Here is a 140,815-nt window from a genome sequence, read left to right on the forward strand (position 1 = left end):
TGTAAATGAGTTCCACTTCACGAGATAAGTTTTACTGAGAGTTTTTTTTTTCTTTTTTTGCTGAAAAAAATAGATCATGCTTCGAGAAAACAAAACATATTTTATCCTTTTTAACCGGTTAACCATTGTTTTTGTAATAACTCTAAATTTATTTACATGATATTTCATTTACATGTTGTATTATATATATATATATATCAAAATCTCGATGGAGTTTATTTTATATTTTTCAATATCAAATTATCGATCCAATCAACTTTTACAACCTGCAAATAAAATTTGAATATATTCCCATTATTTAGAACTTCTATATTTATATCTTATAACCACCCAAGAACAAACTTCTTATATTTCTTTCATATTTCCTTAAACAAATCAATTATTATATTATTCAATAATATTTCAAGTAATGAGATTATAATTATGACTTAAATCTAAACACATGTTCATCTCAATGAAAATCAAACCTAAAACATAGTCTGCATAATCATACTTGTATGTTTTTAAAATAAACTAATTAAAATACATTATCCATAATTAATTTAGATTCATACACTTTTTTTTGTTAAAGGATTATATTACACAACAAAACATGCATTGATTATATAAAATTACAAATACAAAATGTGAACTACCTGAAATTTATACAACACTCAACATAATTAGTTTACACACAAAGAAGTTGTTTATCCTCCACATATTTCATAACATTTCTTCATCAATATTACTTTAATATTATATAAAAATTTCATAATTTCTCGTGGCTCAAAATATTTATAATTCAAAGCTTCACCAAGTTTTTCCATTACAATTAAATATAAGATTTCTATTCTTTTTGCAGCGACTTTTCTCAGATATTTCTCTTGGTTTTTGCTTGTTCTTGTTTCTGGTCGGGCTACAAGACTTTGTCTTTCTTTTATTTATTTCTTCTATTTTCTTCGCGGCAGCTATTATGCTTCCTTGGTGCTTTTAAAATCGTCCGACTCCTGAGCCATTGAATATTTTTTTTAAAAAAAAGAAGCAGCTGCTATGTATGAATCTTTCACCCGGGCTGTTGCTACAGTGCCTGTTGAATTGTTATTTTTCAGGGATTAGCACCCGTTGGTTGGAATTGACTTCTTTTAATCAGAGAAAGATGAATGTAATTAATTTCCTTGAGAGACAAGCAGTGAAACATTCTTGATGACGTGTACTAGGTGCTGGGAAGTGCATCATCTTTCTCTAGTCAAGAATTCTCAACTTCGATTTTCTTGATGTTTATGTCAACATCCACGTAACAGGTTTTGAATAATATTACTTTTCCCCCCATGACCACCTTAGAAGGAGAATGATCAGAGATCTGGATTCCCAGCAAATACAAATATTAGTAATTGGGATATTAGATCATGAATATTATATGTGAAAATAAATAAAATTTATTTTTTCATAAATCTATTATTAAATAGTAAATTATCACCATCATTATTATTATTATTATTATTATTATTATTATTATCAATGTTATTATAGCTATCATCATTACTACTATTATCAAGTAATATCATAATAATTATTAGTATTATTAACATGACAACTAATTCATTATTATTATTATCATTGTTATTATCATCACTGATAATATTATTATTTATATTATTATTACCACCACTATAACTAATATTACCATTATTTTTATTCTTGTAACTATTATTGGTGGTGGTGCTGCTGTTGCCACTTCTATCGCAATCAATGTTATTAATATTACTATTATTATTGTTGTATTATTGTTATTGTTATTGTTATCACAATCACAATCACAATCACAATCACAATCAGTGTTATTGTTATTGGTATTGTTATTACTATATTATTATTATTATTATCGCAATTATTACTGCTAGTACAATTATTGATATCTTAACCACTGCAACTATTATGATAAATTATTATTATTATGCTTCTTTATCATCATCATTCATATTGTTATTGTTGTTGTTGTTGTTGTTGTTGTTACTATTATTACTTCCACCACCACCACCACCATTATTATTAATATTATAATCACTATTATTACTATTATAAATATTATTTTCGCGATCATCACCATTATTACTATCATAATAAATTATTATTATTATTATTGTCAATACTATTATTAATAATATTTTCGATATTATTATTGTTGTTGTTGTTATTACTACTAGTAAGGAGTGATTAGAGACATGGATTCCTAGCAAATACAAACATCAGTAACTGGGACATTAGATCAAAAATATTATATATGAAAAAATAATGAAACTCAATTTCCAGCAAATATAACCTCGAATGATGAATTGTTGTTGTTGTTGTTATTATTATTATTATTATTATTATTATAACAATTGTTATCCTCATCATTGTTATTATCGTTACCAGTATTGTCATTATCATTGCAGTTATCACCGTTACTACCATTATCAATAAGTAATATTATAGTTATTATTAGTATTATTACCGTGATCACTACCATCATCATTATTATTATCATTGTTGTTACTATACTATTATTATAATTATTATCACCACCACTGTAACTAATATTATTATTATTTCTATTCTTATCACTATTGTTGTTGTTGTAACCACAATTATTATTGTTATTGTTGCTACCACGATCACAATCACCACTAGCACTACTACTATTACTACTACTACTGTTACTATTATTATTGTCGTTACTATTACAATCACAATCAATATTACTATTATCACTATTACTATGTTATTATTATTATTATCATCACAGTTATTACTGTTATTATTGTCATTACCACAATTACTGGTATCATAACCATTACAAATATTATAATAAAATTATTATTGTTATTATTAGCACCACCACCACCATCATCATTAATATCATTCATATTATTATTACTATTATCAATACTACCGCCATCACCATCACTATTTTCATTACCGCCATCACCATTATTATTATTGTTGCTGTTGTTGTTGTTACTATATTATCGTTATTATTTCTATTGTAAATATTATTATCACCATTATCATCATTGTTACTATCATGATAAACTATTACTATTGTTACTATCACTACCATTAACATTATTATCACTAACAAATATTATAATAAATTATTATTGTTATTATTAGCACCACCACCACTACCACCACCACCATTAATATCATTCATATTATTATTATTATTATTATCAATACTACCGCCATCACCATCACTACCGCCATCACCATTATTATTATTGTTGTTGTTGTTGTTACTATATCATCGTTATTATTTCTATTATAAATATTATTATCACCATTATCATCATTGTTACTATCATGATAAATTATTACTATTGTTATTATCACTACCATTAACATTATAATCACTATCAGTAGTATTATTAATAATATTGTCAATATCATCATCATTATTATTGTTATTGCTGCTGCTGCTACTACAATTACCATTATTATTATTGAACTAACAAAAATCATAAACCTTGATGAAAGGATAGAATAAAAAATCATAAAAACTTTGACAGGAGTGCAAGTAAAACAAATAAGAAATCAAACAAAAACATACCAAACTAAGATAAATATTATCATTATTGAAAAAAAAACCATAAATTTGATTTGAAAAGTAAATTTTAAAACCATAAAAACTTTGACAAAAGAGCCAAAAAATCAAAAATCAAAAATACCAAAATATTACACGTGCTATCAACTTTTCGATTAAAAAATTAAAAACAAAACTTGAAAAATATTAAAACGCCCCTCATGCCCATCTTAATTACACAAAATACCCATACGAAAATACCAAAATATTTCCAAAGACAACTTTTTTTTGTTTTTGTCTTTTCTATGATTAAAAATGTTTTTTTATTGTACATAAAAAGTAAAATAAACTTGAAACACCCATGTCCAGCAGTTAAATATATTTTTGATCCTGGAGGCAAGGAAAATTTTTTACTGTTATGAAGCTTGTGAAAAGTCAAGAAAGCACTTAATCAAGGGTTTTAAATTTTATTAATTCTAAATGTAAAATAATATTTTTATCATGTTAAATTTTTTTTAAAAACACGCATCCCCAAATAATCTTTTAACAACTACTAAATCAGAGAAAAAGACCGAACAAACCTAGGTTTAAATTTTCTTTACTAAAAAATAAAAAAATAATTTCACTATATCAATCTGTCATAATTTATATATAAAATTACAGTGAAACTCCTACACGTTTTAGTTTTTTTTTTTTTAATTATGTACTCGGTTCCTTTTGACGAGCGAGAAGCATAAAAAAGGTGGATCCCGGAAGCGAAAAAGATTAGCGTTTTTTCCACGTGATGTTTTCTTTTCTTCGACAACCAGAAAAATCTCGCGCGTCTCGAATATTTCCTTGCAAGTGGGAATCTTTACTGTATCTTTTGGTACAATAATAAATAATGTTTTAATAATATTTTCTTATTATCGAGAATTTAGGGTGTTGAGTAAAATAAAACTATTTTTTTTATTTTTTCTTTTCTATTTTCATTTTTCTTTTTCTATAAAAATATTAAAAATATATTTATATGTTAAAATCAAAGATTGGTTTTACCAAAAAATATATATCAAGATAATGACTATTTTTCATAAAAAATAAAAATCATAATTTTATCTTGCTATTTTTGTATTTATAAATATGTGATTTTATAATATTAATTTTATTTCATTCAAATAAAAAATTATTATTAAAAAGTTACGGGGTTAAAAGAAAAATATCTATATTAGATTTATATATAAAAAAATTATAATACTAAATAAATATTAAAATATAAAAAAATAATTTTAATACTTTACATTGCTAAAAATATAAAAAAATAAATATTAAAATATAAAAAAATAATTTTAATATTTCATTTACATGTTGTGTGTGTGTGTATATGTGTGTGTGTGTATATATATATTTCTACCAAAATCTCGACGAAGTTTATTTTATATTTTTTAATATTAAGTTATTGATCCAATCAACTTTTACAACTTGCAAATTAAATTTCAACATATTCCCATTATTTAGGACTTCCATATTTATATCTCATAACCACTGCAAATAAAATTTCAACATATTCCCATTATTTAGGACTTCTATATTTATATCTCATAACCACCCCAAGAACAAACTTCTTATATTTCTTTCCTATTTTCTTAAACAAATCAATTATTATATTATTCAATAATATTTCAAGTAATGAGATTATAATTATGACTTAAATCTAAACACATGTTCATCTCAATGAAAATCAAACCTAAAACATAGCCCGTATAATTATACTTGTATGTTTTTAAAATAAACTAATTAAAATACATTATCCATAATTAATTTAGATTCATACACTTTTTTTTGTTAAAGGATTATATTACACAACAAAACATGCATTGATTATATAAAATTACAAATACAAAATGTGAAGTACCTGAAATTTATACAACACTCAACATAATTAGTTTACACACAAAGCAGTTGTTTATCCTCCACATATTTCATAACATTTCTTCATCAATATTACTTTAATATTATATAAAAATTTCATAATTTCTCGTGGCTCGAAATATTTATAATTCAAAGCTTCACCAAGTTTTTCCGTTACAATTAAATATAAGATTTCTATTTTTTTCCCGACCTATTTTCAACATATGCTACAGTAATCACAGCTAAACAATATTCATACATTGCTTTTTTTTTTTAAAAAAAAGCATCTTTTCTCTTCTGATGGTCGACACTAAATTCTTCACAACACTGGGATTTTTTTCTTCAATTACTTATTATTCTAAGTTGTCTTCATCATTTTCCATCATAATTTCATCAAGCACCGAGGAAACAGCGTCGTTGTTCTGATAGTTGTGCTTGCTTTGTTTTTTAAAAAACAGGGTGTTTTTAGTTCTTGAGAGGTCCTGTCTTGGTTGGTTGGCTGGGGGGAAACTGCGAACATTGAATCTTAATTTTCTCAGACATTAAAGTTTTCTTTGCATTAAAAATTGTTTTTAATCCAACCTAGAACGTACCACGGTGCTATGAACTGGACAGTCCTGAGCCATGAATCTTGATTTTTTGCAGCGACTTTTCTCAGGTATTTCTCTTGGTTTTTGCTTGTTCTTGTTTCTGGTCGGGCTACAAGACTTTGTCTTTCTTTTATTTATTTCTTCTATTTTCTTCGTGGCAGCTATTATGCTTCCTTGGTGCTTTTAAAATCGTCCGACTCCTGAGCCATTGAATATTTTTTTTAAAAAAAAGAAGCAGCTGCTATGTATGAATCTTTCACCCGGGCTGTTGCTACAGTGCCTGTTGAATTGTTATTTTTCAGGGATTAGCACCCGTTGGTTGGAATTGACTTCTTTTAATCAGAGAAAGATGAATGTAATTAATTTCCTTGAGAGACAAGCGGTGAAACATTCTTGATGACGTGTACTAGGTGCTGGGAAGTGCATCATCTTTCTCTAGTCAAGAATTCTCAACTCCGACTTTCTTGATGTTGATGTCAACATCCACCTAACAGGTTTTGAATCATATTACTTTTCCCCCATGACCTTAGAAGGAGAATGATCAGAGATCTGGATTCCCAGCAAATACAAATATTATTAATTGGGATATTAGATCATGAATATTATATATGACAAATAAATAAAATTTATTTTTTTATAAATCTATCATTAAATGGTAAATTATCATTATTATTATTATTATTATTATTATCTTTGTTGTTATTATTATCATTCTTAATATTATCACTCTTAATATTATCACTGTCATTACAGCTATCACCATTACTACTATTATCAAGTAATATCATAATTATTATTAGTATTATTATCGTAATCACTATCACTATCATTATCATTATTATTGTTATTATCATCATCATTGATAATATTATTATTTATACTATTATTATAATTATTATTACCACCACTATAACTAATATTACCATTATTTTTATTCTTATCACTATTGTTGTTGGTGGTGGTGGTTTGCTACTTCTATCGCAATCACTATTATTAATATTACTATTATTATTACTATATTATTGTTATTGTTATCATAATCACAATCGTTGTTATTGTTATTACTATATTATTATCGCAATTATTACTGCTACTACAATTATTGATATCTTAACCATTGCAACTATTATGATAAATTATTATTATTATTAGCATCTTCATTATCATCATTAATACCATTTATATTATTATTATTATTATTATTATTATTACTACTACTACTACTACTACTACTACTACCACCATCACTCTTATTACTTTCACCACCACCACCATTATTATTGTTGTTGTTGTTGTTGTTATTGTTACTATCATCATCACTATTATTACTATTATAAATATTATTATCACCATCATCATCACTGTTACTATCATAATAAACTATTACTATCAATACTATTATTAATAATATTGTCAATATTATCATCATTATTATTGTTATTACTACTAGTGAGGAGTGATTATATATATGGATTCCTAGCAAATACAAACATTAGTAATTAGGACATTAGATCAAAAATATTATATGTGAAAAAATAGTGAAACTCAATTTCCAGCAAATCTAACATCAAATGATGAATTGCTGTTGTTATTATTATTATTATTATAACAATTATTATCCTCATCATTGTTATTGTCGTTACCAATATTGTCACTATCATTGTAGTTATCACCGTTATTACTATTATCAATAGGTAATATCATAATTATTATTAGTATTATTACCGTGATCACTATCATTATCATTATTATTATCATCGTTGTTATTATCATCACTAATAATATTTTTGTTTATACTATTATTATAACTATTATTACCACCATTGTAACTAATATTACTATTATTTATATTCTTATCACTATTGTTGTTTTTGTTGTAACCACAATTATTATTGTTGTTGCTGCTACCACGATCACAATCACCACTACTACTACTACTATTGTTGTTACTATTACAATTACAATCAATATTACTATTATTACTATTACTATATTATTATTATTATTATTATTATCATCACAATTATTACTGTTACTACTGTCATTACCATAATTACTAGTATCATAACCATTATAACTATTATAATAGATTATTATTGTTATTATTAGCACCACCACCACCACCACTGCCATTAATATTATTCATATTATTATTACTATTATCAATACCACCACCGTCACCACCACCACTTCCACCACCGTCATCGCTATTATTGTTGTTGTTGTTGTTGTTACTATTATTATTATTATTATTATTATTATTATAAATATCATCATCATCATCATTACTGTTAATATCATGATAAACTATTATTATTATTATTATCATTATCATTAACATTATAATCACTATCAGTAGTATTATTAATAATATTGTCAATATTATTATCATTATTAGTGTCATTACTGCTGCTACTACTACAATTACCATTATTATTATTGAACTAACAAAAATCATAAACTTGTCTTGAAGGATAAAATCAAAAATCATAAAAACTTTGACAGGAGTGCAAATAAAACAAATAAGAAATCAAACAAAAAGGTACCAAACTAAAATAAATATTATCACTGTTGAAAAAAAACCCATAAATTTGATTTGAAAAGCAAAATTTAAAACTATAAAAACTTTGATAAAAGAGCCAAAAAAATGAAAAATCTAAAGTAGAAGGATCGAATCAAAAAACATCATACACATAAATTAGAATTGAATGACTAAATTGTAAACAAATAAAACTTTAACAAAAGAGAAAAGAATCAAAATAAAAAATAAAAACTAAGAGGATAAATCATGAAACACCAACAAAAACAAGGACACATTTAGGAGAACTAAAACTATAAAAAGAGTAAAAATAAAATAAGAAATTAAAGGAACGAGGACTGAAATGAAAAAAAAACATGTGAGAAACTACGATTGAATGACAAAATTGAAAAAAACAAAACAAAAGTCTACAAAAGAAACATATGATCACTACTATTATCAATAAATAATATCATAATAATTATTAGTATTATTATCGTGATCACTATCATTATCGTCGTTGTTATTATCATCACTAATAATATTATTGTTTATAGTATTGTTATAATTATTGTCGTCACCATTGTAACTAATATTACCATTATTTTCATTATTGTCACTATTATTGTTATTATAGCCACAATTATTATTGTTGTTGCTGCTACCACAGTCACAATTACTATTATTACTGTTTCTACTACCACCACTACTACTATTGTTATTGTTGTTATTATTACTAATACTGTTACTAATACTATTACTATTACTATTGTTATTGCTATTACAGTCACAACTATTATTATTATTATCACAGTTATTACTGTTACTATTGTCATTACCATGATTATTAGTATCATAACCATTACAGCTATTATAATAAATTATTATTGTTGTTATTAGCACCACCACCATCATCATTAATATCATTCATATTATTAATACTACCATCATCACCACCACTACTTCTACCACTGTCATCACTATTATTATTGTTGTTGTTGTTGTCATCACTATTATTGATATTATAAATATTATTATTACCATTATCATCATTGTTACTATCATGATAAACTATTATTATTATTATCATTACCACTAACATTATAATCACTATCAGTAGTATTATTAATAATATTGTCAATATTATCATCATTTTGTTATTGTTGTTGCTACTACTATAATTACCATTATTATTATTGAACTAACAAAAATCATAAATCTGTTTTGAAAGATAAAATTAAAAATCATAAAAACTTTGACAGGAGTGCAAATAAAACAAATAAGAAATCAAACAAAAACGTACCAAACTAAAATAAATATTATCACTATTGAAAAAAAAACCTATAAATTTAATTTGAAAAGTAAAATTTAAAACTATAAAAACTTTGATAAAAGAGCCAAAAAAATGAAAAATCAAAGTAGAAGGATTGAATAGAAAAACATCATATATACAGATTAGAATTGAATGACTAAATTGTAAACAAATAAAACTTTAACAGAAGAGAAAATGATCAAAATCAAAAAATCAAAACTAAGACGATGGATTATGAAACACTAACCAAAAACAATGACAAATTTAGGAGAACTAAAACTATAAAAAGAGTAAAAATAAAATATGAAATTAAAAGAATGAGGACTGAAATGAAAAAAACACATGAGAAAATGCATTTGAATGACAAAATTTTAAAAATCAAAACAAAAGTCTATAAAAGAGACAACGATGAAATAAGAAATTTAAAAAATGAGGACTAAAATTAAAAATCAACAAACAAATAAGACAATTATGTACTCTAGCTATCAAGAGAGAGAAAGGAAAGAAAAAAAAAACAATCAATTAACGGTAGCAATCCAACCACCATAAGTTCACACACGTCATACCAGGTGAAAGAGAACACGGTTGCGCATCTAAAAAGACTACGAATGGCTAGATTTGGTAATGGGGTAGTGTCACACATGCCACCTGATTAGCACGAACGTCACCCACTCGCTGACACGTGTGGAACACATGCCAACAACTTTTCAATTAAAAAATAAAAAACAAAACTTGAAAAATATCAAAACGCTCCTCATGACCATCTTAATTACACAAAATACTCATACCAAAATATTTCCAAAGACAAAGTTTTTTTTTTTGTTTTTGTCTTTTCTAATATTAAAAATGTTCTTTTACTGTACATAAAAAGTGAAAAAACCCGAAACACCCTTGTCCAACAGTTTAATATTTTTTTGATTTTGAAGGTAAAGAACTATTTTTACTGTCATGAAGTTTGTGAAAAGTCAAAAAAGTTCTTAGTCAAAAGTTTTAAATTTTATTGATTCTAGAGGTAAAATAATATTTTTACCAAGTTAAATTTTTTAAAAAAACATGTATGCTCCAAACAATCTTTTAATAAATATTAAATAAAAGAAAAGGATCAAACAAACCTCAACTTGAAGGTTTAAATTTTCATTACTCAAAAATAAAAAAATAACTCCTACACGTTTTAGTTTTTTTTTTTTTTTAATTCTGTACTCGGTTCCTTTTGACGACTGAGAAGCATAAAAAAGGTGGATCCCGGAAGCGAAAAAGATTAGCGTTTTTTCCATGTGATGTTTTCTTTTCTTCGACAGCCAGAAAAATCTCGCGCGTCTCGAATATTTCCTTGCAAGTGGGAATCTTTACCTTCTGTATCTTTCGGTACAATTATATTGTTTTAATAATATTTTCATATTATCGAGAATTTAGGGTGTGTTGAGTAAAATAAAACTGTTTTTTTCTTTTTTCTTTTCTATTTTCAGTTTTTCTTTTTCTATAAAAATATAAAAAAATATATTTATCTGTTAAAAAAAGATTTTTTTACCAAAAAATATATATCAAGATAGTGACTATTTTTCATAAAAAATAAAAATCATAATTTTATCTTGGTATTTTTGTATTTATAATTATGTGATTTTATAATATTAATTTTATTTCATTCAAATAAAAAATTATTATTAAAAAGTTACGGGGTTAAAAGAAAAATATCTATATTAGATTTATATAAAAAAATTATAACACTAAATAAATATTAAAATATATAAAAAATAATTTTAATACTTTACATTGCTAAAAATATTTGTATATAAAATGAAAAATTATATTGTTCTTGTATTTTTTGTATTTGAAAAACGTATAAAGCAAAACTGTGCAAAACCTCTAAAATATTTTTCACAAACTCAATATGACTTAATATAAATTTAAAAAGCTAAAAGAAATACTTGTATTTAAATAAAAAGTTTTTTTTATTTTTTTATTCTATTTTTTTAAAGTAAGTATTACTCTAATTCTTAAAAGCTCCTTGTATATATAATGTTTTTTGTAATTATATGGTGTCTCGTCCATCCAACATTACAAAAAAAAATATATAATTGTGTTGCACGTTTAATTAAGAGTTTTGGGAACGCGGAGAAATCCGCGTTCCCTTGAAATTTAATTTTTTATTGTTAAAAATTTACATTGTATTTTTTTATAATTAATGTTTTTTGTTAAAAATTAATTTTTTAAATATATTTTGAATCATTTTAATATATTCATTTTAAAAATATTTTTTTAAAAATAAAAAATATTATTTTAATATTAAAAATATTTTAAAAAATAACCACAGCAACCTATAATAACAAAATTATTAACAACGGCAGTGTCAGTAATGTTTCTTTCACAATAGTTGCAGCAAGAAGCAGTAGATAGAAAAGCATGTCCCCACGTACAATCACATCTCAAGCTTGTCGAGCACCAAGATTACTGACGATTTTTTAATATCAAATCATAGAGATCATTCCGAATATCACAAATTCTTCTATTAAAACAAAATTAAATTTATGAAATTAACTAATTAAATATCAAAAAATAATTTTAATCTTTTATATTGTTAAAATCAAACAATGAAAAAATTATCTCTTTAATTTTCTGGGTGGAGAAATATAGCACTTAATTAGAAAGTTTTATTTTTTATTTTACTTTAATTTTATGGGTGGAGAAATATAGCACTTAAATAGAAATTTTTAATTTTTTTAAAATGAATATTAAGCTAATTTTTTTTTATTAACATGAAATAAGAAATTCAAAGAATACGGACTAAAATTAAAAAAATAACAAACAAATAAGACAATTATGTACTCTAACTGTCAGGGAAGAGAAAAGAAAGAAAAAACAAAAACAATCAATCAACAGTAGCAATCCAACCACCATAAGCTTACACACGTCATATCATGTAAAAGAGAACACGATTGCGCATCTAAAAAGACTACGGATGGCTAGATTTGGTAATGAGGTGGTGTCACATGTGCCACCTAATTGGCATGGACGCTACCCACTCACTGACACGTGTGGAACACATGCCAACAACTTTTCGATTAAAAAATAAAAAACAAAACTTGAAAAATATCAAAATGCCCCTCATGACTATCTTAATTACACAAAATACTCATACCAAAATATTTCCAAAGACAAAGCTTTTTTTTGTTTTCGTCTTTTCTAATATTAAAAATGTTCTTTTACTGTACATAAAAAGTGAAAAAACCCGAAACATCCTTGTCCAACAGTTTAATATTTTTTTGATTTTGAAGGTAAAGAAGTATTTTTACTGACACAAAATTTGTGAAAGGTCAAGAAAGCTCCTAGTCAAAAGTTTTAAATTTTATTGATTCTAGAGATAAAATAATATTTTTACCAAGTTAAATTTTTTTTGAAGATACATATACTCCAAATAATCTTTTAATGACTATTAAATAAGAAAAAAAGACCAAACTAACCTCAGCTTAAAGGTTTAAATTTTCATTACTCAAAAATAAAAAAATAATTTCACTATATCAATCAATCATAATTTATATATAAAATTACAGTGAAACTCCTACACGTTTTAGTTTTTTTTTTTTAATTCCGTACTCGGTTCCTTTTGACGACTGAGAAGCATAAAAAAGGTGGATCCCGGAAGCGAAAAAGATTAGCGTTTTTTCCACGTGATGTTTTCTTTTCTTCGACAGCCAGAAAAATCTCGCGCGTCTCGAATATTTCCTTGCAAGTGGGAATCTTTACCTTCTGTATCTTTTGGTACAATTATATTGTTTTAATAATATTTTCATATTATCGAGAATTTAGGGTGTTGAGTAAAATAAAACTATTTTTTTCTTTTTTCTTTTTTCTTTTCTATTTTCAGTTTTTCTTTTTCAATAAAAATATAAAAAATATATTTACCTGTTAAAAACAAAGATTGTTTTTACCAAAAAATATATATCAAGATAGTGACTATTTTTCATGAAAAATAAAAATCATAATTTTATCTTAATATTTTTGTATTTATAATTATGTGATTTTATAATATTAATTTTATTTCATTCAAATAAAAAATTATTATTAAAAAGTTACGGGGTTAAAAGAAAAATATCTATATTAGATTTATATATATAAAAATTATAATACTAAATAAATATTAAAATATAAAAAAATAATTTTAATACTTTACATTGCTAAAAATATTTGTATATAAAATGAAAAATTATATTGTTCTTGTATTTTTGTATTTGAAAAACGTATAAAGCAAAACTGTGCAAAACCTCTAAAATATGTTTCACAAACTCAATATGACTTAATATAAATTTAAAAAGCTAAAAAAAATAGTTTTCTGGATAGAGAAATACTTGTATTTAAATAAAAAGTTTTTTTATTTTTTTATTCTATTTTTTTAAAGTAAGTATTACTCTAATTCTTAAAAGCTCCTTGTATATATAATGGTGTCTTGTCCATCCAACATTACAAAAACAAAAATATAATAGTGTTGCACGTTTAATTAAGAGTGTTTGGGAACGCGGAGAAATCCGCGTTCCCTTGAAATTTAATTTTTTATTGTTAAAAATTTACATTGTATTTTTTTATAATTAATTATTTTTTAAAAAAAATTAATTTTTTTAATATATTTTGAATCATTTTAATATATTAATTTTGAAAATATTTTTTTAAAAATAAAAAAATATTATTTTAATATATTTTAATATTAAAAATATTTTTAGAAATAACCACAGCAACCTATAATAACAAAATTATTAACAACGGCAGTGTCAGTAATGTTTCTTTCACAATAGTTGCAGCAAGAAGCAGTAGATAGAAAAGCATGTCCCCACGTACAATCACATCTCAAGCTTGTCGAGCACCAAGATTACTGACGATTTTTTAATATCAAATCATAGAGATCATTCCGAATATCACAAATTCTTCTATTAAAAAAAATTAAATTTATGAAATTAACTAGTTAAATATCAAAAAATAATTTTAATTTTTTATATTGTTAAAATCAAACAATGAAAAAATTATATAAAAAAATGCAAAAAATCTTTTAAATGTGTTTCACAGACTTATTAAACAACTAAAAAACTAGCTCTTTAATTTCTGGGTGGAGAAATATTGCATTTAAATAGAAAATTTTATTTTTAATTTTTTTAATTTTTTTTAAATGAATATTAAGCTCCTTCTTGATATATATAGTAATTGATATACATATAAATGTGCTTTAAGTATATGATGGTTAGTTTGTATCTCCAATTAAATGTTTTTTTTTTAATAATTGTTTTTAGAGAACACATTTGAAATATAAAAATAAATGTGCAGTATATGATGGTTAAAATTTAATAAAGTTTTTTATCTCCAATTATATGTTAGGCAGGGATTTTTTTTGAATTTTTTTTTTATGGATGGTAAACTACAAGGGAAAAGGTTTGATCTTATTTTTTCTTAATTTATTTTTAATATGAGCAAAATTTAATCTTATATTCTTTGAGAAACTACCACGAATTATCATGTAATTTACAGATTTAAGGGTTTCGAGAATGTGATGAAAGTTTATTTTTAAAGTGTTTTTTATTTAGAAATGTATTAAAAATAATATATTTTTTTATTTTTTAAAAATTATTTATAATATTAGCACATCAAAATAATATGAAAATATCAAAAAAATATTAATTAAAATAAAATAAAAAATCTTAATTTTTTTAAAATACTTTTAAAATACAAATACAAATATTTTAATAAATAACACGCGTTTGAACAGGGGTGTATATATTTTGACAATCACGGGCAGAGGTAGCTAGGATGAAGGCAAGTATTTAGGTATATATATTAATAATAAAACATTAGGTAAAAATTAAGTATCAATAAAATAATACATTTCACACTGACGCAGCTGGTCTCCTGTCCGTACACCATTGTTTAATATTTCATCCATCAGGTGTCTGATCAAAATTTCCATGACAAAATTTTATGTTTTCTTCCTTTTCTTTTAATTTATTATTTTCGTTTTTAACCAGTATACATGCGACAGCCATCAGGGGGCCCAAAGTTGTTGAATTGTCCCTTCGGGTCGATTTATGAGGAGGACAAAAAATAATTTCTCGAGCTTGCTAATCAATGTCTATAGAAAATATTAAAATATATATACTAATTTATTATGCTGTAAATTAATTATAAACTTATATTTTAAATAAATATCTTCATGATCTCGTTAACGTAATTTTGCTTTTAAGATGATTTTTCTGCTGGTTGACAGAGAGAAAAGTAACCTTTTCTTTAGTTTTAATTTTATACTCACTCGTTGCGGACTTTGACGATGCTGACTTTCTTTTTTACACGAAACTAACTTAAACGCGTAGCATGCATGTGAGACGTGGTCAGTAATTTTTTTACTCCCTTTCCAATCATACCCTTGATGTAACCATATAGCTCTGATATTATTTGTTTTCAAAAATAAGGTTGTCTGTAATTTTATACTAATTGGAGGGCATTTAGAGAACCAGCCTCTATATATAGCAGCGGCTGTTCCTCAAATCAGTGTTACTCGGTTCAAGTAGCAGCGGCTGTTGTCTTTTGAGTGCCCATATCTCGCATTGACTCTTTCATCTCTCTCTCTCTCTCTCTCTCTCTCTCAATGGCTTTACAGATTAGCTCAACGCTTCCAGCCCAAAAACTCCATCTCTTTCAGGCCAGACGTGCCAGCTTCAAACGCCAACACTCTACGCTAAAACCCACCTCAACAATAACTCCTTCTTTAAATTATTCCAGTACATCATCATCAACAACCGGGCAAGCAAAAAAACACCTAGCAAATCTTGAAAAACTCCTCCAAAAACAAGTCCCAGAACCAATTAACCAAACTGTATCGCAACCAGTTCACATAATTTCTAATAATGGGTCCTTGGAGAATAACTGGGGAAAGAACTTATTAGAACGTCTTAATTCGTTTAGAGTTTGGCCTGCAATGAAAGCAGCTGAGGAAATGTCACCTAGACATCTAAACAGGCTTCAACGTCTGTTATCTAAGACAGAGGAGTATTCTCCGAGGAACCATCTTGGTCCTCGGTGGCGAGAGTATCACGGTAGCAATGATTGGAAGGGACTTCTTGACCCACTCGACGAGAATCTCCGGCGAGAAGTTGTGAGATACGGAGAGTTTGTTCAAGCATCTTATCATGCTTTTCATTCTAATCCCGCCATGTCAGCAGCGAAACCTCCATTACCCCAACAGGTGACACTTCCCGATAGGTCCTACAGAGTGACGAAGAGTCTTTATGCGACTTCCTCGGTTGGGTTGCCTAAGTGGGTGGACGATGTGGCACCGGATCTTGGATGGATGACCCAACGGTCCAGTTGGATCGGGTATGTTGCCGTATGCGAGGACCGGAGGGAGATCCAACGGTTAGGAAGGAGGGATATCGTTATCGCATTGCGGGGGACTTCTACATGTCTTGAATGGGCAGAGAATATGAGGGCCCAGTTAGTTGAAACGCCTGGAGAGCACGACCCGACTGAAATCCAACCGAAGGTGGAATGCGGGTTCCTGAGCTTGTATAAAACTGCAGGGGCTAATGTGCCTAGTTTATCCCAGTCTGTGGTTCAAGAGGTGAGGAGGCTTATGGAGTTATACAGGGGCGAGACCTTAAGCATTACAGTCACAGGACACAGCCTCGGCGCTGCCTTGGCTCTACTAGTAGGCGATGAATTAAGTACATGTGCGCCACAAGTGCCACCAGTCGCAGTTTTCTCCTTTGGTGGTCCTCGTGTCGGCAACAAAGGATTTGCAAACCAGATTAATGCCAAAAACGTTAAGGTGTTAAGAATTGTGAATAGCCAGGATGTTATCACTAGAGTCCCAGGAATACCCATGGTAGAAGAGCTAAATGACAACATGCCATTGGCCTATGCACATGTTGGGACAGAATTACGTGTAGACACAAAGATGTCGCCGTATCTAAAGCCCAATGCTGACGTGGCATGTTGCCATGACTTGGAGGCGTACCTCCACCTGGTTGATGGGTTCATCGCTTCAAACTGTCCGTTCAGAGCAAATGCCAAGAGGAGTCTAGTTAGGTTGCTCAATGAACAGGGATCTAATGTGAAGAGATTGTATACAAGCAAGGCACATGCCTTGAGTTTGAGTTTTGAAAGGAAAGGACTGGCCGCTTCCGGGTGTTTGCCGAGTCCATCCTGACCAGCTCTCTCGGAAGGCGTTGATTAGTGATTGTAGAGACACTTTCAAAAGCAAAAATTGTATTTAATGTTTGACCAAATACTTGAAAAAAATCCTCTGGATTTTTCTTTTGGAACTGGCCCGCCAAGGTTATTGAAAATTTCACATGCTAAAGCACCAAGCAACAGTTTCATACCGCTTTTCTATTTTCTGGGTATTAAACTATTATTTTGTCCTTTTTTTTGGTCTTAATTGTTCATAATTATCCTTGCGTTAATCATCTATTCAACAATACCTTGCTTTTGCAAAATAAGGTCTGCCCTCGTCGTAAGTTGTATTAATTTAGACAATTACAAAATAATTTTCTTTGTTGTTTTTCCAAAGTCGTCGTCTTTTGTGGTCTTGACCATAAAAAGAAATCGTTGAGGACCCAGGGTTTCGGCCTTTCCGCCGTCGGCAATCCATCAAGAATAGTAGCGTACTTATCCGTGCGGTTGGAACGTATTTTTATAAAAATCTTAGTTTAAAAATAATAATTCTTTTAATTCTTTTAATGTATTGATATTAAATATATATAATATTATTTTAATATATTTTTAAATAAAATACATTTTAAAAAACAATACTACCCGTCTATTTTTATTTTATTTATATTTATTTACGTAGAAACAAAAAGAAAAAAGAAAGGCACCATTCCTAGTCACGCGCTTTCGAAGAAAAATCTTAATGTCGAAGCTTCAGTCCCGTGTCAGACATAACTATCCTTTTTTCACCAGTTTGTGGGATCGAGTCCTTCTATCTCTGTCATGCCACTATTACGCAGAGGAAATAGAATTTAAGAAGAAAAAAAGAATTCAATGCAATAATAAATACTAACATAATCATTTGTTTTTTTCCATTCACCATTACACCCTCCGCTCACCACTGACTTTATAAAATATCCCGGTACTAATACGCTAATCCAGCCTTATATCTAATTAAGAGGAAAAAACTAACAATAATGAAATTGTTCAAAAATAAATTATTAATTTCTAAAATTTAAACTGATTTTATTTTCTCTTTCATACACTACATGAAACCTAAACAATAAAAATAATTTTTTTAAAACAATCTTGATGATAAAAGTTAAAAAGAAAAAGATATAGTGCGGATTTCTGTTAAGCCCGCGAGCTCGGTTTAACATAGTCAATTGAACCCATCTGAGCCTATATTAGATATAGTTTAACTCTTTTTGTGCTCGACTTGATTATTCTAAACTTGGTTTAATTAGGTAAAATTAAATTCGATTGAGCTGATTTTTTTAAGCTTGATTTTACCATGATCAAAACATTCTCAACATAAAATTTAATTTGACTTGGTCAAGGTGAGACAACTCTATCTTCAGATTAAATCCTTTTATACTTGGTTCAATTAGGCAATATAGTCCTTTTTTTTTCTTCCTCCATGGTTTGTTAGTATTTATGTTGACAATTTACATGTCGAGGAAGATGTCAACATGTTCAGACTACACTTTCATTAGTTATTTTTCTATACCTTTCGAACCTAATATTATCCGTAAAGAAAGCCCAGGATCAAGGAAAGTTTCCTATGGCTTCATCAACTCCTAAACATACATGCTAATACATTGCCAAATTATTTTAACTATTAAAAATATTATAAGCATGTAAATAAACTCAATAAATTTAGAATACAATTAATAAAATAATTATACCATATATTCATTTAGATACGTATAACTATCTAAAAAAATTAAGAAACTACCAAAAATCCTGTCCAATAGGTCCATTGCTGACATCACCAGGGCTAAAGATAAACAAAGACAGCAAGCCCACATGATAAACGTACACCCTTCCATACACTAACATCACATACTAGGGTTTTTAAGGACCAGGTTTCTCCCTACCCACACTCCCATATTCTCTCTGCCGCATTGGCTAGGGTTTCCCAACACTGCTCACTCTCCTTGCTAACTCATCTCCTCGCCTCCCAAACACTCCTACCCTAAACTACTATCAGTCAGCAATGGATTTAAGCAATCAATAAGGGTCTCTTGGTTGCTATTTTAAAGAAAACACGCTAAAGGACTCTATAATTACTTGTGCTTATCAGAAACTCAAAGAGAGAAATGGCAACCGCGAACCCTTTTTATATCCTTGGTGATGATGACAACAATGAGGACCTTTCTCAGCTCGTTGCCGCGGCTCAGCTTAAGGCAGCTGAGAAGCCCAAGAAGGTTGATAAGCTAGCTGCTCCTACTTCTCAGCCTGCCAAACTCCCCACCAGGCCTGCTCCCCCTGCTCAAGCTGGTGAGCTTTGATTTAGTAACCCTTCTTTATCTTTGGATTAAATCTGGTACTTTTGGTTTACATAAACCAAGAAACGTGCTTTGAAGATGTTTCAAGCATTGAGATTTTTTTTAATGTAGATTGTTTTCATTTTGTTTCTTTGTTCTGTTTGAATGATAGGAAATGAAAGAAAGGATGATAATTTATAGAAATTGTTGACTGAATAGTTGTTTCAACTTGATTTTTCTTCGAGTAAGCCTACTAGTGTTAGATAGTTTTGGTTGTTGAGGAAATAGAAGAAAATGAGGACATGTTTATTGAATCTGTTGGTGTTTATCATTACTTGAAATGGGCTTTGTATGTTTTTTTTTGTTTTGAAATTTGGATTTAGTAGGAGAAATTTGTTTAATCTCTGTATTTAAAACAACAACAAAAAACACAATGATTCTGTGTTATTCTTTCAAACATAACCTTGTCTGGAATTGAACAAGAAACAACAGTCAACAAAAGCTTCATCATCTTGTCTTTTAAAATGTTTCTATTTGATGAGTTTTTGGATTAATTTAGTTTTCTAACCTTAGTTTGCTAGAGTGTTGGTTTTTTAGCTGGTACACCTGTTTGCTTACTTATCATTGCAATGCTGTTTAGCGTTGAAGTTCTAGATGATTGGTTAATCTTGTTTTGGTTGTTGGAAGATAAAATCGGTGATTGACTCTACCCATGTAGTCCTGCTAGGTTTCTTCTGGTCAGTTTTCGCTTTCTCTACACTTTACATGGTTTCCTTTTTTCCATGTATTTTGAAAGTAAATTCTCTGTTTATATGTTTTGTTAGCTTTTTGCTATTTCACTGAATCATAGCACAGGATGACAGCTGAAACAGATTATTGTAGGAGTTTCATATCATCTTTTTATTACTGATGGTTTTTTTTCTTCTCAACCAGTGAGGGAAGCAAAGAATGAAGGTGGCCTTGGAGGTGGCCGTGGAGAAGGACGTGGGCGTGGGCGTGGTCGCGGTGGCAGTGGTGGATTTAACAGAGATTCAAATAACAATGAAACTTCCTTCACTGGCAATGGATTCTCTGGACGATCCAGACCATCTGAAGATGGGGAGGCTGCCGAGAGACGCGGATATGGTGCACCTCGTGGTGGTTTCCGTGGCAGTCGCCGTGGCGGTTATAGCAACGGGGAAGATAGAGAAGGTGAACGCCCCCGAAGGTTGTATGAACGTCACAGCGGCACTGGTCGCGGGTTAGTATTTTGTTACTGAAATATTCATTTTTATGTATTCTGTGTTGACCATAAAATTTCCTTCATCACTTGGCATAAGGATTTTTATTCCACGTTGTATCAGGAATGAGATTAAGCGTGAAGGGTCCGGCCGTGGTAACTGGGGAACTCCTACTGATGAAATTGCTCCGTGAGTTTCTGTCTTTATACTCCCAGCATTTTTGAAAATGTAATTATATATGCAATAACTTAGCTATGCTCACATGTATGTTTACTTGTTTAACTGAATTCAGGGAGACTGAAGATCCTGTTGTTGACAATGAGAAGAATGTCATAACTGAGAAGCAGCAAGGAGAGGAGGATGCTGCAGATGCCAATAAGGACACTGCTGAGAAAGAGCCAGAAGAGAAGGAGCCAGAAGAGAAGGTAAATTGTTCCTTTTGAACCTGGTCATATCTTGAGTTGTCTTCATAAACAAACAGAAAAGTTCCATCATCTAGAACTTCAATTGTTATAATTTTTTTTTTATTTTCAGAGGTATTTCTGTCAAGCTGGATTAGTAAGACAGGATTTATTATCTACTATGAATATAGAAGGATCAGAACTATTTAAAATTTTTTTTGCATGATGTCTAATTTCACCTTCCAAATTTTGGCAAGATCCTTCTCCAAGTGTCCTGTATATAATCCCTGATTTGTGCAAGTGATGAATTTTTAACTTGGTGTTAAATATTACCAATCAAGGGCCTCCTGTTTTAAGCAATTGCATTTAAGATTCAGTTTATGCTTCCCTGGAGAAGTCACTGATAAAATCTTAAATGTTTGTTGGTTACATTTTTTTCTTATACATGTAGATTTGAACTCATATGGCTGGGAAACACCACAGATGGAAGGGCCTTGATTACTTATTTTTGAAGTGCGACTTTTGATCTAGATATTTCTATTCAAGCACCTTTTTTCTGTCCTTTACATACATTATCAGCTTCTGTTGCAGCTGTTTACTTAACCTTGGCATATTCTACAACTAAGAGTTTGATTAAGAGATTAGTTAAATTAAAAGTTGCTTACATTGATTAATCACCATTCAGAACAAGTTTTGTGTAATTAGAATCATTGGATGCATAGACTGTTTTTTTGTCAACCTTTTCAGCCACAGCATGAAATTCAGAAGGTTTCATCTGAAAGTCAAAACTCCGAAACATCATTTACCCAGATTGATTTTTCAAGCTATGTGGTGAAATCACAGTACTGTAACTATATCATGCCTCAATTGAAGTTTGTTATGACTAGCTCCAGTGCACATTGAAATTCAACTTTCTGTTTTTGTTGCCTTAACTATTCTGTGTTTTCATGTTCTATGCTAGTTTTCATAAAACCTTCTCCTTTATTAATAGGAGATGACATTAGAAGAGTATGAGAAGGTTCTTGAAGAAAAAAGGAAGGCTCTGCTTGATCTGAAGACCGAGGAGAGGAAAGTTGGCTTGGACAAAGACTTACAGTGCATGCAACAGCTCTCAAGTAAGAAGAGCAACGATGAAATCTTTATCAAACTGGTAAGAATAGTTTCCCTCTTTGAATGTGGAATTCTGTTTCATTTGGTAGAGGCTAAACATGCATGTGAAATTGTAATTGGCTGTTAGGGTTCTGAGAAGGACAAACGAAAAGATGCTGCTGACAAAGAAGACAGAGCCAAGAAGGTGTGTATTCTTGGTCTCTTAACCTTTTGTTTTGTTTGTTTGATGTTGGCCATTGTGCTCGTGTTAATCTTAACCTCAGTTTCTCTTTGATATATTGACATCTTACATGTGTACCGCAAAGTACCAGTACTGACTTTATATGCCTATACCTCTTTCTTATTATCCAAATTTTTATTTGATCATGTATTTTTATGTGACCTGGAATATTTTTTTTTCATAATTCTCTACATGTATTGATGATGGTTAACACAAATATTGTTACTTGAATGCAGGCTGTCAGTATAAATGAGTTCCTGAAGCCTGCTGAAGGGGAGAGGTCCTACAACCCTGGTCGTGGTGGTCGAGGCCGTGGCCGTGGAAGGGGTGCATATGGAAGCGGCTATGGAAGCAATGCTCGTGATGTGGCAGCCCCCTCTATTGAAGACCCTGGGCAGTTCCCCTCCTTGGGTGGCAAGTGAGATTTCACTGGCTTTTGTCATCACATTGATTTTCCCTGTGTGGAATTCCTTGTGATCTAATTGGAGAGTTCTGAGTCGAAGGTTATCAATGGGAATTATGATTTCCCGTGTCAAAAACCATCTCAAACATCTAGTCTTTGGGTGTATACTTCAGATTATTCCTGTGATTCCTTCTCAACTTTCATAACGCGTGCATACCCCTTTTTTTGTTTGAATTAGGGCATATGGAGTCTTGGACTCGGTGGCATCAGTTTTGGTTTGTTGTAGGGTAACATTTTTTTTATTAGTTTTTTAATTTATTTTCCCCTCGTTTCTAATCTATAGTTTCATCATTGCTTTAAAAGAAAACAATGAGCAGTTCCTTCAAGGTTCGCTATTATTCAGGTATGCTTCAGCCTAACTTCACAGTTTTGCTCTATGATTGATTACTGGTCAGGCTGAGCGTTAGGCAACTGATGAATAACCTGCCTGTCTATACCGCGTAGAAGCAATGTTATAAAAATCGCATGTAAACTTGATTTGACATTTTAGGCTTTCTTTGCTTGCAAGAAAGTGATTTCTCGAAAAGCACTTTCTTAGCTGGATTGTGGAAAGCCGGAAAACGGAATTGCTCTTTGATCAAATTAAAATATAAGTTTTAGATTTCTTTAAAAGTTGGAAATATTTTTCATGAAGGATCTAAAATTAAAGTGGTGAGATAGTATATATATAAATAATAAAATATTTTAGAATGTAATATTATTAATAAATATTAAATTACTTTGAGGAAGTTATATTTTAAGACATATTACTATAGAATATAAAAAAATATTAATTTGATATCTTAATGCATATTATACTTTAATCAAGAAAATATATTTGCTTAAAAAACATGCTATGTTATCCAATGATTATATATTTTAGATTATATACTTTTATGTTATAAAATTAGAATACCATAGAAAATAAATTATTTTAAATATTTTCTGAACACCAGAAAATAAATATATGTTAATAATGTTATATTTAAAATATTTATATTATATGTATAGTTATGTTTTATAAAATAAATTATATATAAATATATGATATAATAATAATGTTTTTACCACTATATTTTTTCTCTTATATTTAATGTCTTATATATGTTAGATTGAAAAAAAAAATGAAAAATATTTTTTCAGTTTATTTTTCATTAGCATTGTCAAATACTAACAAATATTTTTTTAATTTTTTTTATGATATTTTTAAATATAAAAAAAATAATCCACTGGAAACTATTTTCTAAAAAAAAAGCTATTTTTCTACCAACAAACCAAGATGGTAGTCCATTGTGCTGCTGTTATTTACAAAGCTCCAAAATGCTAAATGGTTATTTAGTTGAGACTTGACTGGTCTGATTTTCACCAGTTAACTATCTCTTCTTTTTTTATATATTAATTGAATCCACCACTTTTTCTTCAAAATAGCTTCCAAGTATCTTATTCTGCTGGGCTGTTCACAAAATTGATAATAATATAATTAAATTAAATTGCGTTTAAAACTCCCAAGTCGTAATAACATTAATAAATTATAATGCTTAGCTCGTGCTAAACTCCCAATTACATCCACTCCCAACTTGTTTTCACAAAAAAACAAAAAAATTCAAATATTTTATCCAGATTGAAGATGCTTCTGTCCCTTGATTTCACAATTATAATGCGTGAGTTTAGTCTTTATTGATGAGGAGGGCGAAAATCAACTATAAACTATTTGTTAATTACAACACCATGTAGTCATGTTTTTTGGACATGATATATCTAGCTATGTAACTCATTTTTCTATATTTGTTTTCTAAAAAAAAGCGGATATAAAAACCTTTCCAATGTGTTTTAGAAACATTTACGTAAGTATTTAATTAAAAAAATCAATAATTATTTATATAAATAAAAAAAATTATTAACAATAATTAATAACAAAAGTAAAAAAATAAATATAAATAAAGATATTTATCCAATTATATTTATTAAAATTAATGTTTTATCTAATATATTTCAGTCGACCATTCGCTTCACAGGACTAGGATGCCTATATTGAACGCAAAGGAGTCCTATACCAATTCTAAACACTCATAAAATACCATATAAAATAACAATTATTTAATGTATTTAGTTGATAATACTTTATTTTTGTATAGGTATTTAGTATTTAGTCGACCCTCTACCAATCCCAGAACATCAGTCATCGTTGTGAGTTGTCACCCAATTTGCAGGGGAGGAACGGACAGGGAAGAACGATTTAACTGTGTATGAAGACTTGCAGTGTTACAGTGATGTGAACTCAGCTTCAACCTGAACGGTGAACCGACTATTTTCGATCATATAGCCCAGCAAAATGCATGTTTGATATGCGGAGACACCCAACCACCCGCACGACACCATCGCGGTTTCCTCTTTCGGATTTTAGAACGCATTGAAAGAAAACTCCGAAAAGAAGAAAGGTTTTACAAAACAGAAATCTACCAGAGAAGGAGCCTTAATCTCATCTCCAGCTATTTCATCTACCTCATGCAGAGTTTACTTACCCAATGAAAACCATAACCCAAAAATTCTCTTCTTTTTACTTCCCAAACCTCGGTATTGAAAATGTATTATTTCCCAACAAAACAGAAAACCCACTTTCCCTCCATTTCCTCAAGACTTTCTCACCCGCCAAACAGCATGCTTCTTCTCTCTCCACCTGCACAATCCAAAACCCAAATGCCGATCCCAACAGAGAAGCAAATTCCCCAACCAAAACCCAATTGTATCCTACCATTTTTGGCAAATCTACCAAACCACTTCACCACCATGCCAAATCTAGTGACGTCATTTTATCAAACAAGATGATCACTAGCCATATCAGATGCGGGGACTTAGATTCTGCTCTTAACGTGTTCGACAACATGACTGTTAAGACAACAGTTACATGGAATTCGGTTTTGGCGGGTTTGTCAAAGAAGCGCGGTAAATTGAAGGAAGCCCAAGAACTGTTTGTTAAAATACCTGAACCAGATGCTGTCTCATATAACACCATGTTGTCTTGTTATGTACGTAATTCTAACATGGAAAGAGCTCAGGCTTTCTTTGAAGATATGCCCATTAAAGACACACCTTCTTGGAATACAATGATAACCGGTTTTGCGCAGAATCAGCAAATGGACAAAGCACGCGACTTGTTCTTGATAATGCCAACGAAAAATTTAGTCACTTGGAATGCTATGATTTCAGGTTATGTAGAGTGTGGGGACCTGGACTCCGCGTTAAAGTTGTTTGAAAAAGCGCCATTTAAGAGTGTGGTGGCCTGGACCGCTATGATCACTGGGTACATGAAGCTTGGGAGGATTGGATTGGCAGAAAGATTGTTTGAAAAGATGCCCGAGAAAAATTTGGTGACTTGGAATGCTATGATTGCAGGTTATATTGAGAATCACAGAGCTGAGGATGGTGTAAAACTTTTCCGAACAATGGTGGGATTTGGTATTCAGCCAAATTCGTCAACTTTGAGCAGTGCTTTGTTAGGGTGTAGTGAGTTGTCTGCTTTACAGTTGGGCAGGCAAGTGCATCAGCTAGTTTGTAAGTCTCCACTGTGTGATGATACAACCGCAGGAACTTCGTTGATTAGCATGTACTGTAAGTGCGGAGTTTTGGACGATGGCTGGAAATTGTTTGTTCAGGTTCCAAGGAGGGATGTTGTCACTTGGAATGCAATGATTTCTGGTTATGCTCAACATGGAGAAGGTAAAAAAGCTCTGGGTTTGTTTGATGAGATGATAGAGAAAGGAATGAAGCCAGACTGGATCACTTTTGTTGCGGTATTAATGGCCTGTAACCATGCTGGATTTACAGACCTTGGGGTTAAATATTTCCATTCAATGGCGAAGGATTATGGACTTGTAGCTAAGCCTGATCATTATACATGCATGGTTGATCTTCTTGGTCGGGCAGGTAAGTTAGTAGAGGCTGTGGATTTGATCGAGAAAATGCCTTTCAAACCTCATGCTGCTGTATTTGGAACCCTTTTGGGTGCTTGTAGAATACACAAGAACACTGAGATGGCGGAATTCGCTTCCCAGAAGTTGCTTAATCTTGATCCAGCTAGTGCAACTGGTTATGTTCAACTTGCTAATGTTTATGCAGCTACAAAAAGATGGGACCATGTTGCTAGAGTTAGAAAATCAATGAAAAGCTGCAAGGTGGTGAAGACACCAGGATACAGTTGGATTGAGGTTAAGAGCATGGCCCATCAGTTCAGATCAGGTGATAAGTTTCACCCAGAATTAGCTTCTATAAATGGGAAACTGAAGGAGTTGGAAAAGAAAATGAAGTTAGCAGGGTATGTGCCAGATCTTGAATTTGCATTGCATGATGTAGGGGAAGAGCAAAAAGAGCAGCTTTTACTGTGGCACAGTGAAAAGTTGGCAATTGCTTATGGCCTTATAAAATTGCCACCTGGCACTCCAATCAGGGTGTTTAAAAACCTTAGAGTATGCGGAGATTGTCATAGAGCTATCAAGTACATATCACAAATAGAAAGAAGGGAAATCATTGTTAGAGATACTACAAGGTTTCATCATTTTAAGGATGGGCATTGCTCTTGTGCTGATTACTGGTAGGTTGGCAAATTCTCTTGTAGAAGTTTTTGATCCATTAGCTGCCGTTGGACATATATGGGTCTCTATGAAGGATCGGTTCTACAGGAGAGGTAATAGGCAGACTTTTGACTTCTACCTGATCATAACAGCCTGGTCAAGTCGGCACTTGTCAAGGTAGCTAAGGTTCTTGAAGCCATACTCTCCCCTATTTGGAACTTATGTTGCATTAAATATTAAAGCTGGTGTCAAATCTTCAAGGACTAACTTAAGCTTGATATGGTGGCAAATGCAGGTGGTTACTTGCTGAAGTTGATTTGTCAAGCAACAGATAGAGTTGCAACCGTTAAGCTAGATGAATAGAAGCAAGTCCGACAATGAAATAAGAACACTACTGAGTTGCATTGAATAATGCAGTTCATTGTTCAAATTAGGTGTCGGTTTAGTTTGATTGAGTTTTTGTGTTTAGAATCTAGCGTGATTGAAAAGGGTGGAATCAGCTGACCTTGTCTGTAAATTTGAACAGTATGATAGAAAAAAGCAATAGACTAGGGGCCCTGGAGCTGCAATGGCTAGGAAGGGAAGGAGTAATGTTAACCTGATGAGCAAGGCCATGGGTGTGGTTCAATCTGTGAATTAGGTGGAGTCAACACTAGATCTGGCATGCCCTCACATCCAGGATTGCTGCAGTTGCTCACCGCTATGATATGCTAGGTACTGAAATCTTAAATCTGCATTGCATTATGAAAGGAGTTGGATGTGTACAAGATTGTGAAGCCATGGCCTTTTGGCCAGTCAGAAGCCTCGTGATGTCATCAGATTGTCTGACATGGCGGTTCAGGAACTTCAGGAGGTTTTTAAAAATTGTGATATCCACAAAGGATACAAGTATATAACATTATTGCAGATATACGGGAGAATGATTGTGCAGTGTGGTGGAGAGATGGTATGCTGTTAGCCTTGGAGTTTAACCATGACTTTCAAGTTTACCATCCAGCTCTTGAGACACTGAGTTTCCAGTGTACCTTCAGGCCACTGGCAGAGGTCATCAGATTATTCAAACTGGGAGAAAAACGTTTCTAATGCCTGTATCTCACCAGAGTCGTGTTTCAGGATCAAAGGTTGTCCAGTTATGATTGCAGAAAAGAAAATGACAAATCCCTCGCCGTAGCAAACCAGTAATTTGGTTGTTCCCATCACTGGACATTCCATATGACCTTTCAGCCTACCAATTGTGCTACAGTCAACGCCTGAATCCAAGCATCCGTTCGGTTTACTTTATGAGCATTCTAAAGGGACGGCGAAAGTTTTGTTCCCATCCCACTGTCAAATGGGAAAAGCTGGCGGAGTTGCCGAAAAGAGAATTTTCTTGGCGGCTTTAAGAAAGATATACGAGTTTTCTTGCGGTTACTGTTTCTCCTCAATAAGCATTCACGGTAGGACAGCTCTGGTCAAACCATGATACCATCAAAGACAAATCCATCATTATAAAACAGTTTCTTGACTGATGATTTGAATTGCCCGACTCGAAACGGAGAGCATTTATTATCTTTACTCTATTCACTATATTAATTTCTTGAGCCATGCCTGATATCCAGTCTTGTTGGGTAAAGAGAAACCAGAAGATCAAACCCCATCCCTCTGTACCTGGCAGGGAGTATTCAGTTGTTTTTTAAATTATTTTTTATATCTGCATATCAAAACAATACAATCCGTTTTGCTATCCTGGGCTTTTCATTCGATCTTCTTGAGAATTGTAACGGTTTACAGAATTGATTCCTGTTTTTATATTTCTAAGCATTCCTTTTACAGTTATAATGCATGGTTCGCAATTCTATTAGAAAAATCACGAGATTGCAAAGCCACATATCAGGTGCATCGGCGTGATCAAGTGCGCATGTTAACAACCAACAATAAAATTAAAACAGCACGATCAAGTTCCTATTTAGTACAGATGTTTTCAGGAAATGACAAGGCAAATACTGCTATTAACCAGTATTCCTATTTTGTACAGATGTTTTTAAAATCAAATACATTTAAAAGAATGGAAGTTTTAACATAAGTGTTAAACATCTGACAGAAATGCAAATCATAACAAATAATCTTCATATCAAAGCTTTGAGAATAGACGAACTAGGTTTACATGCCAACATGGTTATAACATCACAAGCCAACTTCGACTCTCTTCTAAGAGGAGCAGCAACCAGACTTCTGGTTGACAGGCTGTCCTCGAATCTGCACTGTTGGGGGCCTTGCGTTGTTCATGGCCGGCTGGCTTGCCATCCTGATGGATAAGAATCAAAACGTAAGAGGCCAGTAAGTCTAAAACATGCTCATGTTATAAAATTCTCCACAATAACGAGAAGTCTGTGGAATTTCTATGGCAAAACGCCCCCCTATTCAGGAAGGAAATAATGGATTCCATTAAAAAAAGAGTTTGCAACGTAAGGACAAAATTAAGAGTACCTGTTCTTGATCTCTGCAGCCATAGCCATGAAGGCCTGCTCAACATTAGTGGCATTTTTTGCACTTGTCTCCATGAAAGGGATCCCAATTTCATCAGCAAAAGCCTGAATAAAGATGCAATTTCCTTATTAAAACTTCCAGACTCATCTGACTGTAAAGTGAACCAATATATTTCAACATGCAAAACCAAACAAAAGAAAGTAGATGACTAAATTACCTTTGCTGTCTCATACGAGACGACTTTGTTAGCAGTGAGGTCGCACTTGTTCCCAACTAGAAGCTTGTTCACATTTTCACTTGCATAACGGTCAATTTCATTCAGCCATTGTTTAACATTGTTGAAGCTCTCTTGGTCTGTGACATCGTAAACAACCTAGCCAAAATGCAATCAAGAAGACAAATCTCACGATGAGATGAAAAGTAAGGTATTAAGTAAACTAGGAGAGAGGGAGATAGAGAGAGGGGCAATCTCACAATGATTCCATGAGCTCCACGATAATAACTGCTTGTGATTGTCCTAAAACGCTCTTGACCAGCTGTGTCCCACTGCAAATTTAGTAAACCAAGAAACACACTTAATAATTATGTACCGAACATTGCCATATCCAAGAAATTTTTATATTGCCATCAGTGCACCACATTTTTATAAGATAAATAGAACAAGCAACTTGTATAAAACATTGTGTCTCAAAGACCGTTACAGCTAACCCAACCTCAAACGACCCTTCCCCACCTACCAGGAAAAGAAAAGAAAAGAAAGAAATGCTCAACACAACCAATTAAGTTGAACACAATTTTAATCAAGATCAAAGCAGATGTTGAGACTGAAATCCAGAAAAAATAACTCAGGAGGCCATCAAGACGATTTTATAACTTACAATTTGTAGTTTAATGGTTTTCCCATCCTGTTCCACAGTGCGGATTTTCTAGACAGTAGAACAAAAAAAATAAATCAATCCCATGACTATATAATTGAAGATAAAAGGGAAAAAAGTGTAAAGATAATAGCTTACAAAGTCCACTCCGATGGTACTGATGTAACTCTCCAGATATGAATCATCCTGTTAAAAAAACATACAAAAAAAATTAGAGAATCATAATCATTAGTACACTACTACAGCATGACACATGGATTCCATATAGACAAATAGCTGAGAGAAGAATAGAAGAAACTTACAGCAAACCTCAAAAGTAGACATGATTTTCCAACACCAGAATCTCCAATAAGCAAAAGCTTAAACAAATAATCGCTGCAAAATAAGAATCAAAGTCACATGGTTGTTTTTTTATTCTTTACCTTTCGTAATACAATCACAAAGACCATCAAAATAAAAGGTTGAAACACCCTCCTACTCCCAATTACCTATTGAAGGAAAAAAAAAACAAATCTTTCCCAATTAATAGCGAATTGCAATCGATTGAATTACAAGTTATAAAAAAAATGTCAACGGATCTGAAGGCAAAACACCTAGATCTAATCATCAAAATCCATCGTATAGTTAAATCATAATCCTACCAAAAACAATTAAAGGACGAAACAAACAAACTTGCATACTTGCGAATTAAGGAATCAATTAATCAATAACAATCAGATCCAATACAATTTCACCTATATTTAACATAATTAAGAGGGAAAAAAGAAGAAGAATTCAAGGGTAAAAAAAAGTGTTTGATGATGATAGCTTACTATTCAGGATTCATGATTTGATGATTTGTGCTGTCAATGGACCGGTTGAATCGCGTGATTTAAAATTAGATACCGGAGAAGTGAGAAGTCAAAATTGTTGGTTCCGGAGAGAAAATTAACTAAGATACGAGTTGGTCGCCGGAGAGGGAGAGAGCGGGGGGGTAAAATCGAGGAGAAATAAGGGTTACAGGCGTGAGAGGCAATACGTGCTGTGCTCTGTCGTGTTGAATGCTTGTTTTTTATTTAAAGGGAGAACTCAATTTTTTCGGGATTTATTTCAAGTGGTGGTGACGTATCTTTTTGTTTTATTGCTTGCCACGTGTTCTACACTCTCCACTCATATTACCATATTGCCCATCCATTTGATTAATTGCATGCTTAATGCTCACAGACACACCAAACATGGTAATTACGAAGTTTTATTAAGTGCGTAAATATATTATTACTACAGCTACCAGTTTATTATATATTTAAGACATTTGATTTAGTTAATAAAATTAAAACCCATTAAATACAATATATCGAATTAGAGTTTGGTTATAAATTCGTTATAGATTTTATTTTTATGAGTTTTGTTTATAAAACCACGAGCTTTGAGTCTAATGGATAATCTATAAATGTATAAGGATATTAAAGACATAATAATTTAAAAATATAATCATCCTATTTATAAACTTATATTTAGAAAAAAAAACTAAATATTTCAGTTTTCGAATATTAATTTTCTTCCCTGTAGATGTTTTAAAAAAAATTGAAAACTGAAATAAACTTTTATAGACTAAAATTATATGTTTTTTTTTACCGAGATTGGACCCCATGTGTTTGAGAACGCGGTGTAAGTCATGTTTTTAAAAAATTTAATTTTTTTTTATTAAAATTTAATATGATTTGTATGTTTTGAATTGTTTTGATATGCTAATGTTAAAAATGAGTTTTTAAAAATAATAAAAAAATCATTAACATATATTTCGGTACAAAAAATTATTTGAAAAGCAACTGCTTCGTAGGATAAGATTAAAAGCAAATAATTCCTAGTTTATTTAAACGAGTAATATAGAGTTATATCAAGTTTTTTTTTTCTTGATAAAAATTGTTTTTTTTAAAGTATATTAAAATAATATTTTTTTATTATTTTAAATTTTAAATTTTGTATATTAAGAGCTCAAAACAATCTAAAAATATAAAAAAATAATATAAAACTAAAAAAATATTTTTTAAAAAATATTGTTAAATCATAATACTAATCTACAAGTTATGATTCCTGTTGCATATTTTAAAACAATATATATATATATATATATATATATATATATATATATATATATATGGTTTTAATTTAAGTTCATGGATATGCTGCTGGCATCACCGATCATCTATGATTGAATTATGAATGGCGGCAACTAGTCAACATCCATTTCGAGTGCGGTGAGTCCATTCCATGCAACATTCATCAATTAAAGAGCGTTGTATAGTTCGATGGAAAAGGCAAGGCATGCCATTTCATTTTAGAGAATTAGATCACATTCTTGTTAGAGGCGCAATACTTTAAATAAATATAATTTATATTATTTTTTAATATATAATTTTAAATAAAAAATTTTTAAATTTTAAATTTATACAAACTTATATTATTTTATATTTAATTTTTATCAAATAAAATAAAGATAATGAGATTCAAACTTATGATCACTTGATCAATAAAATTATAATACTATATAAAAAAATCAACATAATTTAATAATTTAAATTATTAATTGAATTTTTGGAATATAATTTATATTATTATTTAATAATAATATCATAATATGTTAATACTTTAAAAATAAAAATAGCCATATTGAGGTGGAAAAGACTGCCATCGTTATAAATCTATTAAGCTTTTCTGGGTCAATTTCTAGATCCATCTCTTTATAAACTCCCATGAAGTTTTCTTTCCATCACAACCTTCTTTTAATTATACAATAATTTTTTAATTTTTTTTTGGATTCGAGAAAACTCTATCTCTCAGAAAGCGCACTTTGTGGGTTCAGGTGAGTGAGTAAAACCCCGGCTGTCCTAAGCTCTTGCAAGAGGTGCATGCCCTGACTCGAACTCGAGACCTGTTGTGCAGATCTCAAACCCTTTGCCACCACACTATACCCCTTGAGGACTTTAATTATACAATACGTTCAAGAAAAAATGTTACTTCACTGTTTATTAATGTGCCTCGTCTTATTTTTCACTTGATCAAGGACGGTATTGTTTAATAAAGACTACTTATTTTTTGTTTTTTATTTTGGTTATTGAATTTTTTATTATTTTTTTTAATAATTTGATCTTCTAGTGTAATATTTGTGATGTTTTGTTTGTTGATATATTATCTTCCTTGCATATTCTTGAGAATTCAAGGTTTTTGATAAAATTCTTAAATTAAAAGGCAAATTTGTTTAAATGATATTTAAAATTGTAGAAATAAAAACAATTGAAAGAAGAAGACCCAATAAAAAAAAAATAACGGCGGGGCTTTTTTGAAATTCACATAAAAAAGATTATTTTGTCCAAAATTCTTCATTTACTCATTTTCAATCTTTTTAGTTTTAAAATTTTACGCTAAGATCCTAAATTTTATTTTTCTTTCGTTTTAATTCTTGAGTTTTGAAAGAAAAAAAAGAAAATCATCAAAAAATAAAAAAGATAAAAAATAATCAGTTAACTACCTTCCAACAAAAAAAAAAAAGTTAGTCTTAGTATCATTAGATTTATCTCAACAAGAAAAGTGTCATGAGAGTATTTTAAACTTTCATCTCATTAAAGAAAAAATAAATTAGAGTTTGAGAATTTTTTTATCCGGTTTAAATTTTAATTTTTTGAGCAATTTGAAGATATTTTAAGATTAAAATGAGTTTATTTAGATGCGTAAATGTTTTCATATAAAAATTTGGTGAAATTGGATTTTGAAATCCAACAACTTGGATCTTGATTTTTCAATTTACTATAATGGTAAAAAAACTTTACCGATAAATAACTTATCATTTATTTATTTTTAAAATACTTGTCATTTACCCTATTAAACAAAAGATATTGAACAAGAAGATTAGGCGCCCGGGCATGCCCCTGGAACATATTAGATCATGTGTGCATGCCTCTTTTTATCCATCCCATTAATATTTTTAAAATGTTTTTCTTAAATTTTAGTTAGAATTTATTATAAATAAAATATTATTTTATTAAAAACTATTTAATTTTACACTTGTTTTAAAATAAGATCATAACATGTTTTTTTTTTTATAATATTAGAAATCATTTCATTGATTATCATATATGAACCTTGTATATACAAATTGTTTTTAAAGTTTGTGATCATGAATATTCGGTAAAAGTACAATTTTTATATATTTTCTATTTCTTATTGTAAATATTTTATAAAATTTCTTAGATTAATTATTTTTCTATTTTCTTTTGATTGCATATTAAATATCAAAACATATTTTTCAATGTATTTTTATTGAAACTTGTTTTTCAGGTATTTATCTTAATATAATTTCATTGTAATTTTTTTTAAATAACTAGTTTGAATCGAAGAAGCTACATTTATGGTCTTGGTCAATCAAATATCTCAAAAAAAAAGTATTTAAGAGTATAGTAGCAGATAATATTTTTCAAAATATTTTTTGCTCGAAAATAAATTAAAGTAATATTTTTTTTTTTATTTTTTTTTTAATATTAGTATATCAAAATGATACGAAGAGATCTAAAAATATTAATTTAAAATAAAAAAATAAAAATTATTTTTAAAACATTAAAACAAAAAACCTATCAACATAAAGGTTAGCGAAACGGAGTTTTCTTTCTTTTGTGTTTTCCTAGTTGTTTCCTAGCTTCTTTCGTAGAATCTACGTGAACGCGCCAGCCATGCCTTTCACACCACAGCAACCGATCTATCATCCAAGTCATTGCTCACGTGCATATGAAGCGCGTGTAGTGCACAGAAGGTCGTCAAACATAATTTATTTTTAACACAAGGTCAAAGAGAAAAAAGAAATGGAAGATATTTTTTTTGTTATTAATCCTGGTAAGGCAAAATTGGTCAAGTTTCTTCTTTCGGTCTAAAATGGCAGGCTTTACGTAGTTCTAGAATAATTGTTAATTGTACGGTTTGAGGTGCCCGAGAACTGCATGCATTTACCACATGTCCAATCGAGTATTTAACACCACATGGTTACAATAGATCCTTGCCTTCGGCCCCCGAACGCGGTATTACCTTAAAGTTTGAAAAAGAATTTATTTAAAATGATTTTTTAAAAAATAAATAAATAATCTAATTAATCTAATATTAAAAAATAAAATAATGTCAAAATAAATTTCCAGTAAATCAACTAAAAAGGTAAATCAAACTCACAACTCGAATTATAAAACTATAATAACTTCATAAAAAATAAATTATAAAATTCATTACCCATTAAATCCAATGTTAGAAAATAAGATTAAAAATAATTCCCTAAAAAAATTCCCTAAAATATTAAAAGGGCATCGATTAAAATAAAAATAAAAATTAGAATAAAAAAAAAAATTAACATCAAATGATGAAATTAGAAAATAAAATGATCCAACAAAAAGGATGTTGATCCATTTTAATATTTCATACTCATGATCTGGGTCATTAAACTAAAAATATATAAATGGAAAAACCATAAAACTTAATATCCAGTAAATCAAACGCTAAAAGATAAAAATGAAGAAAAAATTCGATTACACAAAAGGATCTACAAAAATATAGCTAAAAGAATGTGGATGAAATTAAAAATAAGAAATAAATTAGAGGGCAATCAAAAATTTTTTATTGGAGTGTTAAATTGAAAATAGAAATAATTTTAACATAAAGAAACACAATAAAAAGAATGGGGATCAAATTGAAAAAAAAATAACAAAATGATGAAATTGAAAATTAAATAAACTTTAACAAAATGGCCAAGGAAAAAATTTAAAAAAAATAAAAGAATAAGAACTGAATTGAAAAATTAATATATAACAAATTATAATTGAATGCTTAAATTGAAAACAGATCGAACTTTTATAAAAGGGACAAAAAAATAGAAATAAAAGGAACAAGGATTGAAACACCAAGAACAAAGAGCACCAACATTTACTTCTCAGGAGAGGAGAGAGAAAATAAAAAAAAAATAACCAACAAAAACAAATAGACTCATCTGCCTCCGACACTTACACTAGAAGGGAGATGACACAACAACATTTTCAAATACATGATAAAATAGTAAGTTTGGCCACTGAAAAGCACCACACGTGACATCTAAAAGGTGCAGATGCCTCTCACGCTCTGATGCTTGGAAAGCAAGCGTCAACAACTTTTTGCATTAAAAAGTTTATTAATCAAGTTAAAAAGACTAAGATACCCTCAATGAATTTGGAATAAATAAAGAAAACCTACGTGGAATGATGAAAATATCCCTAGACACATGGCGTAATTTTTTTCAATTTCAATGACAAAAATATATTTTCACTGTTTTTTTAAAATGAAATGATAAAAATACCCATGGTCAATAGTTCTATTTTTTTTTACTTGAATCAGTAATTTTGCTATTGTAAAAAAGTTAAAATGATGCATGCATCCTTGTACAATCTTTTAATGACTGACGAGCAATTAGAAAATACTGAATTACCCTCAAACCAAGGCATTCAAATTATCTCAACCAAGGAAAAAAAACACAATTTCATTGTTGAAGTGAATAGTGTTACGTGAATATATGCACAATGATTTCCCTATGCATTTTAATATTTTGTTAATAAAGAGAAACACTGAAGAAAACTAACATTACAATTAAAAAAAAAACTAATTCTTGTTTTACCATGATGCCATGTATTTTCGTTTCTCTCACCATTCATATTAAATTTTAATAGTGGTTTTATTTTTCATTTTAGTTATTAATTTTTGTTTTACTTCATCCTCCCGTATATTGTTTTTGGTGTTTTATGAGTTTATGAATTTTTTTCTTTGCATATTATGGAGTAATAATGGTATTGTTGAGGTTTTAAAACTAGATTGGAAATCAATTTAATTAGATATGGTTTTAATTTGTACCATAAATATACAATTAAAATACTAAGAATCAAATTAAGAAATAAAAAAAATAAGTGTGTTCTATCTCAAACTCAAGTGGAAAAAATATGATTTAGTCTAGCCTAGAAAAAGAAGCTCTTTTTAGCCAAAAAGGAACACATTTTCCATTAACTTTTTCTTTGATCCTTTTAGTTTTAGCATTTTTAGTTTTGATATAAAATTTCATTTTGTTTATGTTTTAGTTTATGAGTTTGAGAGAGGAAAGAGAAACTTGTTAGGAAATGGAAGAGGATTTATAAAATGGTCAATTGACCATATTTTAATGATAAAAATGCTACTATTGATGTCAATTAATTCTATTTCTTGAGAAAAGTTCAATTAAAATGTTTTTGACCATTTATTTTATTGTAAAAAGCAAATCAAACATTATAATTTTTTTAGGTTATTTTTTTATTTTTTTGCATGATAATAGTTCGAGGTTAGAAATAGTTTATTTAGGTTTTAGAAGTCAAACTCCGACCTTTTAGCCATCTTTGATGGTCGAAAATCAAAGGAAGGTGATCATGTGCATAAGTTTGATTTTATCTATTATAGACTAACAATTGGTCCACTCATGCCCAAATATATCGGGTTTTTTATAACATCTTTTTTTCTTAGATTTTAATTGCAATTTGATTGAAATAAAATAATAAAAATTATATTTACAATGTTATTCCAATAAATATTACACAATTTTGAATTCATTTTTGAATAAGATTATAATGATTTTTTTGTAATATTATAAAGCTCTTTCTTTATACAATTTTCCTATTTTTTTTTAATATTTTTTTCTTAAAGTTTAATCAAAATTCATTGTAATAAATTATTTGAATTTATTTCTTAGATATTATTTCATTAATTACCATTTAATTTGGTATTTTTTAAATAAGATTTGAGCAATTTGTTTTTTATAATGTTAGTGATTGTTTTGTTAATTATTGTATGTGAACCTCCAATGCAAACTTATTTTTTTAAGTTTATGGTCATGGACATTCAACGAAAATAAAGTTCAAATCATTATATTTTTCATTAATATATTTTAGTATTTTTTTGCTTAATGAGGAATGTTGCTTAGAAATAAACATTATTTCATCCAAATAATGAAAAATTACATGAATTAGAAAAGAAAATTTTGACAAAAACAAGTACATATTTTTCCTTCATGATTTTATTCATTGTCTTTCATATAAAATTCCTTTTATCATTGTATGGTTAGTTAAAAAATATTTCAAAAAGTTTCAAGCGACAAGGTGTGAGCAATATATCATTCTTAGATTTTCAATATATTTGCATCAAATTTATCGAGACATATTTTTTGTCACTTGAAACTTTATTTTATGGTTTTGATAAGCTATTATTTTTAAAATTAATTATTTTTGTGAAAAAAATCTAAAAAAAGAGAGCATATTAACAAGACGAAAAAGTTTTAATTAAAGAGATACCTTTCCTTTTCTTATTTAATTTTTTTTCAATATTTTTTTGCTGTTTATTCTAATTGCTTTTAATTTTTATTAAATAAACAACATATCTCAAAAACTATATTTCTTTGTTAAAAAAACATAACAATATGAAAACCATGAATTATATTGGAAAATTACTTTGTCTCAATAGAATTGAGGTTATTATTTTCTTGCAAATTTTTTTATTTCTATATAATTAAATAAAATAATTTTGAAAAGTGTCCTTCGATGTGATAACAAATATCTTAATTTGCATATATCTCTCAAGTTTATAATTTGATATTTAGTTAGCGTTAACAATTTTTTTAACATTGATTAGTTTATGATTTTCTATTTTATTTTATTAAATGCATGAACAACCTTTCAATTCATAATTTAACATTTTTATGACGGTAAAAAAATGTCTAGCAAAGCCTACATATTATTTTTTGCATTAAAAAAATTAATCTAACCTGCATGACCACATGAAATTGACTAGTTTATGTTTAAAAGGATTAATCAAAATATATTGAAGATGAATTGTATAAAGTGATTATTTTGAGTTTTTGGTTTGTAATTATTTTTAGTTAATCTTCATAAATTTATCATCTAAACATAATGTATCAAAATTGAAGTATTTGGTGGTAAAAATATGCTCACCCTAAAGCTTTCTCTCTTTGAGATTTTTTAGCTGCTTTTCATCTCTTTTCTTAAGATACAAGAACTGAAATCTAAAATAAATGAAGTTCGAGATTAAAATAAAAAATAAAAAAAATAGAAGGGCCAAGTGTTAGAAAAACTTAAAATTAAGGGATTAAAGTGTAGATTTACATTCCAATAAACAATAATTATGAAAAAATAGCTGCTAATTACTATCGGTGTCAAATTTGATATCTATTTTTTTAATTGTATTTTTTTGCAACAATTCTACACTTTTCCATGCAGAATTGACATGTTATGAAATCCCAAAATAATTTTTGACACCTCGAGCAAGTGTAAAACAAAAATCTAAAGAGAATGAAAAAAATCTAGTTCAACAAAAAAAAGAGAACTTTCAAGGGCCAAATTGAAAGAATTTACAGCTTAAAGATCAAAAAAATGAATTGGAGGGACCAAGAAAGAATCCTAGCAGTGTTGCAGTGTTTTATGAAGAACAAACTGTGAGAGGATGAACAATGATGATCCTTGTCCTTTTAATTTTGTTATTTTACAGCAATTATAAACTTTTCCATGTGAAATTAACATTTCATGAAATCCTGAAATAAATTCTGATACTTGGGGCACTTGCAAGAACAAAAAAGAGAATGAAAAAAAATCTAGGTCAACAAAAAGAATTTTTAAGGGCAAAATTGAAAACATTAGTAGCTTAAAGATTAGAAAAACTGAATAAATAAAAAATTAATTCATTATTTAATGTGAGGTTTTTGTTGAATTTTTTTCTTGGGTTCATAATTAATTAATCTTGATATTTTTTTTATCACATCATAAAATAAAAAAATTAATTTAATTTTATAATATAGGTCGTGAGATTGATACACTGATTAAATATCAATAAAAAAAATAGGGTAGAATTTAAACGTTGTATCGAGTTTAATAATAATATTGAATTTTTTTTAAATTTATATATATATATATATTTTTTTTCTTCTTATGTTTTAAAAAATTTGTGTTCGACCCTTAACGGAAGCATGTGGGGTCTCGAGTTCGAGTCAGGGTGTGCACCTCTTGTAAGAGTCTGGAGCAGCCGGGATTTTACTCATTTACTTGGACCCATAAAATATGCTTTTCAGAAAATAAGGTTTCTTCAAATAAAAAAAAAAAAAGGAAAGCATGTGGGATCAACTTTTAATAACTAATTGTATCATGTGTGTGCTTTCGAGTGTGTGTGTATATATATATATATCACTTATTCTTGTAAAAGCATGTTTTATTTAGTTTTAAAAAATAAATTCATTGGTGTTTTTTTTTTCTAACAAGATTATAGGTTTAATATAAATTGTTTTTTAAAATATTTTTAATTTAAAAATATTTAAAAATAATATATATTTTTATTTTTTAAAATTTATTTTTAATATCAATACATTAAAAATATAAAAAAATTAAATTAAATTTTAATTTTTTTTGAAATTTTTAAAAAATAAAATTGGAACAGAATGCTAAACTGGCCTGTATTATGCATCGTCGGAAGTCGGAATCCACTTCAACGCCCCCCACCCACCCCCCTTAAAAAAAGAAGAAGAAGATCTCTCTCTCTCTCTCTCTCTCAAGATGCAGAGATCACCGAGCAGTTCCATAGTGACTGAAGAGTTGTTCAACAACACAAACACTGACAAAGACCACCAAGAACTGCCGACCTATGATCCAGCTTCTCACGTTGCAAAGAAGGAAAGGTCCCGTCTCAGATCTGCTGAGAATGCAATCCATGTCATCCCTCTCGTTCTTGCTCTCTGTGCCATCGTTCTCTGGTTCTTCTCCACCCCCTTAGGTTCTCAAATCCTCTCTTCTCCTGTTTATTTTTTGTTCCTTCGTTTCTCTGAACCAACACGGTTAATGATCGATTGTTTTATTTGCAGTTTAATTCTTCAATCAATCTAAATATTTTCATCCAATCCCATGTACTGTGATGGTATCTTGTTAACTGACCAATTGGTTTAAAGTTTACTGTTAGACTGAGAATGGTATCTCTAACTATAAAATGAAGAGTTCATTTGTAATAATTTTTTCTTCTTAGATATGGAAACTTCCTGTACAATCTTAAGAATTTGTGGGCAGAATTTATTGTTTGAGTTCATATGATCAACTCTTATTCATGCCTCATCTTTTCTTGCTTGATGAGATTGTATGGTATTGAACAATATTTTGTTACAAAAGAATTTCTTAATGCTTGCATCACAGATTTTTGTTGGCGGCCTTTTTTTTCCCTTTTGTTTTGTTAGCGAACCCTGTATCTCCTAATCTCGTATCGCACTGAATAATTACGTAATTGCAACTCTTTCAGAATCCTATGTACTGAGCAGTATAGAGTTTTCTCTTATCCGAGGATGTGCAGGGACTGTAAATTTTTCCACTGATTTGCGTTCCACAAAATGATCTTAGTTAGAGATAGATAGTAAATTTTTAAAGGGCTGCATACAAATCACATAGCGATAAAAGTATGCATGTATCATGCAATTCCTTTTTAATCAAATCATTTTCTGATCATGCTGCTAATTGTGTTTTGGCAGAGTCAAGGATTTGAGAATCAATCACATGCTCAATGGAATTAAGTTCATGGGGCAGGTTGGTGCAGAATTTGAGCTCAAGGATTTCAATACAATCCTATTTACCTCTCATCTAGCCAAAAGGCCACCGCATTACTTGAGCAGAAGCATTATCACTGAGCTCTTTTAAAATTAACACGAGTTTGTGAGTGAAATGCAAAAACAACTCAATTTTTTTCATCGCATCTTTATATTGCCTGTATTAATCTTATTGTACACAGTTTTCTTTACATGCAACTCAATGCATACAATATTTTTGGTTTAATGGTGCATTTGGTCTCTCTACTGCGTTGCATATCTCTAATTGCCCCTAATCAAAAACCTAAACCAGTCTTCCAAATCGAGATTCCTGTAGGCTGTAACCATCCAGAATCATTACAGACCAGGACAATCATCTCAAATACTATCCACGTTTGCTCTAACCAAAATCTTGTCAATGTGGCCTTTTCTTTGGGATGGTAGGGTCGCACCAAATACCAAATACCAAATACCAAAATATGGACTATTTAGAGAAAGTAGACTTTTCTAACAAGCGAAGCACCATTGGGAAAATGTGCTGTGTGCTAGCTTACACTCTTCATTTTCCTCTTTTGGGTTCGATTTTCTTAAGCCTCACAGTTATTGTAAATGCTGAAGTGGATTCCAAATTTCTCTTGATTTATGTGTAAGTTTGGTCGTTGGTAATAAGTTGAGCAATTGGATTTAATGTACTTGGGGCAGTGAAGAACTTGCTTCGGTGGGTTTCTCCGCCTTATGAAAGCTGACTTCATAGTAGTGCTAATTGCTTTTTGCACATAAGGAGAAAAAGAAAAACCATAATATTTTACTTTTTGCAATTTATAATGATTTAGCATGTTCCTTCTCGTTCTTTTTGTCGCCATCTTTTCTTGTTCTTTGTTCTTTTCTTGACAGGTTTAGAAATTGGTATCTCAAGATTCATAATTTTCTTTGTTCATTCTCTCTCATTATATCCTGATGATGTTCTTTCGATTAAGAAAAAGTATTTTTGCTGCCTTTATCTTCTGTAGTAAGAGATCAAGATAACTGATTCATTTAACCTAAAGATCTACTGGATATGATTTAAGTAAATAGTGACAGTGAAAGGAAGAAAGTACTTGTTAATGAAAAAAAACTGATGGTGGATTAAGATACCTAGCTCATTCATTCTAACCGATAAAACTATACGTTACGATCATGTAAATATATGTGAAAGTAAGAAAATTGTTAATTGATATTGTGTTTGTTATACCTCATTTTGATAAACATATCTCTCTTTCTGATTTCGATCCATAATCGCATGATGCTTTGATAATCGTTTTGTTAGCTTTGTAATATTAGTTGTTAAATAAAATGTGTTATGTACAAAAATTTATTGACCTGCAAATATTGTGTAGCGCCTCAAATAGATGGAAACCTAGCATAAGGAGTGTACATCAGAACATCTATTGTATCAAGGTTGAGATTAAAAAAAAAAAAAACTAAAAGGTTAGGGTATCAATCTCATAATTCAGGAGGGTTAATGGTGCATTTGGTTTGTCTAATTTCAATCTTTTCTTAGTGTGGTCCTCTTATAAAAGGGAAAATATTAGCATGGGAGTGTAAAATATCTTAGGGTTGAAGGACCAAATGCTAGAAAATATATTCTATAGGGCATAATATCAAATTTTGAAAATCCTGGAGGGGCCATCCCTTGAGGATCAGATACTATGAAGGCTAACCTTAATGTTAGGAAGAGGTGAATGATCAATCGTGCATCAATTGTGCTTGCTGCTCACACTTGCAGCTATATGTTTCTTCAAGCCTGGCTTTGGATGGAAACTCGGAGATCATTTTGCAAAGATGACTGAAAACAACCTAACGAGACCCTCCAAAATGTCTGAATGATCCTAATGTGATTAGTTTTTCTTTAGAGGGGTGATTTAACTTTTTATTTGTGTTATTTGTTTCATTGCCCCTTTTTCTACCAAACACTTTCTTCACTTGCTTATTCCTATTCGAAGTATGTCCTTGAAGCTGCGAGGAGCTGCTTCTTGCAACGAGGGAGCTAGACATAAGATGGGAAACGTAACTATTGGAATTAAATGCTGTAAACATTATGTACTCAAAGCAACCATCATCTGTAAAATGAAGTGTACAAGGGTATCTAATTTTGAGAACTGTAGCTTAACTGGTTAGATTTTAAATTTGTTTTTTAGAAGTTACTAGTTTGAGTTTCATAAATCTTAGAGCTACTGTGAGCTTACATGGTCGTTAATTTTAGAGCCCGTGAGATTAATCGAAGTACGCGTAAGCTAACTTGGATATCCATGTTAATAATTAAAAAAAAAAAGTATACAAGGGTACCAGTCCAGTTTCTTAACGTGCACACCAAAACAAGGGTGGAATTAAATGTTGTAAACATTACAAACTCAAAGCAACCATCATATGTAAAATGAAGTGTATAAGGGTATCTAACTTTGAGAGATGTAGCTCAATTGATCAGGCTCTATATTTGCTTTCTAGAAGTCACTAGTTTGAGTTCCATAAACCTTAGGGTCATTATAGGTTTACATGATTGTTAATTTTAGGGCCCGTGAAATTAATTGAGGTGCATGCAAGTTGATATAGATATCATGTTAATAATTAAAAAAAATGTATACAAGGGTACCTGTGCAATGAATTACAATGGAGAGAGTGTGTTTTGAAAGATAGAAAAAAGTTTGGCTGGCATCTGTGATGGTAAATCCTTTTTCTTCCTAGTGTCATTCTTGCTTTGGGACTTTCAGAAGTTTGTCTGCAGTAAAGGCTCGCAATCGAAATTTGTGTGTTCCAAATTTGGACCGAGCCTAACTAGTTTTGGTATGATTATATTGTTCCCCATAGAACAGGCAACAGGTTTTCCCACTGCAGAAGCGATCCCACAAGATCGACTCGTACGATTCATGGAAAGACACGAGGCCATCTTTCGATTCCACATGACCTCATAGCATCCTCCAAGCTTTCGTGCTAGAACTACTGCATCCTCCAATGCACAAGAAGCACCTTACCCAAGGTTGGGAGTCATTGGGTGCCACGCATCTCCAACTAACACTGCCGTTCCAGTTGACCGGGGAGGGCTTATGGCTGGCCACGGCCAGCGACCCACGGAGGAGTTTTACTGATTGTTTCGCCTGGTGTTAGATCTCTATTAAATTTAGTAGCTCAGATGGCCAGTTCTTGACTAGTGCTCTAGCCTGCTTCTTCAACACAGACGGATTGCTGGTCTTTGGACTTGTAGAGAAAATCATTGAAAATGCCAAATCATACACGAAATGAAGCAACCTTTCATGAATATGAATTTTGCAATTCTTGAAGTGATACATAGAACAAAAAACCCCATGGACACATCATCTAAATGACATCAGGGAAGAGTTGAGAGAAAAAAGAACCTGGTGGCAGAAGGAACTTTGATGGCGCTAACCAGAGTGTCTATTTTCTTAAAACTAAATCATGTTTCTATCTTAGATGAATGCGGCACCGTTTATTTGTGTAGCCCAGCTGTATTTTTCATTTTTTTTCTATTATTTTTTATATGCTAATATAAAAAAAAACTAGAAAAAAAAAAAACGAACTACTTCAAGATAATACTAAAATTGATTAACCGTTGCAAGTAGCCTTGTCCCGTCCACAAGTTCAAGAAGCATTTTGCCATTCTCTCTTCTCTGAAGAGAAACGAACTGCTTCTGATGGAAGCTCACTGGCAAGAGTCTCTAGAAGGATTCTCCTCTCTACTGCACGAGCTTCTTGGCCGTGAGATCATATCACAAGTAAGTTACGAAAAAACAAAAAAGAACACTTCCTTTTTTAGTCTAAAAGAAAAGGGAAAATCCATGCTTTTTTTTCACCAAAGTCAATACCTCTCATCTTCAACTTTGAATCTGAAAGAACGCTGCTCCCTTCCATCTTCTGACTTCACCACCATCCTGCACAGCTGATCACATGAAAAAGTTCAGGAGCGAATAACAGAGGCATAGGTGAAGTCTTAATTGTTCAGTAAATTCCTTGTAAGATACACCATTAATGGCTTCTAAGATCACTCCCGACTCCAACTGCACCCTATATATACCCTCCTCCTCCATCCATTCTTGAAAGGGGTAAGTGAGGTTCCACCAGTTCTAAGCGATTCTGTTTGCTCAAGCACCGATGAGCAAACTCCGACCCTAAAAAATATCCTCCAATCAATTATCATGAGACACCATCAAATGGTATTGGAAGGCCATGAGACACCATCAAAACTCAAAACTAGATGAAAATGATTCAGAAAACCAAAATAATTAATAAAAACAATTAGTCCAGCACATCCTTGCGTGTTGTTTGACTGTTTGGCCTATGATCTTGCCTTTGAAGAGACACTGCAGTGGCAACTCCAGCAATCCTAGCACCAACAATGACAATATTGTCTTCTTCCCTAACATCATCCGTCACCTTAGCTTTAACAGCTGACACAGTGTTGGTTTTTTTATTTTTATTTTTAGTTTTGGAAGAGTAATATAAATTATATTTTGATATTTTATTTTAGAACTTAATAGGCCTTCTGAAGTTGTGGTTGAAAAATGCCCCAAGTTGACTTATTTTGTTAAGTTTTGTTATAATGTTGTGGTGGAAAATAATTTTTAAAATTTTTTTTATTTGAAAATATATTAATTTTTTTTAACATTAACACATCAAAATCATAAAAAAACACTAAAAAAATATTAATTTAATATTTTTTAAGCTAAATGTATTTTTAAATTACATCTAAATATAATTTTAAACACAAAAATAAAAAATAAACAGTGATTATATAGTCTCGAATCACTTGCTCTCCAACTATCAATGCACATTATTTCTTAAAAAAAAAATATTTCAAATGTAGATAATATAAAAATTCATTTTTAACAATTTGTTTTCCAAGAATATATTTATTTTCATAAAACAAACACAGTAGCTTAAGCACAACAACTCAACTTTACGATTGGATATTGGCAATACACGTGTCCAACTCTTTCTTTACATAAAAAAGACATTGACGTGGAATACTTGAAAGAAAACGCAATCAAGACACTTAGCAGAAAATGAATTTTTTAAAGATTCTCTTTCGTAAACTTCTTGATCTTTACTGAAACGGCAGTTGATGTTGTTGATTGGAGGACTTCTCCAGATCGATCTGCTTGCTTCCATTGCTACTTGCTTGGTGTTTTTTAACATTTCATTCCTTTTCAACATTTCATTGATGAATGATCTGGTTATATATTAAATGTCTACATTTATTAGAAGATTAAAGTCGTTGAAAGACTATTAAATGTCTATACTTTTTTTTTTATATAACCCGAGGTGTCCGGGTCAGTTTACGTGCACCACGACTAATCCCCGAACCTACTGAACACTCTAGATTAAAGTGGTTGAAAGACGTATTAAATGTCTATATTTTTTTTATAACCCGGGATGTCTGGACCAGTTTACGTGTACCACGACGTGACAGACGTGCATTAGAGAGTCGAACTTGAATGCTAAGAAAGGGAACAGTTCCTTGCTATGACCGCTAGGCCACAACTTTAAATGCGGTCGTTTTAAAGTGGTTGAAATACGTATTAAATGTATACATTTATTACAAGATTAAAGTAGTTGAAATACATATAAAATGTTGACGTTTATTCTAGCAAATACATGCATGTTGCTCGTTACTTAAATTATTTGCTCTCTTATATCTAAAAGAAATAAAGATATATTAATTAATCAATTCAATATAAAAGATGGAGACACATTTAAGTGAAAAGAAAAGAAAAATCTTCGTATTCTAAGTGTTTTACATCTCAAGTTTTCATTATTTTAAAAAGAAATCGTATTTCTAACTTTATAAATAATAAATTATGTGTGGTGTGCTATCTTTCATAATTATTGCATGCGGGTGGTGGTTGATCCAACAACTAACTAATATCCTTAATTGTACAAACACTATTGATGCCTGCCCATGTCTAGCTAATATATATATATATATATATATATATATATATATATATATATATATATATATATTCAAAAACTTAGTAATAGTTGGTTGGTTGTTGTACGTTAGATGATGGATAAGGTCACATTAATGATATAGCTCGAGCATCGATCAAATATCCATGACAAAAATGACTGTAATTATGTGTGGTGTTCTGTATATATATTATAGGATAAGGTTGATGAATTAATAATCTTAATTAAATAATATTTTTATTTGATCTACATTTAAATTTAAAGTTTAAATAATATCTCATCAATTAAATAATAATTCTTCATGATCCCAAATTTAACTATAATTAATCACAGTTGAATAAAAGATGGATGTAAAATCAACTATAATTAATCACAGCTGAATTAAGATGGATTTAAAATCCATGATTATAGGAGGTTTACGCTATATTACGGGTCAGTTTATTTATTTTTAATATAAAAAATATCAAGGTAATGTAAATATTTTTAAAAAGAAAAAAAATATATGAGAATTTAATTATTTATTTAATAACATGATTAAAAAAAATATCGATAAGAAAAGTGAAAAAAATCAATAATAATTTAATGTAAAAGATGAACACTTGTTAATATTATAACAATATATCTTTGCAACATTCTTAAAAAGTCTTAATGATTTTATTTGTCAACAAAGTAAAAATTTAATAAGAATGAGATAATTGCATAGAAAGAAAAATGAAAAAAAATCTAAATATCATTTCCCATCAAATAAAATATTAAATGATGAAATTAAAAAAAAACAAAAAAAAATTGACTTGAGTCTATCTGAGTCAGCATGCCACATTTATAACCTAGTTGTGAGACCAGGATAACCTCATGAAAAATAAATTAAATAAAATCATGAAACTTAATTATCAAACCAACCTAATATTGAAGGGAAAAATAAAAATAAAAATAAAAAAAGCAACACAAGAAAAAAAGACCTGAGTCAACCCCAGTGAACCTGCTGAATCCATGACCTGAGACATAAGATCGAGATAACCTAATAAAAAAAAATTAAAAAAATAACGAATGTCAATCTTCAACCAACTCAATGTTGAGGTATGAAATTAAAAAATAAAAAAACCTAAAAAGAATCGAAGTCAACTTGATCTAATTTTTCAAACCCGTGACACAGGTCATGCGACCGGATTACACCATAAAAGGCAAACCCAAAAAAAAAATAGCAATGTCAAATTCCCAAACAACCAAAATAATTAAGGATAAAATTGAAAAAAAAATATATATAAAAAATAAATAGAATTGAAAAGAATGAGAACTAAATTTGACACACAATTAACAATAAAATCAAATCATGAGGGATAGAATTGAAAAATAATTTTAATTAAGAAAAGGATAATAAAAAAACAAATAATAATAAAAAGAATGAGGACCGAACTTAATATAAAAATCAAATACCAATGGATGAAAATAAATTCAATAAAGGATTCAATACCAAATATATTGTAATAAAAAATAAGGACTTAATTTGATTCAATGAACAAATGACAAAACTTCTTTCATTTTTTACCATCTCAAAGCATTTTTCAAGGAAAAAGAGAAAAAAAAAAGGGGGGGAAGAAAAATGCACCTCCAGAGCTCAACCACCGCTTATCCGGAGGCACGTACCACTTGGAAGGTGTTGGCGACATCTATTTGCCGGCACTTGCAACGCACACGCCTTTTATTTTTAATTTAAATTACACACATACACATATCTTAAAAGATCTAATTACCCCTAATCCCACACAAGAATTACAAAAGAAAAGAAAGCTAGAATAAAATGATGAATACGCACTTGTAATCAAAGCCAAAAAAGTTTAATTTTAAGGGCATTTAAGCCACTGTAATTGCAAAAAAATTGAAAAGTAAAAAATCTCCATGATCCAAGGTAAATGTTTTGTTGTTCTTTTAAGGATTGCTTAGTAATTCTATTGGGAAACAAGAACTTGAGAAGGCTAAATTAACCCTGTTTAATTTGATAAATTGAAAGTTAGACACATTTTCTTGTTAAATTGAATGATAATGGCTAAATCATAATTATAACAAAAAAGCTAAAATGAAAGGCAAATTTATTATTCATATAAATTCAATTTACTATTCATCATCACAGTGTAATTACCTTTTATCCTTTGAAAAAAAATCAATAGCCTAGGTGAAGAGAGTAATTCGGTTATTTTTAATGGCCCATTAGTTATCATATAATTGATTGGGTACAAATCAATATTTTTTCTTTTTTAACATAAAAAATCACTAAAGCACCCTAAAAAAAAATACCAATAAACTGTCGCCCAAGGGTGTTTTTATTTTTTTATTCTTGTTAGAATAATTAAATGACTTCAATACCCTTGAAAACCAAAACGTGGTAAGTTGTCATCCAAGGGTTATTTTGGCTTTTCATATTGGATTTTTTTTGTTATATTCATGTTGATTTAGGAGGCAATTTAGTCTTTTAATAAATATAAAATATTGATAAAAAATTAAAAATGGATGGCATGTGTATAGCAAGTGCCAACGCATCAAACCGAATCCCGAGTCCATAATTGGCAACATATGAGCAACATTTCATAAACTTTCAAAATATTTCATCATCATATAAATACAAAACGAGGGTTCATTATACGTATTACATTACATAAAACCCAAGCTTTAAATAAAACAGTGTAATTATGGAGCACTTTAAGACAAATTAAAAGAAAACCTCGTGGAAACAAGCAATACATATCAAATAAAAACGAAGAAGCAGGAATGATCAACAAAGTCAACCTGCTAACATAAACTAATGACCTAAAAATAATATAAAATGAGGGGTGAGTTCAACTAACTCAGTAAAGGAATAACATTTAATATACATCTTAGATATTAATAATTTGTAAGTCATTTATATCTTGATATAAATATACATACTAAGCATAACATATGGTAGTGGAATACATGTAAGAGATCAGATGACATCTGAAGGTAACCATTATGGAAGGATCAGTCGTTACAAGCTGATGTCTTTCTTATCAGTTAGGTATACAAAATATTATGTACATATAGGCTAACTACTCTTCATTAGCATGAAGTTACTGACAACTCCTATATCAAGGCATAATAGATATTCACACACACACACACACACTATATATATATATATATATATATATATATATATATATATATATATATATATATATATCATATCGAATATAATTTAGTTCAATAGAATGCAAATGCAAATTCAAGAACAGATGAGTACTCGTAAAATAAAGCACCAAATATAAATATTCAAGAAATTAACTAGTTGTACTCATCATATAATCAACATACATATTTATTTATATTACATGCATATTAAAGATTATCCCACTCATCCAAAAAATATAGAACTAAAAGAAATATCAGATGAAAAACCTGGAAATCATACTGAGGATTGTTAGGAGAACTTACAATAAATATACAAAATATACTAAAAAACAACCCCAAACAACACAAATAAAAGATTTTAATGCATAAAAGAAAATCAGGTTCAGTCTTCTAAGTTTAAGGACTAAAATGATAATTTTTCAAAATGTCATCAATCTCAAATGCTCTTTATATTCCTTTTCACTTACTTAATACACCAAGATGTTATCAACGAACATAATAACAAACCTATAAATAAATGACCTAAAACCCTGTTCATCATATCCATAAAAGCGGTTGGTGTATTCGTTAACCTAAAAGACAACACTAAGAACTCATAATGAGTCCTAAAGGCAGTTTTAGAAATATCCTCCTTCCTAATCCATTTCTTTCAGGCAACACATGCAATGACATCTTATGGTTAACAACAAATTTCCTTGATGTGGTTAGATTCATCTCAGCACTTATTCCATCCTACGACAACACATGTGATGTATGACCTCCAGTTTGGCACCAATTGACTTTTGATTACTATTTTTTTTATTTAAAATGATTTATTAAATTAGTTTTTTTTTCAATTTCATTCTCCTTTAATTTTTTCATCTCTTAGATTTGGTTCCCTTTCTTTTGATTTTCTATTTATTTATTTAATCATTTTCTTAATTGAATTTGTTTTTGATCATTTTTCTTTTTATAATTTGTTTTACTTTGGGAAATTTTTGAGATTTAATTATTTCTTTCAGTTTCATCCTTTAACATTGTATTGATTTTGTTTTAGATTTCATCCTTCAACAGTTGATTGGCTATGATTTGGGCTACATGGTTGTTTCAAATAAGGTGCTTCCAATCTATTGACCCGAGTCACAAATTTGAAAAGTCAACACAAGTTAACACTTTTTTTTTTATTTCATCATTCGACATTGGTTTTTTTTTAAAGATATGGGATTTGTGGTTTTCTTCGGTTTTTTGTTCTATCCGGTTATCCTAATCTCATGATCTAGATTATGAGTTTGACATGTTAATCTGGGTTTGCTTGACCCTTATTACCAAGCTTATAGGTTTGTCATGTTAACTCGGGTTGGGTCGATCATTTTTTTTACTCAATTTTATCCTTCTGTGTTTAATTGCCTAAGAATTTTGCTGCATTATTTTTTCCTTTTGAAAAAAAAGTTTTTTCCTAGGTTATCCTGATCAATTTTTTTGGTTTCTTTGTTATCGTTGTTTATTTTTTATTATATAATTAAAATAAAATCATTTTATTTGATCTAGATGGATCTATAACCTGAATCATAATTTTTTTTTAAATGCGCTTGTATCATCATAATATTTTTTATGAAAAAAGAAAAGAAAAGAATTGGAACCGCGGCATAGCAGGGGACTCGTCAAGTTAGGTCCTAAATTGAGAGTCTAAATTAATTAATGGCCCTACTTTGTTAATATATTTTCAGACATGAAGGGTCACCTTGATGAAACCAGTAAACATGAATTAAGAATCATCCTCAGTTATACGGGTGTAAAGCAAACTTTTGGATGCAACCTAAGCTATAAATAGCACACCGATTTTCTGGTAGTCATCGCGCTGCAGAAGATGGCAGTGTCCCAGATTAGTAGTGAGTTTGTGCATAAAGTACAAATTGAAGGTGTGCAAACAGTGGCACCCTCCAAGGTGACTGATCCAAGAGAAACGTGCCTAGTGTCAGTGAAGGACCCTGTTAGTTCAGATATTTTCCGGGGGGTGCCTGAGCATAGTCCTCTACTACAACAAGGCCGGGGAGGAAGATTCTGGTTGGCTTGTTGCGGGATGGATCAAGGAGTCCCTGGGGAGAGCATTGCAGGACCAACCGATGCTCAGTGGACGGCTACGGAGAGTTGAAGATGGCAATGGAGAACTAGAGATGGTGTCAAACGATACCGGAGTTAGACTTGTTGAGGCAAAGATTACAATGACTTTGCATGAGTTTCTTGGTTTGGAAGAAAGGGAAAAAGCAGAGGCCGAACTCGTCTTTTGGATGGATATTGATGAACAAAATCCCCAATTCTCTCCACTACTCTATGTTCAGGTAAGGGAACTTTTGTTTTTCAGGAAAGTAGTTTTTTAGAAATTATTTTTTTAAAATTTTTATGTTTATTTATCATTAGAAAAATTAATTAACAAAAAATACTTTTAAGATAAGGAAAAATTTAACTTGATTTCCAGAAAAGTATTTTTTTTTTATTTTGGGCAAAAAACACTTTTCAGAAGTTGTGAAAAATTTAGAAATATCATATTATTTACTGATTATATCAAATGTGGTCCTCAAACTTTTGATTGATATATATTTTGTTTGAATCTTTTTTTTTTCAATTTCATCCCTTAAAATTTGATTTGATTTGATTTTTTATATTAACTTTGGTCATCGTTTTTATAATTGTTATTTGCTTTTCTCTTATCATTTTTTTAATTGAAATTTTTTATCTATCAAATTTGATTTACTTATTTTATTTGAAATAATTTATGAAATTGTAATTATTATTATTTTAATTTCATCTTCTTTCATTTTTTTTATTTGTTAGATTTGATCTCCATTATTTTGATTATTTTTTATTTTTTTGAGATAATTTATGAAATTAGATTTTTTTTTTTCAATTTCATTCTGATTCAACTTTTTAATTTGTAAGATTTGTTCCTTATTATTTTAATAAACTTGAAAAAAAAATAAAACATTAATAAGTTATTTTCCAGCTTATTTTTCATAACATAATCAAACACCAAAAAGTATTTTTCAGCTTATTTTTTATAATATAACCAAACACCAAAAAGTATTTTTCAATTTATTTTCTATGACATTACCAAACATCGAAATATAATTCACTTTCTAGGAATTTACTTTTCAAAAAAACCATTTTCCAAAAAGAAATTACTCTTAAGTTGCAATTTGTAGTTAACTACCAAGATTGAATATGGTGATGTCCGAGGATACAAGTAATAATTTAATGTAAATATAAGTGAGCACCGGTGTGAGAAAATGGCGTGTAACAGTACTTAAGGTCTTCTTTTTTACTTCTTACAGGTCACCAACTTCCAGTGTGGTGGGTACTCAATTGGGATTAGTTCTAGCCTTCTCTTGGCAGACCATTTAATCATGGACAACTTCCTCCCGAGGTGGTCAGGTATTCAAAAGAAATTACTGCTCAACAACAATGCACTCGAAAAGCCCATATTCTACCTCCCCAATCTCAGAAACACCAGTTTATCTCCTAGTAACACCACGAGCTCCACACCTAGCAAACAGAGGGGCCAGACAATGATATTCAAGATCGCAGGCGATAGCGAAATTGAAGGTGTGCAGAATGAGTTATGCAAGAGAGCCGTATCACATTGCATCCAGGAGGCAGAGCACAAACTAGGCAGTGAAATGTCATCAGAGTTTTCTTTGTTTGTGAAAGAATCACCTGAGGTTAAAAGGGTCGAGAATTGCAAGAAAAACGAGCTTGTTAAGCCTAATCTGAACTTTAGGTGTCAAGTGATCACCTTGGATGATTTAGGGATCAAAGAACTAGCTTTCCACGATGGCAATGAGCCTACTCACGTTTCTTGCTGGATTGGATCGGCGGTTGCAATGGCGATTCCATCTTCTACTGAGAATACTTCAGACGTCAACGTTATAGTTACAATCCCTGCAGGAAATTGAGCTCCAAGTAAGGTTTGGTTTGGCTCCTACAGTGTGTGCATGCATCATTTCTTCTCTTCGCTAGCGTGCATTTGTAACATTGAATGTTTGATCAAGAGCACGGGAGCTGTTCATGTATTTGGAAATGAAATATATATGCTGCCTTGAGAATAATGGTTTGTTCCAAAATGAGATTCTAACCCATGACAATCTGCTATATATTACTACAAAATATGGAATTTTAATTACAATTGTTTGTTAGATATGCAGGCATTTATAGATTTTATAATGATATTTGAGGCCAATGTATGTATCATACATGTTTATCAGTATTTATTTAATTATAAAAATATATTAATTTTGATGATAACCGTGAAATATCTCTATTGATATTGAATTTAAAATAATTTCTTTCCAATGTTATTAAAATCTTACTGGATTTTGAAGCAAATATTTTTAAATCTAATACGGTAAAGATACATCACAATTGCTGCTAAAATTAACAAAAATAATGCTAAAGACTTATTATAATACCATAGTATTTTTTAAATAAATATTAACAAAAATTGCATGAGCCTCCTATATTTTGATCGGTTTTTACTTTGTCTTTATTATTTGAGAAATTACACATTATATTCTAAACTTAATAACTTTATAACATTTTACATACTCAAGCTTTGACGGAAAAAAAAATCAATAAAAAATATTAAATTATTTAAACTTTGCTATTATATTCAATTTAATAGCTGAAGAGCCCATATTACTTAAAAATAATAAAATTACCACAAAGTGATCGTTGCTAAAGGAAAAACATTATAAATTAGTAACAAGTTGAAATATTATGGATAATATACATTTTTTCCTATAAGATACAATGCAAAAAGACCTTTAATATACTTTAATACAAGGTATACAAGAACCATTACCACTTGTTGTTGTTTTCAGCTTCCACAATAGCATATACAATGAGAAAATGATATATTATTGTCATTCAACCCCGCTACCAATAACAAGACACCTATATATAGGTTTTTTAGATGACATCTATAAATACAATAAAAGGTGTACATCTATTCACAAACCTTTTCTTCATAGCTTTTAAACATAAATATACTATTTGAAACTTCTATGGTGAATAAAAATTTAGTTCAAGCCCCAGAAAGACATCATATCCTCAATTATACTGCTTCAACAACTATATATATTTAAGGATTCTCTTAGATGACTCATTATAACTTTCTTTCACAAACTCCTTCATCTTTATCTTGACTCTTTACAGTTATATTGGGTATAGTTTGATTCCAAACTTGTTATCCAAGATTATATCTAGTACTTCATTAGAAATGTTTGAATCAATATTAATCACTTGTAATATCTTCTCTACTATCCAAGTTGAATTAATAGCTTTTATAGTTTTAGGTCCAATACAACTATGTTTATCTTTCAAAGAGTTAACCATAAATGTCTTGCTACTAAAAATAAGAGAAGTATACATCCTTCACTGATATTAGCATCCATGCATGTGGCCTCGACCTTCTCCATGTGATTAATACATCTCTTTATATGATACTCATGTTTCATTTTATATTTTCTCAAAACTTCATTGAAGTAATTGACATTACTAAATATATTATATTCCTCAAACTTTATTAATTGATTAACTCTCTCTTTAAATGTATTGTATCTAAAACTATATGTGGAATCAAAATTCCTTATTTTCTTCCTAATCTTTCCACTTTCATCTTCATCACCCTCACACCTACTATCTAATTTTGCACTACATTCAATATTAATATCATCCAAAGTTTTACCAAAACATACGTCAACTTCTAAGCTATCAATCTATTCATCTTAGTTTTCATTAATAAATTCAAATCCCTCATCATCGAATATAATCATCATCTTCCTTATATTCTGTATATCCATCACCATCTTTATTATGCACACTACTAATGCCAATATTAACCCACTACTACTTTCAATTCATAAACTATCATTATTAACTCTTTCTTAGCCAACATTGTCAAAAATAACATGCATGCTAACATTATGAATATTTACATTCGTGCCAACATCAATATCATTCACATTATTATCATCAATATCCAAATCTTCCATATCAACTTCAAATATCACTTTATTGCTGGCATTAGTTTCAACACCCTTGAAGTATTTTATTCAAATTTGCTTATTGTCATCAATCTTACATATGAAACACCTTGGTATCTTTATTGTTAGAAGAGCATAACATGATCAACATCAATTTCATTATGAAACTCATTTTCACCTTCATGTAAATTCAACATCTTAAACATTGATGCATCGTCAAAAATTATATTGGCCACTATTAATTGACTAGGTTCCCATCATCTCTTATAAAGAAGAGAAAGAAAGAATTTATGAAAGAAGAGAAAGAAAGAATTTAAATACCACTATTGAATGATACTCTCTTTTAAAAACATGAATTGATATAATCTAATTAACTTGACGAGTCTAATAACAACTTGAATAACTAGTAAAAATATTTTTTAACTTAAAAAATTCAATAAAATATTTTAAAAAAAAACATTGAGACGACAACATAATGGATCAACATAGATCAACCTGGTTTGTGTTTGTTGCTTGGTGTTCTATATTCCAATTAAGATAAGAATTTGAAAGCTTTGGTTTTTTGCTTATTGTCATCAAGCTTACATATAAAACACCTTGGTATCTTTATTGTTAAAGGAGCATAATATGATCAACATCAATTTCGTTATGAAAAGAACAAATAAATACCATTATTGAATGATACTCTCTTTAAAAAACATAAATTGATATAATCTAATTGACTTGACGAGTCTAAAAGCAACATGAATGACTAGTAAAAATATTATTTAACTTAAAAAATTCAATAAAACATTTAAAAAAAATATTGAGACGACAACATATTGGATCGATTTAGGTCAACTTGGTTTAATCTTTCAAATCCATGATTCGGGTCATGAAACTATGATAATCTCAAATCAAAATAAATTATAAAGCTAAATTACCAATAAATTTATTATTAAATAATAAAATTAAAAAAATTTCAATAAAAAAAAGACACAATAAATTGATCTTTCTAAACAAAATTATGAAAATGACATCGCTAGTTTCGTAAGGTTTTTCTAAACTCTAATTGTTTTAAAAATTTAACCTGAGATATAAAAATATGTAAAGAGACTCCTTGTAAAATTTTAACTCAATTTAATTATTGAATTAAAAGATATAATTAATATTATAAAATTGGATAATATTAAAAAAAAAACAAGAAAAAAAATATTATTTAACCGAAAACAGAATCACCAGTATATAACTGAGATCTTCCGGCTAGAATTTGAATAAAACTTCCAGAATGGTCATAATTTAAGCAAAATCTGTTGTCTATCGGAAGACAACCTGCGTTTTGATATTTAAAAAACCCAAGACTATTTTAGTAATTCAACCTTCTCAAGGTGTCACATGGAATTCCATTTAACTGCCACCTGTCCAAGTGCATACATTACCAAACCCTCCAGTTAGCAGGGAAACAACAGCTAATCCTCCATAGTCCATCCTCTGTCACCTAATTATGTTTTTCCCTTGTAATAAAATAAATAAAGACTAAAGGGTTTTATTTTACCAGAGGACGCAGATCATAGAGAGACAGAAAATATAATTCCTTGCTTAGGAGGAGAGAAAGGTATGCATAAAGAGGTTGTTTAAAAGAAAGAGAGAGGCTTATTGAAGAAAATGGAGAACAGCAGTGGTGGCAGCAGCGATTACAGTAACAGTAGGATTGTAGTGACAAATGAGAAAAAGCCTATGCAAGGAATCAAAATAGAGAATCCCTTTACTTTCAAAGTACTTCAAGTATTTACTGGCTTTGGTTTTGGCTGTGGTATTGGTATTGGTCAAGGCATGCCTATAAATATGGGTACACTCCCTGTCGCTCTTTTTTCATCTCTCAAAGTTCCATTCTTTATACTTGCCTATTGCATGATGGCTTTTTTTGGTGGGTTGTTTAAACCCAAGAATCTTGAAGAAACCCATGAGAAATCTATCCTTAAAACTCCATGTAAATTATCGTTTTATGTTTCTTTCTTTCTTTTCTTTTCTTTTGTTTCAAAATGTGTGATTTTTGTTTGGTTGATTGGAAAATGTGGGAACGAGGAGAAGTTTTGTGTTTGACTTTTTTGATTGAGCGGGAAGAAGCATTTGTGTTGAGTGTTCCTATTAATTAATGTGACTGCGTTTTGCTTACAGTATTTATATCAGTGGTTTGTGTTTGTTTCTTGGTGTTCTATGTTCCAATTAAGATAAGAATTTGAAAGCTTTGGTTTTTTGAAGAGTCAGGTTAATCTTTTGTGCATGTTTCATTTTGTTGAGTTGCAATTGGATGTTTCGATGATGGTCGTTTTCTTCTGGTTGCATTTGTCAGTGCTTTTTATTGCCTGCAATAAAAGATGTTACTACAGCGAAGGTAAAGAAAGAAAAATATAGGAAAGAAAAGAGTTTAATCACCACAGATAACCGTTTGGAATTTTGAACTGATCCAAAAAAACAATTCCTTTTGGAATTGTCAAGTCCCAGGGCATGTTCTTGTTGACCATAGTCCTTGAATTCAAAGTGTTGTTTTCTTTGATCATCCTGTAAATGTCAATTAATGAAGTCAGCCACTACCTACCTGTACATGATTTGTGATCGTAATCTTAAGTACTTTCACATGGATAATTGTTAGACTTTGGGGTCAAAGTTGATTCCAATAGGCACAAAATGTTGTTTTTACCTTCCTTTATAGGTGATACCATTTCTAAGGACATCTCTGAATCTTTTCAACATGTTATGTGGTTGTTAACTTGCAAATTGTGATTTGAACTATATCCTAGGTGCATTGCCAATGGTGGGCCAAGTAATGAGTGCAACTAGAGGCGCAACTGATGCCTTTTCTGGAATTACCAGGCATGTAAATACTGCAGTAAGTCAAATGTTCATTCCTATCAATCCATATTATTAATGTTTCTTCATATGGTTTGGCAAGTTAAATTGATCTGATCCCCCAATTCTCATGTCTCATTCTTCAGCTTTGGAAGCTGGGAGCTAAGAACATTCAAGCAGGCGTTGGATGTGGAGTTGGTTTCGGCCATGGCTTTGGAATTGGTATGCCATGTGTTATGTCTTCTGAAGAAGCAGTCAGTGCTTAATATTACTGCAATATTTTTCGCTTTGACAACGTGGACTCTTACCAGACACTTATTCTGGCTTGCCATTTTATTAGCATGCGTGACATTTGTCTAGCTGGCTGATACAGGAAATGATGATGGATTTCACCTAATTGTTTTGCTTGTCTCTGCTTTTGGACTGCTTGGACATGAATTTATTGTGATCTAGAAAGATTTACTAGAATACACTCACACACACACACACACACAACTTTTTGAGGATTCTTCTGATTGTTCCTCCTTTTGCTCTACCTGGGTCGTTATCCAAAGCTTTGAGCATTTTCATGTTTTTATTGGAATTTCAGTATAATGCTTTCTCCTGGAAACACAACTTAGTTCCCTTTGATATTTTTGGGCTTATTATCCAAAATATCAAGACTTCTGTTGGAATATCTTACATTTCCAGAATTTTGAAATGAATCATATTGGATATATTTAAAAATTGGCCTTGTGATAGGTTTGCTAGCCTATTTAAATATGTTGTTCTCACCAAGCCCCTTTCACCTTATCATTATCCACACATTTGATAGCTGAAAACAAAAATTTTATATGTCAGGTCTTGCAGTGAAACCTGGGGCAGTGCAGAAGATGCAAGCTTGTTTTCTAGTATGTAATTATAATTTCTTACAGCATAAATACATCATACATTGAAATATACATGCACAAACTTTATTTCAAGTTCACAACTTGTTTATCTGAAATTTGGATGCCAAATTTCTCAGGAAGTATTGATGAAGATGATGACAAAACTTGGAATAGCACCCAATTTATCAATTGGTCAAGGTGCCCTTCCAATGTCTTTGCAAAGTGGCGTGAGCATGTTGACTGAATCTTCAATCCAAAACCCATTGGGAAATATTACACAGTTAGCAAGAAAACTCCCAGATCAAACATCTCAAAGTCTGTATGGATATGGAAATGTTAGTTCACATTCAAGTTCTGAAAGTTCCACTTCAAAAGGCAGTGATACTTCTTTTGGTAGCCGAACAGAGAAGGTGATTAGCAGTTTTCTCCAAAATCCTATTCTGAAAGAAGATGGCACTGACATAAATGAATTGGTAAGTATGATAAATATATGTTTCTCTCTTGCTTGATTAATAGATGAGTGAAGCAATTTGTCCCTCGGGTGTTTGAATTGGCTGGTCCTTGGACATCAGCTTGGGGCCATAGGTTTCCTTTTCTGTTAGGGAAAAGGGTATTAGGAAGTGTAATGTTAGAAAGCCAGTAGTTCCATTTGTTTCAATTTTGGAGGTAATCGCTTTCATTAGTGATATTTTATTGCTATATTTAGAATATGATTCAGTTGCTTAGGTCGATCCTCTATGGCCAAAACCATTTCCATTTTGATAGTGGAGAATAAAATTCCCTTTAGAGGATAAAACATCAATTGAACTATGAAGCAGACAGGTTCGTTTTTTCAGTTCAAAACAAGAATATGAGTAGCTTTTGTCAGAATCTGTCTTTATATAGAATTGAAGGAAAAATTTTAAAGCTAAGAGTTAGTGTTCTGTGCTTCTATCGTGTCCAATGATTTGACCTAGTTCAAATCTGAAAACTGTTGGAACTTATCTCTGGAATCTGTATGTATGGTGCATAATATTTGCTTTTAAGCTGTTGGTGTAAGTTGTGAGTGCACAAATACAAATAATTACAGAGTCCTTTTGGGGGAACAATTGAAGGAAGCACTGTTTTGAGATCCACTTCAGTTTTACACATTTTCAACTGAAAGTTCCCTGTCATAAACATAACAAAACCTTTTAACAGACCTAATTTCACTTGACTTGAGATGATAATATCATGGCCTGAAGTATTACAATTTTCTATCTGATTCATGGATTGGATGTCTACAGGCTGGACGTTTGCGGTCAGAAAACAACATGCTTCAAATGGTAATCTTTCATGCTGATCAGTATTTCCCTATGCATCATGAAGCTATTCTATCAACTTGATGCTGTTTCTGTGAAAATTTGCATCAGTGATTTGGAATTCTGGTAGAATGCAATGGCTTTTAATATGAAGTTTCTTTTCCCCCTTTGAAGGATAGTTTTTAATGAATCATCCAATGTAGTAACAAATCATAACCGGAGTTCCTAAATTTGCTTGAATTGGTTCACTCTTTACATACATCACATATGACTATTATAGGATGCAAACTCTTCCACTAGTTAACAACTATTTAGTTTAATATCTTTGCGTAAATTTGTTAAATGCTCAAGCAAATTAAATCTATCCTGTTCAGGTGTTGAGACACCAGCAAATCATTGAAGAGCTAATGGAGGAGAATCAAAAGCTTCGTCAGATACTTGTGGAAGACCTAAAAATACCACCCAACAAGCTCCAGGCCAGTCACTCAACTATAAATAAATCTCCATGCACTGATTGTTTTGAGTGCCGAAGAAGACAGAGAAAAAAGTAGATGAAGATGACTAAATTTCTCATATTCTTGATCATTAAGATCTCGATGAATGCCCCTTTTGAGCTATTTGGTTGTTTTGCCCCAGATTCAAATGCAATTTTGAAGGACCATTCTCAGGAGGCATCAATTCTATACAAAGAGGGAATATGAGATTATATAGGTAGATGTAGGTATTCTTGCAAATAATTGATTAAAGTTAATCTATCCAAAGGCTTGAAGAGTTTCTGAGCTAGAAGGTAATCTAACCATTCATTGACCTACATTTACTTTTTCAACTCTCTACATATATTCGTGAAGCTTCAACCTTTTTAAAAACGATTTGTTTTTAGTCGATGGACCGAAATTTTCATTTTTAATAATGCGTGTCTTTGCTGTTAAATCTAACTTGTGCGGCTTTGAGTTCTCATAGGTGAACATGTCAACTTTTGTTTTTGTTCTATATCTGCACCTAGAGACCTTGTTGTTTTGATTACTGCAATTGGTAGGGCACGTTTTGCATCTTTTTCCCTGAACAAATGAATGCTATGAATATACCAAAAAAATAGAAACAAGGAAAAAGAATAAATATCTTTAAGCTTTCGGCTGCAAAACAGTTTTACAGGCTGTAATTGGAAGTCAATAGCTATAGGACAGCAAAAGCAGGTGCAGCTGCCAAACCGGGTTGAAAATATCCGACCCAACTCATTTTAAGTAACATGCCAAGACCAAGATAGAGTTAATTGAGGTTTAAAAAAAATTCTAACCCGGTTATTTTGCAATTGGAAATGCTCTGTATAGTTGGGGACGTGCTGATTAATGACAGAAAAGGATGGTGATGAGGCATATTCAGGTCATTATACTAAAATGGATTTTGTGACCTGGACATGCCATGTCAGCATGAGTTGCGACATGTTTCCGTGTTTGTATTTCTACAAACTAGCTCGAGAACATCTTCATTCACCACGTCTAAATGTAGGGTCAAGTTGTGCAGGACAAAAATGATAGCTGCAACAGAGAACTTTACTTTTTTTAGTGTTTGCAGTAAAAAGATTTAGTGTTCTTTTACCAGTCTCAAGAAAATGACATGAAAAATGTGTTGTTTTGTGTGGTGTAGTAAGATGAAGTATTAGAGGCCTCAGTGTGTGGACTCAGAACTTAACTGTCAATAGTGACTAGCCAGTTAACCTGACTCAGTTAAGTTTGTGGGTTTTGACTTTTAGGAAGATTTTTCTCAAAGAATGCATGCTTTGGCATCATACCTTTGGTGGATAAAAAGGTGAAGAAAGGTTTTTATGACTCTTACTTAAGCAGTCCTTTGAAGTGGAATCCAAGGCTTTTTTTGTGATTTTTTTTATGTGAAACAGTGCCTTCTGAGTATGTGGCATGAGATTCCAGTTTCTTCTTACAAACTGAGTTTATTCTCTATTCCCTACATATATATAGTGGAACGAATAATAATAGCATCAGAGGTCACTATGTAGAAGTGGTAATGAAGTTCTGACTTGTGACTAATTACTCCATTTGTTTGTCAAATTTATCAAACTACGTGATTAGTTAGTGTTGTATCTACTTTCATTAAGCATCCATGAATACTTAATGTGAGAGGAAGCACCGTGTTGTATCTACAAAAGGAATATTGAAACACAGGGAGTGAAGTGGATGGTGGTGCCTTGATCTCATAATATGTCCTGCTGTGTTCTTGAGCGGTTTTGATTGGTGCCACAGTTTAATGACATACTTTAGTGTTATTCGTTTTCAGTGTGTTTATAATAATCTCGCAAGCATTCTGATTTTTATCAAGACTAGTTTTTGAGGTTCAGAATGTTCAAGCACTGAAAAATCTCCCCTCTCCACACATCTTTATCTTTGTGGGAGCGGTGGCTAACACACCATGTGAAGGTCACTTTCTTACACGTTCATTTGTTTCAAGACAGCCCCACCGCCCCAGCCATCCTCGTCTAATGCTCCCATCACTATTCCAATAGCCCATACTTGAAAAAAAAGTCCGTAGGATATCTCCCCATTTCCAAAAGCTGTTCAACTTATCTTTCGTCCACATGAATTCTACCTCAACAGCTAGCACCTTAACCTTTTCCTCTCCACTCCTTCCCCACCACCTCCAGCCACACTTGTTCTTCACTAGCTTCCATCTACTGGCACCAAGCACCCACCTAACTTTTTCTACTTTACCGGCGGTTGTAAAGCATGTTTAATGTCATAATCAGGCTCGGTTGATAAGTAAAATAGGATTAAAATTTATGCCATAAATGATCATTTAACAATGGCTCTCCACTGCTTTACATAGATCAGAAGAGTATCTTTTCTTGCTTGCTAGAGTAACCATACATGAATTCTTGCTTTCAGAATCAAACCAATCTCCTTTATAGTTCAGATATCAAGAAGTTTGAAGTCTTGCAAGTAAAATATCAATGCCAAGCATGAGAGGAAACGGGCAAGCATAATACGAAGACGATCAAGAATAAGATCTTTATTCAGCTAAAGCCAAAATGCTTCTACACAAGAGCTGCAACACAATTAATTATATATCTAAAACATTCAAAAACAAATGCAGCTCATCGAAGAAACATCCAGAAGAAACAAGAAAAGCAAAGTTAAAAGACAAAAAGAATACACAGATAACATCATGATCATAATCTACATCAAGCTAAGCTCTTACAAGAAATGTTGTAACTAAACAAACAGAAATGCTACTCCTCCAAGCAATGCCGACAAGGCCATTCTATTTCCATGAACAAAAGCTCCATTTCCTGGTGACGACGCAGGTGGCGACGCAGGTGGAGGTGATGCTTGTGGTCCGGGAGGTGGTGCTGGTGGTCCGGGAGGTGGTGCTGGTGGTCCGGGAGCTGGTGCTGGTGCTTCAGGAGCCTTTGGTGAAGACGGTGGGCTTGAACTTGGGCCAGGGCTCATTGGTGGGGTTCCTGAAGGAGCTGGGGACATCATTGGTGAAGGTGACGAGACTGGGGGGGCAGCTGTTGGGGCTGTCGTGGCAGGTGATGGAGTGGGTGTATTTGGTGGGGGTGCAGCACTGCTAGATGGTGGGGTTGAGACACTTGTTGGTGGCATTGTTGGTGGTGATGATGTTGGGCCTTGAGCAATGGAGGTGGCTATGAGAGCTAGCATTAGGGTTAGCATGAGCATGGCACGTGAGAAAGCCATGACTCTTATGAGTATAGGGTGTGAAATGAATTGGGGTTTGAGAGAGCTTAAGAGTAGAGAGACGTTTTCTGTGCAGATGCATGAGAGGAGTGCCAAGGTTGATATATAGATTGCAAGGACAGAAAGTTTGGAGATTACGTTGATTAGTATATGCGGTCCTCTAACCTATGAGTGCATGGATGTTTCATGCAACAGGACACAGTGGCTAACACGTGACTTGTGCAGTGAAAGCCTATCTTTATCCCAAAAAAACAAAAAGCTGCAGCCTTTCCAATTTCAATGACTCGTATTAATCCGGTTACTGGATGACTTACAGTTAGTTTTCTTATATCACAAGGTCCGGTGCACGTGATTCGTCGAGAGCAAGATTAAAAAGCCAATTATATTATATTCTAATTATATTATTATAATTATTATAACATATACTAAAATTGTTGAGCGTTTCAGTCCATAGTAAAACACTAAACTATTTTTTTTATTTTTTATGGTTTTTTTTGCTTTTTTTTGTGTTTTTTTTCTTTTAATGAATTTTTTTGTTTAATTTAGTTTGTTAATGTTAATTTTTTTATTTAGTTATCAGACTTTCATGACACGAATCCCGCATTTGACGAGTTAACCCGAAATTTTTTTTCTTTATTTTTTTTAATTAATTTTTTTCGTTTAGTTTAGTTTAGTTTGTTAATATTAAATTTCTTTCTATTTAATTATCAGACTTTCATAACATGTCAATTTTTTTTTCTATTTAGTTATCAAACTTTCATGACGTGAATCTCAGGTTTGACGAGTTAACCTGGTTTGAAGGGTTAACCCAGTTAATTTAGATTTTTTTTCTTTTTTTCATTAGTTTTTTTCTTCTTGTTGGTTTTTTTTCTTTGTTTTTTTAATTAATCTATTTAATTATCACACTTTTATGACACGACCTTACAGCCAGACCCACATCTAAGGCTCTTGGGTTCGGTGTTGCAACCAGAGTCACTTAAAACTTGAGTCATTTAAGTTTAATATTATTATTAATATTATAAATATTAATCTTGGATCAAGCATTGCAGCTAGACCAAAAGCTCTTGGGCATATCTTTGCAGAAATATCTAACACTCTTAGATCTTAACCTTTTTTGATATTTTTTATGCAAGAAAAAAAAATAACTCGTGGTGTGTGCCTTTGTTTTTTCTTTCTCTTTTTCTTTTTAAGCCTTTTATTATGGACTACACAGTGCAATTCATAGTGAAAAAACCGATGTCTTTAGTTTCTTTTTTTGTTTTTTAATTATTTTTTTTAATTTGGTTTCTTAATATTAAATTTTTTCTGTTTAATTATCAGACTTTCATGACACAGATCCCAGGTTTGACGGGTTAACCCAGTTGATTCAGATTTTTTTCTTTTTCTTCATTAATTTTTTTTTCTTGTGGGTTTTTTTTCTCTTTGCTTTTAACTTTTTAATTAATCTTTTTTAATTTATTTCATTAATATTAAATCTTTTTTCTGATTAGTTATCATACTTTCATGACACGAATCCCAGGTTTGGCGGGTTAACCCAGTTGATTCAGATTTTTTTTATTTTTCCTCATTAGTTTTGTTCTTTCGATTTCATCTTTTAATATTGTATGCAGTCCACAGTGAAAAGGCTGATGTCTTTAGTTTTTTTATGCCTTTCACTGTGAACTGCACAATGCAATCCACGGTAAAAAGGCTGATGACTTTTTCTTTTTAATTAATTTTTTTAGTTTGTTTGTTCATATTAAATTTTTTTTCTATTTAGTTATCAGACTTTCATGACACGAATCTCAAATTTGATGGGTTAACCCAGTTAATTTAGATTTTTTTCTTTTTCTTCATTAGTTTTTTTTTCTTTTTTCTTTTTATTTAATATTTTTTTATTTAATTTAGTTCATCAATATTAATTTTTTTTCTATTTAGTTATTGACTAATGCCTTTAGTTTTTCTTTTTTTTCTTTTTACTTTTTTGTTGTTTTTATGTCTTTGATTATGGACTGCACAGTGCAGTCCACAGTGAAAAGGCTGATGCCTTTTTTTTTTCCTTTTAATTAATTTTTTTCGTTTCAATTAGTTTGTTAATGTTCATTTTTTTTATTTAGTTATCAAACTTTCATGACACGGATCCCGAGTTTAACGGGTTAACCTGGTTTGACAGGTTAACCCAGTTAATTCTGTGTTAACCCGTCAAATTTTTTTTTCTATTTAGTTATCAAACTTTCACGACACAAATCTAAGGTTAGACGGGTTAACCTGGTTTGAAGGGTTAACCCAGTTAATTCAGATTTTTTTTCTTTTTCTTCATTAGTTTTTTTCTTCCTTTTGGTTTTTTTTCTTTATTTTTTTCTTTTTAATTAATATATTTAATTATCACACTTTTATAACACGACCTTACAGCCAGACCCACATCCAAGACTATTAGGTGTGGTATTGCAACCAGACCCACTTAAACTTGGGTCATGCAAGTTTAATGTTATTATTAATATTATAAATATTACTCTTGGGTCAGGCGTTGCAACCACACCCAAAACTCGTGTATAGCTTTACAAAAAGACCTAACACTTTTAAATCTTAGCTTTTTTTGATATTTTATATGCAAAAAAAATTGACCCGCGGCATCGCATGAGTCATGTAACTAGTAACATATACTAAAACACTGATGATTTAGGTTTTTGTTTGTCGAGCTAATTTTTTTTAAAAAAATCTGTTTTCTTTTTGTTTTTAATGTCTTTCGTTTTTTTTTTTTTTGCTTTTTTCTTTTTTTTTCTTTTAATGATTTTTTTTTGTTTAATTTAGTTTGTTAGTTTTAATTTTGTTTTTATTTAGTTATCAGACTTTCATGACACGAATCCTGAATTTAACGGGTTAACCTGATTTGACAAGTTAACCTAAATTATTTTTTTTGCTTTTTTTCGTTTTAATTAATTTTTTTTGTTTAGTTTCTTTTGTTAATGTTGAATTTTTTTATATTTAACTATCAGACTTTTATGACACGTATCTCGGGTTTAACAGGTTGACCTGGTTTTGGACTACACATTGCAGTCTGCATTCCAAAGGCTGAGCTGTCTTCTTTTTTTTTTCCTGTTTTTATTTTTTTTTCATTTTTTATGCCTTTTGGGTTTTTTTTTTGCTTTTTTCTTTTAATGAATTTTTTTGTTTAATTTAGTTTGTTAATATTAAATTTTTTTATTTAGTTATCAAACTTTCATGACACAAATCCCGGGTTTGACGGGTTAACATGGTTTGACGAGTTAACCCGGAATTGTTTTTTTCATTTTTTCATTTTAATTAATTTTTTTCGTTTAGTTTAGTTTGTTGATGTTAAATTTCTTTCTATTTAATTATCAAACATTCATGACACGTATCTCAGGTTTGACAGGTTAACCCGGAATTATTTTCTTTTGCTTTTTTTCGTTTTAATTAATTTTTTTCATTTAATATAGTTTGTTGATGTTAAATTTATTTCTATTTAATTATCAGACCTTCATGACACGTATCCCGGGTTTGACAGGTTAACCCGTCAATTTTTTTTTTTTTTTAGTTATCAAACTTTCATTATGTGAATCTCAGGTTTGACGGGTAAACCTGGTTTGAAGGGTTAACCCAGTTAATTTAGATTTTTTTTTCTTTTTCTTCACAGTGCAGTCCATAGTGAAAAGGCTGATGCCTTTTGTTTGTTTTTGTTTTTTTTCCTTTTTCATTAATTTTTTTTTGTTTAATTTAGTTTGTTAATGTTAAAAAAAATTTCTATTTAGTTATCAAACATTCATGACATGGATCCTGGATTTGACGGGTTAGCCCAGTTAATTCTTGGTTAACCTGTCAATTTTTTTCCTATTTAGTTATCAAATTTTCACGACACGAATCCAAAATTTGACGGGTTAATCAAGTTTAAAGGGTTAACCCAGTTAATTCAAATTTTTTTCTTTTTCTTCATTAGTTTTTTTCTTCATGTTGGTTTTTTTTATTTTTTTCTTTTTAATTAATCTATTTAATTATCACACTTTTATGACACGACCTTGCAGCCAGACCCACATCCAAGGCTATTGAGTCTGGTATTGCAGCCAGACCCACTTAAACTTGGGTCATGCAAGTTTAATGTTATTATTAATATTATAAATATTACTCTTGGATCAGGTGTTGCAGCCAAACCCTAGACTCTTGGGTATAGCTTTGTATAAAGACCTAACATTTTTAGATCTTAGCTTTTATTGATATTTTTATGCAAAAAAAATTGACCCGCAGCATCGCGCGAGTCATGCAACTAGTTATTGTATAAAACTTGTGAGACCGCTGATATTTTTCTATACATGTAATAAAATATTTGAAATGATGATAGACAAGAGTGAGTGTTGTTATTTTTTTTTATACATGTTATAAAATATTTGAAATGATAATAAATAACTTCACCAATATATTAGATTAAATTAATCAATTACCATATGTATTAATAAATATATAAAAAAAATTGGCGTGACTTGTTTAATTTAACAGGCCAAGAGCAAACTGGTCGCCTCATTTAAAGGTGATCTAGTTAAAAAAAAATGTCACTTTGCTTTCGTTTTAACATCTACTTGGTCTATGCTTAAATATGAAACAACGGGATATCAATGACTAAATAATAAAAAATAAATATAGGAAGTGAAATGAAAAGATGGTGATACATTGTATTTCTTTTTTCTTCGCTTATTCTCTTCTTGGTTGGGTCTTGATTAGGTCTTGATGGCCCCAAGCTGAAATTTACAACTTAAGTAATGAAAATTACTATAATGAGTTAAATAAATGCTAAAGAACGAAACTAAAAAAACATGAGTATAAATAAAGGGGGGAAACAAACCTCGACGAATCTCTTAAACCTGGGTTAGTTTTTCAAACCCACAACCTATGTAATCCTAGACTCTGGTTCAACCAAGAAGCTCAATTACAGACCAATTTAATGTTGAAAGGTGAAATCAAAAAAATATTTCAATCTAAAAGATTTATCAAATAAAATAAATAGCAATTAAAAAAATAGATCAAATCTGACATGAAAATAAAATAAAACCAAATGTTGAGAGATAAAATTGAAAAACAAATTCAATTAAGAGAAGAATTCAAAACAAAACAAATATCAATCAAAAGAATGAGGATCAAATGTATCAGATGAAAAAAATTAAAAGATGATAAAATTGAAAACATATTTTAATTTCATAAATCATTTGAAATAAGACAAACAGTAATTCAAAGAACAAGAACCAAGTCTAAAGGCAAAATAAATTGAAAGGTTGATTTGAAAACTTTAAGGTTCAGACATAAAAATCAAGAAGAGGGGAGAAAATAAAGAGGGAAATAGTTGTTGACATCAAACTAGAGGTCCTTACACAACATACATTGTTTATGGATAAAAGGGTCGTCAAGATAATTCAAATATTGTTTTGTAAGCCATTGTTTAGCCACTGAATATCTCCTTATGCATCACTTGATTAGTGCGAAGACAATACACGAGTTAAATTGTTTCAAATAACATTTTATATTTATTAAAAAATAAAGTTACTCTCATTTAACTTGATTATACAAAAAAAATCATGATGAAAATTAAAAAAAAAAACCAACTTGATTTGAATATAAAATATTTAAACGACAGAAAAAGCTCTGTCTGGGCTGCTGGCCACTGCTTAATTATAATTATTTTAACAAATTTACTGTATCATCACTAGCTATGAGAGAAAAGCAAGTTTGGGTGTTTTATGATTCCAAGAGTCGTAATCCAGGCTGATGGATAAGTCTCATTTGTGCTTCCAGAAAAGCCATGATTCCAAGAGTCGTAATCCAGGCTGATGGATATTTCATTGTCAATGGGAAATAGCCAGCTTGCTGCAAGCTGGCTGGTTCCAGGTTGTTTGAAAACACCATCTCGATGGGATACAACAACGAAGTATCACTGGAAATATAACTTTAATCAAACATATTAATATACGATTACTTCTTCGCCTATACTGCCTCCATGGAAAGGAATCTGGCAACTTTCTTTAAGGGTTACTTCAAGCAAGTATCACTTGGAAATTTCTTTTCAGATGATTTCCAGGATTTTTTTTCCATCCTCTAATTTTAATTCACAGTGATATACTGGTTCTTTATGATCAGTCATGTAAGCTATTTGATCCCAAGTAAGCCTCAGTTAACCTTCACCATGTTTGCTGACACAATCACATCATCAATTCCTCAAGCCTGACATTTTATTTCTTGTAATTTGCAACTGAAGTAATGCTCGGTAAGTACTCAGCCCAGAACAAACTTTGCAAACAACAACACAACTAATAGTATGTTGTGTCTTTCAGTGCCATCAATAATGGCAATCACAATAGTCAGGGCTCGATAATTCCCTCTAATGGAAGTGTGTGCCAAGGTCGGTGGAGACTGCAGTTGTGATAAGAGCATTTGAGCCATTAAAGAAAAAGCCAGCAACGATTTGTTCAAGCCTGCGAGACACTCCCAATAAAGTGGTGTAGTAGAATTGAAGGAATTGCAAAAAACATAAAATCTTTTTCTGTATTTCAAATCATTTTACTTATGAACTAGTATAATGCTTGATTAATAGCAAGAATCCACTGCTGCTATTGCTGCTGCTTGCAATCTCTAGTTACTCAGAATCCAAAATATACCCAAGTGACAAAATCTTGAACTCATTTTTTATCTGCTTGAAATATAATCATTCATTCTTGTGCTGGGAATACCAGAAATTCGTTTATCTTTAAGAATTATCTCATGTAATTACTAATAAGAAATAGTGAAACAACTCCGATTTATTTTGTTGAAACACTTTAAATTTTTTATTGTTGTTAATAATAAATCTTTTATCCTTAAAGCTTCATTGCTTCTTACTAGTGAAAATAGAAGGTTTGCAATATATCTCCAAAGATTTTAATAACATCATTTTAATTTGAATACATTTATAAACAAGTATTTGAATTAAAAAATATAAAATTTAAATATATCTTAATAAGATAAACCTAAAGTTATAGATATGAAAGGAAAACTAAAAATAAAAAAAAAAACACTAAAATATATGGTAATGAAAAGTATGTAAAAATCTAAAACAGTCAAGTTTCAAATTCTTATTTATTTCATATTTTTTTTTATTAATTTTTGATTAGCCACCATAAATTAAAAAATAAATCTAAAAAAACTAAAAGTTATTTAAGTAGAAAAGTCAATGGCTATAGATTAATTTTTTATTTATTCATAATTTATTTATCATAGATTAGTTATCGTTTAATTTCTTGGAAAAAATAAATTGGTGAGGAATTGTAATTTTTCGAGGAGCTAACAGCTGGGTTCCGAGGTCTTGTATTCTGTTGACCCCTCGTACTCACATGGAGCCTGAAACCTCACTTTCAAATAGAGCCGCCGCTGCTTTCTTTAGCAATGTTATCCAGAATTGAGCTCCCCGTGATGGCTATATCTGTGGTCTTGGTTGATAACATAGCAAATAATTGCCTTACTTGTCTTTGGGTTCATTGAGAATGGTCGGGAAAATGTTTAAGAAAATGGTGAAATTTAGCACGACAATAGTTTCTAAAAAATCGTGAAACTGCTACCGTTTCATGTCCTAAACACCTCAACACGTCTCATGGCTTGATCTGCTACGAACTTGCTCTCCAATATCGCAGGACATGCACCTTAACAAATATGTTGCAACTTTCCACTAATTAAAAGGATGCTCTCTATACTTTGTCTAAAAGTTTATTTCCCTGAAACCTGGATGTTCTTCCTCACTAAGGATTTTCGGTTGGTTGCAAGATTAGCCATGTCTCGCGCACTCCAGAAGAAAGTTTAAGCGAGCCTTGTTGTCTGCAAAGAAAATCCGTTATGAGCTGTGCTTGGTATTGAAAGGAGGGAAGGCAGAAGAATGAGAGCCTATCAAGCTCTCTTAGAAATGACCTGCCTGTTTTCTACTGTAATCCACAAACCAATGGCAGAAACCTAACATCATCAGTTCTGCCAAATCTGTATAAATGGAGACAGTTGAGAAACAGTGGATTCCATCATCCTCAGTGCTCACGGGAACAATTTAATCGGGGCCACAGAGACAAAAATACCCGACGTACTCCTACATCAGTGTACTCGTCTTGCAGAAAAAAGGGCACCACGAACCATAGCCATATCTCTATCAAAATTTTACAGAAACATACCTTCGTGCCCATTATTTAAGACAAATAATTTACTGTTTTAACAACCCTATCCTTTGACTTTGTTCTTGGTTAACTCGTGTTGTAAAAGCTTCGTGAGCCCATACCTGATTTTCATCTCTGCTCACTTAGAAGTGGTTGAGATGGAGGAACTGCAAAACAAATGAAGAGCATAGATCATGTATGGAAGGGGAAAGAAATTATCATAGAGTGACGTGGAAATTATGGGGACAGGGCATACATGTATCCATGCATGTATGCACGCATGTATGAGAGAGAGGCATGCGTGTATGTATGTACGTATGTGTGAGAGAGAGGGGGGACGAGAGAGGGAGGGAGGAGGGGAGAGAGAGAGAGAGAGAGAGAGAGAGTACAGCTACAGATAGAATTGAAATATTGATAAACAGTGATTGAATAAGAATTATAGAAGCAATGCGAAAACGATATTATCAGTATATCACTTGTAGTCAAATTAACATGTTCTTCATTCCCAAACTAGTTGTTGTCAGCTGCAAAAATAACTTCCACCATACAATTTTGGAATGAACTGTCTGTAGGGTTGATGTGATTCTAAACGAATTTTAGTAACAGGCATCACCATATATTCTAGCCCCCCACTTCCCCCCTTTCTTGCTCTTACCACTCCAGATTAATCTCTTCTTCACATGACCATCAGTAGGCTGGTGGAAATTGTGAACCATATAAAAACACACAATATTTTCTTCCAGTTCAGAGGTATTCTGCAACTAGAATGGAAATTGTATTGCCATATAAATTTTACTGGAAAATAACTTTCTGCTGCTCCTAACTATGAAATTTATAAGTTTCTATCCTTTTATCTTAAATTTTCAATTACCAATAAGATTAATGCAGATTTCATATCCTCTCTCAGGATACATAATCCATAGATATATGTCCTATAAAAGTTAAACAATGGTACATGAGAGACTTTCTCAGTGTGTGCGCATGCAGGATTATCTCAGCCAGTTCATGGCATTACCTTCAGAACTTTGCAGTCCACTGGTTGAACGCATCAATTTACTAGTTTTATCATTAATTTCAGCGACAACCTGACATGATAAGAGAAGCCCCGCAATGAAAGCACCGAGCATCAGCATCACAAAAACTGTATTCCATCCTTTGGTTGAAAGAAACCCAGTGAGAAGAGGACCAAGAGCTGCACCAATTGATCCAGTACCATCAATAATGGCAGTGACTGTTGCCAATGCTCGAGAATCCCCTCTTAGAGAACTGTGTGTACCAAGGTCAGCAGATACTGCAGTTGTGATAAGTGCATATGGCCCATTTATGAATAAGCCAGCAATCATCATGAGTGCAATGTTCATAGTCTGCGAGAAACTCCCATATATGCGGTACAAAAGCATAGAAGGAATTGCAGCATACATGAAACTGGCTGCTGTAATAGCCCGAGCTCTATGTTTATCAGATATATGGCCAGCAAGAATTCCACCAACAATGCCCCCTACATCAAACAGGGTTGAGAGATTTCCAGCTGACTTCAGACATATATTCTCCACCAATTTCTGCAGTTAAGAAAATTGAACTATTACCTCTACAAAACACGATAATCTTGCAAAGATTTCCAACAACTGCAAAAACTTGGTTTGAAAAATTTATGTGTTCACAAATAAACATCGCCAATTACTGCAAGTGCTCTTTTCCAATAACAATATCCATGCACAGATTATGCCTGATCTCATTTGATCTTACAAGGATTTCATGATTCATCTACTTGCCTAAAGCCTAGCCTCATGCTCTGCTTCTTAATATTAGTGTGAAGTGGCAAAACAGCTCTATAGCGAGGCCGCATGACCATTCTCAAAATGCCTGCGCGGAAGTACTAAGAATTTTATTTTATTTTTAGTCAATACAATTGTACCAGCGTTTGCAGCGTTTATATATCTGTCTTTTTTATGGTCTTAGTTTCTAGAGAAAAATTGCGTTACATATAACACATTCATCACAAAAAGTATTTGTGTTATTTAAAAAAACAACAGATAACGATTTTAGGACAAATTGTTGCAATAATTAACAATAAATTACTATTTCAAACTTGCAACTGGAAATTTGAAACTATCTTGTATGATGGTCCTCTAAAGACAATGCCTAGCCCCCGAGCCTTAACCGTTGTCGGAAAGGTCCTCAACATTCACTAACAAGCATGTCTCATAGATTTAGTAAGTGAAACTTCTCCAAAAGCAAATGATACATTAGAATTTAAAATGTCAACAGGAAGCACAATACCACCTCGTTTTCAATTTAAACTTCGATGTCAAAACTGTAGTTAAATGAAGATAAAATGATGACCACAACTCTTACCTAATGCTCCAACCAGAATTAATAAAAAACCAATGAAAACTTTGTTTCAGCAAATAAAAAGTGCATGTCATAGCAGCGGAGAATGAATTAAATAGATGAGTTACAAATTCTTCACATGATCCATCAAACAAAATTGTTTCAAAGAGGTGACAACTGCCCAACCTACAGTCAAAAATATATTCCAGGCTTCCGGAATTATTCTGATGGCCTCCATTTGTAAGACTAACACCGTCTTTTTGTTCTTTTTTTAATAAATCACATCAAGTGAAAGCTGCAAATGGGGGAGATGTCATTTGAGCAAAAAGGACATAACCAATTACTTAATCTGTTGAAAAATACAATAGGTGCTAGCTGACTCTACTTAGTAAAATCATGTGCACTAACGAGATCTTAGCCCACTGCAAGAACCCTTCTATGCTAGCATGATCCTGATTAATTGCAGAAAATTAGTGAATCCCTATAACTGGCAATCCCTTTTTGTATTGCTAATCAATATTCAAAACAACATGGCACAAACCAGCAAAAAAAATATCTAATTTAAGAAGGCTAGCTATCGATGAAATTACAAAATTCTAATAGCAGAAATTGAGGGCAGAAATACCTGTCTGACTCAAATAAAAGGGCAACCAATACAAAAATGTGTAAGCCACTAGCTTGGCGAAGAACAGGCAAAATGCAAATGGTAGCACTCCTGGTATCATGCAAGCTTCGAGAAGCCCAACGCTTCTCCTAACCCCAGATCCTTCTCTTATGGGAGCATTCTTCCCCTTTCCCACAATACCTTCGCTCTGTGCCTGAGCTTCTGCATCGCGAGCCACTGCCTCGGCCCTTGCTGCCGGGACATTTGAACAAGGAAATCCAACATCCTCAGGATAAGCAGCTAAAAACAAGAAAACCAATACCCCTGCTAGTGCAATAAACATTCCCGGAGCAATAAAGGACCATCCCCAACCATAGTCCAAAACACTTGCAGCAAGAAGAGAGCCAGTAATATTCCCAACTGAAGTATGTGCATTCCAAATACCCATTATTAACCCTCTCTTCATTTTCCCGAACCAATTACCAATTACAGCCACCACAGAAGGCCAACCTGTGGCTTGAAACAACCCAGCAACCATTTGCATAACCAAATAAAACCCGAAAACATGAATGTTCCAAAACTATCCCATACCGAATAACCCCACAAAAATTCCACTACCAATCATCCCAGAAGTCAAAAACAACCTCAAATCCAATGTATCACCTAAATGACCAGCACCATACATTCCCAAAGAATAACAAGCAAGAAATGCAACATCAATCAATCCCAATTTCTTTGTCCCGCCTTTCCCATTAAATGGCTCCCAACCTATATATTCAGACTTATATTTGTTTTTACCCAAGATTTCATCTTTAAGAAAGACACTTCCAATTGGCCAAGTGTGCACATTTAAGGTCTTATCAGGTTCAGGATCCAGCACACTCTTGACTATGCTACTGGGTTTTCTTGATGCATGGTAACTAGTATATGCAATGAAAGTAATCAACAAAATCATGTACCTATAAGTCTTGAGACTCCAATCTTTGCCTCTTATTTTCCTTATAAGCCAAACCCCAGGTGGGATATTCCTCGCTGTGTCTAAATTGTTAGCCATATCTAAAACAACAGGCAAGATTATCAAACCAGTAAACCAAGAAAGAACATGTATACTAGCTACTATCACATTCTTCGAGAAAGAAGACAGGTATTTCCATGAATGGAAATCCTCAACCTCCAAGCAAGTATTAAGATTCTGCTATGTTTTTATAGCAATGAATGAGAGGGACCTAATTCACTAGAAAAACCAGCCAATATTTCAAGAAATTGCAGCTTCCAGCAATAATTAATCTTCAGCTGTTGAGTTCTTTGGGGGGAGGGGGTTATGTGAGAGATGAGAGGGGGAGAGAGAATGGCGGGAGAGGACAGGGTGTAAAAGGAAGCGCACGTGACGGGATCTGGGAATTTGAAACTGGAATAATACGTGCTTAGGTGCCACGCAGTCAACGGTGATGAACATAGTTATTAAACTTGATCCCGCACGGCGGGTTGTGTGTTGATCTGAGACCTGATTAACTTCGTGACTGGACTGATTCAGGTTTAATAAAATATTAGCTAGGGTAACAGCCCGTTTAAATCCAGACGACCTAACGGGTCGACCCATGACTTAGACGAACCTGAACGAGACTTAGTTTTTTTTGTTTTCAAATGTGAGATTTGAAACCCATTAGTATTTATACTCTATATTCCCGTGAAAAAAATTATGTTTTTTCAATATGGCATAAAAAAACCTTTTGGTTTAAATACTTCAACTTGAAAGGATAACATAATATCTTTTCAATGTGAAATTTGAAACCCTTTTGTATATATGCTCTATATTCCCAAGAAAAAAATCATGTTTTTTTAATATGGGATAAAAAAAAACTTTTTGGTTTAAATATTTCAACTTAAAAGGATAACATAGTATCTTTTCAATGTGGGATTTGAAACCTTTTCGTATATATACTCTATATTCCCGTGAAAAAAATAATGTTTTTTCAATGTAGGATTTAAAACTCATTAGTATATATACTCTGTCTCCAAGAAAAAAATCATGTTTTTTCAATGTGGGATAAAAAAATCTTTTGGTATAATACTTCAACTTAAAGGATATCATTATATATTTTCAATGTGGGATTTGAAGTTCTTTCATATATATACTCTATATTCCCGTGAAAGAAGTTATGTATTTTCAATGTGGGATTTGAAACCTATTAGTATATATACTTAATGTTCCCAATAAAAAAGTTATGTTTTTTCTATGTGCGATGCAAAACTTTTTTTGTTTAAATACTTCAACTTAAAAGATTAACATAATATCTTTTTAATGTGGAATAAAAAACTTTTTAAAATATTCTTTTAAACTTCATTGTTTATAATATGTATAACTTATATTTACATGAATTTTTTTATATAAAATATTAAAAATTTTATTTTTATTTTATTTTTTAAATTAATTCAGATTGACCCGAGTTAATCCGAATTAATCTATAAAATATGAACCCAGCTCCTTGGCCGGGTCGCCGGGTTTAATAATATATAGTGATGACAGTGAGAGGGAGAGAGGGAGAGTAATGCAAAGCGGTTGTGAGTTGTGACAGTGAGAATGGTAGAGGATACTACAAAGCGGTTATGCTTACGAATGGACTTTTCGTATTTCCGCGTGGCATGCTAAAGTAGGATGTGTCCGGCCGTAAAAAATCCAAATGTAATATTTCCACAAATATCTTTGAAAAATAGGTTAAAAAAATCAATATTTCACTGTAAATCAACATACATGGAGTGTTTAGTTGGGTGTTTCCTTAAATTTTGAAAAAAAATTATTTAAAATTATTTTTTTCATGTTTTTTATCTTTTTAACATAATGATATCAAAAATAATTTTTTAAAAATAAAAAATATATTATTTTAATACATTTCTTAAAAAAATATATATTAAAAAATAATCATTACTGCACTTTAAACACCCTATAATTCAAGGTAGATTAATAGTCAAAATACTGAAATTGTTAATTTACTTTTCTAAGATAAAGTCATTTAACTTGCTATCGAGAGTAAAGTAGTATTTTATTTATATATAGAAGATATATTTGTTGTTGTCATATTAATAGGGACAAAACAATTATTTTAACATTTTAAATGTACGGTAAAATGATTTAAATACTCTTAAAACTTTAGTTTAAGGGCTTTATAGTTTTTAACGCTTTCACCGCACAGTGAAATAATTATGTTATCATTAAAAGCAAAAAAAAAATGACATTTAAGGCTTTTTTCGTATTTTTCTCTTGATTTTTTAGTTATAAACAATTTGAATGAGTGGCAATTAAATCTCTTAAAAAATAAATATACTTAAAAATAAATAATTTTTTGTTGTACTCATTGAGCAAAGCGTGTGACATCTTTCAGCTATCAAACACCACATTCCATGGCAGCGTTTAAAGCATCGTGTTGTCCTGTTCTAAATGGTCAAACGCATGTGCATGGTGGAGCAACGATTAGGCCCTAGTAGATTTTTTCTTTTCCTCCTTTTTTTCTCTCTTTTCATCTTGGATTTCATGTCAGCCTTTCTAAAAATAAAACGTATCATGTTTATTTATATTTATATTAATATTCGTCATCATTCTTTTGATTGTTCTTTGTTTTGTTTTTAATGTTTTTTTTTTCAATTTCATCCCTCATCTTTTTATTTCATTTAATTTTTGTATCCAATTTAGTTTTTATTTTTTTGATTGTTATTTTTCATCATTCTCTTGATTTTTTTTTTAATATAATCCCTCAACATTTTATTTCATTTAATTTTTTTATTTAATTTGGTCTTTATTATTTTGATTTCTTCTTTTATTTTTTTTATTGCTAGTTATTTTTAATCTTGTTTTGACTTATTTTTTCTTCAATTCAATCCCTAATCATTTGGTTTAATTTTTTTTATATCAAATTTGGTCTCCATTCTTTTGATTTTTTTATCCCCTTACTAATTAATTTTTTTACAATTTCATCCCTAGCATTTTATTTTAAAATTATTTTTATATTGAATTTGGTCCCCATTATTTTTATTGATGTTGATTTTATTTTAGGTCTTTTTTTTATTTTTTTTTTCAATTTCATCCCTCGATAATTTTTTTATGAAAGATTTTGCTTCTTTTTTTGCCTTCTATATTATCAGCCTCGTGACTAGGATCATTATTTTTTTAAGGTTGACATGTGTTGAATTTTATCATTTTTTAGGTCATTTAATACAAAAAATTCTAATTTCACCATTAAACATTTAATTTTGTTGGAACTGGTCTTCACACTTTTTTTTTACCTCCCTTTATGTGGGTTATCTTAATCTTATATCCATGATTGTGAGATTAGTGGATTAATTAGGATTTTTTTCTTTGTTTTTTTAATTTATTTTTTTCTATTTTCATCACTATGCATTTTTTATTAAGAATTTTGCTTTGTTGAATTTTTAGGTTTTTCTTCTACGGAGTTGGTCCCCGTCTTGTGACCATAATCACAAGTTTTGAATTTTCATATTAGTTGACTTTAATTTCTTAGGTCATTAAAAAAAATCATTTTCACCCTTCAATATTTTTTTTTATGAATTGATTTTTGTACTTCTTTTTTCACTTTCCTACATTATTTTTTTATGATTAGAAAAGGTGTGTGTACACATATATTCATTTTTGTTACTGAATATATGTCTAGGTATTGGGTGTTTGCCTGCCCTTTTTTTATTATAGAATAATTAATTTAAAATATTATAAATATATTGAAATTTTAAATTAATTAAGAATATATTTTATATATTATTTTATTAAATACCATTCGACTTTTACTTTATTTTCAATAAGTATATCAATATTTTTATAATATTAGCAAGTTTTTTTTATACCCATCATTTAAAAAAAAATCTATAAAGTCCCTTTCCTAATAATATTTATTTTTAATGTTATATAATTAAATAAAAATTGTTTTATAAAAATAATATTATTAAACCTAGCCCAATCACGACTTAAATTATAAATTTAATATAATGACTCTGGTTAGCATAGGTAGATCGAAATTATCATTGTCTCGATATTACATAAAACCTTCTCACTCACATCATTCATTTTTCATTCTCACTATTTTCACTCTTTATCATTTGACGAAATTAATCACAAGAGGATCCCTTATCACACAGGGGAGTTGCTTTGTAGGAAAATACCAGGCCAGTATCTAAGCCCAACATTCAAGCTCGCAGCAAGCCGTGCAAAATCCACGATCCTTTTGATGTATCAGCAGCGTCTTCGGTCCTGTTTGGGAATACGATTACAACTGTGTTTTAAAAAATTTAAATTTTTTTTATTAAAATTTAATATGATTTGTATGTTTTGGATCGTTTTGATGTGCTGATGTTAAAAATAATTTTTAAAAAATGAAAAAACATCATTGACATGCATTTTGGCACGAAAAATTATTTGAAAAGCACCCGCAACCATACTGCCAAACACGCTCTTCATCAGCAGTCAACTTATAAACAGCTGATTAATACGATATGTTTCCTTCTGGATTGATTCATTCCAAGAGAGCCCTGAGACTTTAAATGTTGATTTTGATGCCGCTGTCTTCACGAGGGAAATAATTACTAGTTCTGATATTTGAGATTCCATGGTTTATTTTCCTTCTTACTGGCTCTGCAACATTGCTGGAATATGTCTTTCTTGAAAATAAAACAAGAATAAAAAAAAAACCTTGCGTTAAGCAACAACTTTGTGCCTTTTTTTCTTGTCTTGGCGACCTAGAACATCCGTTTTGCAAGCGTCTAAATGCCGATGCTTGCTTGAAGTGGCAGAATTAGGTAAATCTCTGGGCTTGCCAATTAATGCCCAGAGAAATTGTGAAACCCAAATGGTTAGAAGGAGTCCCAGCAATCTAAGCGGTGGGTCCATGTCTGGAAGTGCAAGTGTTAAAATGATGCAGTTTAAAAAAATAACTCGGGCTAATTTGATTAACCCATAAAGTTCACGACCTGAATCATAAAATCAAAATAACTTTATAAAAAATAAATAAAAAAAAATTATAAAGTTTAATTTTCGATCAGCCACTGAATGATGAAATAGAATAAAATATCAATTTTAAAAAATAACAAAATAACTTAGATTAACCAACTAAACTTGCAACTCGGATCATGATATTAGAATAACTTTATATATAATTTTTTATGAAGTTTAATCCTAATAAATCAAATAAATAAAACAAAAAAAAACATTATTCTAATAAAACAACGATTTATGAGAAGGGCAATAATGATTTCTCCGCCTCTGTTAGTTCTTGTTAATGTTAATAACATGTTTTTATTTGGGTCAAAGTTGTAAAGTTAATCTCAGCATATGAAAGTTATCTGACTAAACACAGTAAAGTTGATTTTTTTCTCATTTTTTATATCAGCACGATACACATAAAATTTCTGTATTAAAATACACTAAATAACAAGAAAATTACAATGATAAATTTGATTATAAAAAAAAGATAGAAACTTTCTGGAAGCGCTTTTTACGTTCACGAATTATCTAATTAACAATCAGATTTGGATTTTATTTTGAGTAAAAAAATATTCATACAAGTTTAAAAACCTTAATAGTGTAAAATCTTAATTTGATTTGATTTGATTTAATGAAAAGTATTTACATAAATTTAAAAACTTTAATTATATGATGTATAAATTTAGTTTGATTTGATGAAGAAAATAGTTTTGATTATTTACTTCACTGGCTCAATTCAAATGAAGGAAATGATTTTAATTCTTTATTTTCTTAATAGATTTGAAACTTTTTGAGAGAGCTTTCTAGTATTTTGCCGTCTTTAGCCTGTTTTTTTTTTTCTTCCTTGTTTTTTTTTTTTTTTTTAATTTGGTGGCTTTGTTGTTTTTTTTATAAATATATCATGTGCAATTGACTTTAAATATCCTACATTTAAAAGGGTATTTTAGAAAAATTAATATGTAAATTATTTAACGTACTTTTAGTTAGAGGGATAATAAAGTAAAAAGTAATAGCCATGAAATATCCTGACACGAATAAATTTTAATGTTTACAATCAAATCAAAACTATAAAAAAAAAATATAAAAAAATAATGTAATATTTTATAGAAAAGAAAGGCTGCAAAATCAATTGCATGTGAAAACTTAAAAAAATCATTTAATTAACTGTGATGAGGTGCAAAGGTGCACCTTCTCTCCAGCTCACCCATCCACCTACCTAGAAACAACGAAGTTATTTAATGGAATAGTGATATTGTTTTTTAAAATATTTTTTATTTAAAAATATATTATTTTATTTTTTAATATCAGCATATAAATAATTTAAAAATAAAAAATATTAATTTAAAAATAAAAAATATTTTAAATATATAACTACACCACAATACTAAACATTAATTAAACAAATATGAGGCACTTGAGGGCCTAGCTGCTGTGGTCAATCGTGTGACTTGTTCCGCCCACGTCCCGGGTTCGACCCTCTATGTGCACGCCTGTCACCCCCGCGGTGCCTAACCTGCACCTGGGCTTGCAGGATGTCTAGTGGGCCGTGGGGAATAGTCGTGGTGCGCGCAAGCTGACCCGGACACCCCACGTAAATCAAAAAAAAAAAAAAATTAAACAAATATGAGATTTAACCCGTCCACGGCCCAACATTTTGGCTGGCACTTGATTATTTATTCGACAAGGACCAAATAAACCAACATTTTGGCTGGTACTTGATTATTTATTCGAAAAGGACCAAATAAAGGGGGTTAATATAATATAATATAATATAATGTACCGACTTACAGTAAACATTAACAAATGATAAAAAGGAAGATACACGCCAACTGGATTTCTTCTTCTCTTCTTCTTCTTCTTCTTCTTCTTCTCTGCTCCCCCGTTGCTTTCTTGTTAGAAAAAAGTTACATTCTTCTTCAATTCGGGAAGACATGAAAATGCCTCCCTGCCTTGAAAATAAATATTAAATTGTTTAATCCAAACCTCAACCACAAAATCGGTAACAGAGAGTGACGGTTTTTATAAGTGACACGTCACAGGGACCCAATTCCAGTCTGGGGATCTCCAAAACTTACTTTTGAACAGAACCTCACCCGGTTTTTTTTATTATACACGTGTCAACTCTATCACACACACTCTCTCTCTCTCTCTCTGACTTAACAAGAAAGAAAGCTCTGCCATTCTGGTTCCTGGGTGCACGAACACACCAAGCTACCGCCTCTCTCTATCAACCCCTGCCCTCTCTTTCCTTTTAACAGGCAGAGAGAGTCTTGCTCCCCCCCCCTCTCTCTCAACGAAGCGCATACCACCTGAACCGATAAAAAAAGCCGAAATTGGTGCCTAAAAGTTCGAGCCATTCGTTGCTTTTAACAAATCCTCCGCATTCGTTTAACCACATGTTAGTTTTCTTTTATATTCTTGCTCCCGCTCTCTCTCTCTCTCTGTAATTCATCTATCTCCACTCTTTTTTCAGTAATTTCTTCGATTGGTTTGGGAGGTTTCTTTTTCTTCCTTTTTAAAGAGTGAATAATTATTTATTCTTCGTCTTTGTGTTGATTTGATTTGGATTTTTGTGGAAGATTCTGAGATTTGGTGATATTGTTGGGGCCGACATGACTGCTGGTGATGGAAATCAGTTGATCTCCGTACATCCCGAGGACCTCAAGTTCATTTGTAAGTCTCCCTCACTCTCTCTATTAAAATCTGCACGTATCAATTTTCATTTCTTTTCCTTTCCTTTTATAAATAACAATTTTAATTAATTTATCTATTTGTTATTTAAATTCTCGCATCGGAATCTAATTTATGGATAATTCCTGGCAAGGAGATTAAAACTTGTTGTAGTTAATTGTGCTTATTCATGCATTAACTGGCGAATTCAAGCAGACTCAACAACAGATTACTGAAATATCAAATAACATGGATTCTGCAAGGACGAGGATAATGCGTAATAAAGGTTTACAAAAATTAGTTATTGCCATGGATGTTGTTCAATGAGGATTTTTGAGATGGCTTGTGTGGTGGCTAAGGATGGATTTGGTTGTTATGATTTCGTCGGGGGAGTCTCAGATAACTTTCTTACTGCCTTAAGTAGACAGTGAATCGTTATTTAATTTAATATTGCCATTGTTCTTAAGATGGAATATGACTTTCTGGCAGTCAAAGCTATTGTCTAACCCTTCCATGAAAGTGTTTGAAGACAGTTAAAAGGCCAAATAGAAAATTAGTTCTCTTCATTCTTTTTTTCTTTTTGTGAAACTCCACCAGGTTTTTGTACTACTGCATTAGTTAACTCTGTAATCAGGGCTTGCCCTGTTAGCAGTTTCTAGAGTTTCAGGGCTGTTTTAGGGCCTCTTGTCATATTTTCCAGGGGAGGGATTACTGAAGTAGGTCCCCGCCAACCAAGTGTAGTAATCGTGACGATTGACGTGATTTGATTTAAAAGTAATACACGATAAAAGAACAGAGATTATGATAATAGAGTACCGCTGTTTAATTGCCATGTGTGATTATATCTCAAAATTGGCAAAAAAGAATTTCATTTGTTAGCATTTACTGTTGATGTCCAAATGCATGGTTCAGCTTCGGTTGAGTTGATATTTAAGTGACGAGTAGCGACTCAGAAGCATCAATCATCATATGAAGTGTACTTGCAGACTTAGCGCTATGAATGGATATGAACAATGGATAATCTTAGCCCGAGTGGCTTCAAATTGCTTTTTAGGAATTATTCTTGCCAAATCTTGATGGTTATTGCTCAACATGAGTCTCGGTGGTCATTTTTTCAAGGACTTGCTTCAGATATTTAGTAAACTAAAAAAGTGATAGAAATGACACTATAACCCAACCTCAAATTATAATTCTAGTTCTATCTCAGTATGGGCCACGTAAAACTCCCCTTTGCCATCATGGTTTTAGGTACGTATCAATCATGTTTATTCTTAACTAATTCCCAACTTAGGCATGATTTTTTCATGGATGCTATCTTCACTCTTGGAAAAACTTGGGAAAGAGCCGCAGTGAAATATGAACAGTCCATTCCTCTGATTGGCAAAACTGGCTTCTTGCTGTGTTTAAGGAATCTCCCCAACCTCACTGAGAGCCAATGACATTTCATTGTAGTTTCTTTTTCCTATCATATGTAGCGACCATTGCCCAGTTATGTTGTTACTGGAGCAGGATCTTTGAATAGAGAAAAGAAAGAAGTTTATGTTTCAACACTCCTTTATCAAGCAGCTGCTCTCAAGTCTCAAACCTTCATGCAATCTTATGACTATTGCACCAAGCTGCATGCTCTACGTCTAAACCTGTTATCGAATGTTTTTTTAATTCATCTGCATCAGGGAGCCAGATGCCTGGTATTCAAGTGATATCTCTCACAACACAGGGAAGATAATTAGTTGTTCAAGGAGGGAGGGTGAGGATTTAAAGAAGAACAATTTGATGGAGGCGCAGTTTAACTAAAAGCCAAGCTGGTTCTGATCCACTTGTCTTAGAACTTGAAAGCTTTGCAGGCATAGAAGGCATGCTTCTTCCACAGGAACCCAAAGGAGATGTGCTTGCCAAAAAGAAGAATGTCAAAAGATAGAAATTAAATTATATTGCCAACAGATCCATGGCAAACATGTGATGGCATGAAGTATGAATAATTGACGCAAATGTTTATGCTAATAACTTAAATCTGAATATTGCAAGCTGTCTTCTTGAAAAATCCGATGCCCTTCGAAAGTGTAGAAATTCATGTGTTATAAAATTTTCAGATTTGATTTTATTAATGGAGTTCAGTCGGGCTTATGAGAATGTGTTATATATGTGTTATCAGTTGAGCTGGAAAAGCAAAGCTTTTGTGATCTTAAAGTTGCGAACAACACAGAGCACCATGTTGCTTTTAAGGTACTCTCTTAACCACACATGAAATCTACAAGCATAATATTGCTGTGCATTATATAGCCTTTAAAAAATTCATTTTGCTGTACTTCGATTTTCTCCAGGTTAAAACCACTTCACCTAAGAAGTACTTTGTGAGGCCCAACACTGGTGTTATACAGCCTTGGGATTCTTGCGTCATCAGAGGTGCTACTTGTTCCCCAGGCTTAATCTTTTTATAGGGCTTTTCTATCCTTTTAAACTAGGAATTTTTTATTTGACTGTGAACTTATATTTGTTGTCCACTTAAAGGTTACAATTCTCCTATGTCAAAGATGTGAGTAGAGTGGTAACCAACCATTTGTGAGATGTTTGTTAGGTGATCAATTAACAGCCTAGATTTTTTTTTACTGCTTTCACCTATTGGAAATGAAAGATGTGAGTAGAGTGGTAACCAACCAAACCAAGCATCATAATTTTATCTATGACCAGTATATGGAATTGTTTGTGTGTCATGTGCCAGCCAACACAGTTTTGTAATATTCCTTGTTGGTTAGAACATATTAGATGTTTACAAACTACTGTATTTTCAGTTACTCTTCAAGCTCAACGAGAATATCCTTCAGATATGCAATGCAAAGATAAGTTTCTCTTACAGAGTACCATTGTTCCTCCACATGCTGATGTTGATGAGCTCCCACCAGATACTGTAAGGGTGTTAACTTGAAGAAGAAAAATTATCCATGTTTGACTATCTTGACTTTCTGAAATGAAGTTATTTTTTGAACGATGATGTTTGATTTTGTTGCCAGTTCAATAAGGATAGTGATGGCAAGGTGATACATGACAGGAAGCTTAGAGTTGTATACATCCCCCCTTCATCAACTCAAGGAAACTCAGAAGATGAAGGGTTGAAGGGCTCCACTCAAAGTCCTGATGCTAACTCTGTAAGTTTTATTGTATTTGTGGGTGTGGTTATTTAAGTTCTCCATCATGGACTTGCGTGCACTCATAACTCAGGAGTTTGACAGAGTTCATTGGAGTTGGTGTTGCATCACAATTCGTTGCTTGACTAGTGTTTTTTTAAATAATAATAATAAAAATCATCACTAATGCAACTAAAATCTCCTTTAAGAAAGCACTTAGAGATTGATCGAAGATGTCATATTGGCCCACGTCACAAAGGTTTAATATTGACGTGTACAGATGAGAAAAAATCATGATCCTAAACTGAGAGTTGAACATGTTTAAACACACTGCTCCTGAGCAAAAAATGATTGATTATGGATGCTCCAAAAGGTGTATGGAATGACAAAATAGAACTTGATAAAGCATGTGAACCATCTATTATTTGCATTTAAATAAATATTATCATCACAATAACAAAAGAGTGATGATTCTGCAGTTGTGGGTGCCATCTTGTCCCAGTACATAAATAGTTACCTGTATAAAGTGTGCAGTTTTGATTGGTCTACTCCTAGTATTAGGCTGCTTTTTTTTTTGCTTTGCTGTTGAATCTATGTGCTAGAATTGAGCTCCTTCCTTGATTCTCCAAAATTGTGAATAACTGTAGTGAATTGTCATTTTTAACTACTCGAAGGAAACACATCTATATATGCATGTTATTCAACATGCACCATGCAACTTAATCTTGTTTTATAACCGTCACCATCCTGTAAGTTTGCTTTCTGTGCAATGCCTTTTGCGGTAAATCATACGAGTATATCCTGCAAGTTTAATTTTTGTATTCTAAGTTTTCTAAGCATTCTATTTCATGTTTGAATCAGGCTGTACAGAGCCTGAAGGATGAAAGGGATGCAGCTGTTCGACAAACCCAGCTACTACAGCAGGAACTGGTTAGTGCACTTTCTGATTCAGCCTGGTTTATTTAATTATTATTCGTTTGCTTTTCTTTGCTTGTTAAAAAGGTTATTACCAAGTTGCTGTCACTGATGTGAGAATTTGGAGCTAGTTTTGGCAATAAAGTTACAGAGAAATAAACCTGCGCCCTTATAGCAAGCCCGAGACTTTATCATCACACCAGTACTTATCAGCTTGCTTAATATGCTTCTTTATCTGGTCTACTAATGATTTTGGAAAATTGCTGTTTTATGTACTAGAACAGCTGGTTTCCTTGTAACCATGCAGAAATTGTTTATGGTTACTACTTAGGACCTCCCTGAAATGAGCCTTAGTCTATTGTGGAAAGTTTACTCAACACTTGCTCAGTTGATATGGCTTCCACCATTTCTAAGGGTTAATTATCCTTAAATAGACATTTGCAGGCAATGCTTGTTCAAATGTGATAGTGCAAATGAAACGAAGCAGAGCAGGAACTTTTTAATTAAGTGACTTGTAGGCATGGAAATCATTTCTCAGATGGCTCCATGAGATCTTGAAGATGTAAAAAGTCATTGGATGACTGAACAACCAAAACACTGGGGATATTTTAGATGTTTTCTGTTAGAGAACAAATGGATTCAAATGAACTGTATCTCATGCCAAGAAACAGTGTTATGATACCAAATTTCTCACATGATAGAGCCACCCCTACCCAAAGAGTATTTTTTTTATGTAAGAGCTAATATGTATTTACTGCCATGCACAAATTAGCAGGATAACGAAAGGAAACCTTTGCAACAATATATCTAAGTTTTCTTTCCTACAGGACTTGCTGAGGAGACGAAGATATCGAAAAAGTGATCCAGGCTTCTCCCTCATGTTTGCATTTGTTGTTGGACTTATTGGAATCATGGTTGGCTTCCTCTTGAACCTTTCATTGTCATCACCATCTACAGAATGAATGACTGGGCTTTATCAAGGACCTTAGGAGACAATTTTTTCTTTTCAATTTTACTGTACAATCTGTGTCTGTCTGGTGTTCTGTTGGATGGAAGGGACATCGATCTATTTCCTCCCTTCTTTTTGTATATTTGCTATTGCAAATTTGTCGGTTGGCCAAATATATTTTCATCTCATCTCATTGATATGTTACTGTTAGTGTTATCTGTTGCAGCTTTTGAAATCTTTCTTCGCACGGTTTAGAAATTTGCATTTCAAATTTTAACCCTGCACCTTTCTCAATCAATAATACCAAGTTGTTAAGGTATTGTTTGTTTTGTATTTTAAAAGTTTTTTTTTAAAAAAATTATTATTTTTTAAATGTTTTTAAATAATTTTTTAAATAATTTTTAGAATAGTTCTTTTGCATATAGATGAAAAAATGAATTCTACAAGTTTCCTTTCTTTCCTTTTCTTTTTATTATTATTACTATGTATAAGTGTGTTCTCAGCCTGAAATATAAAAAAAGAATTTCATAGACTTTGCTCAAGTTTGATATTGCGGTTGAAAATGGTCACGTAAAATTTAATTTTTTTTTTGTTTTCATTTAATTTTTTTAATTTTTTTTATTGTTTTGATTTTTTGATATTAAAAATAATTTTTTTAAAATAAAAAAATTATTTTAATAAAATTTTAAATAAAAATTATTTTAAAAAATAAACGTTATCACTTTTAAATATTTTTTTATTCCAACTTTTCAAATATTATTTTCTTGTTCAAATGGATTCTAACACATTTTACCGAATATCTAATATCATAAATGTTCATAAGTTTTGTTTAAAAATTGGATTTATAGTCTTGAGATTGGTTTTGATTTATTTATTAAACCATATTCAATTCTCCAAGAATTTCAATGCTTCATATATAATTTTTTTCTCTTGGTTTCAGACCATGTGTCGTATAAAACAAAATTAATCATGTAATAAAATGCAATCCTTTTAATATTTATTTTAAATTCTTAAAAAATAGATAGCATTTTTGGAAAGCTCTTAAACAAAATTTCTAGTAGCTCATTATTTATTTATTTGTTTTTCGATATAAACTACAATTAATATACAGAATATTAGCACTGATACTGATATAATTATATACCACAATTAATAAGCTGTCTTTTTAAAATCCAAACTAATGGAAAAATTGGCGGGAAACTATCACGTGCCGAATCTCAATACAATCAAAACTCCAAAATCCCTCCCTGCCTCTCTCCACATTTCTGCAAATCCATCCATGTCCAAGCCCTAAAACACTAACTCTCTCTTTCGCTCCACACCCAGACTCGCTATGCAAACTCACTCCTCCAACACGCGACTCGCCCTCATCGACTCGCTCGCCACCGCCACTACCTCCACCGAGTCCAATTTGCAAGAGAAGTCATGGCACATCCTCGGTCTCCTCCTCTCAATCGGCAACCCAACTCCAGCTCTAGAGCTCGCATCTCACTGCACTCTCTTCAATGCATCACCGGATCTCATCGAGTCTCTCTGCTCAATCCCTAACTCACCTATCACTTTGACGTTCAACAGTGACGACTGTAGCAACAGCTTCCTGGTCACCATTTCTCCACTTGGTCTTTTCGCTTTGAATCAATTCGCATCTAATCTCAGCTTGATTGATGCGTTTGCGACTTGGATCCGGACTGCAATCTGCAGGCCCAAGGTTCCTTTGGAGGACGCTGTGAGGATGTATTTTAGGAAACGGAAGCGAATTGGATATGATCCTGCAGATGGTAAATTTCTGTTTTATTTTGTTTTTTCGGTCATTGACTGGTTCGGTTATTGAGTTATGGTGGTGTTGCTTTGCAGTGTACGAGAAGGAACAAGGAGTTTCTACTTCGTCGAAAAGAATTCGAAATGGTTGCAAGACGGTAACTTTCGAACTGGTTTACATAATTATGAACTTGACCAATTTGGTAGAATTTTTTTTCTCCACTTAGAGCTAAAATAAAATCTACAATTTCAATATAATTAACTTTTGCTTGCTTTATTTTAGCAATTTCTACATCGCCATTTCAGAACCTGGAAGCTTTCTCTTCGACCCTTGTGTTTGCACAGCAAGTTTTTTTGAAACTTGTCAGGAACTTGTGAAATCTTTCTTAAAAAATTCAAAATGACGAAAGTAGTTTCTGTTCAGAAAGAAAAAATTGGTGAAATGATAATTTTTCTAGAGCTGAGTGACACGGTTCTTATAATACAACCCTGCAAATTCCGCTTTCTGAGATGTTTTATTTTTAAATCATGCAGTTAACTTTTCACTCAAGTGAGGATGTCAACAGGATTAATGTTGAGCCAACTTACATGCCAATCCAGCCAGATAACATGATTCTTGCACCTGACTTGTTCGTTAAAACCATAGTGGGTGAATTAAGTTGCAAATTAAGGGATATCGAACATGAAGAAGGTGAGAGGAATACAAGAGCTATTGTGGAAAGCGGGAAGGATAAGAGAATCATGGCATGTGAGATTGATGAAGAGTCTGCTCTTCCCATTATTAGGTCGGATAATGAAGCTGTATTCCAAGAAGCTAAAGTGAATGAGATAGATCTTGAAAGTAGAGCAGATCTCAATGCTACATGTTGCTTGGATGATGTCAAATGGAGCAGCAGATTATCGTTGGAGTTTACGAGTGTTAATGGTGCTTGTAATGCTATAAATGACTCTCGTGTTGAGACTGTAAGAACTGAAACTAGGGAAGAACTGGTAATTGATTATGGTAAAACGGAAGGAGAAGGCATAAACCATTTTCAGCGAAGTAATACTGCTTTTGATACGCCAAAAGAAAGAAACTTTAGGAGGAATGAGCTGAATTCTCTGGATAAAGAGACAATAACTACCCATATGAAAAATCAGGTCGAGGCTTCAACTAGTGAGCTCTGTGTCCCCCCGAAGTTGTCAAAAGACCCAAAACCCTCCAACAAGATTAAGGTCACTACTGGTGTTGCTGTGTCTCCAAGACAGCAGACTCTTTGCCAGTCCCTAGAGCAAAGGAAGGCTGTTAAACCTCCCAAAGAGAACCAGCACAGGAAAAAAGATCAAATGAAAAATAGCCCGGCACAAAAATCAAAGCAGGCGTGCAATGATACTCATACAAAAGAAAGAAAGAAGGATTGTGCCCTTAATGCTCCCAAGGTAAGTTCAAATCCTGCAAATTCTATGTTCATATGCTTTACGCATGCACTTGTTTAGTATGCCCCTAAATGGAGCTAATTCTCTAAGAGTAACTTGGCTAGTATAGCTGTTTTTCTTTCATTGATAGGATTTATTGATGGTTTCCTTTCAGGATTGGGGATCCAAAGACTTTCCACGCTTTGATTCTTATATTGTTGAAAAGGAAGAAGGCTCGGGTATGAAATCGTTCTTTGCTTGTTGACTGCATCATATTATGCTCGTTAATTGACTATATTCCATTTAACCCCAACTGGCAGGTGGTTATGGCACTGTTTACAGGGCGACGAGGAAACATGACGGGACCACAGTTGCCATCAAATGTATGTAAGAAAAATTCAAATGCAGAATCAGATTAAGGCTAATCTTCTACAATTTGTAGCGATTACTATCTATAGATTATACCGTCCATTTATTAATCTCCATCAAGAAGTATTTGAATATCATTTGATTGCCAGAATCCTTTATTTTGAGGATGAGAGAAATTGAGAATGTTTATTTGTCTGGCACTTGTTATCAGAATTACAATTTCTGACATGAAAATTTTCCAGTAGATTAGAAAAGGAGTCAATGCAAATCTCAGATGATGTAATGTAACCTTTTGTTTATTTTCGTACTGGTGAATAGTAGCAATTGGAAAAATTTGTGAACTCTGTTTTGAACTCCACGAAACCTGCACCGATGATCATAGATTAATGATAATAATAGGATTTCTCCTGTGTGGATCACGGTCGCAACCCAGGTTACAAGGCTCCTTGTTATCTACTATCATAATAAAGTGAATCATTGTGGATGTTGAAAGCAGTGCTTCTGAGTACAAAGTTCATATGGTCTTATTTTCCTTGAAATAGTTTGAAATGTCAAGTTATCACCCCACTGAATGGAGTTGATTGGGGAGTGGAAATTTGGAAATCTATATGCTCCTTTACAGCGTGGAGTATGCATTTGTCGTACTGTAAATTGTTTTTCCTGTTTTCTATTCAAGAGCATTTTGGCATCTTGCCTTTTATAAATAAAATTTTAGTCAGCAACCATATTGTTCTATCGAAGTTAATGTGGAATTCAAAGCATGCAATAATCCAAGGAGTTAACAGCTACATTTATCATATAGTTGTAAACAAGTGAAGTAAATACGTTAGAAATACTAAATGCATATAATTTTAACCTGCTTATCTAATAAATGGGAAATGGCAAGCCATACCATTCAGCCTAATTTATATGTTGCAGGGATAATCCAAAAACATTTACTGATATCCAGTCCCTTTTTTTTCTGGCTCTGCAGGCCCTCACGAGAATGCTCACAGACACCATGTTATAAACGAACTAAGGATGCTGGAGCGCTTTGGGTAAACATTTAGGGAAGTTTGTTTCACATAAAAGATATACGGTTGCATTTTGAGTCTCATGTTCTTTAACCTGCAAGTTTATTCTTCCAATTCAGGGGCAAAAATTTTGTAATAAAATATGAAGGCTGTCTCAAGAACCAAAATTCTGACTGCTTAGTTTTGGCATATGTTGAACATGACAGACCGGAGGTGATTAACATATGCTTCAATGGATACTCCTTTGTTTAATCAATTAATTAATCTTGGTTTTGCTCTAACTTTTAGGTGTTGAAGAAGGAAATAGATGTTTTTCAGCTCCGTTGGTATGGGTATTGCATGTTCAGAGCCCTTGCAACTCTTCATAAGCAGGTGAGAAGTTTCGCAAACACATCCATTATGATTTGAAGTTATACACATAAAAAAAGCTCACTAGTTCCTTTCTTGTTAGCAGGGAGTGGTCCATAGGGATGTAAAACCTGGCAACTTCCTTTTCTCTTGCAAGGCCAGTAAAGGTTATCTGATCGATTTCAATCTTGCCCTGGTTAGTGATATTTTTTGGTACATCTACATGACTATTTATGTGTCAAATCTGTTTCACATCTTCACTGCTCTGAAAAAGTTAGGAAAACTTATCGTGGTCTTTATTGTGTTTTGACAGGATCTGCATCAAAAGCTTGGAGCAATCAGTGAGCTTTTTCTCTCTTATCTGAGATTTTATATTTAAACATGACATTAACATGGATTTAGTTTAGAGCATGAAGTATTCAGTCTCCAGCTGAAGATTTTATTGATAGGCGATAATCAGTTAGTGAACTTGCAAAATGAAATAATCAACTTTTATATGTGGGCTTGTTCGCTACTAAAAAGCCTGAAAAGTATGTTTTTCCCTTGACCTTTTGTCTTTTGAGCATTTTTTGCTAAGCCTTCTAGTTTTCAGGCTTTTAGACCCAGGAGAAACTTAGCTTATACGTGTTCCATTGCAGATTCTCTGGACATAGGTTTGATGAAGCTTAGGATCAAATGTTTGAAAATCTGAATTGATGAAGCTTCTTTTTATTTTTTTATTTTTTTATTTTTTTATTTTTTTTTGCAGACAAATCAAAGGCGGAAAATGACATAAGCTTCAATAATGTTGCAGTTTCCAATGCCAAATATATTCCTCCATCTAAAAGTAGGAGGTTCCCAGGCACTAAATTCTTGGACGCAGTTGATGTGGGGGCGATTAAAGGCTGGAACTCAACTTTGGAGGCCAAGAATGTAAAAAGGAAGCCTGATAGGAGTAGTATGAAAAGTCAGGGAGCAGATGGCTCTGGCGTAACCTCAGTCAAGGATGCAACAAGTGCTAGGCCTCCTTCAGCAGAAAGGCTGAAAGAGCCTCTGCCATGCCAAGGTAGAAAGGAGCTTATCAGCTTGTTGCATGAAGCAATGCAGAGTCCAAATCATGAAGCATCTAGTGTTCCGGCTTCTATGAGGAAGAGGATTGCTGCACCTCCTGGAAAAATAGATGGAAGACATATCTATCTTACTCCAATGCCTCTGCACTCGACTGACATCACAGTTGCTGGCATTGGCTTAGTTAAGAACAAAGGTGAGTTTCATATAGTGTGTGCCTTCGAGAATGTGGTTTGTTTGTCTCTGTTTCAGTGATGATGAGGTTGTTTGTCATTAGGGGATGGGAAGAACAAGAAAGAAGGCCCTTGTGTTGGAACTAAAGGTTTTCGGGCTCCAGAGGTGAGTATCAACTGAGATGCCGAGACTGCATGTTTTTTTATATAGAATTGATAGAATTCTACTAAAAGATTCTTGGTAGATAATTACAATGTGCACTGGCTATTAAGTTCTGAGCATAATCACTAACAGCTTCATTTGTTCACAGTATAATCTGATGAGTAATGCCAATATTTTTTGTATCTATGCTTCGAGCTCATGTTATAAATAAGGCCTAACATGGTCTTAGTTAGAATGTGGTAGGATAGAGTATGGTCAGTGTCGTGTAAAGAACGTGTTCTCCAGGTTCCACTTCCAAAGGAAAGTAAAGTGTCAAGATTTAATGATAAAAACATCTCACTTCTCAATAAGAGCACTTGATTTTTTTTTTATGGTTGTCAAAATGATAAGGTGGAGTTTGCGGTTCACGCAGGTCTTGTTCAGATCTCTCTACCAAGGCCCCAAGGTTGATATTTGGTCTGCTGGGGTCACCTTATTATACCTGATAATAGGAAAAACGCCCTTTTATGGTGATCCTGAACAGTAAGAACTTTTTTGTGAAAACTTTCATTAGAGTTTTTGTGCACTTCGTTTCATTTTCTTTTGTTAACCGTATCACTGTCGTTATCAGGAATATAAAGGATATAGCAAAGTTAAGAGGCAGCGAAGATCTATGGGAAATTTCAAAGCTTCATGACCGGGAATCCTCATTCCCAGTGGTATTCCCATTTCTTGTTTTGATCTTCCGTAAATTATGAAAAGAAAATTAATTCATGTTCAAGAGCTCATTGTTTCTTTCCCAGGACCTGTATAATATGCAATCTTTGCCGCCCACGACACTATGGGAGTGGTGCAAGCTGAACTCAAAAAGACAAGATTTCCTGGATGCAGTGCCAAGCTCACTTATTGACCTGGTGGACAAATGCTTGACGGTAAACCCGAGATTGAGGATTAGTGCAGAGGATGCTCTAAAGCATGAGTTCTTTGCTCCATGCCACGAGAGCCTTCGAAAGCAGAAGCTGCTCAGGCAGGGACCCAGCTTGGATTCTCGAACTAATAATATTCCTTCACATGGACAAAGCATTGCCAGACCTATCAAAATTTATCGAAGGCAACCCTGATCAGATTATGGATGGTATGTCTTTTTAACTTAATCTGATTTAGGTTAACCCTCTATCCATAGCTCTTTGATAGGATATTTGCATATTTTACCGCTGTAAATCAGTGAATTTATTACCCCTGTAAGCCAGTCCTTGCTGTCCTTTTTGCTCATTATAGAATTTCTTAGGTGTGTTGTAACTAAATTGATTACAAGAATGAATATATAATTGTACAAATATGCTTTATTTTCAGAGCAGAAACTATGGCTGCTTGATAACGCTGGTACGTGTAACCTTAGCTTTACTGTGAAATGTGCAAGATACCTTTTCAACCACAATCTTGTTCCAGGTGAATCAATGCCAGTTTTCTTCTGAAACACTGGAACTAAGACTGTTTTCCAGTGTTCTTCTTTTCAATTGTTTTCTGCTGCTGCTTTTTTTTTTTCCCGGCAAAGGCGTCCTTGATTTCTTTTTCCAGCTAAGCCGCTTAAAAGAGCTTGAGCCTTGATGGTTTCTATGTCACAGTTTCAGAAATATTACTTCTCATAAAATTTGTGCTTTTATTATAATAGTGATAGCAATCAACTACAAACCAGATCATAGGAACCCTAAATATAGTTGGTTAATCGATTAGATTCACGTAAAAAGAAAAAAATTTGTATGTATCGTGTTTATGTGGGTAGATACGATCATTGTCAATTGTACTTTGTATGAAACGCCTCATGTATATTTTTTTTGTCCAAGTTATTTTATTTTTTTAGTTGAACCCTATAGTTGTATTTTGAATTGCAATCTTTAATTTTATGTAAAGAATCTTTTTTATAACGCACATGTAAGAGCATGCAGAGCAAAATAAATCCTAAAACATATCTTCATAGATGAAAAGGAAAAAATATAATAACCAAGGGACCAAAAAAGGGAGAAAAAAGGCCATACAGAGTGAGGCGGGTAAGCAAAAATGAAAAAATATTTTTCCATTCTCTTTTCTTTTGTTATTAGTTAATAGTTAATGTTAATGCTTTAAATCATCTAGTTTAGTCTGAAACCTGGTCAGTAGCCTGCATGTTGTTGTTGCCGCAGGTTTTTTTTTTGAAATTATTAGTAAACTTAGTCAAGCTCGTCGGGTTATTACAAATTTTTAAAAGTTACACGTGAGATTGTGGCCGGTGATGGAAGAGACTTGTTTTTTTTTTTTTTTAATCAGGGTTTAAGTTTCATTGTGTATACCTGTTACTTCACGATGTCTTATATATTTATTGGACTTGCAGGATGTTCAGTGTGTCCGGGAATTAGTTAGGGTGCATGTAAGTTAATCCAGATACCCCAAATTAAAAAAAATAAATTTAAAAGTCATTAATGTTTTACTGTAACTCTAAATACATTATATTATATTGTTAATTAGAATAGTATAATAATATTTTTGCTTTTTTCATCAAAACTGAAAAAGCTTGTAATTAAGAGTGAAATTATCCTTTCATAAAGATGCACTAGACATTACAAAATTGATTGGAAATAAATTAGTTCCCATATATTTCTTCTGCACGGTGAAATGAGTTTGCTTCCCTTTAAGGTAACAAATTGTATAATTTTGGTTCAAAAGGTTTTTTTTTTTTTAATCTTTTTACTATTATTTGTATAGCAAAATTACGGAGACATCTTTAAAAGAAAAAAAAAACATTAAACTTGCACATGGAAGATTTTATGTATTTTTTTGGATAGTAAAGTTACGGAATTGCCTTCAAAATAAAAAATATACACACATGATTTCAAAAGCATGCGTGTCTTTTCATTATATATATTTTTGGGCTGATCTAAGGGTTATTTGATAATTTTAAAAGATCAAATATTGTTAAAAAAAGTTACACATGTGCACACATGTGTCATTGCATGACGGTGCTTGTGCCTTTCGAGCAGTGCTTATGAGACTGTTTAGTCACCAAAAATAGCCATATACAATGATGTTAGGAGTTGCGCCTTGTTCTCTTTGCATTGGTGGGGCACATATGCACGGAGTTGTGGTTGAGCTTTAATAGCTTTTTTTCTTTTTTTTCTTTAGCCTAAAAATTCACGCGTTCTCTAGTTTCTATTTATATTAATTTTGACTTTTTATTTTTTATTGTTATTTATTTTGTTTTTAATATCTTTTAAAATTTATTTATTTTTTTTATTGCTTATTTTTTTTATTTTTTATGTTTTTATTCATTTATTTTTCAATTTTATTTCTTATCATTTTATTTCACTTTATTTTTTTATTTAATTTTGGTCTTTATTTTTTTATTGATATTTTCCTATTATTTTCTTGATTTTTTTTATTTTTACCCTGAGCATTTTATTTCATTTAATTTTCAATTATGGTCTTTATTTTTTTATTAATATTTTTTTTATCATTTTCTTAATTATTTTATTTTGTTTAACTTTTTGATTCAATTTTAGCCCTGGTTCTTTTTATTGTTATTTTCTTATTCTTTTCTTTATTTTTTTTATTTAGTCTCTAATTATTTTTTTTCATTTAGTTTTTATATCGGATTTGATGCTTAATGTTTTAAATGCTATTTATTTTTTTTAAAAAAATATGATTGAAATTTTATTTCATGATTTTTACACGTTTACCTTTCTATAAGGTAATTATGGTTTCATGATCCAGGTCACTGATTTAGAATATTAACCTGGTTTAAGTTCTTTCTTTTTCTAGGTTCTTTATTTAAAATTAATTATTTTTTTAATTTTATCATTCGATTTTAAATTATTAGGCCTTGAGTTTTATTATTTATTATATTTTTTTTATAAGTTTATTTTAATCTTATATTACAAGTGGTGAGTTTGTATGAATTTCTCCTTGAGATTATGGGATCCCTGTATCTAGGAAACAAGAAATAACTATCAAGTCTAATAAAAAAAAAATCTTAATGTGAAATGATTAAATTAAAAAAAAAAGGGATCAATAAAAAAAAAGAAGACTGATTTTTTTCACAACCCTACAATATTTAGCCCCTAATATTTGCAAGAAAAAAGGCTTAACACTTGTCTAGTATTCAAATCCAATCCCCTGTGTTTCAATTGTTTTAATTCAACTTAATTTTATTGAATTTTTTCAAATCAAGCATCAACAGAAAGTATACAATACCAAACCAATCAAAATAAATAATAAAGCTAAAGGGCGAGGATATTATTATTATGTATCCATGTTTTTTTTCTTTCTCCCCTCTGCTCCGAGTAGAAACTGGAAAGAAGGAAGGAGGCGCATCAGGAACTGACTAGATTCTAGTTTTCAATCGGTTTAGGCCCACGAACTCTAAAACATCCAGATCCTTCTTCAAACTGCAAGGTACATAGACGTGGGCATAAAATGGCCAAACTGTTTGACCTTTCTGCTAGGCATACGTTCATACTAGACATGCCATGATTACGAGGCTGCTCATCTCATGTTCAAGGCATCGAAACTTCCGTCAAAGACCCTGGAAATGTTGACATTATAACCATACCAACCAAAAAAAAAAAACCAAAGAAAAAAAATTGAGCAATATCTTTTTAATTCATTTTTATTTATCATATACATATTATTTTATCTTTATTTATAAATATATTTTATATCAATGTATTTAAATGTATTTAATTTTATTCCATATCAATCCCAAATAAAGCTCCCCAAGATGTGCTCAACCATAGTTGATATAATGTTATTTTTCTTAAAATTTAAATAAAATAATATCATCATATCAAGAAAAAAAGTTACTATAATACAAACAAACATAAAATAACATAAATGCTTAATGTGGGCACAGTATAACTACCAAACATAAACGATAGTCAGCATTACATTATTGCTAATAAAAAAAAACTTTAATATTTCAAAAAACAAAACAAAATATAATAATGGAAACAATTCATGAATATTTAAAGCTCTCAGCAGGTAAACGCGATCGGGTCAAGTCGATAGCAAGAGGGACAGAATTGTAACTTCAGTACATCAAACTAAGGGGCAGGATCGTAACTCGAACCATCTAGAAATTTCCAGGCAACAAACTACAACCGGACAATATATAAAAGGGACAAATCCCCAAATAGACATCAAAATTAGGGATTTGGTTCTGTCTGTCCTCAGCATTTTGTCGAAAGATTTCCTTCTCTCTAAACAATGGAATCGTTCGCTTCCTTCTTTGACTCTGAATCGTCTTCAAGGAATCGTTGGAGCTACGACTCTCTCAAGAACTTCCGTCAGATCTCTCCTGTAGTCCAGACTCATCTCAAGCAGGTAATTATTTGGTTTCCAACATCTTATTTTCTATTTCTTGATATCAAAATCGAGGACAAATTTGCTTCAGGTGTATGGATTCTTGGGTCTTTTTTTAATTATCCAGTCGAGGTTGTTTTCTTGGAGATTTGAGGGATTTTTTTTTTCCTTATTATCATTTGTAAATACTCAACGAAAAACTTATATGGAAGGAATAGGCCTTCTGGATTCTTATGAGACTCTTGATTAGGATCAAAACTTGTGAAATTTGCAGGTTTATCTGACTTTATGTTGTGCTCTGGTTGCATCGGCCGCTGGGGCATACCTCCATATTCTGTGGAACATTGGTGGTCTATTAACAACTTTTGCATGCTTTGGATGCATGACTTGGCTACTTTCCATATCTCCTTATGAAGAGGTATTCTAGTCTTTTCGCCTTTGATATGGTCTATATTCATGTTTCTGTTATTCAATAGGTTCATTTCTTTTTATTTTTAAAATGAGCAGCAAAAGAGGCTTGCTCTCTTGATGGCAGCTGCACTCTTTGAAGGGGCATCCATCGGTCCTCTGATTGATTTGGCCATTCAGATTGATCCAAGGTACATGTCACTTTGCCAATTTTCTTCATGTATACATATAGATGTTAAACAAGAAAGTTGTGGATTTTGGGTCTAAAATGGATGGTATTGTGCTTATTTTTGGACATTCTGTGAATAGAGATTTTTAAAATGGTATTGTTCTCATTTCAATGGCTGTTGTCTGTTCACTCACTATATGAGTTGGTTTAGGTGAATCTGGCGGTACTGGGAAACATACTGTCCATGGAATGATGTCCTTCCATTTGAAGCCCCATTGCCTGCATCATATACCCATTTGATACGTTTCTTGCTGCTAGGAAAATTATGCCTATATAGCCCATTATAACATGATCTGTGGATGCTTTTCTTGTCATTTCAGTGTTCTGATTACAGCATTTGTGGGAACAGCGGTGGCATTTGGATGTTTCTCAGCTGCGGCTATGTTGGCTAGGCGTAGAGAATATCTTTACTTGGGTGGCTTGCTTTCCTCTGGCCTGTCCATCCTTCTATGGGTGCACTTTGCATCTTCCATCTTTGGGGGATCTGCAGCCCTCTTTAAATTTGAGGTAGGGACTCACCAGCTGTGAAAATTTTCATTGATCTTTTTCTGAGTTGTATGTGTAAGTGCTTTTGTTTATCTGATTCTAACAGATTGTTATTTTTGTCTTGATGGTTTTCACAGCTGTATTTTGGGCTTCTGGTGTTTGTGGGCTATGTGGTGGTTGACACCCAGGATATCATTGAGAAAGCTCACCTTGGTGATCGGGACTATGTGAAGCATGCCCTGAAGCTTTTCACTGACTTTGTTGCTGTGTTTGTCCGAATTCTTATAATCATGGTAAGCTGAACTGAAATGCCCAAAGAAATGGATTGCTGTCATCAATGCCTTTTTTTTTCTCTCTCTCTCTCTTTCTGTTATCATATTCCATCCGCTGATAAATTATCTGTCTGTTGTGCAGTTAAAGAATTCAACTGAGAAGGAGAAGAAGAAGAAAAGAAGAGATTGAGTTTGAGTGGAAGACCGACTATGTGCTCGATAAAATGAACCTGGTTCTCTGTTTCTTGACTGAGCAAAACTCTTGTGTCAATTGTTTGAACTTGTAATATAGTAGAAGTGTTGGCAGTAGCATTTGTCTGGTTTTCTGTAAATGCTTGAAAGTTGCTTGCAAGATCGTGGCATGAGTAGGAGGCCTAAGTTCTCTACCATGAAACTTGGTGTTCAATATTGTGACCTCATTTTGTAAGTTCAGTTTTACACGAGCGTTTGTTTTTCTTTCAACTCAAGCTACTAATCTGATAATTGATGATGCCTGGGGACATATATAGAACTCTGCGATTTGAAAGAAACATACACGAATAGGGAGAGGAGGCACGGGGCTAATTTAATATCATTTAACATGGGTTTCTATTTCATCTCATTCCAGCTCGTTGTTAATTCTTGTGTCCTAGCCACTCGATTTATTACCCCCTCCTCTAATGTCAAAAGCTCCTTAACAAATATAAGAACGAGGCCAAATTGAACGGTGGGGGATGTGCCGGATTTTCAAATTCTCCAAGGTTCAGCAAAAATACTGAGTAGCAAAGAGCTGGCTGTGCATGCCCGCCCGCCCGCTGGTCTTGTCTCAACTTTTGGGAATATGATTCAACCTGCATTTTTAAAAAGCTTATATTTTTTTTTAAATTAGTATTTTTTAATGTTTTTGAATCATTTTGTTTTATTAATATTAAAAAAATTATTTAAATATATTTCTAAAAAAAGATTTTAAATCATAACCGTTGCCATCAATTTTTAAATAACCTATATAAAGACGTATATACCGATGAAAATAGTTATCCCACGTCAATAAAAATAGAGTTATGACACAATTAAGAGTTTTGTTGTCTTTAACCCTCGAAGCTGCTAGTAACTCACAGACAGGGATCCAAGTCAGTATTTAGTTGATCTTAAAAGTTAAAACGTAGGCAAGTTTAAATGAGGAATTTAGGAAAAGATAAATTATAAAAGCATCACGATAATACCTTTTATTTTAAAATTTCATTTATCATATTTTATATTCAATTATTTGTATAATTAATTTTACATTATATACAGTCGCACACACTCCTCATTCTACTCTTTCTCCACTTCATATTATTTCCATTACTACACCTGTCTTATGCCCACTAGCTGGCAAACACTCCTCACCATCGCCCAAACATGTCTTTATTTGCATCAAGTGTCAATAATATACATGGCTCGGATTGAATGGATTTCAAAAACAAAAACTGTAACAAATGTGGGAAAATGGTTGTTTCCAGGACACCTTCGTGTAAACTTACTAATGAAATTGAAGTCACTGAGTGCTAATGGTTTCACATAAAGTGAAGAGCATTGAAGGTGACAAATGTTACAAAACATAAAAAGGTAGAATCTTTAAACTCGCAGGAGAACTCAGCCCTGTCAACTTTAAGTGTGCTTCTATCTATATAAATGAAGAAATAGTTAGTAAAACCCTCCCCATTAATGGCTAATAAAGTTGATGATCTCAACCAAAGCAAATAATTGCAGGTCAGAACTCCCGATATTATGAGTGTCTATTAAGATAATCTTTCTTCGCAACAGTATTTTATCATCTGATAATCCTGTTTAAGCAAATTATTATTGGTTTTTTACATTTTGATTCAGATCTCATCCTTCATAAACTTCCTTTTCATTGTTTCTCTTGTTTGCTCCGTCCTAATTATTTTACGTTTTATCATTCTCAGTACCTGTGTACTGTCTCATTTTAACGCACCTGAACAATGGAGAATCCCAATCCCTTTTTCTCAACAAGTCTTCTCATATAAAACTTGGTGCCGTGGACTTTGGGTTTGTAATTTTGGTGAAGGGAGATTGTGTTTTTTTCAGAGGGAGAAAGTGAGGCTAGAAAGAATCCCTCATGCTGCATTCATCCCATTACTATCGGCTGCTCCTCCCAGGCTTTTTCCTAGTTCATCTTTCTTCTTATATATGCTGCTTGCACACAGCACGACTTCATCTTCCCTCCCTTGAAGAGCCCTCTTTACAGCGCTTCAGTTCTTACTCGTAACCTTTTATCTCAAAATGAAAACTATTTCCTTTTACGTAACTAATGTTTCCAGAGCATATTCCCACATGCTTTCCACATCTTGTTCCTATTTAATGACGCATTTTCGCTAATCTGATTGTTTGAATCTAATCTTAACGTTTATGTTTTTGTCCTATCATCCCCCCCCTGCCCGACAGTTCTCCACTTTGTCCGGTTTCTGCAAACGTAATCTCAGAATGCCCTTTTAGATCAAGAATTCAGGGAAGACTTTGAAGGTACCCACTGCTAGATTATATTGACTTGTCAACGAATCAAGAGAGATTGGTTACTAAATCATCATAGCTTTTATTCAGAATTTTTGTAATGGGATCTGATTAGCGAATGAAATGCACAAGGAATACTAGACTGGAGCGAGCATGAATGGGCTTGGATAAGAAGTTAGTTTGTACCCAAATCACACTAGCTTGTCTGAATCCTTGGAGATTTTTTTTATCACCGTTGAAACGTGGTGTCGTTGCTGATCCATGCCCATTCCTGATTTAAACGTGGTGTCGTTCAATACAAAGAGTTCGTACGTAGAAAAGTACAGTTGAAAGCTCGAGTATATTATAGATCAGGAGACGGTCCATTGCTTTTAATTCTACATATAAGTTCAATTGATTAGGTTTTATATTTATATTTTAATAATTATAAGTTTGAATTCTCTTAAAATTACTAGAGATTTATATAATTATTAACTCTAAAATCTGTAAAATTAATTAAAATATATACAAACTAGTCTGTAAAAAAAAAAAAATCCACTGCTTTCTGTGAGTTCTGCAAGGCCTTCCAAATGCAGCATCGTTAATGTCTTTTAATGGGAAGCGAAGATTTCAAAAATCCTTCCATCACATAGAAAATTAAATTGCTCGTGATTTCGATGCACATAGAGAGCAAATAAAGTTTAAGATTTTATATTGTTATGAAAGAATCAGCTGTTTCGCCAAAACATATTTTGGAAAATTATTTGTTAAATTAAACTAAAAAATAAATAAATTGGTGTGGATAGAAGACAAATTCCATGCACATCTTGAAGCCAATATCTCGCCGTTGCATGGGTAATTCTTGTCTTTTAATGTTTTAGAAACTTATACCATTTTTATTACATTTATCATATAACTCACCATCTTTTAGCAATACATATATTCATTTATTTGGATTTAGTGAATTAAAATTTGTTATTTTGTATTTTTATGCGCTATTTATTTATGATATTTTCATCTCTTTTTTATGTATATTTTTTAATCATGCTAATCATATACATCGTTATCTTTACTCATTAAATAGTTCATATGTATTATAAACAAAAATACATTTTTCTGACAAAAGAAACAACATAAAAAAATAATAATTATAAGCAATATAAAATTTTGTCAAATATATTACCACATAGAAGTTTTAATTCAAGATTTTATTACTAAATATATTTTTTTCTAGTTTTTTGATAAAATATAAGTTAAATAACCCTATTTTTACTGGTTACATATCTAAATACAAGAGAAAAGGATAAATAATTATAGAGTTATCATTGAGATAACTAAATGAAATAATAAAAATAAACTACTAGGCACAAAATTTAATTTCCTAGACCAAATAGAAAAAAATAAAAAAATTATAATTTTTTTTCTAAACTAAATAGGAATAAAAATAAATGAGAAAATAAATAACTTTTACTAAAAATCCAAGGTTAGTTTGTTGAAATTAGGTTATGACACTATTCATAATGTCATGGGAAACATCTCAACACGTGAATGAATAAAAACAAAAAAGAAGTCGCCACTTATTTTTATAGTAACTAGAAATTCTAATTGGTCTTTCAGAGATTTTTAAATAAAGGATTGATTATGCTAAAAGAAAGATGAAAATCATCCCAAAACATATTACTTAAAATAAGCTGCATTGCTATTTAATTTTACAATAAAAATACATATTATGCATACATGTTAGTATTTCATCTAAACTAAATAAATATGTTTATTAAATATAAAACTTTATAGGATAGTAATTTGAGATTTTGGCTTGGTAACGGAGCCTAATCCTCACCTTTTTGTTTATTATTATTATAAAGGCAAGTTTCAAAATAGTAATTAACAAAAACTAAGGTTTTGAATTGTTTCCTTTAATTATTCCATTTATATTAACCCACCATAAATTAATTATTTTACCAAACATATGTATTATAAATAACCACTAATATTTCACATAACTCAGTTGATATAAATTAGCATAGTCGAACATGAAAAGAAAGAAAACCATGAATATGTGAATTTATTTAAAACAATATATACTTCAACATATGTTTGTGACTTGAAATTTAACAAAATAAATCACAATAAAGATTAAATTCACCTTTACAAGTTGATGGAGATGGTTAGGACTGGATCAGAGAGGTTAAATAAATCAATTGAATAGTTAATTAATTGTAAGTGCAAATATAGACAATTGAGCACTCATTTTATGAAGCCATTTGTTGCTTCTTCTGTTTTTGTTTTTTTTACTCTATTTGCCACCTACTTTTATTGCTTTCACTGCTTTACTTTAAAGTAAAGTATCAAAAAAGTATTTAAATTTTTTTAAAAAAATTAGTGAAACGTAATTTTAATAAAATCACGTTAAAGTTATACATTAGCTTAAATTTTAAAAAAGCATGGGAATTAATTGTTTTTAGATTAAAGGTTGCTTATTTTATTTGAAAGACAGATATAACATTAAATATTTTTAAATTTACTACCCTTAATCATTTTTGTATTGTATATAGTAATTAATTAATATTTAATTGTATAGTTAATGACCTTAGATATTTAAAAATTAAATTAAATTAATTATTTTATATATATTAATTACATTAGTTCCCAACTTGTATGGGATCTTATGCAAATGATTTAGTAGTTCTATCTACTTACGAGAACAATGTAAAGTCTTGATTATTGTTTCTTTTTTTATTTTTGTTTTTTATGATATTTGCTTGTGTTTTAGAGAAAGAATTCATTTTAAGCAATTTATTTAGTTTTTAAATAAAATATATAATCTTAAAACATTTAGCTTAATCTATCCATTAAAATATTTAAGGTTATTAACATTAAAAGCTAGAATCCATTCATCTTTGTTTCATAGCCATTTGTTGCATGATATGATCAAGATAGGTTATATTTGTATTAGCTAATTAATCTATCTTTAATTAATATTTGATCAGTATGTAGGGAAAAAACATGAAAAGTGAATAATATTAAGTAATTAAACTAATATTTCATATCAAGAAAAGGGAAAGTCGTGTGACCAAATTAAATTATTTTAGATTATTTTTTTATTTGCTTTACATGCGTCTTATACATTCAAACATTTCATAGTATTTCTAATTATTTTCCAAATTATTTATAAATTAATAATCTTGAGTGTTTATTAAATTAAAACGTTTGATATTTAAAATCCAAACAATTCCATTCTAAATTTTCGTTTGATTTTTAAAAAGTAATAATGAGCTAGTAACGTAAATTTGAATTATTTCTCAATATATAATCATCAATATAGTTAGGATAAGAAATCCATGAATTAACGTCATTAATATGTGTGTGGCACGTCAGCACAAAGCACATGGATTGGATAGGAAGCAGAAAATCTCCGTGGTTCGGTGCTGTTTATCAACCTCGCTGCACTGGGATTCACAACTGTCTCCTAGAATTTAAAGCCAGAACCCTTATACGGGGCGATGTTTTTAAGGTAATTTTGTGGTTATAATTTAATAAAAAAAAATAGTTTTAGTTGTGTTTAGCTGAATTTAATTATGTGTTTGATAAAAATTATAGTTGAAATTTATGTATAATAAAAAATATATATAAAATATTTGGATAAAATATTTTAGTTGTTTTACAAACAATAAAAAGGAAATAAATAAAGAATATTTACGGAACTCAATTAAAAAAAATATAAAAATTACTATATAAAAACTATATTTTAAACTTAATTTTATAGTGATCTCGTAACATAAAACTGAATTCTCTTTAATATTAAGTATGTTGTTGTGTTTAATTCACCGCTAATAAAAAAATTAGCAGGAAAATATTGTGTCATTTTAATATTATTTTTATTTAAAAATATATTAAAATATTATTTTTTATTTTTTAAATTATTTTTCATATCAAATTAATTTACAAATATAAAAAATTTAAATTTCTGAAACGCAGTGTCAGCGGCGTTTCCCAAGTCTACCATCGTGCACAAAATTCCAATGCGTAGACTATCAAGTATGATCGAATTATTGAGTCTTCTTCCACAAATTATTGACTAATTGATTCATATCCAATTACTTTAGTCCTCTGTAGAAGGTTCATGACCAAAAAAAAAAAAAGGTTTCAAAAAGGGTTTGACATTCTTAATTTGTCTTTATGTAAAGTCTCACTCTCTCTCTCCTTTTTCTTTCCGCTCACAGACCCCATGAATGGATCACAATAAAAGCCCTTTGAATAACAAGGAGAAAAGATATCTCTTGAAAAGGAAATGTTATCAAGTGGAAGTGGAAGAAACGACACGGGAAGGAGAAGGTAAAACTGCGAAGGAGAGAAAAGGTGACGATCATGTAGTCGCACGCCATATTTGACCAACCATTCTGTCCAAGTCTTGCCGTAGACCTGAAATAAGCAAAGCCCAACGGTGTACTGGGCTAGGTCTCAAAAGCCTTTAACCGAGTGCTGTTCATGCCTTTTGCACAGAACCCCCCGAAGCCACTGGGGTTCTGATGGATCATCGGACTCTCTTTCATTGGAAAGTATGAAGCAAGTAGCAGTAGAAAACTGAGTGTGCTCTATCTGACTTTTTCTCCTTTGTTCTGTAGCGAGTAGAAGCTGCTTTTCTTTCCTTTCTTTTACTCGAAAGCATGGAGCAAGTAGCAGTCAGGACGTCGAAAACTGAGCGTGCCAAATCTGACATTTGCTCCTTTGTTCTGTAGCAGAGCTGTGGAAAAAGCAGAAGCTGCTTTCCTTCCCTTTCTCTTAAAAAGTATGATCTCAAAGATTCATACAAGGGCAATTCAAGACATGATTAATTAGATTGGTGCATTATCTTGGATTTAGTAGGTATCTTTTAGAAAATATCTCTAGAACCCTAACTTGTTCTTTGGCCCCATTCACTGTGTGTCTCCTTAAATGAAAATCCTGATCACATTCCACCATCCGCAATAGCATTTTATACCAGAAAGGCTTCTACCACCCGACCCAGTCATTCCCATTAAGACTTTTATGTGTTCACAGAGTAATATTGTTTCTATCCGTCTAAACTTATTCCGACTATGGGCACGTACAGTTAGTGTCTAGATAAACAACGTACGTAATACTCCTATGACTGACCTAATACACGCTAACATGATACGAGACGCACAATACAGCTATTGTTTTTAGTTATTTATGGATTCTTGTGATGAGTTTTGTCCTTAGCAAACATGCAAATCATGATTTATTTATTTTCTTGTAACTTTTCCAAGCAATAACATGTGACAGGCACCAAAGAAATCTTCTCTCCATTGCCTGAGAAAACCTATGCTGTCAAAATGGGAACCAGGGCACTTCCTAGTACGCGCGTGTTTCTGCTAGTTGATCGTAGGTAGAAGGTCTTAAGACAAATGTTTGGTTTTATGGAGTATCAGTAGATGAAGACAGCAAGCCATTCAATTATCTAATTTGAAGGCTTCATTGACTTTGAAATATTCAGTATCTATATAGTATTTAAAAAGTGTTCGTGGCACTTCTTATGAAAGCCCAAGCAACATTCTTATAACCAGAGATGTTCTCAGTATGTGTAATTATGTCACTTTCAAGCTTGAACCAAACGACTCTAAGCATGGGATGCAAGCCATCTTTTCTTCTTCTTCTTCTTCTTTTTTATCGAATGTCCCTAATGGACCTTATACAAAAAAGGCAGTTCTTCAAACATATCCTTGAAATTAAGACTCCATCTTTCAAGGATATATTTGAACGTGAAACCTCTTCATCGTGGGAACATATTGTCGGTCCAAAATAATAGCACTCTAATTGATGTCCGATCACAACAATGACAGTGTTTTTGAGCTTTCAGCCAGATGAAATGGAGGAACTCTCCAGCAACCTCTTCATTCGTTAAGTAACTTCAGTGATGACCCGAGAGAGAGAGAGAGTAGCTTCAGTGCCCCAAGGAAACAAAGGTCATTGTCTTTCATCGAAATCCGGCGTCTGGTGTATTATTGATGTATTATTATCTTTCCATCACTTGGAAAAATATATTCAACTAGGCTCGCAGTTTCAACTCTCTAGTGACAATTCCAGATCATGGTCAAGTGTAGACAGGCATGAACCATGATGCGATCGACGAAGTGCTATCTATCAATTAGCCTGGCTTTTGGCAAGCTGAGGTGGGTGGCATCTAGTGGCTCAGCATCTCTGCCATCTCCATCTTTCCACCAATGACACCCGTACACATGGTATGGCAGTACTCGTCCAGGCTTTGAGTGGGGTTTTCTGGCCCATCATCCCCCGTGCATGAACCTCTTAAATCTCGACCTCAAATGAAGGCAAGATCACGAGTCACCGGCAATGTGGTCATCCATCTTGTAATTTGGAAAATTAGTTATTACAATAAAGATAAAGGTATATTGAATTGTCTTAAATGGTAATCAAGCGAAGACTCGGAAATCCATCTTAATTTCGACCGAGTTGTGATGAAAGTGGTACTTTTTTTTATCCTCCTCATTTATTATACCTTGAAAAAATCCATGCATACGAGAATTTATACTTGGAATTTTTGCCAGCATTATTTATAAGTATATTAATATGGGGTAAAGAAAACTTGTTATGAATTGGAACTAGTTTTATTTAATTCTTTAAAATCCACGCACACTCTAACTTTTTTTATTATTTTTTTATAATCACCATAATACATCAATATCCACTGTGGATATTCAACCACTTCCAATAATCTAGAATTTCATTGCTTACACATCACTTCTTTTAGTTTGATAAGAGTATTCAATCTCATTTTTTAGCTTATGATTTACTGCTATATATATAATTTAGAACTAAAGATAACTTGTTGTGTAACACATGCATGATATTAGTGTCAAGCCTGTCATACCCACATCTGACCATACAAATTAACACATGCATATTCTTTTTATATTTCTCTTTGCATATAGGCAAACCAAGGTACTAACCTTTAACTATCGGTGCCTATATTCATCAATTGTAATTCTTATTGGTTTTGTTTTATAGGCCATTAAAATTATTCAATTAACCTGGCAAATTCATGCACCGTCTTCCGCGCCAAAATTTTTTTATCCATTGCAATTAAAGTTTTTTAAAAATTAGGTAAAATTACTTTCAAAGTAATTATTTTATATTGAAGGCAGTAGTTATTTTGGATATTTCTACAAAGCAAGTAGCTACTGCAAATACAAATATAGAAAAAAAAAATAAAAAAAAGCGAACAAGATGCATAAAGAAAGGAACCATGTATCCTCGTAATAATATTACATGGATAAAAAATAAGTTCATAAATAAGAAATTTTTTTCCCAACATTATGAGCTAGAATTATTGAAAATGTAAAAAAGAAATCAATGATAATTACTTGGACTTGCAAATAGCAAGGATTTTTTCGGTGAGCCAATTATCGAGCTCTTCAGCTTCTGAATATTTCATAACAAATTGAGCTATATCTATATTTTTACTTGATATACTAATGATCAACTGTGGGAGAGTCAATGTCTCAATACTTATAGGTGTAGAGCTCATTATAATGTTCTCAGCATTATTTTATAATAGAATGCTCACTCTCATGTCTTGGAATAATTCATCAAAACTTTAGTCTTTTATAGTAAATTGATGATGTATATAAGGTGACAAAAGGTGTTGCAAATGTGATAAACATCTATCTTTTCATCATTAGATTCACACCCCTTAATTTGATCCATTATCTTTCTCTCTTCAACTTTGTCATCTTCTAATAGTCTTTATTATTAGCTATTATTAGCTTTGAAACCTAAACCAAAACATTAATCTTTATTCTTAAACTTCATACAGTTCACCCTTTTGAGCAACTTATTTTCCAAGATAAGAGTAGATAATATATCATGATAGACAATGTGTGTATTAAGTCCTGAAAATAGTCTTTAAGATATCTCTTTCCTTGATTCTCAATACCTTGACTTTAAATCTATCTTTAAAAATACCATCGTTCTCTTTAACTAGTCAAACAAATCATCTATCCTCGGAAGTTGATATTTATTCTTTATTGTCACCTTATTCAATTGCCTATGGTTAATACAGAGTCTAAATGTGTCATCTTTTATTTTTAGAAACAATATTAGAACTCCTCATGATGAATTACTTAGGCATATAAACCATTTATCTAGTAATTCATATTGTTGAGTCCTCAACTCAACTAGCTCTATAGGCACATCCTATATGGTGATTGGGTTATTTGAGAGATATTTGGAAGTATATCAATAAAGACATGTACTTCCCTCTTCGGAGATAATCATGGTAACTTCTTTGAAAATACATTTGAAAAATCTTTTAATATAGGCTGATTTGACAGCTTAACACCATCCTTCTCCGAGTCTATCATCTAAGTACAACCTTACCTCATCATCTTCCCAACAATCATAGCTATAATTAGATAATTCGGTATGACATTCTTCTCTCATTTAAATGTTACTCTCTTACCATTCGATCATTGAAGGGTCATTGTTTTTTGTAAAATAGTCCATTTGAGCTTTATACATGCCTAACCAGTTCATTCCTAATATTACACTCATGATCAATATTACCTAAAATCATGTAGCTCCAGTGGTATAAAGTCTACTCGCATCCCACACCCATTAATGTTAAACCTTACTTCTTTGTATAAATGATCAATATTTACACTTTCATCTAAAGAGATACCAATTGTGAATCCCTTTTCTACTTTGTAAGTTTTTTCCCAAGGTTTTCCCATAAATTTACTTGTTATATATGAATGTGTATACAAATATAGAATTCAATCATAGCATATAGAACACCCCCCTTTATATTATAAGCGACTTTAACATCCTCCTAAGTCATATAGAACACTCTCCCTTATGTTTTATCGCCTTGAGTCCTAGGTCATCCCCTATTATAACTAGTCACTGATCATATTGGTTAAAAAGATTTGTCCATCATGCTAAATTGTTACTAACTCCGTGTCTAGTACCTCTATTCTTAAGTATAATCAATGGTTTTTTTAGGGTAATCCTTCTTAAAATGTTTCTGCTCTCTATAATAATGGCATTATTAGTCTAGATATTAACAGTCTCACCACGTGTATCCTTTTTTTTCTAAAAATATAACAATAACTCAGGTATCTCTACTCATATTAGACATAATGAGGATAAATAATAGTCTTTTATTCTGAGACCACTCCAGCAGAACTAGGCTTTAGAATCAACTGTCCCCTAGTCAACCCTCCACATGTATCTTTGAAGGCCTCAACTGATGTTTTTTCCTATCTAAAACTCCTTCATTTCTTCCTAAGCTGATTGAACTAGCTTCATTTGCCTTTCTTCATAAGGGTTGGTTTACCAGAGAAAAATTGAATCTTTCTTTTTTCCAAACCCAGATTGGTCATGCTGACTCTCACCCATACACGCCTTTAGAGCTGGGTTGCCTTACTTAATTCTCTACCTGTTCTAAACTATAAGACTACCGACCCATGTTTTATCTCTTATCCAAATCCATTTCGTAGTTTTTCTATAAAATATTGCTTAATACGCATTTAGTATGGAGCAAACATGGAGAGATCATGCAATCTTTTCTCATACTTCAACATTGGTATCTCTCCCTACTTTAGGGCCAAAACCTCTTACTCCTTCATCTTGTGGTGGTATCTAGAGTAGAACTTGTTTTCAAACTCCATTTTAAAATTATCCTAAGTCAGCATCTTAATAGCTCTCCTTACTAACACAGTCTTCCATCGGGATTGCACTTTGTTAAAAAGTAATTGAGTGACACAACCCACCCAAAGTTCCTTTAGTATCTTAATATGGGCTAATGTCTTCTTCACTTTTTGAATCCATCTACATACAATCTCTGCATCATCTTTCAATAAATATGGCTCACAACCCATCTCTCTCATACTTCTAACCAGTCAGACTAAAGTAACCACGTGGTTTGTGGATGGTAGAGTTGCAGCAGTTATAAGAGTCGATAGAACTGCTACACTAGATATACCAATAACTATTACTTTAATAATTTGCGCTAAGAAAGTAGGGTTAACATGAGGCACATAAGCTCCTGTAGATGCTACTGGTAGGGGAATAGTCGTCTGCCCTTGATAGCCTGAACCCTCTGGCTGTGATACTCCAGTTGTCTAGATGTTTTATCATTTCTATATCCAAATAACTCACCCTATTTGGACTAATATGATGTCGTCAACACATGATAAGTAATATCTACTAAGGGGCCCTCCTTTTATTCATCAATTGAATTATTCATTTTTTAGTCTTAGGTCGAAGCTTTCAAATATCAAAAGGTGGGTTTTCTTTTTAATTATCTAAATCCATGCATTACTCACATGTTAACTATTCTTAATAACATATTTCTATATAAATCACATAACAATTATATCAATTTATCCCAACCTTTTTACTTTATGATTTGGTTAAAACTCTATAAATGGTGAGGGGTGGATTTTTCTCTTCAATTCTTTCAATTCATACATTCATTTTTCTTTACAAGTTCATATTAATCCATCTTAGCAAATACAACAACACATTTCCTACACAATGTCATACAAAATTTAAATTGATATCCTTTATTTTTGCATTTACTTTGGCTAAAACTATTGACTTAATAAAGGAAGGAAAATTCTTTAATTCTTCTTTCAACTTCTTTGTCACCCACCTAATATTGGTTCTAACTAACATAATTCTATTTATAGATCATCATAATTTAATCAAACAACTCCCCATCTTTTTTTTCCACTTGGCCGAAATACTCATCATTGGAAGGGGTAAGTTTGCATTTTAATTCTGTCATAAATTATTTTTCTCATTCTTTTCCCGCATCTAAAAATATGATTATAGCACAACATCTTAAATCTAGATAATAATTCATATAAGCTCAACTTTTCACAATGTTTTTTTTACACAAATTCATCAATCTACAACATAAATTTAAACCAAGCATAAGACAAGGTTTCTTACCACTTAAAAACTAGAAAGTTGAAAAAGAAAACAAATGGAAATGAGTTTTCACTTCTTCCTCTTCCTCTTCTTCCAACCTGTCACTTTGTTTTCCTCAAAGAATTCTTCAATTACTAGCTTAAAATCCTTCTAGACTCCCTTTTGATCTTTTACCTTATCTTAATTAGTGTTTAAATGGATGAATTTATAGTGAAAAATCAAGTAAATCCAACAAGATTCCCTATTTTTAAGCAAAGTGGTCAGCCATATTTGGCTTCTTGAAGAAGCCATGGACATATTTAAATATTACACCTTTACCCCAAGTTTTCCAAAATTTGAATTTGATCCTCGTTTTATTTTTTATGGTTTTCCTTTGCTTAAATATCTATTTTTATTTACTTTTAAGTCTCAACACTCCTAAACAAAAGCCTATTTTAATTTGTTTATTATTATTATTGTCATTGACAACGTGTTATCTGCTTTTTACAGATTTCAGTGACTAGTGGTCCCTGAAAAATCATGGGTTTCAGTTTTTCTATTTAAAACTCATTTCTCGATCCATTTTTGACAAAAAAAACACACACAAAACACCTTGATAAACCTATACATGGCCACAAAAAACCAAAAAAATAGCTAAAAAAATTATTCTCACGATTAGATTTATATATCTCATTGGGCAAATTTATATATCTCATTGGGCAAGGAGATAGAAAAAAACATCTAGATCAAATTCCTCTTATGAAATAAATCTCATTGACACCAAAATCGACTATATATTTTGGTGGCTAGAATCGTCACTTCAATGATTAATTTTTCTCTCTAAATCAGAATTCAACAAGTCTTTCTCTCTTCTCCACTAAAAAAAGAACTCAAAAAAGAGGAAAATAAAGTTTGGAACAAAAATTAATTTTTTAGAAATTAGAGGGATCGACTCCTTAATAGCTAAAAAAGATGAGGGCTAAAACAAACTTTTCAAATAAATCTGTCACCTGATTTACCCATTTTTTTCACTTCAATCCTCTGTTTTTTAATTTAACACTCCCTCCTTAACAAAAAACATGTAATTAGATCCTAATTTGGAAGAGTTCAATGATGCTAAAAAAATTTAAGGATAAAATTATTTTTTAAAAAATAATAAACTATTCTAATCAACGGTAAATTGTGAGAGAATGAATAGGCAACAAAGTTTGCTACAGTCAAACACCCACATGGCATGGTGATTTTGTTAATTAATTCTTATAAAATGAGGCCCTAAGCCTTTCACTCATGTCATGTGCGCATCTAAACATGTTGAGCCATCACTAGCCATCTTTTTTTTCCACTTGGCCGAAATACTCATCATTGGAAGGGGTAAGTTTGCATTTTAATTCTTTGTCATAAATTATTTTTCTCATTCTTTTCCAGCATCTAAAAATATGATTATAGCACATCTTAAATCTAGATAATAATTCATATAAGCTCAACTTTTCACAATGTTTTTTTCACACAAATTCATCAATCTACAACATAAATTTAAACCAAGCATAAGACAAGGTTTCTTACCACTTAAAAACTAGAAAGTTAAAAAAGAAAACAAATGGAAATGAGTTTTCACTTCTTCCTCTTCTTTCCTGTCACTTTGTTTTCCTCAAAGAATTCTTCAATTACTAGCTTAAAATCCTTATAGACTCCCTTTTTATCCTTTACCTTATCTTAATTAGTGTTTAAATGGATGAATTTATAGTGAAAAATCAAGTAAATCCAACAAGATTAATTAGTGTTTAAATGGATGAATTTATAGTGAAAAATCAAGTAAATCCAACAAGATTCCCTATTTTTAAGCAAAGTGGTCAGCCATATTTGGCTTCTTGGAGAAGCCATGGACATATTTAAATATTACACATTTGCCCCAAGTTTTCCAAAATTTGAATTTGATCCTTGTTTTATTTTTTATGGTTTTTCTTTGCCTAAATATCTATTTTTATTTACTTTTAAGTCTCAACACTCCTAAACAAAAGCCTATTTTAATTTGTTTATTATTATTATTGTCATTGACAATGTGTCATCTGCTTTTTACAGATTTCAGTGACCAGTGGTCCCTGAAAAATCATGGGTTTGAGTTTTTTCTATTTAAAACTCATTTCTTAATCCATTTTTGACAAAAAAAAAACACACAAAACACCTTGATAAACCTATACATGGCCACAAAAAACCAAAAAAATAGCTAAAAAAATCAATTTGAAGCCAAAATTATTCTCACGATTAGATTTATATATCTCATTGGGCAAGGAGATAGAAAAAAACATCTAGATCAAATTCCTCTTATGAAATAAAACTCATTGACACCAAAATCGACTATATATTTTGGTGGCTAGAATCGTCTCTTCAATGATTAATTTTTCTCTCTAAATCAGAATTCAGCAAGTCTTTCTCTCTTCTCCATTAAAAAAAGAACTCAAAAAAGAGGAAAATAAAGTTTGGAACAAAAATTAATTTTTTAGAAATTAGAGGGATCGACTCCTTAATAGCTAAAAAAGATGAGGGCTAAAACAAATTTTTCAAATAAATCTGTCACCTGATTTACCCATTTTTTTAACTTCAATCCTCTGTTTTTTAATTTAACACTCTCTCCTTAAAAAAAAGCATGTAATTAGATCCTAATTTGGAAGAGTTCAATGATGCTAAAAAAATTTAAGGATAAAATTATTTTTTTAAAAAAAATAAACTACTCTAATCAAGGGTAAATTGTGAGAGAATGAATAGACAACAAAGTTTGCTACAGTCAAACACCCACATGGCATGGTGATTTTGTTAATTAATTCTTATAAAATTAGGCCCTAAGCCTTTCACTCATGTCATGTGCGCATCTAAACATGTTGAGCCATCACTAGTCTAGAGGATTATGTCCCCTCTTCTCTGTAAATGGTGCACAAGAATATTGATTAATATTCACTAATACGATAATACAAAAAATAATCGGAAACACCCCCATGAAATGAATCCATCATCCACTCAAATCTTAGGCATTTAGCATGGATCTAAGAACAACACCATAAAAAGGAAAGCTTGTAGTATATTATGGACTTGTTTGCCTGAAACAACAACATTATAGATCTCATCTCTAGCAACAATTTGCTCCTTATTAACAGCAAAAAAAAGTCACTTGCTGGCCTAGCAATTATCTGAGCCAATTCTATCAAATGGACGGCCATGATCTGTCGTCCAACAGGAAGGGCAATGTGGGCAGACAGATATTCTAATATATTCTTGAAAATTAAGGAGTGTTATGATTATATTATTACAAGCCTTGTCTAATCCTGGTGACGCGACCATAGTAAACACCGCACGCTTGCAATAACAGTACAGGACAGCACCCTGTAAAACACTCGCAGGAGTTTGTTTGGGGATTTCAATCACCAAAAAAAAAGAAAAAAAGAAAAAAAAAAGGAAGGGACGGGAAGAAAAACAGATGGATGGAAAAAGACGAGGGCATTTTCGTACATTCGAACTAAGCTTAGGATATCCATCTCCCGAAATAAAAAATGATAAAAAGGAGTCATTGATTGTACCGGAGATTAGGTTTTTTCTTTAAAAAAATAAAAAAGAAAACAGAAAAGACGGCTCCTGTTTTATTTAGTAAACTAGATTAATAAAATCATCGATGGGCTTCCTACGGTGCAGCACATGGCTCCAATCATGCAACTTATCATCTTAGCTGTAGATGTGGCTTGATGCAAGTTCGTATCAAATGGTAATCGTGTCTACTTCTGGGGATGTGTTTGTGATTGCAGTTGAGCCGTTTCTAAGAAATTTTAATTTTTTTTTGTTTTAATTTTTTAATTCGGATTATTTTGATATACAAATATAAAAAATAAAATTTAAAAATATTATTATATTTTTAAGTGAAAAACACTTTAAAAAATAATATCTACTACATTCTCAAACTAACTTATAAAAAAAATTAAATTGATTTTTCTATTTCATTTGCTTATATAAATTAATTACTATAATTTATAGCTAATTTTTACAGAAAATAAAAATACCTAAGTTCTTTTAATCTTTTATTCTAAAGAAATCACGAGTAAAAATAACAGTTTAAAATTATATTTCAAATGACATTTAAAAAGAATTGGAAATTTTTTTGTGTTAAATTATTTTTTTAAATAAATTTAATGTGTTATTGTTAAAAATAACTTTTTAAAATAAAAAAATATTTTTAAATAAAAAATATTTTAAAAAAACCACCATAATACTTATAAAGCCCTAGAAAGAAGGGAAGAAGAACCGGTCGATAATGGACCAGCAGTTGTGAGTTTTTTTGCTTGGGACCCACCAATGCGACTGGCTACATTTTCTATTTTATTTTATTTTTTGTATCTCCATTATTCTCCCTTGTATGGAGTTACGCGGAGCACTTTTTTTTTTTTTTTTTCTTTTTAACAATGGCGTCAATACAAGAACTAATTCTAAATTGATGAAAATGACTTCTCATTGCCCCAAATCTTCACACTGAATGGCCAAAATATTAAGATGGATGAGGGCAACCTCGTAATCATGGAGCAAGCCCAAAAGGAGCTAGAAGGTTGCCTTGCCGTGTAATTTAAAGTCATAGACTTTGAAGTTTGGAGATGGATGTATATATTTGAAGCCATCCAATTTAAGCACAATGCATCTCGTGATTTGCCTTTTACTCTTAAGGTTATCATTGGCATTAATTCTCAACAAATAATCATTCATAGCAAGAAAGGGTTTTTTTATTATTATTATTAAGCTACAAAACTATTTTAATCTTGTAAATACGAGATGAATCATAGGATTATAATATTATATAAATATTCATCTTTTAAAGATAAAGAGTTTTATGGTGGTCGTGGATAACTAGTGTATTCTCTCATGTTCATCTTAAAAAAAACAAGTATAAAAAGAAAAAAAAATGAAACTTATGATACATAAAAAATAATAATAATTTTTCTATCTATAATTTATCTTTTTTATATATTCTAAAATGGATCGAGAAAGTAAATAATAAAATGTCATTAGTTACTCTACAGATACCATAAATTTTATTTTCAGTTTAGAAGACTATATAGGGATTATTTTTTATTTTTTATTTATTTCAAACCATCATAGTATTCTCAATGAAAATACTTAGCTAATTCAAACAAATTTGTCAATGGTCTCGGTGTATGATTCATTGAAGGAAAACAAATCATATAATTTATAGTCCGTAAAACATGTAATAAATTACGGTATAGAAATAAAAAGCATGCAAAGTGATGTAATGCCATGACCTTCTAGTCCATTGACCTATCCCCGGGCGAAGGCCAATTAATTAATGAGTTGTATGGACGTTTTTTTCATTACTTTCCATAAAAAAATAATAATAAAAGGGTGGTTTTTATTAGGTCAAAATCTGTAGATGGACGAACTACCCAATCTAATTGCTACATAATGTGTTTTTTATTGAGTTGTTTTTAAAAATTATTTTTTTATTTATAACATTTATATATAAAAAAATTAAAAAAATATTAATTTGATGTTTTGTTTTTAGATCGAATGCACTCTTCTTCCATACTTAAAAAAAAGCTATTATATATTTATAATTAGCGTTTCAGAACGCGGTTGAAATTAGAGTTCTATATTTTTTTTGAATTTTTTTATTATTTTTATTATTTTGAAGTGTTGGTATCAAAAATAAATTTTTAAAAATAAAAAAATATTATTTTAATATATTTTTAAATAAAAATAATTATCAAACAATAAATTCCTAAATTAAATTTTCAAATGAATTTTCTGAAGCCTGCCTCAGGTTTTTGGGCTTTTCTATTTTACAATAAGTAGTGATACAGTAATAGGGTCCGGATATTACGAAGCTGGAGGCTTCCTTGATCACCTTTGAATCTCAAAAGACTTTCAAAGGGCAAAGTTACATTTAGTGGGTCCCTCCCTTTCAAGTTGTTTTGCAAATTAGACGGTGATAAATGAGCTGTGACCACCAATGAACAAGGGCCATGCCCTCTCTGCTCCCTTCTCCTTTTTTCCTTCCACATTTCTGTTGTTCTCTTGCTATTTAGCTTTTCTTCTACTCCTCCCTTGATTCATTTCAATTTGTTTCTGAAATTAAAATAAATAAATAATTATTTTGGAAAAAAATAATATTTGTTATGAGGTTTTGAAAAACCTCCACAACACATCAGAAGCAGAGGAGAATAGTCAACAGGGATAGAAGCATAGTATTCCCCTAACCATGTCACAATTTATGGTTAAAAAAACCAAGCACAACAAACACTTTTTTTTTTTTTTTTTTACATTATAAAAAAGAAATTGAAAACCTTTCAATTAACATTAAAAATAAATAAAAATAAAGCAAAAGCAAAGAAAGGTCCTCAACATTTTCTTCATATACAATACAACAACAACACAACAAGAGGTCATATACATAGACAAACACACACACACACCTTCTCTCTTTCTCTCTCACATTTCACCTTCCTCCTTTCCACAGCCATTTATTAAGATTCCTCTAGATGGTCTTTTCTCTTCTTCATTGGATTGTATAGATTCCCAGCTGGAAATACTCTCCATTTCTTGTTTGATTTTTTTTCCCCTTCTATTTGCTGTTTTTGTTTCATTTTCTCTTTTTTTGTTTTTTTTTTCTCTTTCAACTATAAGACTTGTTAAACTCTTTCTGGGTTTCTTGGCTTTTGCTTTATTTTGCAAGCACTGTTTCTGGGTTTGCTGCAAAAGAGCCTTATATACCCAAGAACCACTCATATATGTCTTACAAGGCTTGAATAAAAACAACAAATTTACACCAAGTTTTGATCTTTTCCTCAACTGTTTGTTGTCTATAAATTGAGTTTTCATATTTTTATTCCTTTTCTACTTTGTAAATTATCATCTCCTTTTAATTTTATTCTTGCTGAGTCAAGGAAAAAAGAGAGAGATATGGGCAAACAAGGACCTTGCTGTCACTGTGGAGTTACAAGTGAGTTCTTGTTTCTCCTTTCTTTTTGACAAAAAATTGGTTTCCCCTTTTTGTTTTCTCTTCAATAAAGATTCTTGCAATTGATTTTTACATGTATAGAAAACACAATGACTATAACCAGAACGACTACAACCAACAAGGAAGAGATTACATGGACAAACATAATAAATTGGGAACACTTGCTCATCTGTTTATACATGGGTTCTGTGCAACAAGCGTCTTTTGTTTCTTTGAACATATCAGATACTCACTTGTGTCTTGTTTTTCATTTTGTTAATGAATCTGTAAATCCTTCCCTTTATCTATTGTTTTTTTTTTCTTTTTTGACCACTCTAACAAGGTTTGAACATATCACATCACTGCAAATTGGTTTTGGAGTTTGTTGAGTGCTGGGGAACTACTTAGTCTATGCTTGATTCGTATGACTTTCTTGTTTCTATATAGGATTTTAACGGGACCAAATACCAAGTCAAATTGTGCTGTTCTTTGCTGAACCTAACAATTCAATGAAAAATGTACTTCCTTGACATGTCCAAGTAGCGATTCAATTCCTGCCTGTTAATTTCTTGACTGACTTGTTGTTGTATTCTCTACTCTTGGATTACATTCCTGGCAAACTTTACTGCTGTCAAGTTCATTAATTTATTGGGCTTTTTACTGCCAGAGATATGAAGCAATTCAATTCATGTGAAATATATAATTCCATTGTTTTTTTTGCTCTGGAATCAGCTCTAAAGTCTAAACTTCCTAGTGGCCGAAAAGTTCCTTTATCATTCCAGTGGACTTTGGTCATTTTGGGGTGCATTTGTTGGGAGTGTAATGGTTATACTTGTAAACTCCTAAGAAATAAGTTCATCTTAAGTTAATTTGCTGCAGCTAGAACTCTTCTCAAGGAGCTTATATCTATGCTGCCTGGCTATAGGTTAAATGTCTTGTGCTTTGCCAACCACTAATGATGGATTAACTGTTGCAAGGAGGCAACCACATTTGTGGACTTAAGTTTTGTTCAGTATAAAAAAGAGTTATCAGTATCCAGCAGAGCCTTTTCTGGTCTGAATTGCTGGTTTTGTGCCTGTGTAGTCTCCTTATCCCCTTCATAAGTTGTTTGATGCATATGAGCTGCTCTCATGTGATTCATTCTCAGATTAGAGACACAGTTGGACAATACCAGTACATCAATGCCTCTTCATTAGATACACAAAATTATAGCCAAAATTATTTTGTTGGTTTCTTGTGTCAAGTTTTGGATAAGCAATATTTCCTCCTTGTTCATTCACATTAATTTAAAATGCATCTTCTATCACTGTTGTGGATAAGATTGTTTAACATGCATGTCTATTGCTGACATCTTTCAACAGGCACACCTCTTTGGCGCAATGGGCCTCCTGAAAAGCCAGTGCTGTGCAATGCATGTGGATCACGATGGAGGACAAAGGGAACACTAGCAAACTATACCCCTCTTCATGCTAGGGCTGAACCTGATGATTATGAGGATCACAGGGTCTCTAGATTGAAGAGTGTGTCTATAAGCAAGAACAAAGAAGTGAAACTGCTCAAGAGAAAGCCGAATTATGACAATAGGTTTGCTCTGGATTACAACCAAGGTTATAGAAAGGTTGTAGATGAGGACACTAGTAATAGGTCAAGTTCTGGGTCAGCCATATCCAACCCGGAGAGTTGTGCACAATTTGGCAGTGCAGAAGCAAGTGATTTGACAGGTTGAGCATCCACTAAGATCAATATTTGTTCCCTGTGTTTTAATTGCACAAAAGAGATGACTCTAAAAGAATGTGATTGTTGGCCATTTGTTAAATTGAATGGATTAGTTGCATATCCAGTCCATGTCAATACTTTGGTTGGTTTAAGAAAATAATGGATTCAGGAAACAGCTCCAAATTAATGGGAAATGAAAGCTATGAGAGGTGATCATAGTGCTGTCGAACGGCAGCAAAATAGAGCTCCCAAGAATCTCACTCTGATTTTCTGAATAAACACGAGTGACTTCCTTGATTTTCGAGGATGCTAGCATACTTGAAGCTGGCTGCTAGGCTACTTTATCTGAATAAAGAAATACTACTATGGTTAACACCACTTTTATTGGGACTAGTGATGTGTGTGAGTGTAACTGGAGCCAAATTAACCAATTTCCTCAGTACTATTGCTCCGCTGTTTTAGAACCAATATGCTTGGCGCTCTTAGTTCTCTTTCTTTGACTGAGTTTTATAGGGGATGGTGACATGAATTAGAAAGGTGTATGCAATGTTTTATGCTCTCAACATGATTGGCAGTATTGACTTATAAATGTATTCTCATTGTTCTTTTCTCAGGTCCAGCCCAATCAGTTGTGTGGGACTCTTTGGTACCTTCTAGGAAGAGGACCTGTGTCAATCGGCCAAAGCCATCTTCAGTTGAGAAGCTTACAAAAGATCTATATACTATTTTGCATGAGCAGCAGTCGTCATGCTTCTCTGGCTCTTCAGAAGAGGATTTACTTTTTGACAATGAAACTCCAATGGTTTCTGTTGAGATAGGACATGGAAGTGTTCTCATTAGACATCCAAGCTCGATAGCTCGAGATGAGGAATCTGAAGCTAGCTCTCTTTCTGTTGAGAACAAACAATATTTGACAAATGAGGCTTATTCTCATCCTGTGATACTTCCTGTACATAATGAAAACAAGAGTGTCAATACAACATATCCTATTACTGAAACAACTAAGAATCTCACAGGACAAGGGATGCAGCAAGAGCAACTTAAGAGGTAACTCATCCATGCATGTTTTCAAAACTTCGAAAGGCAATCTTCTGTGTTAAATATGTAACAAGGATAGAACCACAGTACCAGTGTTGAACCTGGATATGATGTTTTTCTATCCTGACTGCCTCCTAAAGATTAAAATTCAAGTGCAAATGTAAATTCTGACACGGGGTAGGTTTTAGCATGGATAGAAAATGTTCATAAAATAAGCTGATGAGTGGGGTGGAATCAGAGGTTTGCCTTTCAGACTACTACTAGGATGCAGGGAGTATTGGAATGGCAAAGAAGTGAGAGTACATTGGGGAACTGTTACTGCACCAGTGTTTGATTTTTCTACTCTTTGGAATTTCAGGGACAAGTTTCCACATGAAAAAGTACATATCCTGGGAAGTCATAATTCACCACTTTGCAGCATAGATTTGAATGTAAGTTGCATTTCTCTGCTCCATATCTAACTCTTGTAATCACTAATTACACGAGGCATTTTCATGACATATATGCCATTCATTTTCTTGTACACAGACCCAAATTCCAAGGTTAGCACTCTTCTGTTTTTGAATGATCTGTGACTCTTCCCCCACATATATTTACTCCTCTCGTGGATTGAACTGAAGTCTCAAATGTTTAGATATGTCTGGAACAGATCTTCTTTAATATCATTCCCTTTGTGTGCGTCTCATGATTCTGCTTATGGTTGTGGTAGGATATTCTTAACTTTGAGGAGTTTGCAAGGCACTTGACAAATGAAGAGCAACAGCAATTACTAAAATATCTACCTCCACTCGATACTACCAAACTTCCCAACAGGTTAGCCTTATACCTCAGTGATAAGTGTTAGTACGGTGGGAATGAATGGTATTGCATTTAGGTGACGTAAGGCATTGTATTTGCTGTTAGTTGCCATCTGCTTTTCATTTTTATTTTAAATCTGTATTCATTAGCACTTTAAATCAATGTTTGCATTCTTCAATATCATCATGAACCTGATACCATTTGCATTTATACCCAAGCCTTTAGTGTGCCAAGTATAGATTAGACTGGAGTCAGCTCACGGAAAAAAGAAATATATTATATTTTTGTCTGTTGGTGTGCGTGTATTTGTTGTACAAATTATTCTATCACCCTTTATCTAATGTCAACTGAAATACACAGAACCCAAGATTGATGATGATGTGTTGTTGTCTTTGCAGCATCGAAAGCATGTTTGATAGCCCTCAATTCAAGGAAAACATAAATTCCTATCAGCAACTGCTTTCAGAAGGAGTCTTTGATCTGTCCTTCTCAGAAGCAAAAACCGAAGACTGTAAAACTTTGAAAAGGTTCACACTGTCCAATTTTTTGAAATCCAAATGGGTGGAGCGTTATCATCTACTCAAGGTTTGAATTGATCTTTTTAAAGTAGGAACTTTGTTGCATGAAAATATTGTTTGTCATTTAATTCCTCGGAAGTTGGACATGTGCTTGTAATGGCTTATTGCCTTCTCCCTTTGGCTGCAGAAGTGTAAAAATAGTAATGGGAAGTCTTTTGTTGGAAAGGGACCAAATCCAGATGTTGTTGCAATGAGTAATATAGCTGGTGCCAAAAGATCACGTGACAGCCCTAGTCAGAAGTTTTCAGGTTAGCAATACTCACCTTTGGATATATTATTGAGCAAGTTGATCCTTTACATTACTTTTGTCGTAGAAGCAAATGACTACCGATGGTGACATTGTATCTGAAAGTTGAGTAACTAAATTGTGCTTGTAAAAGCTTAGGAATCTGTTAATATGGGAGAGGAACATGCTAATACAAATAAGTTTGTTAAATCAATCTTGTGCTGAATTTTCTGCAATTTCTTATTTGGAATTGCGGTAACGGGGGTGTATCAAATCCTTCACGTCATATTTAGTATAAGTTCATTTTAATCAGAACAGTGTGTTAAAGAACACATACAACACGGATGTAGATGTAGATATTCACCCAATGAAACATGCCAACTACGATTAGGAATTGCACACTTCATGGGCATAGTTAACACGTAGAATCCCTCTGGAGATGATTTCTAGTTTGTCACCACCAGCATGTGTGGTGGAAGTTAAAGGTGATTGTCTTCATGGACGTCAGTTGATTCTTTTTTGCAACCATTTCCCTGATATGCATTGGAACTATTCTCACAAGCTTTTTCTTTTGTCTTCTCTCAGAAGTGAAGTTAATGAAGAGCCCCAAAAGGATTATCATGAAGGCTACGTATGAGAACAAAGAACTCATAGACAATGATGGATCTTGCTTTAGTCCAAGAAGCCTATTTGCCCTGCCTACTGATGGTAGCTCCCTCATGCTGGATTCTCTCCATTTTGTGGATGAAAGTTCTGATCAGGACCTGCTGCTGGACATCCCATCCAATGGTTCATTTGCACAGGCAGAGCTCTTTTACCCAACTAATAGTTTTGGTCAACAGGCAAGCACTAGTAGTAGCTCAATATACCCGCACCTAGGCCGCCCCTAACAAAGTTTGTCCAGTTGATTCTTTTAATCACTAGGGCCAAAAATAGATGCACCTTCTGCTGAATCAGGTGACTAGGTTACACATGTTTTGCATGCCAAACCCAACAAGTCTGTGAATGAGGTTTGATGGTTGCTGTTTTTTCCTTGGATCATTTTGAACTTGGTATGCTAAGAGATGACTTTTGGGTGGGTTTTTGTATAGGTTGACTACAGATTGTTATATATGGCTGAAAAGTGATAGCAGCTGGTGATTTCAAGAGTTTTATATGCAATTATAGTTGCTGTATTGCACATTACTTTGAGAACCCGTTCGTTGGTTTGGTTGGTTGCCTTTTTACTTGCCGACTCAGAGGAGTAAAAACCAAAAAGAAAAGGAGGATTGGCTTTCTAGGCTGCATAGGGAAAAAAGGTAGACATTTTAGCTTTTGTTTTTACCTTTCGGAGGATGCCTACCTGCATCTAAACGATAAGATACACCCCCCTGCGGACCACTAAAGGATAAAAAGAGAAACGAATATAAATCTGCAGTGGAATAGCGTTTTTGAATGTGACGAGGAGGAATCACAAGGAAATGGTTTTGTTTTTTTTGAATGAGACTACTGCGTTCGGTGCTATCTGTTTAAAACCACCTTTGATCTGTGGGGAAAGTTGAAGCTGGTTGCCCCTCTCTCTTTGTGGTTGGGAATACGACAAAATTTGCGTACAAATTAGAGAAGTTAGATTTCGAATCATATTCAAGATATTGCTAATCCTCTGTGAGTTCCCTAAGCAGATTTTATAGCATGTGGAGCGGTTTGGTTGGCAAGAAAATAAACTAATAAAGGAATCGAGGGAGTCAGGATTCCAATGGCTTTTAATGCTGAAAGCGAAATCATCGCAGAAGTTTAGTATTTTATGAAAATAGTTTTCAATAATTGCTCACTTTTTCTATCGTGACGTGTTTTAACCGAGCAAACTCCGATTGTTTGTGAAAATTTAAAAGAAATATCATAAAGATCAAATTGACTTTCTCATACAGGCTTTCTAACCTTGCAATCTTTCAATCTCAAAAAAGAAAAGGAGAATACCATACCGCTTTCATTCAATTAAAGAAACATGGTGGTGTATTTCCCGCAATGTCAGGGATCTTAGGAAACCAAGGATGTAGAGTTATGTTCAACTGACAACAGGAGCTCAGAAAATAGACAAGACCAATGACCCCAAGCTAAGATGGAAAGCCTTATCTGAGGAAAACTTGTTCGCGTCCTCTCGACAGTACCATTAAAAGTTAAAACCAATGAAAGAACGCTCTAGAAGTCAATTTTGTCCCTCCCGGGCATGCATCATGGTGGGCCAATCATTGTGTTTTTAACTTGGCCTAGGAAGGCAACTTTTTTGCTTGCATATCATCCACAATTACCTGCTCATGATTGTAACTTAGTAGCCGCTACTTTGTTTGGCTCAATTGAATATGTACACGCTTCACACAGGTTTCCCTGGTTTCAGGGAAGATGGAAGAAAAAAGTGTGGCTTTTACCGGTTTCCTAGTTAACCAGGGCATAGTTCATCTGAAGTCTAATTTGATTACATAGTCAAGACTTGACTTTTTGAATGAATGAAGAAAACAAAGGAAAAATAAAGCGAGCCCGCGCATCTCATCAACTAACAACAGCGATTCATTTATACATGTTCTGTACAATACAGCTTCCGGGCTACAAAATAATCCATTTACACCTCACAAGTCACAACCAGGGAAATACCAAGGGATATCTCCTAACGTTACCGAGGGACACCTCCTAACATCCATATTTGTCCAGCAAAAAGTTAAAGCAGCAGAACCATTTCTAATTTCCAAGTTCAAAAACCTACCTGCCTCTATGGATTTTTAACATGAAGCTTCAAAGCAAAATATCCGTGCTCCTCAAGAGGTAACAAGCAGACCCACCACATCAAATCTCCCAAAAAAAAACCAACATCTGCTAAGAACTCACCTTCCTGTCTTTGTTATCTCCGAATCAATACTCCTCCTTTGGCAGTCAACAAGGCCTAAGGAAAAGCCATGCCACCTATCTTCGCAGCATCCAAGATACTCAACTTTTCCAGACTTGGATCACAATGCTCGTTCTCTGCAAGTGTCTTCAACACATCTAATAGTGTGATCTCAAGATCCATACAGGTCATCTCAGACAAAACAGTAACATGCTCAGCTTTCCCTGCTCCTGCATTCTCCTTCCTTCCTTGTACAGACGCTGGCAACACACGTTTTTCCGTGACATCATCCTTGCCATAAACATTTGCAGGACCAACATATCTAAACTTGTCAAGGTCATCTATGCTTTTTCTAGCAGAATGTTCCTCCCTAGTATTAGCTTCCCTCTCTTCCACCCCATCAACAAACCTCAAAGCTGCATCAGTTTCTTCAAACTCAGATTCTATCACCTCAGTAGAAAATTGCAACTTCCTCTTTGCTGAGCTCTCTCCACTACATTCTCTATCACTATTACTGACTTCAATCACCATTTCTCCAACTTGCTCATTTTGCGGTGATTTCAAACCATGGTTAGAACCATTCCCTCCCTCAGAGCCCAATTTCTCTACATAATCCCCCGAATCCTCCCTTATCCTCTCCATATCACTCACTAAACTACTGCTTAGAATCCCCAAAACCGAATTTTTATCCAAAGGTTTTGATCTTTTCGATTCAGTCATGGTTACATCCACTGTTTTCACTAACCTCTCGTCATATTTCACAGGTTCAGCCCCTACACTAGCTCTTGGAGTCCACTTAAATTTATCCAATGATTTCACCAATCTCTTTAAACTGTTCCCTATTTCAGCTCTTAAACTAGGTTCTGGGGTCACTATGCCCAAATTTTTATCATACAGTTTCGATCTTTTGCTCGAAGACTCACCTAAAACATTATTTGAAGAAGCTAATACTCTTTTCAAAACCATACCTTTCATATAATTACAGTGAATTACCTCTTTGTCTTGAGAATTATCCTCACCACCCGAATCGCCTTCAATTTCAATTCTCTCCGTCAATTCCTCCTCTACAGTAAACCCTAGATCCTTCTCTCGCGAACTTTCCTCACAATCTCCATCATCAACGGCAATATTTTCATCAGTTATAGCTCTCTCAAACCTCCGATCTTCCTTTCCATGATCAAAGGCAACCTCCTCCTCCTCCTCCTCCTCCTGCTGCTGCTCGTGCTGTTTTTTGGAGCTTGAGAGGAACGGTTCTTCAGGTGGAGTGGTGAAAACGTCGTCGTTCTGAAGGGTAGAATTGACATATTGGCCGTCCTTGTGGTTATCCTGGGGAGTTTGTGGAGGAGAGACCATGGTGATAGCGGTAGAAGCGACTGGGATTTCGGCGTCGAGGGAGAGAAGCTCGCCGTTTGTTTGAGGTTCCAGAGCAAAGGGGCAGTGGTTTAAGTGTTGCTCTTGGGAAGATGAGACTTGACACAGCTTTGTTATTGCTGCGAATGGATCGTTTTCCTCCATTTTTTTGCAGACGAAGATTAGGGTTTTTTCCCCCTTCTTTTCGTTTTAAAGAGAGAGAGAGGGTGATTGTTTGGGGTTTCTAGGGATTGGACTTTTCATGAATTGATTTTCCCGCCATTTGTTCTTTTATCAACGGTCGGTGATTAAATAAACGGTATTTTATATTTATTTCACATATATAAACGAACTGTCGTTTAGTTTCCTTTGCCGTATCGGATCGTGTGCTTCTTCTTTCCTAACGACTTGTCTTGGCTTCCCCTCCGTAAACGACTTTTCTTTTTTATTAACTAATTGTATAAATGAACAGTAGCTGAAATTCTTTTCTTCAATTTCATTATTTTTTTTTTCAATCATAGCACTTGATACCCAATTTAATGACTAATAAGTCAAAATTTATTAATAAAGAAAAATATTAAAAGTAAGCGATCAAAGCAAAAAATATAAAGAGATTAAGTAGTTGTTTAATATTTGGTAACAAATATTATTTTTGCCCTCCAACTTTTAAAACTTTTCCGGTCCGTCTAGTTTTCAAAGTTTTACTTTTAATATATATTTTTTAAATATTTTAATTTCTATTTTGAGAGAGGAGAGAGATTCGTTGAACGCTACTTGAAGAGAAAAAAAATCATTTGTTAAAACTAATTCTAACCATGAAAAAAAAAATCAATCTTAATATCAACAAGTTTCTTTTAATGAGAAAAGTTTTATTAATTTTTTTTTTGTTTTCTGTCTTACCTGAAAAAATAGATATTGCCTCAAGAATTTTTAAGTTTTAAGTTGAGTTTTAATTTTGATATTGATTTTTGGGTGGTTTTAGGGGGAAAAGGATTTATTTAAGTCTTTATGGTGTTTTCTAAGTATTTTTGAATAAAAAAAGGTTGGAAACAAAAAAAAGTTTTAGTTCCCAAAGTTCATCTTTCTTATCTTTTCAATTACCACATTTGTAGTTGAAATTTGAGTTGATATCCAATAAATAATACATTATCTGTTATTACCTTTTAGAAAATTATATATATATAATACCCTAGACACAAGCTTGGATTGAGAGGCCCACATACTTAGTCTTTTTTTTTACAGGCTAAGAATGTCGGGTCATTGCATGCTAGGCCTAGTCTTTTTTTTTCTTATTCTTCAACTTTGGATTTTTGAATATTTTTTTTTTAATTTCATCTTTTAATATTCAGTTGATTTTGAATTAATCTTCAAATTGTTTTACCATACAGTTAAATAAAAAATATATTATTAAACCTAATAGAGTCCAAAACCTAAGGCACGAGTTTGTCAGGTTAATTCGAAACACGAGTTTGATGGTTTGACTCGAGTCAATCCAACACATCATTAAGCCATTAAGACCAAACTTAGGTGTCTAGCCTTTTTTTATTTCTATTTTTTTTTAATTAGATTTAAATACACTACAAGAAAAACTATTATTCAATTTTATCATCTTTCTCAAATAATATTGTAGGTTTTTATAGGAATTTTAACATTCCTTTTTCAACTATAATAATGTACTTAACATGAAATAAGAACTCGTGAGTGTTTATTTAACATAAAATTTATGATTTTTTAAAAGATTTTTAATAAAATTTTATCACATTAATAAATGTTTTTTTTTCTTCAATCATATGTAAAATATTGAAACTTTGTTTGAATATTTTATTTTAAATTTTCTTTTGAGATTAAAATAGATTTTTATTTAGGAAACAATGCCTCCAATTTATAAAATGCCCCCCTCATGGGTTAATCTTTCATTTTACAAGTGCGTTATTTTTTATGATATTATTAAATAAAATATAGTTTTTTAAAAATACAAAATGAGGTCGGGAGCTTTCATGTTTGACCCATTGGATGCCAAGGAGTTCCCTACTATCTGAATAATTTTTTTTACATTTTTTTTTGTTCGATCTGCAACGTACTATAAGATGATAACTTAGTACATCTAGAAGATTTGTGAAAGTTTATGGAGCTTCACTATTTAGACTCCTTTTCTTTCAAACTTTTTTTCTTTCCATTACATTCTTTTATTGCCTAATTAGATAAATTTATGATAAATTTACCAAATTAAAAGAAATAAGACTGAATTGTAAAACAAGGATAAAATATATAGTTAACCCCAAAGTCACGATAATTTTTATTTTGATCAAGAAGTTTAGTTTGTTATTTTTCTAATTCGTGGATTAGAGAGAGGAGAGAAAAAGTCACATAAAAATAGCGTGAAAGAGAGATAATGGTTGGTTACCACTATTCTAGAAATCAAAATGACCAAGCTTGGTGTCAACATGTTTCATTCGACAAGAAAAGTAATTTGATGATGATGGTTTTTCTCTCTAAACATGTTTGAAAAAAAAGATCAAGTTCCATTTAGATTTTTTTTGGCTTAGCTGGTTATAGTTTTCTTGAGTGATTTTATAGTGTTTTTGAGGTTAGTAGATGGTTTAAAGAGGTTTTTATGGTATTTATTAAGTGTTTTTGAGTGAAAATAGATTGAAAAATGAATTTTTAACCCAAAAACCCCTCATCTTTATGATTTTCCCGCCACCACAATGGTGGCTAGATTTTAGATCGACTAACTAGAGGTGACGTTTTGTTTTTTTTAGCATAAGATGTATTGATTGCTTCTTCTTTTTTTTTGTTTGAGAAAATTACTCTGACCTTTTATAGTTAAGTTGTTTTTTCACTTTGCCTTTGTTTTTTTTTTTTTAAAAAAAACTATAGTTTACATCACATATGGTTTACAACTTGTATGATAAACTACATTCACACAAAAAAAAATCACACAAAAAAAATCAATAAAAAAATTAGATTATTTACAAGATTGCTATTATATTTTAAATAACAATTAAAAAGCTCCTTTTATGTTAAAATAAACAAAATTAGCACCCTCCCTTTCTTTGCCAGGTATAAAGCCCTAATCACCACCCTTCCACCATATTTGTCTCCTTTTATGTTAGCACCATGATCGTCATTAATCTTCGTTGTTCATATTGAAAACCCGACAAAAAACAACAAAATATTTTTTTAATTTTCTTTTTATCTTATCTGAAGAAGTGATTTGTTTTCTTGTTGTAATTTCAAAGAAATCAGGTTCAAATTATATAATGACTTTCTTTCATGGAAATTTATGATATACAATGTTTCTTTCATGGAAATTTATGATATACAATGGGCTTAAAATTCAAAAGCTTGAAACTTTTGAAGCAAATATTGAAATATTTTCTAAGAAAACTTTAGGGAAAAAGATGTATAAATTAGTGGTGTATAAAGGAGATTTTCTCGTATATATATATATATATATATATAATAACTACAACAAAGAGGACAAGACTAAGAGCAAGAAAAGAGTGATTGATGAGACAGTGAAGGAATCAGAATAAGCCTCTTTTCACAAACAATAATAGATGTCCACAACTTGCAATGCTTCGTACAATTATATTTATGGGTGCTTACTTCAAAATGAAAGTGTCATCATCATCATAAAAAACAAAGATCACCTCCTCTAAACCAAAATCATCCTTTCATCTTATGCACTCCTCCTTGTCTAAGAAAACAAGGTACTATCAGCTAATGACGATGAAGATGAATTTAATAATCAATTTGAAGAAAACCCATTGAAGGATTTAATTGAAATTGGTGGATAAAACCCATAAAATGTTTCAAAATCTTGTAACTTAGTTAATTGGGTTTGCGATCTAAAAAATGTGACATGGATCGATGATTATGAACTGAATTTCTTCATAATTTTATGGTGATATCATGAGAACTTTATTAACTTGTATTTTCTTAGTAAATGCCATGAATAAATGACTTCAAAGTGAATATATGCTTTCATAGAATTTGAAAGTGAATATTATGTGCGGTCATGAGATTTTGATTTGGATTCAAAAATTATTTTGTAAAAAGACAAGTGTTTTTTAATATAAAAAAAATTAATTTCATTACCAAACTGTTTTTTTACTTGTTATATATGTTATTTTGGACTCATGTTCTTAGTTTTTGTTTTTTAAACCTTTAAACCTGTTAAATTAATGTGATTACATGAGATAATTTTTATATAATTTAATTTTAAGTTCAGATTAAATAAAGATTCAAGTTAGGAATATTTAAATTTGACTGAAAGAACTAAGTTTAATAACAATGCTAAAAATTCCTCATTTCTTGAACACTTTATTTTATGTTGAAGAATTTTATTTTATTTTCCCTCAAATTTGCTTTACTGGACCAAGCAATTTAGGTGATTCAAATTTGTTTTACGCATTATCTTTACTTAAAATATTAAAAACAATTACAATTAACTAGCCAAAACGAATTAAGTGTAAGGAAAGTTTTGGCCAGAAGAATTACAAGTCTATTAGTTTTGAAAAATTAAAAACAATAAAAAAATAATTTTGAAACTGGAGAATGTTTTTCCCCACTCATCCCTTGAGCAGTACTTTTGTTTTGGCATTGAGATTAAAATCCGAAGATCACGTGCAATTTCATTGTCTTTGTTTATCAAATTATTACGAGGGTTATCAAAAATCCATACACGTTAGAAGTCACATGCTTGCTCCATTCATTAGGGTGAAACATAACATCATTAGCTGTGGTGTTATTTTTTTTTCTTACAAGTATAAAGGAAGCCTCTTAATAACAATAATAATACATGAACTTAATTTAAATGCCCGTGAATTTGGTATAAATAACATCTCGGCGGGCCAGCCGGAAAAACATGCGTCTCCTACTCGGAAGGGACCCTTGACATTGCTTCGACTCCATGAAAACGAGGTGGACCTGCTACAACTGAAAATATCGAGGCATTGAGAACTCGACTCCTTTTCGTAGCTGATAGTTTTCTCTCGGAATTACTCCCCAACTAAAGCTCTCTGTCTGTATGCTTAATTTGGAACAGGAACCTCTCCATTTGAGGTGGGTACTACGTTATTTTCTGTGTCACACCACATGACAAATCATCACGTTATTAATTAGGTATCATCTGCTGCCTTTATATACTTGATTTCCCTCTTCTCCTAGCTAGTACTTAGGAGATCATATCAGGGAATATCAATCAGACACCATGCATACGTTCTCGAGATATCCTTCGATTTCTTCTCTCTTCCTCCTTGCTCTCGTTATCACCATCCTCTGTTCCCCCCTCACTGTCCGATCATGGAATCCTATTGATGACGTTGTTGGCTCGGCCAAAGATACAGTGGGATCCGCCATGAACGAAACCACAAGCTTCGCTGGAAACGTCATCAACAGCACCACAAATGCCTACAATTACACCAAGGACGCTGCTGAAGACGTCGCCAAAGCCGCCAATGCCGCCAATGGATCCCCCGCTTTCCTTGCTGCAGCTGGTCAGGGGCCTCTAGCTTTGGTGGCTGCCGTGCTTACTGGCCTGTCTGTGCTTTTCTGAAATATTTTGGAACTTATTAAGCCCTTGAATACATGAACAGACGTGGAGAATATGTGAATTGAAGATTTTTTATGAATTGTTGTTTTTTTTTATCAAAATATAAATAATTAAACAGAATCTGCTGGTGAATATTCTTTTCGCGCAATATTTAATGTAGATATAGTTGGAATTCAATCTTGTTCTCGCTTTTCTATAATTAATTGATTAATTTAAAGAGAGTTTCTGCATATTAATTATGCTTTTTTCTTTTGGTGGGAAAGCTTCCTTGATGCATTTTGAAGGCTTGGAAACAGAATTAAATCTGGGTATATTTACGAGGACAAGTCCATCACTTTAATTTTTTTCATAAGAAATTAATGAAAACACATTTCTGGTTTGCTTATTACATAAACATTCACAAACAACAACAACTTATGCCTGTGTTCATACGAAATGAAGAGTGCAAGTAGAAGTCCTCTTCTCTTCGAACGATACAAAACCCACCCTTTCCACGAGTCCTCATAGCAATTTGCGTTTTCTAAGTTTTAGACCTATATATTCCTCGAGTAAATTTATTACGATACAAGTTTAGCAGGATGTTTTTATTCATTTTTTATATATAAAATAAATACTAAAAAAATAAGCCAACAAAAATTATTTTTCGGTTAATTTTTCAAAAATAACAATTCAGAGAGAAATATTTTAACCTTATAAAATATTAAAATTTCTTTTTCATTAACCCTCAATATATATTCACCAAATACAACAAGTCATCGCCGTATCATTGTCATTCATCACTTCAGTTATCTTTTTCTATTAATAATTATCCCACCATAAATTTTTTTTATTATTATTATCATAATCAATCTCATCAATACAACTACCTACTATTTTATTATTAACATAACTATCGTTTTATTATCATTTTATCACCGCCCTTTAACACCACCATCACAACAACAACCATCATTTATTGCCTCTATAATCACTATCATCATTACAACTAACTTTTTATTAAAATAATTATTATTTTATTATTATTGTCTTCATCATTACTACCAACCGTCTCTCTCCTAAATCATATCCATAGACATATTGAATAAGCTATTATAGGCAAACTAGGTCATATAAATAACTAAATCTCAATTTTAATTTATTATGGCAACTCATTAAATGCTTCAAAAAATTGCCCAAGCTTCTATTAACCATCTTAGATTGGCTATTGATTAGGGGTGATAGGCACTAGAGAATTTTAATCTGGTACCAACCATCAGCCTGAAGGACGTCTTTCAAAGGTAACTTATAAGTTGCACACCATTACATGAGACTATGATATATTTTGGAAAGGCCATACATGTTGATGATCTCATCAAAATAGAGTTTAACAACTCTAAAGGCATATATTATGGTCTTTGTATAGCTAAAAAATAAATATCTATATATTTTTCAAAAATTTGTTACATGCTAAAAAACTCATAATGCAATGTACAGTAAAAGATAATATGGTTTGTTAAAAGTTAAAATCCTTAAATACCAAAAACATTATAACTATGGAGAAGCACTTCAAAATTTTTAAATTTTATTCATCAAAA

At 31.8% G+C, this 140,815-nt stretch overlaps 10 protein-coding genes and 3 pseudogenes across 16 annotated transcripts; 9 read left to right on the forward strand and 4 right to left on the reverse strand.

The window, feature by feature from the left end:
• The first annotated feature begins 16,392 nt into the window (after positions 1 to 16,392).
• Positions 16,393 to 18,214, forward strand: LOC133701423 (phospholipase A1-Ibeta2, chloroplastic-like). The gene has a single exon (XM_062125335.1). The coding sequence runs from the start codon at positions 16,468 to 16,470 to the stop codon at positions 18,025 to 18,027; it is 1,560 nt and encodes a 519-aa protein (XP_061981319.1). The 5' UTR covers positions 16,393 to 16,467; the 3' UTR covers positions 18,028 to 18,214.
• Positions 18,215 to 19,877: 1,663 nt separating this feature from the next.
• Positions 19,878 to 23,977, forward strand: LOC133701679 (RGG repeats nuclear RNA binding protein A-like). The gene is made up of 7 exons (XM_062125698.1): positions 19,878 to 20,312; positions 21,233 to 21,539; positions 21,643 to 21,708; positions 21,812 to 21,944; positions 22,912 to 23,070; positions 23,158 to 23,214; positions 23,487 to 23,977. Exons 1-7 carry the CDS (start codon positions 20,132 to 20,134, stop codon positions 23,670 to 23,672), a joined length of 1,089 nt encoding a protein of 362 aa, XP_061981682.1. The 5' UTR covers positions 19,878 to 20,131; the 3' UTR covers positions 23,673 to 23,977.
• Positions 23,978 to 25,785: 1,808 nt separating this feature from the next.
• Positions 25,786 to 30,050, forward strand: LOC133701895 (pentatricopeptide repeat-containing protein At4g16835, mitochondrial). The gene is made up of 2 exons (XM_062126069.1): positions 25,786 to 28,437; positions 28,556 to 30,050. Exon 1 carries the CDS (start codon positions 26,218 to 26,220, stop codon positions 28,282 to 28,284), a length of 2,067 nt encoding a protein of 688 aa, XP_061982053.1. The 5' UTR covers positions 25,786 to 26,217; the 3' UTR covers positions 28,285 to 28,437; positions 28,556 to 30,050.
• Positions 30,051 to 30,160: 110 nt separating this feature from the next.
• On the reverse strand, positions 30,161 to 32,664 carry LOC133701896 (GTP-binding protein YPTM2). Its single transcript, XM_062126070.1, has 8 exons — positions 32,414 to 32,664; positions 31,904 to 31,976; positions 31,740 to 31,787; positions 31,605 to 31,652; positions 31,201 to 31,272; positions 30,944 to 31,099; positions 30,727 to 30,830; positions 30,161 to 30,544 (listed from the first exon to the last, which is right to left on the reverse strand). The coding sequence occupies exons 1-8, from the start codon at positions 32,425 to 32,427 to the stop codon at positions 30,448 to 30,450; spliced, it is 612 nt and encodes a 203-aa protein (XP_061982054.1). The 5' UTR covers positions 32,428 to 32,664; the 3' UTR covers positions 30,161 to 30,447.
• A 13,140-nt stretch (positions 32,665 to 45,804) lies between these two features.
• LOC133700706 (uncharacterized) lies at positions 45,805 to 48,403 on the reverse strand (annotated as a pseudogene).
• A 5,735-nt stretch (positions 48,404 to 54,138) lies between these two features.
• Positions 54,139 to 56,411, forward strand: LOC133700867 (shikimate O-hydroxycinnamoyltransferase-like; annotated as a pseudogene).
• Positions 56,412 to 59,790: 3,379 nt separating this feature from the next.
• On the forward strand, positions 59,791 to 64,110 carry LOC133702047 (uncharacterized). Of its 2 annotated transcripts, none has more exons than XM_062126220.1 (7): positions 59,791 to 60,174; positions 61,127 to 61,215; positions 61,322 to 61,397; positions 62,016 to 62,065; positions 62,182 to 62,517; positions 63,310 to 63,348; positions 63,699 to 64,110. In XM_062126220.1, exons 1-7 carry the CDS (start codon positions 59,991 to 59,993, stop codon positions 63,873 to 63,875), a joined length of 951 nt encoding a protein of 316 aa, XP_061982204.1. In that variant the 5' UTR covers positions 59,791 to 59,990; the 3' UTR covers positions 63,876 to 64,110. The 2 variants fall into 2 exon arrangements, with proteins under 2 accessions (XP_061982204.1, XP_061982205.1); XM_062126221.1 differs by lacking the exon at positions 59,791 to 60,174 and adding an exon at positions 60,195 to 60,315.
• Positions 64,111 to 66,326: 2,216 nt separating this feature from the next.
• Positions 66,327 to 67,129, reverse strand: LOC133702049 (lysine-rich arabinogalactan protein 19-like). 2 transcript variants are annotated; one of them, XM_062126223.1, is made up of 2 exons: positions 66,698 to 67,129; positions 66,327 to 66,655 (listed from the first exon to the last, which is right to left on the reverse strand). In XM_062126223.1, exons 1-2 carry the CDS (start codon positions 67,029 to 67,031, stop codon positions 66,546 to 66,548), a joined length of 444 nt encoding a protein of 147 aa, XP_061982207.1. In that variant the 5' UTR covers positions 67,032 to 67,129; the 3' UTR covers positions 66,327 to 66,545. The 2 variants fall into 2 exon arrangements, with proteins under 2 accessions (XP_061982207.1, XP_061982206.1); XM_062126222.1 differs by having other exon boundaries at positions 66,327 to 67,129.
• Positions 67,130 to 75,133: 8,004 nt separating this feature from the next.
• LOC133701388 (putative glycerol-3-phosphate transporter 4) lies at positions 75,134 to 79,490 on the reverse strand (annotated as a pseudogene).
• Positions 79,491 to 85,985: 6,495 nt separating this feature from the next.
• On the forward strand, positions 85,986 to 91,956 carry LOC133700362 (vesicle-associated protein 2-1-like). The gene is made up of 8 exons (XM_062123862.1): positions 85,986 to 86,494; positions 86,676 to 86,769; positions 88,919 to 88,989; positions 89,088 to 89,169; positions 89,556 to 89,671; positions 89,775 to 89,909; positions 90,750 to 90,818; positions 91,631 to 91,956. Exons 2-8 carry the CDS (start codon positions 86,709 to 86,711, stop codon positions 91,763 to 91,765), a joined length of 669 nt encoding a protein of 222 aa, XP_061979846.1. The 5' UTR covers positions 85,986 to 86,494; positions 86,676 to 86,708; the 3' UTR covers positions 91,766 to 91,956.
• A 1,038-nt stretch (positions 91,957 to 92,994) lies between these two features.
• Positions 92,995 to 99,474, forward strand: LOC133700804 (serine/threonine-protein kinase cek1-like). Of its 5 annotated transcripts, none has more exons than XM_062124466.1 (16): positions 92,996 to 93,530; positions 93,607 to 93,668; positions 94,045 to 94,929; positions 95,081 to 95,144; positions 95,226 to 95,288; positions 96,248 to 96,311; positions 96,407 to 96,500; positions 96,576 to 96,659; positions 96,739 to 96,831; positions 96,949 to 96,976; positions 97,384 to 97,878; positions 97,960 to 98,021; positions 98,431 to 98,540; positions 98,629 to 98,716; positions 98,801 to 99,132; positions 99,351 to 99,474. In XM_062124466.1, the coding sequence occupies exons 1-15, from the start codon at positions 93,086 to 93,088 to the stop codon at positions 99,116 to 99,118; spliced, it is 2,955 nt and encodes a 984-aa protein (XP_061980450.1). In that variant the 5' UTR covers positions 92,996 to 93,085; the 3' UTR covers positions 99,119 to 99,132; positions 99,351 to 99,474. The 5 variants fall into 5 exon arrangements, with proteins under 5 accessions (XP_061980453.1, XP_061980450.1, XP_061980451.1 ...); XM_062124467.1 differs by having other exon boundaries at positions 99,356 to 99,474; XM_062124469.1 differs by having other exon boundaries at positions 92,995 to 93,530; positions 97,429 to 97,878; positions 98,801 to 99,474.
• Positions 99,475 to 103,155: 3,681 nt separating this feature from the next.
• On the forward strand, positions 103,156 to 105,185 carry LOC133700398 (bax inhibitor 1-like). Its single transcript, XM_062123913.1, has 6 exons — positions 103,156 to 103,349; positions 103,603 to 103,746; positions 103,836 to 103,927; positions 104,286 to 104,472; positions 104,589 to 104,744; positions 104,866 to 105,185. The coding sequence occupies exons 1-6, from the start codon at positions 103,233 to 103,235 to the stop codon at positions 104,911 to 104,913; spliced, it is 744 nt and encodes a 247-aa protein (XP_061979897.1). The 5' UTR covers positions 103,156 to 103,232; the 3' UTR covers positions 104,914 to 105,185.
• A 19,366-nt stretch (positions 105,186 to 124,551) lies between these two features.
• LOC133702096 (GATA transcription factor 26-like) lies at positions 124,552 to 130,668 on the forward strand. The gene is made up of 8 exons (XM_062126306.1): positions 124,552 to 125,121; positions 126,480 to 126,839; positions 127,449 to 127,881; positions 128,231 to 128,303; positions 128,582 to 128,685; positions 129,069 to 129,255; positions 129,376 to 129,496; positions 130,060 to 130,668. The coding sequence occupies exons 1-8, from the start codon at positions 125,082 to 125,084 to the stop codon at positions 130,362 to 130,364; spliced, it is 1,623 nt and encodes a 540-aa protein (XP_061982290.1). The 5' UTR covers positions 124,552 to 125,081; the 3' UTR covers positions 130,365 to 130,668.
• The last annotated feature ends 10,147 nt before the right edge of the window (positions 130,669 to 140,815 follow it).

Source organism: Populus nigra, chromosome 8, assembly GCF_951802175.1.
Source record: "Populus nigra chromosome 8, ddPopNigr1.1, whole genome shotgun sequence".
Lineage (NCBI taxonomy): Eukaryota > Viridiplantae > Streptophyta > Magnoliopsida > Malpighiales > Salicaceae > Populus > Populus nigra.

Coding starts and splice junctions, on each gene's coding strand:
- LOC133700804 (XM_062124465.1), top strand. CDS start 93,086: ATGCAAACTCACTCCTCCAACACGCGACTCGCCCTCATCGACTCGCTC. Junction 93,531..93,606: donor TGGATATGATCCTGCAGATG/GTAAATTTCTGT, acceptor GTTGCTTTGCAG/TGTACGAGAAGGAACAAGGA. Junction 98,717..98,800: donor GGGAATCCTCATTCCCAGTG/GTATTCCCATTT, acceptor TTTCTTTCCCAG/GACCTGTATAATATGCAATC.
- LOC133702047 (XM_062126220.1), top strand. CDS start 59,991: ATGGAGAACAGCAGTGGTGGCAGCAGCGATTACAGTAACAGTAGGATT. Junction 61,216..61,321: donor CCAGGCATGTAAATACTGCA/GTAAGTCAAATG, acceptor CTCATTCTTCAG/CTTTGGAAGCTGGGAGCTAA. Junction 62,066..62,181: donor AGATGCAAGCTTGTTTTCTA/GTATGTAATTAT, acceptor CAAATTTCTCAG/GAAGTATTGATGAAGATGAT.
- LOC133702049 (XM_062126222.1), bottom strand. CDS start 67,031: ATGGCTTTCTCACGTGCCATGCTCATGCTAACCCTAATGCTAGCTCTC.
- LOC133700362 (XM_062123862.1), top strand. CDS start 86,709: ATGACTGCTGGTGATGGAAATCAGTTGATCTCCGTACATCCCGAGGAC. Junction 86,770..88,918: donor CGAGGACCTCAAGTTCATTT/GTAAGTCTCCCT, acceptor ATGTGTTATCAG/TTGAGCTGGAAAAGCAAAGC. Junction 89,672..89,774: donor ATGAGCTCCCACCAGATACT/GTAAGGGTGTTA, acceptor TTTTGTTGCCAG/TTCAATAAGGATAGTGATGG.
- LOC133702096 (XM_062126306.1), top strand. CDS start 125,082: ATGGGCAAACAAGGACCTTGCTGTCACTGTGGAGTTACAA. Junction 126,840..127,448: donor AGAAGCAAGTGATTTGACAG/GTTGAGCATCCA, acceptor TTCTTTTCTCAG/GTCCAGCCCAATCAGTTGTG. Junction 128,304..128,581: donor TTTGCAGCATAGATTTGAAT/GTAAGTTGCATT, acceptor TGGTTGTGGTAG/GATATTCTTAACTTTGAGGA.
- LOC133701679 (XM_062125698.1), top strand. CDS start 20,132: ATGGCAACCGCGAACCCTTTTTATATCCTTGGTGATGATGACAACAAT. Junction 20,313..21,232: donor TGCTCCCCCTGCTCAAGCTG/GTGAGCTTTGAT, acceptor CTTCTCAACCAG/TGAGGGAAGCAAAGAATGAA. Junction 21,709..21,811: donor CCTACTGATGAAATTGCTCC/GTGAGTTTCTGT, acceptor AACTGAATTCAG/GGAGACTGAAGATCCTGTTG.
- LOC133701423 (XM_062125335.1), top strand. CDS start 16,468: ATGGCTTTACAGATTAGCTCAACGCTTCCAGCCCAAAAACTCCATCTC.
- LOC133701896 (XM_062126070.1), bottom strand. Junction 31,653..31,739: donor GTACCATCGGAGTGGACTTT/GTAAGCTATTAT, acceptor TCTACTGTCTAG/AAAATCCGCACTGTGGAACA. Junction 30,831..30,943: donor TCTCGTATGAGACAGCAAAG/GTAATTTAGTCA, acceptor ATCTTTATTCAG/GCTTTTGCTGATGAAATTGG.
- LOC133701895 (XM_062126069.1), top strand. CDS start 26,218: ATGAAAACCATAACCCAAAAATTCTCTTCTTTTTACTTCCCAAACCTC.
- LOC133700398 (XM_062123913.1), top strand. CDS start 103,233: ATGGAATCGTTCGCTTCCTTCTTTGACTCTGAATCGTCTTCAAGGAAT. Junction 103,350..103,602: donor TCCAGACTCATCTCAAGCAG/GTAATTATTTGG, acceptor TGAAATTTGCAG/GTTTATCTGACTTTATGTTG. Junction 103,928..104,285: donor GCCATTCAGATTGATCCAAG/GTACATGTCACT, acceptor TTGTCATTTCAG/TGTTCTGATTACAGCATTTG.